At 38.0% G+C, this 144,179-nt stretch overlaps 8 protein-coding genes across 17 annotated transcripts; 3 read left to right on the forward strand and 5 right to left on the reverse strand.

The window, feature by feature from the left end:
• Nucleotides 1-234: 234 nt before the first annotated feature.
• Nucleotides 235-61,832, forward strand: fam13b (family with sequence similarity 13 member B). Of its 4 annotated transcripts, XM_079438597.1 has the most exons (24): nt 258-414; nt 19,443-19,601; nt 20,138-20,318; nt 22,177-22,386; nt 22,949-23,126; nt 24,368-24,512; nt 32,932-33,047; nt 43,720-43,761; nt 45,503-45,622; nt 45,746-45,869; nt 47,126-47,229; nt 48,817-48,871; nt 48,954-49,056; nt 49,750-49,815; nt 51,946-52,156; nt 52,236-52,374; nt 53,296-53,377; nt 53,707-53,856; nt 54,687-54,907; nt 55,764-55,847; nt 55,925-56,020; nt 56,314-56,579; nt 58,502-58,603; nt 60,093-61,832. In XM_079438597.1, exons 3-24 carry the CDS (start codon nt 20,168-20,170, stop codon nt 60,214-60,216), a joined length of 2,889 nt encoding a protein of 962 aa, XP_079294723.1. In that variant the 5' UTR covers nt 258-414; nt 19,443-19,601; nt 20,138-20,167; the 3' UTR covers nt 60,217-61,832. The 4 variants fall into 4 exon arrangements, with proteins under 4 accessions (XP_079294724.1, XP_079294726.1, XP_079294723.1 ...); XM_079438598.1 differs by lacking the exon at nt 49,750-49,815 and having other exon boundaries at nt 235-414; XM_079438599.1 differs by lacking the exon at nt 53,707-53,856.
• A 1,152-nt stretch (nt 61,833-62,984) lies between these two features.
• On the reverse strand, nt 62,985-78,701 carry klhl3 (kelch-like family member 3). Of its 6 annotated transcripts, none has more exons than XR_013785332.1 (17): nt 78,389-78,684; nt 77,739-77,861; nt 77,116-77,222; nt 76,531-76,652; nt 74,904-75,066; nt 74,673-74,782; nt 73,419-73,535; nt 71,474-71,623; nt 69,317-69,434; nt 69,044-69,241; nt 67,764-67,865; nt 67,433-67,561; nt 67,196-67,336; nt 65,836-66,003; nt 65,678-65,738; nt 64,969-65,112; nt 62,985-64,892 (listed from the first exon to the last, which is right to left on the reverse strand). XR_013785332.1 is itself a non-coding variant. In XM_079438126.1 (15 exons), the coding sequence occupies exons 1-15, from the start codon at nt 78,400-78,402 to the stop codon at nt 64,864-64,866; spliced, it is 1,767 nt and encodes a 588-aa protein (XP_079294252.1). In that variant the 5' UTR covers nt 78,403-78,701; the 3' UTR covers nt 62,985-64,863. The 6 variants fall into 6 exon arrangements, 4 of the variants coding, with proteins under 4 accessions (XP_079294252.1, XP_079294251.1, XP_079294254.1 ...); XR_013785333.1 differs by having other exon boundaries at nt 63,392-64,892; nt 65,836-66,385; XM_079438126.1 differs by lacking the exons at nt 65,678-65,738; nt 65,836-66,003 and having other exon boundaries at nt 78,389-78,701.
• A 190-nt stretch (nt 78,702-78,891) lies between these two features.
• hnrnpa0a (heterogeneous nuclear ribonucleoprotein A0a) lies at nt 78,892-85,693 on the reverse strand. Of its 2 annotated transcripts, none has more exons than XM_079438674.1 (4): nt 82,170-85,693; nt 81,717-81,835; nt 81,564-81,624; nt 78,892-79,039 (listed from the first exon to the last, which is right to left on the reverse strand). In XM_079438674.1, the coding sequence occupies exon 1, from the start codon at nt 85,655-85,657 to the stop codon at nt 84,740-84,742; it is 918 nt and encodes a 305-aa protein (XP_079294800.1). In that variant the 5' UTR covers nt 85,658-85,693; the 3' UTR covers nt 78,892-79,039; nt 81,564-81,624; nt 81,717-81,835; nt 82,170-84,739. The 2 variants fall into 2 exon arrangements, with proteins under 2 accessions (XP_079294800.1, XP_079294801.1); XM_079438675.1 differs by having other exon boundaries at nt 84,829-85,683.
• A 735-nt stretch (nt 85,694-86,428) lies between these two features.
• On the forward strand, nt 86,429-94,748 carry dpf2l (D4, zinc and double PHD fingers family 2, like). The gene is made up of 11 exons (XM_079438451.1): nt 86,429-86,498; nt 87,379-87,539; nt 87,615-87,722; nt 88,852-89,048; nt 89,121-89,213; nt 89,710-89,794; nt 90,250-90,381; nt 90,648-90,779; nt 90,870-90,982; nt 91,653-91,734; nt 93,545-94,748. The coding sequence occupies exons 1-11, from the start codon at nt 86,467-86,469 to the stop codon at nt 93,625-93,627; spliced, it is 1,218 nt and encodes a 405-aa protein (XP_079294577.1). The 5' UTR covers nt 86,429-86,466; the 3' UTR covers nt 93,628-94,748.
• A 2,079-nt stretch (nt 94,749-96,827) lies between these two features.
• chrm1a (cholinergic receptor, muscarinic 1a) lies at nt 96,828-100,314 on the reverse strand (the record flags this gene model as incomplete). The annotated part of the gene is made up of 2 exons (XM_079438989.1): nt 96,828-97,520; nt 99,589-100,314. The coding sequence occupies 2 exons, from the start codon at nt 100,312-100,314 to the stop codon at nt 96,828-96,830; spliced, it is 1,419 nt and encodes a 472-aa protein (XP_079295115.1).
• Nucleotides 100,315-105,253: 4,939 nt separating this feature from the next.
• Nucleotides 105,254-107,824, forward strand: bnip1a (BCL2 interacting protein 1a). Its single transcript, XM_079438514.1, has 6 exons — nt 105,254-105,372; nt 105,653-105,745; nt 105,823-105,914; nt 106,043-106,147; nt 106,223-106,341; nt 106,421-107,824. The coding sequence occupies exons 1-6, from the start codon at nt 105,289-105,291 to the stop codon at nt 106,615-106,617; spliced, it is 690 nt and encodes a 229-aa protein (XP_079294640.1). The 5' UTR covers nt 105,254-105,288; the 3' UTR covers nt 106,618-107,824.
• A 1,473-nt stretch (nt 107,825-109,297) lies between these two features.
• On the reverse strand, nt 109,298-112,175 carry LOC306883031 (homeobox protein Nkx-2.5-like). Its single transcript, XM_079438087.1, has 2 exons — nt 111,198-112,175; nt 109,298-110,429 (listed from the first exon to the last, which is right to left on the reverse strand). The coding sequence occupies exons 1-2, from the start codon at nt 111,541-111,543 to the stop codon at nt 109,843-109,845; spliced, it is 933 nt and encodes a 310-aa protein (XP_079294213.1). The 5' UTR covers nt 111,544-112,175; the 3' UTR covers nt 109,298-109,842.
• An 8,347-nt stretch (nt 112,176-120,522) lies between these two features.
• LOC306883806 (stanniocalcin-2-like) lies at nt 120,523-127,040 on the reverse strand. Its single transcript, XM_079439296.1, has 4 exons — nt 126,771-127,040; nt 124,968-125,110; nt 124,483-124,694; nt 120,523-122,271 (listed from the first exon to the last, which is right to left on the reverse strand). The coding sequence occupies exons 1-4, from the start codon at nt 126,907-126,909 to the stop codon at nt 121,911-121,913; spliced, it is 855 nt and encodes a 284-aa protein (XP_079295422.1). The 5' UTR covers nt 126,910-127,040; the 3' UTR covers nt 120,523-121,910.
• Nucleotides 127,041-144,179: the final 17,139 nt, after the last annotated feature.

The raw sequence follows: 144,179 nt of genomic DNA on the forward strand, positions 1-144,179 counted from the left end.
GCCTTACGTTAAAACTATGAAATCGATGCCATGACAGTTTTACTGTAATGCATTTCTAATGTAAGTTTCATGCGTTTGTAAGCCTGAAAGTACAACGAGCATCTACTATAGCATTTCTGTCTTTGCTTCTGTAAGAAAATATAAAGTATTTTAATGGAATATTCCGGAAAACAGAGTGTGTTGAGAAGAATGCAGAGAGAGAGAGAGAGAGGGGCGGGGTCAGAGTGTTTTAGCATCGCTGTGGGTGTGTAACTAACACTGTCTCCATTCCACAGAATCAGCCACTCACATTAATACTGGCCATGCCAGCCCAACACTGTACCTAGTCATCATTATTATTCGCATCGCCTCCTTTGAACCAAGGACTACTGGAATAATTCAGTTTGCTGGTCGTTTATCGTCTGGTTTGACCTGGTAAGTGCGGATGGTATCGATGAAGAAGTGACTTTAGCGGATGCTAGCTGTCGCGTTAGCCAGCTGAGGGATCGCCTCACAGCGACTCATCCTGTATTTGCATCGAGCTATTGATTTCCACTATTTTATCGGTGTATAATGGTTGTATTTTACACTTTACATGTTTAATTAATTTCTGCCTTCGTGTAATGAGGATACAATGCGTGTAAAGTGGATTTCCCGCTGTTTTTGTGATGTTGACAGTGCTAAGCTATGAGGCTAACAGGATAGCTTAACGTTAGATAGGTGTTCGTTATTTAATAGTGAGAATTATAAATTTGGTTTGTTTTTGAGTGTTTGATGTACTTTGGTCAGCCTTGATGCACAAAGGTGCAGCAGCTTTTTGGTAGATTCCCTTCATTTGCAATTGTGTTTTTATTTATTTAATTTTTACTCGGAAGGGTTAGATGCTTCTGTAAGTTAAGTGACAGCTGACGGTTCAGTCTGTAACTGACTAAATCACTAAATATATTCTTGCCTTATTGGTTTTGAGATGTTAAACATGTCTTCTGAAGTAAAATAGATTGCTTTGGTTCCTGAAATAGCTTCAGTTTCGTTTGATTGGGATGTGAAACTTGAATCTTGTATAGAGCTGTTTCTGGAACAGCAGCTGAGGGGGATTGTGCTGTTTAATAATAGATTCATTATTTACATGATTTGACCTTGTTTTATTATACAAATGTTTTTTAATGCTTCGTTATTTATTTAATATTTCGTTTTTATCAAGTATTCAATTTTTTACTCGTTTACTAGTCATTTGTTTACTTATTTGTTTTGACTTTTAATATTTTTCTGCACATTTCTTTCTGTTAATGTGTTTATTATTTGTTCATGTTCATCAAATTAATTTTTTATTTAAATTTTATTTTTAATTATTTATTAATTTATAAAAAAACGTGCACTATTTTTCTCTGAATATTCATACAGACCACCTTGCACTTCTTTGTGTCCGGACCCCAGTTCAAAACCCCCTGAAATAGACCCCTGTCCATACATTGTGATAAATACACACCTGTTATTTGCCTATGCCTGCCCTTCAGCATGAAGCACTTTTCAATTGTGGTGTCTTTTACAACATCAGAAAGTTGAAGAAAATTCAGCAAATCCTGAAAAAGCCATGGAAATGTCTAGCTTTTATAGTATGTCCAATATATAGAAATGGCTCTTGTGAGTTGGAGCACTATCTTGGATTTGTAAAATTCATTTTCTAGTAATAACAAAAAACTGGAAAAGGCATGATGATAATTATATAATAAAAGAGAAGTCATAGAAATTCAGGTAATCCTGTGCTTAAAGACAATGCTAGATGGTGACCTTGTAAGCCAAATACATATGCATGTCATTGACTTGTCCTCTCCTGTTGCTGTAGATCAGCGGTTCCCAAACTGGGGTGCGCAGACTGACCACCAGGGGTGCTTGAGAGAGTGTTTGTAATGGCGGAAAAATTGTCTTTTTATTATTTTTATGTGTTTACCTTGGATAAACTTCACATGTTGTATTTTTATTGGGAGAGAGAGAGAGAAAAAATATCACATTACAAGTTGTAATTTGCAACCTATAAATTATTCGCGGTTAATCGTCTGCTTCACAATAGCCCCGCCCTTTCACATTAGGCGCTAAGTGATAGTAAATTCATAAAAAAATTAACTTACTATATTCATCAAAACGGACACCTGGTTAAAAACTGGCACTTTAAAGAAATCAAGGGACAGTAGGGATGAGCCATCTACATCGGCCTCTTCTATGGAGATGTGCACCGACCTTGAATATATGGAGAAACCCGATCGAGCAAACTTGGAGGAGAACGAACGAGAAGAAGAGGCGGGAACAGAGAAATCCAACAGAGATGTGCTGATGAAGAGAATTAGGCCTACGCTAGAGAGTGAGAAAATGTAAAGTAAGAAAAGCAAATATCGGGTTTACACGGATTGGAGATGCAGAAAATCCAAATCCGCAATGTGAAGTCTGTGGTGCCCTCAAGCCCTCATATGGTCCGGCACTTACAAACAAGACACAGCCACTTACAAGACATGCCTGCAAGTTTTTTTCAAGGGAAATTGGATGAACTGCAGAAGAAGAAAAAAATTATCCGCTCCCATTCAGGTTTAGGGGCTTCCAAAAATGCACAGAGAGCTTCATATCTGGCTAGTTACCACATAGCTAAAAGAGGCATGCCCCACACAACTGGAGAAAATCTGTTTGCACCTGTTGCCAAAGATATGGTTAACTGTATGCTCGGAGAGAAAGCTGCAAAGATGCTGGACAAAATCACTCTCTCCGACAGTACTGTGGCTTGTCGCATTGATTCAATATCTGCCGACATCCTCAGCCAGCTAATAAGCAGAATTAAAAACAGCAGATTTTTCTCACTGCAAGTCGATGAGTACACAGACGTAGCCAATCTATCGAATCTTCAGCTGTACGTCCGTTATTTATTTGAGAACACAGTGCATGAAGATTTTTTGTTTTGCTGTTACCACTCGTTCAACAGGGGAAGATATTTTTAATTTGATGAATAGCTTTTTCAGAGTAAACGAAATTGACTGGATGCGCTGCATTGGAATTTGTACAGACGGGGCGAAATCAATGACAGGGAGGCACAAAGGAGCAGTAGCTTAATTCATCCGAAAAGTTGCACCATCAGTTTCCTGGGTACACTGCAGCATCCACCAAGAAGCTCTAGCAACAAAAAACATGCCAGATTAACTTTTTTGTCTGTACTTAACGACGTTGTGAAAATCGTCAACTTCATAAAAGCTTGAACATTAAATTCACGTTTTTTCCACACAATATGCAACGAAATGGGCAGCGAGCATGAAACACTTCTGCTGCACACAGACGTGTGTTGGTTATTGCGTGGAAAAGTCTTGTCAAGAATTTTTGAGCTCAGATGTGAAATGCAGGATTTTTTTTGTTCATAACCCATTTAATTTGTCTTCATTCTTGGAAGATGACATCTGGCTTCAGAAGCTGACTTATCTGGCAGACATATTTTCTACTCTTAATGAACTTAATTTAAGTCTGCAGGGCCTTAGTACTACCATTTGTAACACCCAGGACAAAGTTGAAGCACTTATTAAAAAGCTAGCCCCCCCCCCCGGACCAGTCTCAGACATGGACTGGGGTCGACAATATAATTGGCCCGGTGGCCCGGACGTGCTTTTAAAACCGTCAGGGCCACCAGATCGCTCCAACCACTAGCCCGGTGGGGCCAGTAAAAATAATGCCTCGATTAAAAAAAAGTCTAATTTCACATTAATTACCTGTGGTTCTGTGTTTTGATTTCTGTTAAATCGTCTCGGTAACCACCGCTAACACGTTACGTGATCCCGACAGTTACAGATGCGCTCGGTGACGTCTGCACCGCCTTGCTCGCTCCCGCGGTTACGCGCGCAAACTGCACACTGCTGCTCAGCACCAACCTATAGCTACTATTAAGCTAGGCTACATGTTTCTGAAACCCCCATCACCTGGCCAAACGCCGGGTAAAAAAAGAGAAGGCAAGGAAGCGAAAATCACCAGAGGAATTGAGGGAAAGCGAAAGGGAATACGAAAAGAAAAGGCAGAGAAAGTTTCAGCCCCATTGGCGAGACCGCTGGAATTGGCTGGGCTTAGGGGTGTGCGATATGACGATTTTTGATTGTGGACAATAAAAATGTCTCCACGATCTGCTTTTGAAGAAATATGGTAGTATCGTGCTACAGCACACATTATATCAAATACAGTTCTGGTGCCTCCGTCTCTATATACTGTACAACACGACATACAGCAGTAGAGTTACTCTGACAGGACACTGCACTTATTCGCGATCGCAAAAGTACATTATTTGCACACAAGCCTTGCTGGTTAAATGTTTAATTCGCGCGCTGGTCTGGCGTGCGCTTGTTCTGAGCACATACACCTGAAGCACGCGCACTAAAAAGCCTGTCTAACAGCGCCTGATTACTCAACTAACTTATCTTTTGCGCTAATACTGTCAAAACACACAAGGTTTACATACAGACTCAGTTGGTTATCTCTAAAATGAAAGTAATTAGTTAAGAGAGAAACAGATGCGTGCCTGTATATTAGATGCCTGCAGCTCTTAAAGGGACAGGACACTAAACGTGCTGTCGACTGTCATTAAAGGGATAGTTCACCCTAAAATTTAATTTCTGTCATTATTTACTCACTCACATGTTGTCCCAAACCTCTATTAATTTCTTGTGCTGAACACAAAAGAAGATATTTTGAAGAATGAGGGTAACCAAACAGTTGCTGGTCTACATTGACTTTGATAGTAGGAAAGAAAAATCCAATGGAAGTCACTGAGGACCAGCAACTGTTTGGTTTTCCACCTTCTTCAAAATAGCATTTATGTTCAGCAGAAGAAAGAAACTCATTCAGGTTTAAAACAACTTTTGAGTAAATGATGATATAAAAATAAAACATCATGACAGAATTGACAGACAGATGACAGAATATTTATTTTTGGGGGAACTATTCATTTAACGTTAACAAATCGCAAAGAGAAAAATCACTCACTATTCTTGACTGAAAAACTTTAATAAAGTTGCTTTAGGAACCAGTCTATCTAGTGTTTTATTTTTATATTTGTTCATTCAATTTCATTGAATGCTCTGCTAAATACACCTATTGTACCTGAAAATAAAGCACTGTTTGTTTTATTTGTATATTATGTGTATTTGTAATGTGTATCTTTGTTTTTATTTTTTAATAAGAAAGATAGAATGATGACAAAGATTTTTATCTTCGCCCACTTTGGCCTAAATATCTGCCATGTCTTTTTTTTGTTTTTTGTTACCTTGAAAGGCTTTGTCTTTCTAGTTTGGCTGTAATGCTCAGACAACTTGTAAAACCAACATGACAAAGAATCGTGATAAAACCGTGAATCGTGATATTTCAAAAAAAAAAAAAATTGTGATATATTTTTCCCATATCGCCCACCCCTAGCTGGGCTACGATCAAGAAAAAAAAAGAGGTTTACTGTGAGCTCTGCAGATCAATGCCCACATATGCAGACAAGTAAGTTAGAGAAAAGTTAACGTGTATGAAACCTATGGTATGAACATAATATAATGAATTGCTGTGTGACTACGGAGAATGAATCCTATGCAAAAGATTTATTTGCACTTGTTTCATGTTTTTGCAGTTTTGCTGCACTTTGCACTAAACCTTACCTTAAAAAAAATAAATGTTATTCATGTTGTTCAAGCAAACTGTTCTTTTTCGTGATTATTGGGATCAATACCCGACGCGTTGACCTGGGCCAGTGAACTTCAAAAGACACTGGCCCGGAGGGCCAGTGGCAAATTTCCCTTATTGTCTACCCCTGATGGATTCAGAATCCTCTTGATGTTACTCCTCCAATCCCACATCTCTCATTTCAAGGGCAAGAACAGTTACTAGAGTTATCATCTGAATAAGTCACTCGTGGGTTTCTGGGCTTCAACAATGGTGGAGTATCCAGGATTGTCAAAGCAGGCACTGAAAGTGTCGATGCCCTTTGCAACCACGTACTTATGTGAAGCAGGCTTTTCTGCACTGACATTGTTGAAAACCAAACATCGACAAAGACTAGATGCTGAGAATGATTTGAGAGTAAAACTCGTCCATTGCACCGAATTTGGATGGTCTGTGTGCAAAAATGCAAGCCCATCCATTTCGCTAAAAAGGTAGGAATCAATATTTTTTATTTATAACTGAATTTTTTATATTTTCTAATATACAGAAAATATGTGTATTTAGTTATTGTAATTAAAAAATGTGGAGTTTAATCGGAGAAAGGTGGTGGGGGTGCTTGACAGGTGTCAAACACTAGAAAGGGGTGCACACAGCAAAAAGTTTGGGAACCACTGCTGGAGATTATTGTGATAGCCGCTTGTTTTGTACTGCAGCAGGGCCAAGCAAAACCAAACGCATCAGATCTCCCAACGAGCCACAGACAGGATGTCTAACAAACTATTCAAACCCTTGCTTTCACATCAGCGTGAGACTGGGCTGCTCGAAACAGAAAAGCGGGTGCTAGGATAACTTGTAGCTATCATTGTGCTTTTAGCTGCTATACGTATGGATACAGCGATAAGGCCTTTAAAACCTGCTGAACGCGTCTTGTTCAGATTACAGCTAAACCCAGCTGTCCTTGAGGAGATTTCAGCGCTGCTACTTGGCTCTTTTCTGTGACAGACTCTCTTTAGATTCATCCAACCGCCTGTCATGAAAACAGTTGGAGTAGGGGTGGGCGATATGGGAAAAATATCATATCACGATTTTTTATAGAAATATCACGATTCACGATTTTTATCCCGATTCTTTGTTAGTTTTACTATTTTGGTTTTACAAGTTGTCTGAGCATTACAGCCAAACTAGAAAGACAAAGATGCATGGCAGATATTTAGGCCAAAGTGGGTGAAGATAAAAAATCTTTGTCATTATTTTATTTTTCTTATTAAAAAATAAGAACAAAGATACACATTACAAATACACATAATATACAAATAAAACAAACAGTGCTTTATTTCCAGGTACAATAGGTGTATTTAGCAGAGCATTCAATGAAATTGAATGAACAAATATAAAAATAAAACACTACATAGACTGATTCCTAAAGCAACTGTATTAAAGTTTTTCAGTCAAGAATAGTGAGTGATTTTTCTCTTTGTGTTTTGTTGTTTTGTTAACGTTAAATGAATAGTTCCCCCACAAATTAATATTCTGTCATCTGTCTGTCAATTCTGTCATAATGTTGTATTTTTATATCATCATTTACTCAAAAGTTGTTTTAAACCGGAATGAGTTTCTTTCTTGTGCTGAACATTTATAAATGCTATTTTGAAGAAGGTGGAAAACCAAACAGTTGCTGGTCCTCAGTGACTTCCATAGGATTTTTCTTTCCTACTATCAAAGTCAATGTAGACCAGCAACTGTTTGGTTTTCCACTGAGTAAATAATGACAGAAATTAAATTTTAGGGTGAACTATCCCTTTAATGACAGTCGGCAGCACGTTTAGTGTCCTGTCCCTTTAAGAGCTGCACGCATCTAATATACAGTACAGGCACGCATCCGTTTCTCTCTTAACTATTTACTTTAATTTTAGAGATAACCAACTCAGTCTGTATGTAAACCTTGTGTGTTTTGACAGTATTAGCGCAAAAGATAACTTAGTTGAGTAATCAGGTGCTGTTAGACAGGCTTTTAGTGCGCGTGCTTCAGGTGTATGCACTCAGAACAAGCGCACGTCAGACCAGCGCGCGAATTAAACATTTAAGCAGCAAGGCTTGTGTGCAAATAATGTACTTTTGCGATCGCGAATAAGTGCAGTGTCCTGTCTGAGTAACTCTACTGCTGTATGTCGTGTTGTACAGTATATAGAGACGGCGGCGCCAGAACTGTATTTGACAATGTGCGCGGTAGCGCGATACTACGATATTTCTTAAAAAGCAGATCGTGGAGACATTTTTATCGTCCACGATCAAAAATCGTCATATCGCACACCCCTAAGTTGGAGCACCATATGGGTTGAGAGCTAGATTTTGGAGAACTGCTTTCATTTGTAAAGCCGGTTCTCTGTTGAACTAAATGTGCTGTAATAGTTCACTGTGCAAAATAGCAGAATCATCATGCTTGAAATCAGATCTTGAACATAGAACGGAGCGATTATTGCTGTGGTGAGCACAGTCATGTGATGAGCTGCTTTCAATTTTTTTTCAGATAGCGAAAGTGAAAGCTTTGAGTTTGCTTCCTGTTGGTTCTGTTAAGGAGATGACTTTATTTCGGGTGGGATTTGTGGCCAAAAAAATTAGCTCAGACTGAAATCTAACATTCTGTGAGTGAATAAACCACTGAAACTACATCAGCTGGTAGTCATCCTGAAGAAGCATTTGCATTTTGTAAATTAGCCTGATACTTACATCCTATTTTTGTCAGATGGACCCCAGCTTTTAGTGGATGTTGCATAATAGTCATCCGCAGTGGTGTGCCCACCTCATTTGTCTTCCTGCTCAGTGTTACTCAATATTTGCAAATTTAGACAACAGAAAGCTTATTCGAATGGAAATCCCAGCGACACACATTTGCATTAAGCAAATCTACACACAACCTTTTCTCGGTGTGTTTGTCAGTGTATGCTCATGAAACTGGACAATAAAAATACCGCAGACATGCATTGAAAAGGGAACCTGAGTCATATCCAGAGACTAGAATAGAGATGGGTTCTTCTGAGTTTACTTGGGCAAACCACAAACTCTAGGATCAACCACACAGAGCATTGTGTGAGCAATGGCAAGCAACACTTAGTTTATTCCGGTGATTTTAGTTTTGTTGTGGTAAAGCATCTCCAGTAGGGGCTTTCACATGAACCGGTTTTTTTTTTTTGGGTAAATAACCAGTAAATTCCATTAAGAGCTCATGTATGAACAGGACCGTTTTTAGAAATAATGCTAAATCAGTGCATGCTGTTGAATTGTCAGGGATAAAAAGTTTAACAGCAAAAATTGCATTTTGTGTGAATGATGATACCTGTCACTCAGAAATCTAAATATTTTGTCAAATTTGACAAATGGGGAAAGCGGCACAGCGTTTAAAGGTCATTTCACATTATTGATGTCACAGAGTTGACTGGTATTTTAGTGCTGATGTGTGCATGTTGTCTGTTAAAGATGAAAGCCGCTGTATGTGTGAACAGATGATACGATTATTAAAAAAGCTGTAGTTGCTAATTTTATCCCTTAAAATTAATTTTTGATTATCAAAATGACATTTAAACGTCTTTTCCAGTTAAAATTATTTCTTTATGTGTAGCCTTTCAAAGCATACGCCATTTGAGGTCCCTTGCATATGCGTAAAAACCAAAGTATACGTTGGCCTTTACTCTACATCCTTACCTCATTTACAAAATCATAAATATACAAAGTAGTCCTGCACCCACTCAATTACACCAGCTTGGACTACCTGCTCCACTTTTACTCGGTTAACTGAAGTAGTGAACGCTACACAACGACAAGTACCAATATTGGATTAATTCAGCTGTTTGAAATAGAAACTGATTCTAAAGAGGAAAACCTAATTATACAGGGTCATCTGCAAGTCTGTATGTGCCAGAATAGTAATTGCTCTCCTCTACATGTAACAGTAATTATCATTAGCCTTTGGCTTGACTAAGATATCGAACAGCTAATAATGTGTTTCCAGTGTTATACAAACCCTGTTCCCGTTCACTATCTCAGACACCTTCCTTCCAAAAACTCAACATCTTTAAGTAGAAATGCTTTGCTAGTGATATGAAAAGCCCCATCCTGTTAATTGACTGGTTGATTGTTTACATGTTTGTGACTGTAGGAAACGGGCTCAATTTCCAGACTGTCTTTTTTTTTTTTTTTTTTTAAAGATTTATTTTTTATTATGAGAGGACAGCCTTGTGGTACATAATGCAACATCATCTTCGCAGTCTAATGGGGTCTATAGTTAGGCTAAATAGAGTCAGCAGATTTAAATAAATGCAAAAAAAGAGGACTCGTTGCAATTCAATATGAAAATGTTTCAGTAGATCATCACTGCTGGTTCAAAACAAAGTTTGAATAGAGGCTATTTGTTATGAGTGTGTATGTGTGTGTGTGTGTGTGTGTGTATATATGTATGTATGTATATATACAGGGCTCCAAACTGCGACTAAAATGGTCGCATTTGCGACCAAAAATATTAATTTGCGAGTGAAGTTTTTGCTGAGGTCGCCACTGGCGACTATATATAATTTGCATGAAAGGACTTTTTTCCCGATTGTTTTGCGCTCACATCTTTTGTTATGTTCACGTATTAAACTTACATAAGACGATGCGCATCAAAGTTTTACTGAAAAGAGTTTAAAACAGTCCTCGTCTCTGCCGCACACAGTCTGCTGAACGCAGTGAGAGAGACCTGAAACTAGGGCCTGTTTACACCTGGTCACTTCATGCATTTTCTCTGATCGGATATCTATATGATTTAAAACGTTTCCCCATTTACACTTGGCCACATAAATGTGTCTTCGCAAAACGGATATAAATCCGTTCTTCAATTCCCGCTTCATATGCAAATATAACGGAGTTCACGTCAATGAAAGCAACTGATAATTTTATTAATTATCAGCTAATTTCAATATCAAGAGAGCGCGCGGCATCAGCACTGGAAAGATAGGCTAGTCTCGCTACTTTTAATGAAGAAGATTGTGTGTTGAGCGTCTGCAGCTTACTTTCAGGTTCATTCAGTTTGCGCGTCGCTTGCTGAAGAAATACTCCGCGACTCATCCGCGGTGATGCTTGCTGCATTGCGCTGTCATATCTTACTATAACATGCCATATAGCCTATAAAACGCTCTCACACGTCTATTATTTTAATATTATGGGAGGAGTAAAATTACCATATGTGGTTTCAACAACCAGATGCATTTACACTTGTCCGGTCGATCTTCTTATCGAGATCTTAGTCTATATGCTGTGTTCTGTTAATGCATGGACTTCCTGTTATTTGAAGCGCACTTGCCATCCAGTAATCGCAAAAAGCTTTGTGCTGTCTTACTTTTTAATAAACAAAGTATCAGCTTTAAAATGCTACGAAATTCAAATTATGCGGTTTGGGTGCTCTTTAATGCGGACCACAAGCGCACACTTTGGGTAATATAAACACCAGTACCCCGCGTCCACACGGTCCGTGTACGCGCCCGGAGAGTATCACACTAATGCTCAGGCGCGATCTCTTTAGCACCTCAGTTAAAGCAGCAAGTGCACCCATTATATATTTCGATTTACTACTATAGTATGAAATGAACATGATCAAAAGGTAGGCAATAAGAAAGCCTATAGTACAACTTACTGAAATGTTTTATGTAAAAGCTCATTGTTTCAAACTGAGGAAATGTATAAAGCTTGTAAACATTGCATTGTAATACATTTACCTCAGAATAACCACTCAGTGTCCATAAACTCATCAGTCAGCTAGAAAAATAACTATAAAGAGGAGCGTTTTGCTATATTCATGCGCTGTTGCATATTAATATTTTGGTAACACTTTATAATAACGTCCAGTTATAAGTCATTTATAAGTGATTAGTTAATGATTAACTAATCGTTTACAAAACATTCATAAGCAATTAATAAGTGATATGCTAACAATTTGTGTATGTTTTGTTAATTCATTTAAAAGTCATTTACAAGTAATTAGCTAATGATGAACTAATCATTTACAAAACATGACTATACATTCATAGATTATTAATAATTGATATGTTAATATTTTTATCTATGTTTTGTAGAATAAGTTTTGAATAATTTACAAGTGATTAGATGATGATGAACTAATCATTTACAAAACATAACTATACATTCACAAATGATTAAGTAATATGCTAACGATTTATAAATCTGTCATAAGTTATCTTTAAATATAGCATCATGAAATAATCAAACAGATCCTTAATGATTAATAGCTACTAGTTAATATATTATTAATCACTTATAAATCATTGAAATGTCAACATTGTACTATTATCTCAATAAACATTATAAATCATTTACAAAGCTTTCTGCATCCCCTAATCTAAAGTGTAAACTACTCATCAGTTGTAAATGTTTTACAAACTTTATGGTTTCCAGTCGTGTGTGCGTAAATATATATATATATATTCACAAACAACCTGTAACCTGGAAGGTTTGTAAAACATTTACAACTGATGAGTAGTTTACACTTTAGATTAGGGGTTGCAGAAAGCTTTGTAAATGATTTATAATGTTTATTGAGATAATAGTACAATGTTGACATTTCAATGATTTATAAGTGATTAATAATATATTAACTAGTAACTATTAACCATTAAGGATGTTTAATTATTTCATGATGCTATTTATAAAGATAACTTATGACAGATTTATAAATTGTTAGCATATACTTAATCATTTGTGAATGTATAGTCATGTTTTGTAAATGATTAGTTCATCATTAGCTAATTACTTGTAAATGACTTTTAAATGAATTAACAAAACATACACAAATTGTTAGCATATCACTTATTAATCGCTTATGAATGTTTTGTAAATGATTAGTTAATCATTAACTAATCACTTATAAATGACTTATAACTGGACGTTATTATAAAGTGTTACCGTGACAACATTTATAGGATGCACTGCACTCAGTTGCCAAGTGATGCTTATGGTCCATGATATTGGTACAGATTCTGTGTAACGAACAATTCTTTGTGACTGTATATTTCAAGTTGTAAAAGACATTTAATTCACACTTTAAGTGAACCTTAGTCCCTCGGTTGACCTGATCATCTACAAGATGGATTAAAATGCTGATAAAGCCTAGAAAAGATAAGACAAACACATGACAAAATGATTGAAATGTTAAAATAGGGGGGAAAAATAAAATGATAACAATAAAATAAACCACTTTTATTCTGTGGCACCTAAAAAAATAATTTGGCGCCCAAGTTTTTCTTTTATAGGAGCCAATGGCTCCTTACTCGATTTTTTTGTCTGGAGCCCTGATATGTATGTTATGTATGTTATGTATGGTATGGTATGTTATGTATGTATGTTATGTATGTATGTATGTATGTATGTATGTATGTATGTATGTATTCCAAATCAGATTAGCATTTCTTCACAAAATGACTTGAAATCATAACTAAACTAAAATAAATGAAAATGGATGAATAAGACAATTACGGATTTGTTGTGGTGTTTGAGACATTAAATGTTTCTATTTAAAAACAACAACAACAGTAATGCTATTAAAATAGTAATACAATAATACTAAAGCTTTATTCAGTTATTGTTTCTCATGTGGCTGTCTGTAAAAATAATTTTGCACGAAACGACAGTGATACAAGTCTTGATTTCCCATGGCAGTTTTATTTATGCTGGAGGAGCGAGTTCTTTAATCCTACGAACCCGCTGCTCATGGGGTCACTCATGTGATTCATATTTAAAATAATAATAGGAAAATAATCTTGTTTATACTTTGATATTATTATTTTCAGACTGTCTATTTTAAGATGTGTTTTTAGCATTTTTGCCTTTATTATGACAGATTAGAGCTGACAAAGTGAAGTGGGACAGAGAGGGGGCCCACAAGGCTATTGGCTCCGACTAATTTTCAGTGTAAGTTTTCAGTTTCAGTCTTAAATATACATAGTAGATTTGAGGAGAAAATTCTTAGCAGTAGTGTTGACTGATGAATCTGCACATGGTTTATCTTTAAGCGTATTAAAACACCAGATAGACATGTAAACAGCATAAAAGTCAGTTTTGACTGTAATTTACCGAGTTTGATGTGTGGAAGTTACCACTAACTTCATTTGTGTCCTATAAATACTGCTGAATTTATACTGTATCTCTATGTCGCTTTAAGACAGACATAGACTTAATGAAGTTGTTGTCTTAAGCGGTTAATCTGCGCTCTGACCCCCGCTGCTCTTTCTCCGGGTCCCTTCAGAACATTGTCAGCAGCTGATTAGCTAAATTTGTGATTTCTCGTTTCCATCCTAATGATGAGAGCTGCGTTCAGTGTTGCCAGGGACCACCGCACTGCTAGACTGGCATTTTTTTCACACTTGAGCATCCAGTGCTTTATTATAACCATTTGGAAATTTCCATTCCCTGCAGAGCTGAATAGGAGACTCTTAATCAATATTGTCAAAGACAAGCTCAAGTTGTTCTTTTAAGTGATAGGACTCATCACTTGTGTGGCCTGCTGGTTATTTATAAATAATTCATACTTGTCCTGCTTTATTAATTAATTGATTTATTTGTGGATCGGATCTTATCTCTGATGGTCAGGCTTGATAGATTTTCTTCTTGAATTGCTTTTTTGAAGTCACACGACGACTCTCCATCCAGCTTCTTCACAACATGGGAAACTTTCTATTTCTCATATGCAACCCATGATATATGACCCATACTCTTTGTGACCTAGGACCTCAGGGTTTTCATTTTTGTGTGTTTATCCTGTTATGCTTCTGAAGTTACTTTTTCCCACGTACTGAAAACCCGTTCTGATAATTACACAAGACACAGGCTAGCAAACTAATCTGGCTCTTCCGTTCCACTGAGACCTGTTCAACACCATATACCTACATTTTCATATGTTAAGACTGCTATAGAATAGCCTAAGCCTACAGTTAATATTTTGAGTGAGCTTATGTTTTGCATAAATGGAGCATCAGAGGCAGTTTGCCGTTGTCATGGCACTAAGCACGCATGTTGTTTTCTGTCTGAAATCAATACATAATGCAACGCAGTTTTCGCAGTCTAAAGGGTCTATTCAGTATGCAAATATTTCAATAGATCATCACTGCTGGTTCAAAACAAACTTTGAATAGATACTGTGCGCTATAGTTTTTATATATATATATATATATATATATATATATATATATATATATATATATATATATATATATATATATATATATATAAGACACATTCCAAATCAGATTAGCCTCTCTTCACAAAGTGATTTGAAAGCATAACAATTAGGCTAAACTAAAATGAATTATGTATGAACTTAATGAATTATGGATTTGTGGTGGTGTTTGAGACAGTATAACTGTTATTTTTTTATAGAAACATTAAATGACCAGTGAGTGATAATAAAATGGGCATAATATTAAAGCTCTGTTCAGTTCTTGTTTCTCGTGGACGTCTGTAAAAATACATTTGCATGGCACCGCAGTGATAAACTCATGCTTTCCGATGGTGATTTTATTTGCCTTGGAAGAGCGAGTTTTGCTTGTGGTCAGTCATGTGACTCATATTTAAAGCTGGAGTCCGTAACTTTTTTTTTTTTTTGTTTAAAAATCATCCAAAATCAATATTTGAGAAATTACATAACCAGCCAGTGTTCAAAACTAGCACCTTACTTTAGCCCGATTCACAACAGTTAGCTTATAATAATGTTTTCTAATTTGAGTGGTACGGGTAGGTTTTCGTGGAAAATTCGAGCATGGCACTGCATCATTACGTCACGTCTGTAAACATGAAGTTTTCCTGGCTAGTAGTAGGGATGTAACGGTATGAAAATTTCTCATCACGATTATAGTGACCAAAATTATCACGGTTATCAGTATTATCACGGTATTGTTAAAATGTGCTGGAGATGTTCAAAAAGTACCGAAACAAATCACTTCACCAAGTTTCATACTTAAAAATTAACAAACAGCAAATAAAATGACTTTTTGTTTGCATAATCACTAAAACAATAACATTACCAATGAGGTCTGGATTTTAAATGACAACTTGACTGACACCAGTTTAATAGCATGTTCAAATAAATAATGTAAATGTTCAAATAAAGCTTTGAAAAAGTTTAACATAAAGGTAGACCACACATTTCAGCCTTTAAAGAAAAGGGTTAAATTAAAATGATAATTAATAAATGATTATATGTATTTTATCTGCTCCATAAATAATTCTATATAGCATATCTGAATTGTTTAAATGTACATAAGTTTGTTTTTCATCAACCGGTTAAAATTTACAGCAGGTCATGCAAATTTGGTCAATTTTTTGGCCAGACAGAAACTGCACACAGACTGAATGTAAATAAGTGTCTGTAAATCCACTCTCTGACAGCAGGTGGCGCTTTATACGGAAAAGCTGAATTACAGCTGATTCCTGTGAACTCCGCGAACACTTCCTTTAGGTATTACATGGAGCGAAGATGAGAACAAAATGCCATCAAATCGTTTCTGAAGACAGTCCGAACCTTCAGAGGTACATTCATATAATTAATTCATTGATATATTAATTTGTATAATTCCCTTAGCACTCTTTTAAAACCTCCCAGCTTTTCCGCCCTATTTTCACTCAGAACGAAACTACTGTGCTGCTGTGCGCTCGTGAGACTGTTACTGAAAACTCTGCTTTATGCCGGACAGTATTTATTTATCGCGAGTTGTTTAAATCACGGTAATCGAATACGGTTTCAATGATAATTAAAATATGAAACGGTAATACTAACCGCGGGGAATTTTATCATGATTTATCGTCAAACCGGTAATCGTTACATCCCTAGCTAGTAGGCTATAGCACATGAGGATTCCGCAGGTGGCGGATCATTTATAGCATTTTCTCACAGCAGCTAGAATAATTAAATTTATCATTTTGATGGCGGATTGTAATCCAGAAAGGATTATGCGTTTATAAAACACATGTGAATGAAATTAAATTAAATGTGCTTCTGATTACAGATAGCCAACGTGGAATTACTCTAGTTTTTGTATTTAAAATAAAACCAGTTTGAAGGAAGATTAATTTGATTTTTGGATTAAAAGAATTTCTTAATATGAAATTTGAATGGTATGACAATTAGATGGAAATTATACAAAAATTGAAGTCTACACGCTATTACTATACTCATAGTCACGCAAACGTAATATTATTCTAGTAAACAATTCCCCACATTTCAATAATAAGGGTCCATCTTTAAAGTGTGTGCACATTAACTCAAAGCTTATGGATTTATCCCCTCTTGTAAACTCAGAGATGTGGATTCGGACAGCAGTTAAGTTACCAATTTGACCAATACAGCAGGTAATTTGGCTAGGAACTTTTACGCAGGTATTGGGAGAAAAACACAGACATTCTGGATTCAAACGGCAGTAAAATCACTGTGTAGCCCCTGCAGATATTTAATGAAATCGTCTATTAATGAATAGTCACCTGGTGCAAAAATTAGTCACGTGAGTGATTTACTCAAAGTTTGAGATGAATTAATTACATACAATTATGAGGGAGAAAAATACAAAGTAGAAACATTTCAGTTTCTTTGCCTCGTGAGACTGTAAAATTTAATATCAAGGGTTTTTACTACTAGTGCCATAAAGTGTTATATCAGAATTTGAAGTGTTGCATTCAGCCCAGTTCCCCTGATTGGGATTACTGCCTGTTACCTGATTACCAGATACCACCTACAATAAAGTACTTTGCTTTGCCTAAATTACAGGGAAAATGCTCAGATCTAGTTTTAACACTGAGCACCTCCTAATTTCATATCTTCATATCACGTCCCTAAAGATAGCCACAGTTATTAATTAATCATTGGCGTTTGAGATTGGGTTTGTGTGCTGCCTGTCAGTGGGCTGATATTCTCCTTGTTAGGTTGTCTTCAGGACACTGTTGTTCCAGGGAATGTTTGCAGCCGCTCTTTGTGTATCTATCACATGCTTTTCTGTGACTGTCTGCATCTACAAACTCACCAAGTAGCCAGTAACCATAGCAAGACATCTTAGCTTTGCAAACATCATGTCACCAAGGAGATGCGGAGAGATTTGCCTGCAGAAAATTCCAGCTTCGTCCCTTTATGTGTTCTCCAGAGCTCTGAGGAATGAGCCAAGGTCATACTGTGCTCTCTGCTAACTGTCTCAGCGCTGAGCTGCTTTTAGCGTCTCTAACAATGGCGAACATTGTGAGTGAAAGGTCATCGGGCATGATATGTGGGCTTAGAAGCATATCTACTCTCAATTGTCTGCAGATTATAACATCTGCTGTTAGGGGTCAGTTCACACATCGTTCCTATTTGTTTTCGGGACATGCTGTTCCTGTTCCTCATGGTGTCGGGTAGTTAGTCGTGCCTTAAAGTCATTCGTGTAAATGACAGTACAGGTAATGGAGTAGATCTAGTGAACTGAAACACTGTATACATTTCAGAGAAAAGGTCCATCCTGGAAGACTGCTTTTATTTTTACCTAATATTAGAGGTGATTGAGGTACACTGCCGTTCAAAAGTGCCATTCAGAAAAAATAAACATTTGTGATGTTACAGAAGATTTCTATTTGAGTTCTTTTGAACTTACTATTCATCAAAGAATCCTGGAAAAAATGCATTAGTTTTCACAAAAATATTAAGCAGCTTATCTGTTTTCAACATTGATAATAATAAGAAATGTTTCTTGAGTAGCAAATGATATTTGAATTATTTCTGAAGGATCATATAACACTAAAGACTAGGGCTGGGTATTGTGACCAATTCTTCGATTCGATTCTTATTTTTATGGTTTCAATTCGATTTCGATTCGATATCGATTAGCTATCAATATTTCATTTAAAATGTTAGTTTTGCAGACATGGGATCCATATTTTGATATAAATGCTGGTAACTGAAACTCTTAAGTTTATTACTGAAATACACATCTACATTAATAATAGGGTGCACACAGTTGTTTTTTTTTAGTGGAGCGATTCGAAAGATGGTGACACCTTCAGGACGAGAGGTAAATATTCATATCCTCTTACGTGAAGCACGCGCATTAAGAATCGATTCGGGGATTTCCCGAATCGATATCGTTGCGTTAAACTGAAGATCGATTAAAATCGGAGAATCGATATTTTTTACCCAGCCCTACTAAAGACTGGATTAATGATGCTGAAAATTCAGCTTTGCATCACAGAAATAAATTACATTTTTACAAAATATTCAAATAGAAGACAGTTATTCTAAATTGTAATAATATTTCACAATATTGCTCTTTTTACTGTATTTTCTGATCAAATAAATGCAGCTTTGGTGAGCATAAGAGACTTTCTTAAAAAAAAACATTAACAAATCCTACAACCCCAAACTTTTAAAGGGTAGGTTTGTCATGTTTTTGGAATTCTAATTTCCATGTTTAGAGTGTTGAACACTTTTATTAACATTCCTTTTCCAAGAAAAATGAAAGTGTAGCATCAAGGCTTTCAGTTGCATGATTCGAAACCTTGTTTGGATTAAAATTCCACTTAGTATTAAATGTGGTTCATGTGATGCCATATGCAGTAGGGTGAGCAGATTGCCTTCCGCTTTTCTTCCTAATTGAGATTTAAACTTCACCAGATATGTTTTTCAGACCACAGATGTTCGTAAGTGAATAAGTGGTTTGTAAATTTGCCCTAGCTAATATTTAATCAAAGATTATTATCAGTTTTGATGCATTTGCTAATGCTGCTATTCTTTGTGTGTGTTTTATTTCCTCCAGCTTAACCACTAAAGTCCTGAACAGGATTTGCGGTCTGTCAATGAGGAACTACAGGCTCATCTTTTGCCATAACCTGAAGCAACCATAGATGAACAATTCGTCTGCTACTAGTGAGTGGAGCAGGAGATAAAGTGAACTTCTTGGCATTTGTACAACAAGGTAAGCTCGGCTGTGACAAAAATCAATTCATACTGTAATCATACCAGCTGAGATAAGATGCGTGAGACCAGCTGGTGTTGTCATGAAGACATCAGGTGTCTCGACAGATCAAGTTCAGATTGTGTGTACATTTCTGATCATGCCGAACGCTAATCAGATGCAGTCGCAGAGTTTTTCCTTAACATGAACAGCTTGTTCGATGTGTTTGTGTTGTTTATGATGGAATTTGCATGTTGAAGGAGAATCGCAGCCACCTGCTACCATCAACCAAATCGGCGTGCCGCATCTGATGGCTGTATGATCTTTGCACATGACAGTCTCTCTACTTATTTCAGCTCTCCTCATCTCCACGCTCACACACGATAAGAACCGCCGCTTCCGAGATGGGAGAGGTCCCGCTCCAATTTTCAGCTTGTTTTGTTCTTGTCCGGAGTTTGTCGTTTGAGCTCGTGCCCCACCCATGATAGCGTGTTTGTTCAGGGAGGTCACGAGCCGGCCGGCCGATGTAACCTTGTTCTGGGCATCTCTGTGTGCAGACGGACTGAAGCAGCTAGGCTGTGGAGGCGATGAGGAAGAGCCTCAATACTTCCCTCAGTGACTCCCTTAGCACGGCCAGAGTGTTCGGGATCCCCCTGGAGGAGGTGCAGCACAGCGGGCAGCCAGGACATGAGGTCCCCCTGCTGGTCAGGAGCATCGTCGAGTACATTGAAGAGCACGGTGAGTCAGGGGGGAAACCTGGTGATTCATGGTACTTTCTTTCTAGCCTTTATTCGTTTTTAACTGTCGTCACTGATAGCAGCATCACACTTACTGAAATGACTCCAGGGATAGAAATGAAGTCCAGAAAGTGCATATTTATAATTTGAATTATTGTTTTATAAGGTTTCCAATCCATTCAGGCAAAGGAAAATGTTACATATACACATGCATACTTCTATCTAAATATATTCAAGAATCTATTAAAGTCAAAACATTGTCATCAAAGAATGTAAGCTTGCTTACTTTACTTTTTTTTTATACATACAGTATTACAATATTCAGATTTTCTATTAATCAAAGAATTCTGAAAATGAAATCATGTTTTCTACAAAAATATTAAGCATTACCACAGTTTGATTAATTAATTTCAGCATAAAACCAAATCAGCATATTAAAATTATTTCTAAAGGATCTTGTTACGCTGAAGACTGGAGTAATGATGCTGAAAATATATTGTAAAATAAATCATGTATTAAAATATATAAATAGAAAACTATTTTAGTATTTCACAATATTACAATTTTTACTTTATCAAATTAATGCAACTTTATTGCGCAAACGAGATCCATTTTCAACATTTGAAAAAAATTCTTACCGATCCCAAACTTTGGAAGGTTGTGTTTATTAGTATGATGTAATGTCATAATAATTGTTTTATATGCCTTCAAAACCCCCCAAAGACTTTTCTTTCAAATATGCAGCAAGGTTGTGTAACACATGAGTATATAGCTGCTACATAAATAGTTTAAATATTTTTGTATTTATCAAAGTAGCACAGCATGCAGAGCATGACATTTTCATCTGATAAAGACAAAAATGTTCTTTGGTTTGATTGTACGATAGGAGTTGCTTCCCTGTACTCCCAGATCAAAAATGTACTTCCTTTATTGTGCAACATCAGAGTTAAAAACGAACATTAGAACATTTTTCAGCCCAAGACTTTTATAATACCACTGTATCGATACAGCAAGTCTCTCACCTACTAATTAACTGCCGCACGTAGAGATGTAAATGCAGAGCTCTTCAAGTTTTACGTTTCAGTTACTAGTATCTGCAAATTGCTGAACTTCTCACTCGTACATCCAGCAGACTGTGAGAATATTTTAATTGGTCTTTAAAGAGATGAGGACTGCAGCTTGATGTTTACATTGCAGCACAGGCAGGATGTTGAAACTAAGTTGGCAGGGCTGTTAAGTCCTTCCTGTCTGAGTTCAGCACACTGGCATTTCTCCTCCCATTTCATACGGAAGGATGTTTTTGTACTGAAGCTAATTTAGACATAACAGCGAGCGACGCTGTGGCTTCCCCTCATGCGGTGGTGCAGAGTCTTATATATATATATATATATACACACACACACATACAGAGCACCAGGAATGTGAACCGAGACACACCGGCTAATGCTGATTTGCCAACTGAGCTTTTAGGAAGCTTCTGATCTGATCTGGCAGAGTTCATTTTAAAAGTGCTTCAGTCAAGAACCCAGCCGTAAAAATATCCATTATTGGTTTTATTCTAAACATTTGGGTTGAAGAATGTAAACTTGTTCCATCATGAAATTAAAATATGCCACAATTATTTTTTTTAAATCAGCAAGTCTGTTTCATTATCTCATAGATGTGAGACGGAGAGAACGTAGCTGATGTTATCACACTAACAGATCTGACTAAAGGGATTCCGAGTTTAACAAGCAACTGCTCCGCTTAGTCAGCTGCTCTGTGCAATGATTCAGTGATTAGAGTCTCTTTGGTTAGATGTTTATACGTTATTCTGCTAGTAAGTTTGTCTAAGTGAGCTGTGTGTTTGTGTTTTGTAGGAGGGCTGCACCTGGGTCTATTTCTAGTGAATGGGAACGCAGAACGCGTGGAATGGCTCAGGCAGCGCTACGACAGTGGCGTTGAAGTCAACCTGGAGAAGGAGGCCGACCTGGCATCCGCCGTCAGCCTGCTACGCCTCTTCCTGCAGGAGCTCCCCGAGCCAGTCATCCCTGCAGGCTTACAGGCGCAAATAATGCAGCTCTATCAAGGTGGGTGAAGCTTTCACGCTGCCCTCTTCTCTTATCCTACCAGCTGTCCGAATTGGCTTAAAGGGATAATTCACCCAAAATGAAATGACCCCATGATTTACTCACCCTCAAGCCATCTTAGGCGTATATGACTTTCTTCTTTCAGATGAATCCAATCGGAATTATATTAAAAAATGTTCTGGCTCTTCCAAGCTTTGTAATGGAAGTGAAGCACCCATTCACTGCCATTAAAAAGCTGGGAAAAGCTTGCCACATTTTTTAATATAACTCCAATAGTATTTGTCTGAAAGAAGAAGGTTATTTACACCTAGGATGGCTCGAGTAAATCATGAGTTATATATCATTTTTGGGTGAACAATCCCTTTAAGTTGAATCTCTCTGCATTAAAATGCTTGTTTTACCTTCTGGAATGTTCTGGCGACTTGTAATATATTGCATCATCAAAGCACGGTCATAGCCTTTCATACCTTTACATCAGCCAGCTCACCTCCCATCATTATAACTGCACATCCCTCTGAACTTCCTCCTCATTCTGACCACTGGTTTGTTTGCTCTCCTTTAGACTACAGCAGTGAGGAAGAGCTTGGCAGAAACATGAAGTACTTCCTTCAACAGCTGCCTCAGGTCAATTACAGCTTGCTCCGCTTCCTCTGCCGATTTCTGTCCGGTGTGGCGTCTCTTCAGGAGGAGAGCTGGAGCATAGGAGCTCTCGCTGCCGTCTTTGGGCCAGACATTTTCCAGTAAGATGCTTTTATAGTTTCTGATCATTCATATTAGCTATTTTGCTTGCAGAAGAGAAAATCATGTTAGAAGAGCGAACAGTCATTTTTTCCAGTGTAAGACTGTTTATATATGCCCACACAGAATCTTCACAGTTTCGATTGTGTGGGAAAATCTTAAGTATGGTGAAATGATAAACAGAGATGAATTCAAAGGACAGGGTAGATGATGTTGAAGTTGACTGTCGAATCAATTGTTTGGAGATCCGTGAAAAAATTAACGCTGAAATGTATAATTTCTGCAGCATTAGGGGACGTTCACACAAAACGCGTCTAAAAAGCCGAGACGCAGCGCTCAGGAATGGTTTTTAAAAAAAGCACAGTGCAGACTGCCTCCTCTGCCATGTTGCCGTCAAATAATGCCAACATGCTACTGTAAACAATAGCTCACACAGCTTGGCCCGCCTCCATGGTCTTCTGATTGGTCTACTGTTTTGGAACTGAAATTGATGAGTAACGCTGTGTGTAAAAGTTGAAATTCTTTTAACTTGACGTGGCTTCTTAAAAATGCGGGGCTCACGTGTGAGATGCTGTAAAAGACGTGAGTGCAACGGTTATACACGTCCATCTAGCGTTTACATAGAAAAACAATGGAAAAATAGCACATTGGAATGGAAAAAACGCATTCTGTGTGAACAGACCTTTAAGGTCCTTGTATGCGTTTTCGTATGCGGGTTTTCTTTTTTTTGTATTCGTCATCCTTTCCTATCAAAATGCTTGCTACGGATGCGAAAACGCAGAAAATCGAACCTAGTCTGAATTTTTTTAGGACAGGCGAAAGTTTCGGAGGCAGTGGGTAAATGTTATTGACACAACGTGAGGTCGTATTTATTTTTTAACGTGCGAACATTTCGGACTCAGTGTGCAAAGACCTTTAGTCTCACCGAACGGAATAACAATAACTGTTGCAGAAAAACATTTTTTAAAACTGATTCCCAAACACTTGTTTCCTGTTTGCCGTTGTTAAATCAGACAGACAGTGTTGCCCAAACTCACACGACATGGTTTAGCTAATGCTTTAGAGTCCAGATGGTTGGATTCTCAAACAAACAGAGCAATATTTTGATTATTTTGCACCAAAAAGTCAGCATTTGCACAGTTGAGGAAATCAATCCACTGACATATTAAGCTGATATAGAAGAAAGTATTTTACCATCAGAAAATGGCACACTTTTAACCTGATTCCTGTCTACGTTCTGCAGTTTAGACACAGATGTGGAGGATCTGAGAGAGCAGGAGTCGGTCAGCCGTATTCTGGCAGAACTGCTGGAGAACCAGGAGGAGTTCTTTGACTCGGACGACGATGACATTTCCAACACCAATGACTACAGCTCCATTAATGACCAGGTGAACTTTCTTTCCTATGTGCTTCAGCAGTGCTATTATTGACATTAGTGCTGCTCATCTGTATGCACACAAGATATTGTGAAAAAATTGATTATAATTTAAAAATGTATATAAATTGCTATTTATTAAAAACCTAGAAAAGTGAATGACAAGGATGCACCATTCAATCAACCACTGATCTCCACCAGATGATATTGTAAATCGCTGCATGCATCACACAATACGCTCACACTAATAATGAATGAGCTTTGTCTCCGTTCTCTGCATATGACAGCAGCCATGGAAGTAAATTGTTGGATTCAGATGTTTACAGCCTGTTTATTTTGAAAATAAATGACATGCATATAAATTGTAGCATGTCCATTTTCAAATATAATTATAGTAATTCGGCTGAAGCGCTGTCCAATAAGAGATAAAAGCAAAAATGCAAACAGATGCAGAAGTGAATTAAACAACAAATACATTAGTGATGGTAAATCTGAATATACTTACTAGAAATATGTTGTATTAAACCAAGCCCTAAAGAGTAAACAAATCGCATGTGCTAATAATTATTTAGAGTTAGTATTGGATAAAGTGTGATCATTGCTAATATCACAAAGAGTGAGAACAGAATATTACCATAAATGTTGACGTTTCACAAAATGACATTGTAAACTGATGATACAAAAAAAGGCCCTTAGAAAAGTATCGGTGATTGGATTAGTTTCAACATGTAACATTTTTCAAATTCATATATACTCATATTCATCATATTTCCTGATCAGTGCACGGCTAATTGTTAGTGCTGTGCTTACAAATGCTTTAGGGGAAGTTGTACATTTGTTTTCTAGATCAGTAGGCTTAGTGTAAGTCAGTATTAGCTTTGTTCCTCATGAAATACTTGCCCAAACCTTGCAAATGTGATATTGCGATTTGAGTTTTAAAAGGCGATTATATACTTACGCTCTGTGTTTGTTTAAAGCTTTTAAAATGTGTGCCGTTTACCCCAGTTCCAGGTGGAGGCAGCGCTTTACACAAGCAGATGTGAAACACAGAAAAAGGAAAAGCAGTGTTAGAAGGTTATGATGTCTGCAGTGTTATGTAATAGACTGAAATCCATCCAAAGGTGTGTCTGTGAGCGTTTGCAGACTGCTGGTTCTCTCACAGTCATTTGTTTTCTTTGAAAGTGCAGATTGTTTTAAATCTCATTTGTATGACACTCACATCCTTTTAAGGAGCTTGAGATTTCTTACCTCACCAGACTTTACTGCTTTCTTCATATGCACATGAAATGGATAATAATAGGCTTTACATTCTCTCCAAGAAACTTATCCTTTTCCTTCTCCCTTAATCAGACTGGCAAAAAAGAGGAAACAACCCTTTTGTACAAAGACAATACTAACCACAGTTACATAACCGAGTGATGTAAGTTTGGTTTGGTCTCCAGGGATATCTCGTTTTCATAACAGGCAGAATTTGATAGACCAGGGAAAAGTTAATCTAAAAGACATAACCTGGAGAGCTGCCTCGCTGTCTAATCTCTACATAGGCAGCTGCCTTTTCAGTCAACACCTTCAAATGACTGATTTGAAAAGCTTTACATAGACATAACTCACAACTGATTCCAATAGACTGCTGCAGGGATGACGTGTTTTTGTAGGCCAAAAGACAGCAATGAGTTTGCATTTCATCGTTTTGGGGGGTTTTGAATGTGTTTTTGGTTAAATGCCTGACGTAGGGTCTGTGGTTAACACAAGCTCAAGATATTTTCACATTTTATTCTATGACGATAAATACTTCAGTAGTACCTCAGTTGTGATTTTGTTCAAGCTTTTGCTTGTCTTGAAAAAGGCAGTTGCTTACAAGTCACTACATGGCACTACAGAGGTTATCAGAAACATTAAATATCATCACACTTTTTAAATAAAGACAGAAAGAGCCGTTGGAAATGTTTGTTTCTGGCAGTTTTATTTGGGCTTTAAAATTCATAATAAGTTGTGCTCATTTGTGAAGATTTTAATGATGAACAAAACATGTAAGAATCATTAACGTTCATTTTTCACTAATAATCCAGAAGCCAGTGAGAAAATCCTATTGGGCTTTTGTCAAGGGAAATTACTTCTGTACTGTACCTTCCTGGTTGGCATACAAAATACGTCATCACTGCAGCATTTAATAGTATTCACATGCATTATGTAAAATAGTACAGGTGCGGTCACAGCAGAATTTCAGTAGTTTTGTGGGCAAAAAAAGGTCCATTGTCTGTTGTCAATAGAATAGAGAGATATAAACCACAGTTCACACAGACGTCACTTTCAAACCAGGCAGTCACTGGTCAGCGCTGGGAATTTGTGTGGCCAACTTGAAGCTAGTGACAAATCTGAGTGCGGAAATCTTCCAGCCTCACAAGGAAATTCCAGATTGCACAGATTCCTATTGATATTACAGAATTTTGCACGCAAAAATAGCTAAAAAATCAGTAAATATGACTGTACAATTTTGCTACCAAATGAAATATTCTGGACCAGGTCTTCACATCGATGATGCCTTAAAATGCACCCTACTTATGAAGCTCATTAGGTTTTGGACCAGAGCTCTAGTTGGGCCCTGTAAAAACATTTTAATTTTTTTCCCAAATTCCATTTTATCTATTTATTTATTTATTTTTCCAAACTCAAATTTTTTTTCTCGTTTCCATTTTTTTCCACTTCAATTTTTGTGGAGTCTTATTAAGGGTCAAATAAAATTTTATTAAGCAAAAAGCATGTCTAATTCAATAAAATAATGAAGCTTATACAATTTAACGTCAATTTATTAAAAGTTTTATTGTTACCAAATTCTCTGTTTAAGCATGTCTGATTATTTGAATGCATAAAAACAACTTAATTTATTAAAATGTAATTTTACAATAATAGGGCCCTATGAAAAATTTTTAATTTATTTTTCTGAATTTCTGTGTGTATTTAAATTTTTCTGGTTATCGAATCCATAAAACATTAATTTCATTTATATTTTAATCAAATGAAAATTAAACACTTTAATTTTTGACAAAGGGGGTTTACAATTAAAATTAAAACATGGAAGAAATATTGTGTGATTATTCCTTAAAAGAAGTTGTAATAGTAAGTTTTTTTTAATAGTAGTAGTAGTCGTAATAGATTTAATTGTACTAGCCTACTTTTGGTTCATTCATCCAAAATTTGACAAGTTCTGTGGCGCTCCGCATTATACAGGATTCCGCCATTCCATCTGCATTTTCATAGGGCCCTACTCTAGTCTGCTTGGAGCAGATTCACAGCCTCCCTTGAAGGATAGATCAGGTTGAAACGGATCTTATTGGCTTCAGTGGGTTCCACTGCAGACATGCTTGAAAATACTAGACATTACAGCATCCCGACTCCATACTGTAAGAGACGGCATAAGAAACAGAAGGGACAGAAACAAATGTAAGCAGCGTGGGGAAGGTCCTGGGTGACCTATCTCGATTCAGGCCAGTGCTCTAGGAGCTGGCATATGCTGAAATGAATATGGGCGTAAATCACAGATTTATTTCTAAGCTTGTCGCTCGAGAGACTCTCCCAAGCACTCATCATATGCCTCACCCAGGGCTCATTGAGATGAGATGGAGCTGACTTGTGTAATTGTTTGGCCCATGTCAAGGCTGGCGTGATTTTGCATTGAATAAAGCATTCTGGCTTGGCAGGGCTTGTTACATAAGTGCCTAAGATTAAATCATTTTGATAATCCCATATTACTAAGAGATTGGATTTGGGACAGAGGTGGACGATGTTCTGTCCATATAAGGATGCACGGCTTATTATGAGCAGCCCTGACTGGTGACCGTGCCCTAATCTCCCTAGCAACTCTTGCTGTTGTGTGTTTATCATTCAAACTCTGGTGACTGTAAAAAGGTTGTGTCCTTTTGTTCTTCAAATTCCTTTTTCTGCCCTGAAATGTTCCGACCTGTTGTGGCCAGACACAGAAATAAAGCAGGTGACCGTGCAACGCTGCAGATCTTTGCACACAGTTGCTGAGCCTGTTTTTCTGTTCCTCAGAGGCTGTGAGATGAGTTCTCCATACGTGTGGGTTGTTTTTCCTCTTTGGTTTGTGTGTGGTTGACAGCGTTTTTACTAATTAATTAATGAAGAGCGCCTTTAATTAGAGTCTCCGTCAGCTCTCTGCTGTTGGTTTTTGTATGCAGATGTTGTATAATCTGGAGGCTGCACATTAACGAAGCCTCTGAGGCCAAACAAAGGCTGAGTTTCTGTGTGCTTCAGCTTCTTGGAGGTATTAAAGCATCATGGATGAAGCTGTGAGGGTGTTTTCCCCACCCTGGCTGCAGCGTCTGTGCTTAAGACTATGTGGTCGTGTTTTGAAAGCAGTAGTTACTAATAGGGGTGTGCGATATGACGATTTTTGATCGTGGACGATAAAAATGTCTCCACGATCTGCTTTTTAAGAAATATCGTAGTATCGCGCTACCGCGCACATTGTCAAATACAGTTCTGGCGCCGCCGTCTCTATGTACTGTACAACACGACATACAGCAGTAGAGTTACTCAGACAGGACACTGCACTTATTCGCGATCGCAAAAGTACATTATTTGCATACAAGCCTTGCTGGTTAAATGTTTAATTCGCGCGCTGGTCTGACCTGCGCTTGTTCTGATCGCATACACCTGAAGCACGCGCACTAAAACGCCTGTCTAACAGCGCCTGATTACTCAACTAAGTTATATTTTGCGCTAATACTGTCAAAACACACAAGGTTTACATACAGACTGAGTTGGTTATCTCTAAAATGAAAGTAAATAGTTAAGAGAGAAACGGATGCGTGCCTGTATATTAGATGCGTGCAGCTCTTAAAGGGACAGGACACTAAACGTGCTGTCGACTGTCATTAAAGGGATAGTTCACCCTAAAATTTAATTTCTGTCATTATTTACTCAGTGGAAAACCAAACAGTTGCTGGTCTACATTGACTTTGATAGGAAAGAAAAATCCTATGGAAGTCACTGAGGACCAGCAACTGTTTGGTTTTCCACCTTCTTCAAAATAGCATTTATGTTCAGCAGAAGAAAGAAACTCATTCCGGTTTAAAACAACTTTTGAGTAAATGATGATATAAAAATACAACATTATGACAGAATTGACAGACAGATGACAGAATATTAATTTGTGGGGGAACTATTCATTTAACGTTAACAAAACAACAAAACGCAAAAGAGAAAAATCACTCACTATTCTTGACTGAAAAACTTTAATACAGTTGCTTTAGGAATCAGTCTATCTAGTGTTTTATTTTTATATTTGTTCATTCAATTTCATTGAATGCTCTGCTAAATACACCTATTGTACCTGGAAATAAAGCACTGTTTGTTTTATTTGTATATTATGTGTATTTGTAATGTGTATCTTTGTTCTTATTTTTTAATAAGAAAATAAAATAATGACAAAGATTTTTTATCTTCGCCCACTTTGGCCTAAATATCTGCCATGCATCTTTGTCTTTCTAGTTTGGCTGTAATGCTCAGACAACTTGTAAAACCAAAATAGTAAAACTTAACAAAGAATCGGGATAAAAATCGTGAATCGTGATATTTCTATAAAAAATCGTGATATGATATTTTTCCCATATCGCCCACCCCTAGTTACTAATAATGAAAACAGTGTGAGGCAGGGGTCATTTCCTTCACAAGTTTTGCAAGTTTTACTTTGTTCATTTTATTATAACACCTCCGCTTTTGTGTCCATTGAGACAAATTCTACATCAGTCCACAAATTATTAATAACAATTATTACTATTATTAACTTATAACAATGATACATACTAATACTTCTGCTACTAATAATAATTGTTGTTGTCATTATTATTAGTTATAATAAACAATAATAAAAATGGTATTAGTATTTTGTAATTTTATATTATTATTATTATTATTATTAAGTTATAAGAAAGAATAATGATAATACACACTACTCCTACTACAGCTACTACTATTATTATTAGTACAATAATAATTTTATTAGTATTTTGTCATTTTGAACCGTTGATAATAATACATACTATTACTAATACTTTTTTTATTATTATTGTTATAGGCGTTATTATTAATAATAAATGTATTCGTATTTTGTAATTTATTATTATTATTATTATTATTATTATTATTATTATTATTATTGTTGTTATAATCAATAGAACAATGATAATAAATACTACTAATAATAATTATTATTATTGTTGTTGGCATTATTAGTTATAATAAACTCAATAATAGTTGTATTAGTGTTTTGTATTTTTATATTATTATTATTATTTATTAAGTCATAAGAAATAGAATATTAATATATACAACTAATAATAATAATAGTGATTGTTGTTGGCATTATTATTAGTTATAATAAACACAATAATAATTGTATTGGTATTTTGTAATTGTATATTATTATTATTATTATTATTATTATTTATTAGTTATAAGAAATATAATAATAATAATAATAATACATACTGCTAATAATAATGTTAAGAATTATTGTTGGCATTGGTATTAGTTATAATAAAATGTATAATAATTTGATTAGCATTTTGTAATTTTATATTATTATTATTATTATTGTTGTTGTTGTTATGCGTTTGGCCACTGATGTTGTTATTACTATTATTAATTCTGATAATTGGGTGAAAAAAACATAGGAGGACAAATCATTTCAGATATTATGTAAGTGTTCAGCTAGATTTAAAAGCACATCTTTTCAGAGGAAACAACCAACTAGCATTGTACATTTACTTTACCTTTATCCAAAAGCAGTTTTACCCAAAGTGACACAGAATGCATTAAAGTTATACTTTTATTCTAGATCTTTACATAGATGTGCATTTTGAGCTGTGCTCTTGCTGAATAAGTACAATGCATAGTCTCGGTGTAATTGCATTGTCTTCCTGAAAAAAGCAGATCAAATCAAATGGCAAGGTCCCTAAGGATTCCCACCTCTAAGATGTGCAATACAACACACTAGTCTGAAGAAATATAGTGTGAAAAGCAGGTAGGATGAAAGATCCTAAAATAAAATGGCTTAAATCTGCAGAATCTGGGGCTTCAGTGTCCAAAAGATAAATGAGAGTGAACCGTAGCTGGAAGCATATAGAGATTTGTGAAAATGCAGTCGTCCTCCAAGCTGTTCTGCACGCTGCATGTGACTCCTATCTGCACGGTCCCTCAACAGCAGCCCCGCTCGACCAATCAGATGTGGAGGGAAATGGTTGCTATGGCAACATGGCAGCGATACTGCAGCAGATGCAGGGTGCATTTGATGATGTGCTAGTGCCAAAGTTTGTCTGATATTAAATACTGTCAGATAGATTTACACACGGATGTGCAGCCTTGAACGCTGTGTGCCATGCTTTGAATTCCTCTGACGGACTGTTAGCACATATTTCATCAAAACCTATTTACGTAACTCATTCAGGTGATAAACGCATGCACTCAGATATACAGTGGTGGCCAGAATGATTAGAACACTAGTATTTTCAGCAGCTAAAAATGGTTTTAAGTCAGTTATTTCTATCTTTTGCTGTAGTGTGTCAATATGAATAGAAGTTAATTGATAAAGAAAATCTATTTATGACTATTTTTGACAGCATCCTCATTTTACAGCATTTTTACACAACTTTTAACAGTACTGTAGCTTTGCTGGTAAGTTTCTCGAAGCGTCTTGGAGACGTTGCCACAGTTCTTCTGGATTTATTCTGTCTCCGTTTGTTCTGTTTCTTCATGTCACTCCAGACAGACTGGATGATGATCAGATCAGATCTCTGTGTGAAGCACCGGCTGTTGTCAGACACAAATCTCACTGGAATATTACAATTAATGGCAAAATGAATGTTTGGAAATGCACACTTTCCTACTGACACGCTACAGAAAAAGATAGAAATAACTGACTTAAAACCATTTTTAGCTGCTGAAAATACTAGTGTTGTAATCATTTTGGCCACCACTGTGTAAAGATAAGATGAGACTTAAAATTATTTAATGCGCCATAATTGAATAGTCTAATATTACATTTGTTAAATTTATATGAATTACATGCTTAAAATAGATCAAATAATCATTTTAATGAGTATATCTAATTAATAAGCTCAGGATCCATGGCAGCATTATAACATCCTGTAGTTATCACCAACGTACGTGTGATGTCACGAATCAGCGGTTGTACCCACAGCATGCGTGTGATCATGTTTGCAGGCGTGTAAATTAGGCTCCCTGCTGATAATCGGCATAGGTGTGGGGCATTGCATAATGCCTGGATCTCACAGGGGCGTAAGATGTTGACATGTAATGTAATACTAATGATGAATTCGACATAAATGCTGCTGAAGTGGTGTCAGCGGGCCTATGGTATTCACATTTTCCTCTCTCTCTCACCCCTGCAGATCACCGAGCTCCTGGAGGAAGAGAAGTTGGAGGCTTGTGAGGAGCTCCCGCGGGACGCGGAGGACGGTCCCTCTTCCCTTTCCCCTAAACATGCCAATGTCGCCCCCTCCTCCAGGTAAAAGCAGTTTTAGATACATCTTCATCTGGGATCTCTCTAGTCTGAGATCCCTCTTAGAATCTCCCTGTGCAATTTAATATGAGCGTGTGTGTATTTAAAAGTTCAGTAACACAAGTTACCTTTACATAACCTCACATCTGTGCCACTTATCACATGCTGACATGTTTTTCCACCAGCTCTTGATATGAATCATTTGATTGTGTTAACGCAACAGAAATGTGGGTTCAATAAGTTTTTTTTTTTTTTTTTTTTTTAAGAAAGTAATACTTTTATTCAGAAAGGATGGATTAAATTGATCAGAAGTGACATCAAATACAATTACAATGTTTCAAAGGATTTTCATTTCAAATGCATTCCATTCTTTTGAACTTTCTATACATCAAAGAATTCTGAAAAAAAGTATCAAGTTTTACTTGCTAATATTAAGCAGTACAACTGTTTTCAACATTGAAGCTTATTTTAAAAGATTCAAATAGAAAAGTTTTTAAATTGTAATAATGTTTCACAATATTACTACTGTATTGTTGATCAAATAGAAACTTCTTTCAAAAAACATTTCAAAATCTTACTGAAAATTAGAGTGTTCATTTACTACAAGTTATGATTCCTACAAAATGTATGATTAGTGTGACAGTTTTTAGTTTCAATTGATTAGTACATTTGATATATACAGGCATACGCATGTTTTTAGTTTTTGCGGCGTGGGAAAGTCCAGTCAATTTTAGTGAAACAGACAGTTCTGACATTTCATGTAAACAAAATATTTATATTATTTAGAATGATCTAATTTAGGGAGTATTCCAGTATTTCTGGTTGTTTGCTGTGGATTTATCTACCCAAGTTTAATGCTGTACCCTAAATGGGAGTTGACCTAAATTAATTAACAATTAAATTTTTTGTGCCAGAAAAATATGCCTCAGGTTAAATAATAAATTGCATGATCGAATAGTAAGTAGTTTAAAAAATGCATTTAAAAAATACATATTTTCCCCTTAAGTAGCTACTTTTTTGTTTGCATGTTGCAGTTTAGCTAATTACTTTCCCTAAAGAGTAGCTTGATTATAGTTTGAGTATGAGTAGCTTTAGTTTTCTCAACACTGCTGTCTGATCCTCATCTGCCCGCTGCGTTCAGACCCATAACTGCCCTATCAGCCGTCTGAGCCGTGATCTCTCTTGGCCTTTGTTCCTCTGAAGTCGATCAGAACACACTTTCAGATGGTGACTTCAAACTCCAGCGTCCTAAATGTCAGATGGCCTTGCCTTGATGCCATGTTATAAAGCTAGCACTTCAGAGCCATACCAAGTCAATGAGCCTAACATCTTTTTTTATGTGTAGCTGTTTTTATAGCCATGCTCTAGATTTTAAGCGTGGTATGTAAGGGTGTGGAGAGTATGATTAATGGCTGTCGTTAACCTGTAGCTCTTCTCATGAGACATCGGGCGGTCTGCCGAGAGGTGTCTGGTAAAGTAACGCAAAATGGATTGGTAGCATGTTTCTGTCTGACACAAGCTAAATTGGATAGGTGTTTTGGATTGAGACAAAATGTGAAACGTTTGTGAATCAGCTCAGTGATAATAAGGTAGCGGTGTTTGGACAGTCGCTCCGTGTTTAAGGTGATTAAAATGCTTCAACCTTTAATCCTAATAAAGAGATGGCCATGAGAGTCGGCATGTGTCAAAACAACATTGAGAAATACTTGCTGAAGCAAGACAGATTTATATTCTTGCGTTCTTTCCAAAGAAACTTAATTGTTTGGCTCTGCTGCTGTCATTGGTTTTGTTCCATGAACCGCTCCCTTCTAAAGGTTCTCAGAAGTGAATTATTTATAACATTCATAGGCATTGCGTCATGGAAATAGCATACAAGAGACTTTATTCAAAATTGATTTTTGATTTTGACGTTTGATGTTGCTTTTATAACAATTTAGGACTACGGATGAAAAATAGCCTTTGGCTAAATCTGGTACAATACATGAAATGGAAATTATATGTTAAAAATTGTGCATGGTCCCTTTATAAATAAAGAGGGAAAAAAATAAAAAATGTGACACTCTACTGAGCAAAATACAGCAATATAATATATATAATTACAATATACAGACCACACCAAAATATGGGGCAATTTTTTTTTTTTTATAATGATTTCTTGTTGAAGTCTCTTATGCTCTCCAAGACTGCATTAATGTAATCAAAAATGCAGAAAAATTCTGAAATATATTATAATTTTAAATAACTGCTCTCTATATTAAAATATTTTACAATGTAATTTATTCCTGTGATCAAAGCTGAATTTTCAGCTTCAGTCTTCAGTGTCACATGATCCTTCAGCTGTCATTCAAATGTGCTGATTTGCTTCTCAAGAAACACTTCTTATTATTAGCAGTGTTGTTTATTATTATTCTTTTATTATTCTTATTCATTTCTTATTATCAGCAAAAATAGTTGTGCTGCTTAATATTTTTGTGGAAACCCAAGATATATTTTTCAGGATTCTTTGATGAATGGAAATTTAAAAAGAACAGTAATTTAGTAGAAAATTATTTTTTATAACATTAGAATATGCATTTACCTTTACCTTTTGATCGATGTGTCCTTGCTAAATAAAATGATTAAAAAAAAATCTTACTGAACCAAAAGTTTTGAACAGTAGTGTATATTTGTACTCAGCTTGTTGCAATGCATTCTGACTTTGCTTTTTTGAAGGATACATGCTCTGCTGACTTAGAATTTAAACAAAAATGGGTCAGGAGCACACATGTAATGCTGTAAAATGCCATTTGGGTTGCATAAACAGTGTTCCCGACCTAAACAAGTTCAGACCATCTTCTGTGTGAGGCGAAGCTCCAGACGCCCTGTCTGTTTATTCGTATAGGATCTTACGTACACTTTGCTAATCCTACCACTTTAAAGTGTTTAGTCTCAGCACGAACAGCTTTGGATGGCAGCTGCTGCAGTCCAAGTCAGACACAAGAAACACCATGATCAGCAGGGAAATGGGCGGAGCAAAGCTGCTAATTAATACGAGCATATCCAAACGCTCTGGGTCTAATAAGCTGTTCATCAGTGCCAGGCTTTTAAAAGATTCACCCACAGCTCTTTTCAGCACAAAAGTATTTGGCCTTTTTTACAGCATTTCTTTCCACTAGTTTTAGCACATTTATGAAAACATTTGGACATTGTTTGTTTTTTCTTCCAAATCATCTTGCATAAAGGGCTCAATTAGGGCCTGTCTTGAGTATTGCACTATTTGGTGATTTATTTCCTGATGATAGCCAAGAATTACAATGGCTGTTTAGGTTGAAGCTTTAAAGGAAAGGCCGCAGCGAAACCACTCATTTAATTGAAAATGGTCTGTTTGGGTGCAAAAAAAAAACTTTTAAAAGTATGTCATGACCCTTTTAAGGCCAAGAAGGGTTTCACATCGTTAACCTCCTTAAGGACATGGGCCGTGTCACGACAGAGGCGTACAGGAGCATTGTTATATTTTGAGGCTGTGATGCTATCTCTAATGGCCTGTCATTCACAGAAGTAACAGATAGCATTTTATAGCTTTTATGATATGTAATGAGGCACTTTTGCTTCAGAGAATGCAATTTGCTCCAAACAATGTGCTATAAATACTTTCCGGCCTGCATTTTCAGTTTCAAATTATGTAGTCAGCATGTTGTGTAAAATTGCTTTATTGTCGTATAATTTGGCATGCTTCTCAAATAATCAGTGAAGAACAGGTTATCCAACAGTCAAGTGTGTTTACAGATGATAAAATGAGGAAAAGTGTCTGTATTTGGTGGCATCTTGAGAAAGAGCAGCAAGACTTGTTTACGTCGGGGTCCTGCAGTGATTATACTTGCCCCCATTGTGCCCCAGTGGAATCTGAAAGGGTGTCGCACATAAAGCTAAATATAAGTGCTGCAATCTATCCTTCGCCAGCTATGGAAAATACTTTCACACAGCCCTAAAATAAGCATCGGTAGATTGGTGTTCTTGAGACATGTTCAAGCTTTGGAACGTGTGAACAGTTTTTGACAGCATTGGTCTGTAGGTGGAAGGGTCAGTTACTACTTTCACACTGCCTAAAGACTGCCTACACAGGTTTGCATTATAGATGGAGAGGCCATCATAGATACCTTCACCCCCACGGAGAGTTCCTTACAGATGACTGTAGTTTGAAATAAAGGTTCACACTGATATTGATGACTTACAAAGTGACTTTCAAATTGTATGTGTAGCATGTTCATTCCCTGAGAATTGAACCTGTGACCTTCATCCTTGTCTTACTAGTGCCATAATCTACCAGTTGAGCTAAAGGAACACAATTCCAGCGACTATCCTGCAAAAGAGATTGCTCATCGATTGGTGTTTGGGGGATTCAAACCTACAGCCTTTTGGTCTCAGGCATAGATATTTAAAGGTCCCATATTGTCAAAACTGACTTTTTTCATGATAACAGAGGTCTAGGGGCTGTGTAACTAACATACAAGTTTCAAATCAGTCAGTCCACAGTAAAGAGCACACAGCCTGCGTAAAGTAGCTGTTTTTTCACGATCCCTTGTGACTTCCGTAAAAATGTGACGTCCGATCTACTCAGTCACCGCCTTCAGTCACCATCCCGAGCACCGCCCACCGTCCTTTTGCCAAACCCCCAGACAGCAACGCGTCCATGCCATTACTGAGCAACAATATATATATTCTTAAGGACATCAAAACCTAAATAAAACTCCAGAAAGGTGTACAATATGGGACCTTATTAATATACAATATTAATCAATATTAATCAATATAATATACAATATTAATCACTATGGCACATATTAGATAGAGAAGCCTTAATTGATGCTTTCACCCTGACCGAATGTTCCTTACAGATGACTGTACTTTAGTCTATAGTTTGAAATAATTTCTTCTATTGTTCTATTGTCCTTCTATTGTTTCCTGTCTTCAAGAACTTAAAACCTGGATGTCAGATAACTTTTTACAACTAAATGCAGACTAAACTGAAATCCTGCTGGTTGGCCCTAAATCACAGATTAACTCATTTATTCACTTTGATCTCTAAATAACTCTTCTACCTCTCTGATTCCCCTTTTCTCAACTTCTGTCTGTATGACACATGGCCATTTTCTTGACATAATTGATGTTCATCATATGATTGCGAGACCTCTTGTTCCTTGTTGTCAACACTTGTTTGTCTGAATGTTCCCTCTGATTGTTTGGTGTATTTTGTTTGCCAATTGCTTGTATTATTTTGTAAAGTAACCTTGGGATCTTGAAAGGCCCTATTTAAAATAAAACATTATTATTATTATTATATTGATAACTTGATGTTTTCGAAGTTGTCATTTTCCGCTGAAAATTTTAGTTTTGTGGCTTTAGTCCATGTTTATTAAGCCTGGAACACTAGGGGTGTAATGGTACACGTCCTTGAACCAAAAACCTCCGGTTTGGCATGCATTTGAAAAAAAAAAAACAAAAAAAAAAACTAGTATTCATTTAACAGACACTGTTGTCCAAAGTGACTTGATGTGCATTCACGTTTTACTTGTAGTATGTTCATTCCCTGGGAATCGAACCTGTGACCTTGGTCCTTGTGTTACTAGTGCTGTAATCTTCCAGTTGAGCAAAAGTAACACAAATTTCTACAACTATCCCTTTGGAGCGCAATGGAGATTGTTCATTGATTGTCCTTTGTGGGATTCAAACCTACAACCTTTTGGTTTCAAGCTTAGATCTTCAATCACTATGGCACACTACAGTTTAAGGACTGTGGTATATCGGGGCATTTGAGACGTTGGGATCTCCAGAACAGATGTGTGTCAACACATTTGAGAGGATCAAGTCTCCTAATTTTCCCATGCACTCTTGTACTGAGCCATCAAAACAAGTGCAGTGTTGACTCAACATGAACTCTTGGCCTATATGGTCAGCCATACATGGAAAGTGTAATAACTCATTTCCACTCCTCTTTTTAAGCGTTACCGCAGGCATCCAGCTGAATTTATTGGGTCTCACCCTCCTGAGCATGTCGAGCATAACACGTTGGGAAAATTGATACTCACTGTGACCAAGCTATCAGAGTACATGCCATGAGGACGTCTGTATGACTCTGCCATCATCTGTATCTCTCTTGTTTAATGGGGTTTTTCGTTCTCATATTATCAAATACCATTTAGGGTTAATTTTATTATACAATTGACAGAATCTGAAAAAAGCGAAAATTAATTTCCGGCCAAATATTTTCAGTTCAATGTGATTACAATGAATTAAAAGCTCAAAAAGAGACAAAGTCTCAAAGAATCCATAAAAAGTGATCTACGTTACTTGAAGGATATTTCAAGTCTTCTGAAGCCAGATGATAGTTTTGTGTGAGAAACTGACCAAAATGTAAGCTGTTAGTGATTTTATATTTCAAACAAATATTTGTCAGTGAGCTATGAAAACATGTTTTCACCTTGAATTAAATGATTTTATGTGCCCATTGGCAGATATTAAAGGTGCCATAGAATGGAAAACTGTATTTACCTTGCATAGTTGAATAATAACAGTTCTGTACATGGAAATGACATACAGTGAACCTCAAACACCATTGTTTCCTCCTTATGTAAATCTCATGAATGCAAAAGACCACTGAAAAATAGGTGAATCAGAACATATGAATATTATCTCATCAAAATTACATTGGAAATGACAACTGGGTCGTTTCACTGGTTACTGAACTGGAAACTTCTTAATTTGTTTCCAGTTAATTGATACTCTTGCTCATCCTTAGAAGTCCAGGAAGTGTGACATGTACTCCATCTGGCTGAGACCAGTGTTAGTTGACAGTGTGCAGCTTAAAGGGATAGCTCACCCAAAAATTATAATTCTGTCACCATTACCCTTCAGTGTTAGCGATGCGAAGAAATAATCTCTCTATTGAATCAGCAAAACCAAATTTAGCCTCAAAAATGAAACAAATGCTTATTTAAAAAAAACAAATTTACTTCATAATCAACACTCAAATAATACATGTGTTGCATATAAACAATTAAATTATACACAAGGCAGTTTTGTCAACTTTTTCATTACGTAATTAACCCTAAAAAGGGCAAGACCATAAAGAGACACCAGAAAATTTATTTATTGGTATTTTTCATCTTATTAGGATGAAAATAATACAAATTCATGATTTTTATAAAAAAACAAAAAAAAAACATTACTTTTATTTTTGTATTTTAATGTTTGCATGCCACAGGATACAAAAACCATTTAGGGTTCATTTTATTATAAAATTGACAGAATCTGAAAAAAGCTCAGACTTCTTTCATGTAAAAAGTGAAAATTAATTTCCGGCCAAATATTTTCAGTCTAATGTGATTACAATGAATTAAAAGCTCAAAGAATCCATAAAAAGTGATCTACATTACTTGAATGCTATTTCAAGTCTTCTGAAGCCAGATGATAGTTTTGTGTGAGAAACTGACCAAAATGTAAGCTGTTAGTGAGCAGAACAGCAGAAGCAATGAGTTTTGAATGATGACAGAATTTCAAGTTTTGGCTGAACTATCCATATAAGATGACATCTGTGGCTGTATTTATGTGTGATTTCATCAGTCAGTGATTCCCTTAACTGTAAACGGCAGTGCAGTAAGGGGTGAAGACTGTCTGTTGTTTGGACAGTAACAGGGTTATATAAATGTCTAACAGGTGTTTGAGTTGAAGGGAGGGAGTGCTCTGTCTCTCTGTGTGTGTGTGTGTGTGTGTGTGTGTATGGAGAGACGATTGGCCCAGAGCACTAGTGACGAGGCTGCGTCAGACGGCCATGTATTTAAGCGAGGGTCCAGCGTTTCCACTGCAGCACTTTTTTAGCAGAGTGCTGAGTCCCGCACACAGGCAGACAGCACATACAGGACTCTGCAGAATGAGCGCCCGCAGCCTGTGTTTGCTCTTTGACCTGCTCATACAGACTTTAGCACCACAAAGTGCCCAGTCAGGATAACCATACGCCCACCGTGAACAACCAGAACGGCTCATCGACGAGAACCAAACCGAACAACATGGCTTGTCAAGTCCTTCTTCACAGGTAATGTCTCAGAGGAGAAAATCTCTAGACATTCAGTGGAACATAAGCTGCGGATGTTGAGAGAGAGGCTGTCGTTCTGGGTGAAACTGGATTGATTTGTTCCCGTCGGACTGTCTTGTTTATTGGTTTTCGTCCAAGGCTGCATGTGACGTTCAGATGAGACGGCTCACTGCCTCTCAGATCGCATGACGGAAAGCCCTGCTAACTCATGTAACACTGCTGATGAGCTGAACTAGGATTATTTGGTGAAAATGAGAGATGGAGATTCGGGCATAATTGTGAAAGTGATGAATCACTGCATGATACAGCATTTAATTCACAACCAATGAGTGCCTTGTGTGTGTTTTGGCCACTCATGCTGATAAGATAAAGTGCCGAGTCAGAGGAAGCCGTCTGCGTGTAATCCTCTTAAAGCCTCAGCTGATCTCATAGTGAAACAACGTATTACTCTTAGCTCCATCCACTCTTTATTTCCGGCTGCTTGATTTGTCACACTTTAGCCCTGTTTTCACCTTGAATTAAATAGATTGTGCCCATTGGCAGATATTAAAGGTGCCATAGAATGGAAAACTGTATTTACCTTGCATAGTTGAATAATAACAGTTCTGTATATGGAAATGACATACAGTGAACCTCAAACACCATTGTTTCCTCCTCCTTATGTAAATCTCATGAATGCAAAAGACCACTGAAAAATAGGCGAATCAGAACATAACACCGACTGTGACGTTACATTCGGGATCACTAATAGTTACGCCCCCAACATTTGCATGTTCTAGGCCAGCCGAACCATCAGAAGCTCTGCAGGTATTGTGAAGAAACAAGCGAGGATAACAGCGAAAATGGCAGATCATGGAAATAAATGTTATGTTCCAGGCTGTGCAGGGGGTGTGAAGTGCAGGGATGGGTTGGTGACTGTATTCAGAAAGCCACGGAAAGCAAATAACGAGTTCTAATAAAGTAACGCCAGCCACTAAAAGGACATGGTTAGCTACTACATAGTAGTAAATCTACATAGTAGATTTTAATTTTTTTTCCTGTTGTACCGAAATCGTATCGAACTGTGACCCCCGAACCGAGGTACGTACCGAACCGTAACATCTGCGTACCGTGCCACCCCTATTATGCATCTGTATTTTTATTGTTTCTCAGGCTAAGTCACTGGCATCAGAGTTCAGGTGAGGTCTTGCAGAAGAAATGAATGGAAGGATGTTACAGAAGGTTCTTTATTAAAGTGCTTCATGCTGAGTAATGCACGGTCAGTGTGAATGCATTACTGTAACTGATCTCTGAGCTCTGTGTGGGCAAGATACTGAGTATGTCTTAAACAAGGCTCGTTTTGTTCTCTTGCGATATTGAGCGATGCACTTTGTTTTTTTTAGTGCTGACACATTTTTCAAAAAGTGCTTCTCTAGTTGTCCCAGCAGCCGTTTGCTTTCTCCATGACGCTTCGTCTTTTAATTGCAATGGTATTTTTAAATAGACAATGCCATTTCAATGTGCCATAGATCTACATTAAGTTAACAGACGATAAATGCAGTCTGATTCATTCAACAAGGACTTTTTAGTTGATTCTATTGTGGCTTTGTGGCCTCGTATAATTGTTCAGAGAAACATAGAAGCTTAAATGAGCACTAAGAAATTAGTGTTATTTAGTATTAATCGTGTGAAGAACCCTTTTCCACCGTAAAGAACCTTTTGTGGAATGCAAAGATTCCTTTGATATTAAAGGTTCTTCATGAATTAGAATGAAGTATTAGCTGGTCATGTGATTATATACTATTTGTTGTGAGTGAACACTATAATTTGTTTAAAGTATTATTTTAAGGGGGGGACTGTAGTGGAAAAAGTTACTTAGTATGCTTTTTACAAATTATAAATGAGGAAAGCGATCTCAAAAATCTTAAAATCAGAAAAACTGACAGATTTTGCAAAAAAAAGTGAACTGGTCTGATTCGGTGGTCGTTTCTTTTTATAAATGCTCACATCCTAGAAATCAGGAAATCATTTGACGTTCTGACCTTGCAGACTAGCACTTGACTGTAGTTTCTAGAAAGTGTCAGGTGTCAGGATTTTCCTTTTTCATGGGGTCGACATGGGTTGGACACAAGTCTTCCTAGCAGCCTAGAGAGCTCAAGACATTGTACCATAGGACAAGCACGAGGTCCTGTGTCATTTTGGAGGCAGCTGTGTGGTCTGTTTCTGTATACGCTCATTTGCGTGTGTGTTTGTGTGCTAATGTGGCCGGCCGGTGAGCACCTGCTGTATCAGTCAAGGTCTTATTTGTTCCTTTCCCAGAACCTGACACGGGTGCTAACAAGTAGCAGGCAGCTAGTTTTATGTAAGCAAGCGTTCCTAGCATATCTGAATTTGTCACGCTGCCCCCAATTCATCTCCAATGCCCACTTCCTGACACTCCTGACGTTTCCTGTGACCTTTACGGGAAAAGATAAACCATGTTGTTCTACAGTCTACTTGTGAAATGTACACTAAATGAGACGTCTTTTCCCCGATGGCACATACAGCGATTATTGTATAAGGATGCTGGGTAGGAAAAATCATAGTTAATATAATCATCCTAATGTTTCTTTCCGTTTCCGTTCTTTCCAGTTCACACATTTCTTCCATCAGCATTCTTCCAGGATCTGCCGCGTAAGTATCTACTTCTTTTTTAAAAGCAGTTCAGTAGCAACCATATATGTATGTGTAAATAATTCATACGTTTTATTCTTAGAAGTCCCATCTAGAATCATATGGTTTGCTCCGAGTCTTGTTTGTTTGCTGTTGACATGAACAGCATACAAGGCCTTTCTTTAACCAATAGGTCCATTTGAAGTAAATTTCTCTGACATTAATTTGGTCCATATGCAATTATCTTTTGGTCTAAATCAGATTTGTTGACTCAGACGGCCACAGTATGCAATAAACAGGCTTTTTAGGTGGACAGAAGGCAAAATGTAACTGAACAAATGTGATTATGGTCTTAAAAGCAGATAACTAGGGCATGCCATCTCGCCGACAGAGAGACCGTCTGGACATTGACTTAGAATTAAAAATGGAATTCTGCCAAAAAAGCTATATGTTGCTGAGATTCCGCTAATTGTGTTCATAATGAAAGAAACTCACCAGCAATTAGAGGTTTAAGCTTGTCTGGATTTTATTTATTTGATATGACAGAACTAAGAAAACTAGAGGAACAGCCATTAAGACCAGTGACACTATTTTGACAAACCATTTCCCCGTCTAAATACTGTAAAGCTGATATAAAGCCACCCAGCGATGTAAAGCTGCTTTGACACAATTTGCATTGTTAAAAGCTCTATACAAATAATATTGACTTGACTTGACCAGTAATTCATTACAGTGAACAACTGAAAATTAAGATATATATATTTTTTTTAATTCACGCCTTCAACAACTTTTTGTTTGCTTTCAGGAACCAAAATTCACAAAGCCTTGGAAAACTTGAATCTGTCATGTAGCCTAATTTTAAAAGTGTGATTTCTAGACGTGAAAAAGTCATGCAAATAAATAAAACCTTAAAAAGCCATGGGCATTTTATAACAAAAACACATTTTACTAGTTATGTTAACCTTTAAAATATTTTATTGCATAGAAATTGCAAGTAAGAAAACAATTAAATATGTATCCTTAGTCCTTTTCCTGTAAAACACAAACAACTGGAAGAGCATGTAGATTAATTGGTTAAAAAGAGCATAGCTCACTGAAGAACATTCAGCTCTAAACATTTCTGGAACGATGAAAAAATTGCATTCAGCTCTTCGTTTCCTACTAGCGAATGGCTTTTCAGCTGAAGCCTTGACTATCAGCAGCGTGTTGTGCAGGAGGAAGAATATTATCCGATTTTGAAAAGGCCTCGGAGCAGAAAATGCATTAAAGTATCTGTAACCAAACTGCAGCTTCAGGCAAAACTAGTGCATCTGGCCATGAAATTCTGCAGCACTTAGGTGCACAGCACCATCCTCTATTGATTTATTGCTGGAATTTTGGCAAAAGGCAGCGTGACTCAACGAGCCTTTTGGGCTAGATGGGCACGTGGAGGTTGGTTAGGAAGGCATGCTGGGGGTCCATTGTTCTTATGACTTCAACATAGCCAGAGCCTCAGTGCAGGACACATCAGAGACTTGGGTGTTGTAATACTGAAGGTCTAGTGCGCTCAAAACACTTCTATTTTCAGACACAAGAATCTGTGATGCTCAGAATGGAGGGATATTTGTTAGATCTTTGAGCTTGCGCTGAAAACTCCTTGGCTGACATTGTTAAAAAGGTCGAACTGTGATAAATATGGGTACTGTGTATCTGGCCTCAATGGGAAGATTTTTTTATATATATATACAGTTGTGTCAGACGCCTTGAATGTGTTTCTTTGCAGTATAATCCAGAGGACCATCCGTGCTGCAGTGGAACAGCACTTGTTGGACTTGCAGACCTCTATTGACAAGGAGCTCGGCAGCTATGAGAGTCAGGTGTTGGACTCCCAGCCCTTTCAGGGGTGAGTTTGACAATACACACACAGCACATGCCGACGCTAAACCTGGTGTTTATTTGCTTGTAGCTGAAATTTGAACGTTAATATTTGGTGAAAATATGAATCTATATGTATTTTTCTCTACAGAAACAGCCCTACTCAGAAGACAGCAGGGCCTGAGAACCATGAAGATGTGCAGTCTGAATCTGAGGCAGAGACTGAGACTCTCCCGGAGGTTACAGAGGAGGGCCTGCCATCAGAGAATAGCGAGGTAAGCAATTAGAGGGATAAGCTTGTCTGGATTTTATTTATTTGATACGACAGAACTAAGAAAATTAGAGGAACAGTGATTAGACCAGTAATTCTCAACCTAGCTGAAACCAACTGAAAATAATACAAAATCTATTCAAATTCACCCCCTCGGCAACTTTTTGTTTGCTTTGGAGAACCAGAATTCTCACAGCCTAGGAAACCCTGAATATATGATGTAGCCAAATTTTAGAAGTTTTATAGATGAGAAAAAGTCATGCAAATTAATAAAAAATAAAAGTGCATTTTTAATGAATCATTTCATTATGCTAAGCCCTGAAATATTTTATTGGAAAAAACTAATAAATCTGTACCCTTAGTCCTTATTCTGTAAAACACAAACGACTGGAAGAGTCATGTAGATTAATTGGCTAAAAAGAGTATTGCTCCCTGAAGAACATTTCTGGAGTTTTGATATTTGATATTTGATATTTGAATTTGATATGAGAATGAACATAGATTAAAATAAGTTTTGAAAACAAAACTAGGGCTAGGGGGGGTTTGAATATCGTTGTGGACAGTGGAGTCAGAAAGGTAAAGAACCACTGCATTAGATCATTTCTGTAGTCCTTGAGCATAATTCGTCTCAATGCTATCAGCAAGGTCAGCAGAGTGAGAAACAAGGGCCTTCCTGTCAGATAAACAGACCATCATCTGTTCTCAGCAGGCACAAGTGATCTTCCCCCGTTTAACACCGTGCCGGAGCGAACGAAACATTTCAGATAAAGCACTTTCCTCAAGTAGCTAATTAAGTAATGATGTGAAGCTGTTTCTGAAGAACCGTCACCAGAGCTGATGATAAAGGTTTGCGTCTCTTGACTGTGAGGTGTAATAAAATGGTGAGCGTGTCTGGGGTCTCTGGGATTAACAGTCTCTTTGGGAGGCTTCTCTTCCCTCCACATGCACGTGCATAAAGTTCTTGTGGCCTGGCCACAGGTTAGGAACATATGAACTGGGTCACCTTCTTTTAATAGCCGTCCCTGAGGAATGACAGCGCCACCTGGTCAACGCAAACACTCCCTCCCTCAGAGAGCCACCTCATTCCTCAATGTTATCTGCTCCCGACCTTGAGACGCCGTCATCAGTAAACACACGCAAGGCCTTGATGAGTTTAAGTGTTCAGAACATTTGGCATTGTGCAATGCCAAAACGTATTATCTTTTTCACTTGTAAACCTGTCAGTACAGTCAGTGGTAATTACTCTCCTTTTCCCTGCAGGAATCTCAAGGTTCTCAGCTCAGCAGCCCTGTCACGGGAGAAAGCTCTGGGATGGACCTTGACACAGAGACTCTCATAGAAGCTGAGAATCTCAGCACAGAAAGGTTAGATTGGAAGCGTTGAGATCTGATCACAATTAAGAGTTTGCACATTTTTTTGGAGGCTAAATCCACTCATTTCAATAGAAATCCATGCATCTGGAATTGTGCCACTCATAATTTCCTCATGCAGGTGTTTCTGAAAAATCAAGGCTTTTAATCAGGAAGTAAACAAATGTCAAATTCCTCCCTCAGAGATCAGACCTATTATTAATTGTTATATATTAAATAAGTGGCAAGAAGAGTGGGATACATGTGCAAATAATACATTTCAAACAGATTTTTAATCTCTTTTAAAACTAATTTGATCAAGTGGTATTTACCAGATGTCTCACAGGTCATACAAGACCGACTCATGCATTTTTACTTAAAGGTGAAGACCCTACTCAATGCATGTTTTGCAAGATTCCCCTTTCTGTCAGACATATTTTATTGGACTGTCCAGCTTTTAATCTATGTAGAAAACTCTTATATGATTATATTAGTTATTTAGTAGAATTTTACCAGAAAAAGTTTTGGGATTTTTGTCATATGTTAATGTAATATAACTTGTGTTTGTATGTTTTCTGTTTTTTATTGTATTTATTATACTTGTATTTTTGTTAATTGTTTTTGCCATGAAAATAGCCTAAGATGCTGACATGGCATTAAATAAAAATATACTACTACTACTACTACTCTGAAAAATCATCTTTAGGCCTACATGAATGCAAATGCTTCTAGCTACTTTCAATATCACGTTGTTGCATTTAAAAAGTATGCATTGTAGGGTCATAAACAATTACGGTTAATAACAGGCATGATAATAAGCAACTAGTTAATAGTGAGAATTGGTCCCTATACTAAAGTATTACCACAATTCTTTTATAGTCATTTTACAGGTTAACTACTGTCATGGTTTAGTGAATACAATAGCACACACTACACAATCTGACATGCCTGAATAATATTTTTAGTGGCATGGGCATTTGAACAGCACAGACATTTTACCCCCTTGAACACTGGCACGCAAGAACGCACATCGAGTATGTATAGTGAAACCTCACGCATGAATGCACTGGCCAGGCATTCATGTCTGTGTTTGTGTGCTCACGTGGAGTATATTTCTGGACTTCAGCTGCTTTACAGCCCATTAGTGAAAGAAAACTCTCATCTAATGAAAAGGCTGATTTTGAAAGCTTACAAAAATAACCTTTTACAAGGAACATACAAAATTGTTCTGTTCCTTTAATGGAAAATAATAATAGAAATCTCTAGCTAGAAATAGCTTGTAAACTTTAAATTGTGTTCCTGTAAAAACTTTTGTAAGCCTGTTACACCTTGCATCGGATAAGCGAGCGTCCTAGATTCCAGAGTCACAGTCTGTTAGCTTGTATAGTATGTGTGGGTGTGACTTGTAAAGTTTCAATACACTTAAACTTTTGCCGTCCTACCTGGATTCTCTGCTTGTTTTACGACCTTATTAATAAACTAAATATGACTAGGTTTTTTTCCAAGCAAGACATTTAAAGAGCTCTATAATTGACATGCATGAAGGGAACCGATCACACCTCACTGTGGAGTTCATAGTCATTTGTTTCCATCTTCACACAGACTGAAGAACTACCCAGACCACGAGCAGATGGACCAGGCTGATGTTATCACCCGTGTGAGTATTTTAGAATAGCACCAGGATTCTGTCTGTTTTTCTATGCTGAAGCGTCTAATCAAAGCTCTTCAATGATTCGCAGGAGCCTGAAGACTGTGACCTGAATGCTAATAATGAGTCCACAGAGCCAGACAGCGGCCCTCAGTCTCTGACCAGAAGCATTTTCTCAGACAGTGAACAAGAAGGTAACTATTTATATAATTTCTCTGTAAAAGATAAGTTGCACTGTATTAACTGCTAATGGGAACAAAAAAATTGTCCCTATGCAAAATCGTATAAATGAACAGATAATATGAAAAAAAAAACACTAATATTGTTAGCTTTATTTAAAAAAAAATGTAAATGCAAGTTGCATAAGCTTAGGGCAGCATCTGTTTAACTGACCAGTGGAAGTGGGGAAACTTTTTGGAAATCAGTCATTATTTTTGCAGTCCAATTTGGTACAAATTGTGGTGAAGAAAACGCACACTTCACCTTTAAGCTCATATAAGACTGATGGGATGTGTTTTGTGTATTTATACATTGGCTGAATGTTAACAGTGCCCTTGAATTTGAAACTCGAGAGTTTGTGAAATTAATAGAACACAGTGCTATAAATATGGAAGGTAAACCGTTATTATTCATAAACCACCAACATCCACATTTCTGTTTCTCATGTATGTGTAGATGTATGTGAACCATAAATATGGTTCATGTGGCCTGAGTGAATGCTAGTTATGTCTCATTTGTATTTCAGCCATAGATCCGCAGCATTATGTGTCTGTGTGCGTGCGTGTGCGTGTGCGTGTGTGTGTGTGTGTGTGTGTGTGTGTGTGAGGATCATAGCTCACTGCACTCTTCTGTGCTATCTCTCTCTTTCTCCGCCCATGCCTGGTCAGCATCATGCCCCATCAATTTCCCATCCATTGACTTCACATGTATGCACCTGCAGAGAGAAGGGAGCGGTAAGTAGCATCTCCACAGCCCTCCCCCCAGCTCGTCCATCGCCCACTGTTGCTCTCAAGCTGTTTTCACTCGTTTCGAACCTGAGTTTGGCTCCGCCCCTTCCCCCATGGCCACCTTCTCACACCGCCTTAATGCAAACCACAGTACACTTTTAACATCTACCACATGAGTTACATTGTGAATAGACATTTACATGTATTCATTTAGCTGACGCTTTTATCCAAAGCTATATATGTCAGAGGTCGCACGCCTCTGGAGCAACTAGGGGTTAAGTGTCTTGCTCAGGGACACATTGGTGTCTCACAGTGGATTCGAACCCGGGTCTCTCACACCAAAGGCATGTGTCTTATCCACTGCGCCATCACCACCCATAGGCACTGAAAATGTACGTAATGTTTTTTCTACCAAAACTGCACCCAGAACATCACTTGTGGATGCACTTGTTGCTTGCCAGAGGTGATTTCTTCCAGGACAAGTAGCATTAAGGAGGTCCAAATGGAATCTTTTGGACCTTTTCTGCATTTTTCCACCTTGATTTTAAGGGAAAATCTGTGGAATTTTACAGAAGGGATTTAAATATGCAAATGCATGTTGAACGGAAATAAGAGTATTAAATTTAATGTATTAACCCAAAATATTTAATATACATACATGACTATGAGGAATGTTGTGAATCAATACTGCCAATGCTCTGAAAATCTGCAGAACTTTCTATTGAGTTCTGTTGGCTCGGATTCCATGTAGAAATACATTTTCTTATAGTAGACAAATTTAAAGTGTACTTGTACAACAGCAGTTTACTTCTGCAAAATTAGGACGGATTGCTTTCATACAAAAGGCCAGCTCCAACAATAAATAAAACTGTAAAGTTTTAGTAATCGTAGTTCACACTACAGCTTTAGTGATAACAACAGAGGAACGATATCGTTGGAATCACTTTCAGAATTATTTTTTTCCCAAGAAACACTAATCAGAACACAACCCACTTTCAAGAGCTTAAGCATTCAAACCAGCAAGAGACGACAACATTGCAGTGGTGTGCTTATAATAAACAGAACATTATTATCCATTGATGTGGATGCTAACATAGTTATTATTATTATAGTTTAGTGCTGCAAAACGATTAATCACAATTAATTGCATTCAAAATAAAAGTTTGTTTCCATACTATGTGTGTGTACTGAATTATGTATATATAAATACACACACATGTATATATTAAGGAAAAATGTTAGATTTATATATTAAAATATTTATATATAATATCAATTATATACAGTACATACACATTTTTTAAATATATACATATGTGTGTGTATTTATATAACAATAAATATACACAGTAAGCGCACATATAGTATGTAAACAAACTTTTATTTTGAATGCGATTAATTGTTTTGCAGCCCTTTTACAGTTATTATGTATTAACTATACCTAGCATTGACGCCAACCAAATTCAGTTCTGACGTCAAATGGAATCTCTAGTGCGAAAACGCCTTCAGTTTGAGTTCGCCCCCCTGAGACTCACATGCACCCGGTTGGTCCTGCTGACTCCCACTATTTACCATCTGCTATCAGCAAATGCATCATCTTTCTCCTAATCAACCACCATGTCAGACATCTAGTCAGTGCAAATTTGATCGGCTAAGTTTCCATAGCAGGCCCCAGTCCAGTACATTCTCTGCCCTCTCGGGTCGGGTCGGATCAACGTGACTTCTGCTCTGAGCATGATTCCCTGCATCGAGCACGATAAACAATGGCTGCTGTCATTGCTGATGTAGCAGCTCTTTAAATACTTTGGCTCCAGAATGTATGTGTGTGAATGTTTGCCTGAGTGGATGACATTCAACTGTGCACTCTTACCCAGAAGCGTCACTTGCCAAATAACACAGTGCTTGTCTATTTCCACGAAGCGTTCTGAGGAAGTCTTGGTTTTTATGTGCTTTCTGGCTCGCTCCACATGTTTCAGAGCAGCTTTGATTTCTGCGCACCCCTTTAGACATTGGGTTAATAGCTCAAAGCCAGGCCTGTTGTGAACTCCTAACTCTGTGTGGAAATGTATGCGATCGAGTTATGCTGATGATATTGATGATATTTAATAGCAGTGCTTTTGTCTGTGTCTTTGTCAGACCCTGTGCCAGTGTTCATGTCATGGCAAGAGGAGACCGAGTCAGGGGAGGCCCAGCTGTCCCCGCTGGCGGGCCGCATGGTGCCGCTGCCTCTAGAAGACGATACTCAGCCGCTGCTAGCCCGACGCTTCCTGGAATTTGGCCACAGTCAGCGGTTCTTGCAGCAGGATCACGATGCTGCATCCTCCACCAAAGCTTTGTCCTGTGGGAGGTGAGCAGAGAGACCACAGACACTTATGAATACTCCGATACACTGACAGCTAAACTCACGCTCGTGTCACTTCTCTCAGGCCTCGCCGTGCTTCCCTCTCTTCTAAAGACAGTCCGAAGGGAGACAACGTCTCCCACCAGCTCACTAAGAAACTCCAGAACCTCAAGAAGAAGATCAAGCAGTTTGAGGAACAGTTTGAAAAAGAGAGAAACTACAAGGTTAGAATGATATACACTAGTGGTCAAAAGTAAATGTTTTTGAAGTAATCTCTTCTGCTCACCAAGTCTGCATTTATTCGATTTTAAAATACAGCAATATTGTGAAATATTATTGCAATTTAAAATGACTTAAAATGTAATTGTTTCTGGGATGCAAAGTTGACTTTTCAGCATCATTACTCCAGTCTTCAGTGTCACATGATCCTTCGGAAATCATTCTAATATGCTGATTTGCTGCTCAAGAAATATTAATTATTATTATCACCAATGTTAAAGACAGTTATGTACAATTTTTCTCAGGATTATTTGATGAATAGAGCAGCATTTAGCTGAAATAGAAAGCTTTTGTAAAGTAAGTCTTTAATGTTACTTTTGATCAATTTAATGCATCCCAGCTGAATAAAGGTTATTCATATAATATCAATATATTTAATTTCCCAAAAAAATTAAGTTTTTGCTGACCCCAAACTTTTGAACAAAATAGTGTATAATGTTACAAAAGCTTTCTATTTTAGATAAATGCTGTTCTTTTGAACTTTCTATTCATCAAAACATGCTGAAAAAATTGTACACACCTGTTTTCAACATTGATAATCATCATAGATGTTTCTTTGAGCAGCAAATCAGCATATTAGAATGATTTCTGAAGGATCATGTGACACTGAAGACTGGAGCAGTGATGCTGAAAATTCAGTTCAACGAATTGCATTTTAACACATTCAAATAGAAAACAGTTCTTTTAAATTGTAAAAATATTTCACAATATTTTGTACTGTATTTTGGATGCAGCCTTGGTAAGCAGAAGAGACTACTTAAAAAAAACGTTAAAAATCGTACTGTTCTAAATCATCTGAGCTGCAGCACATGCATTAATAATTTCAGAAATTATCAGTTAAATTGATATTTGTGCTTCATTTGCAGCCATCTCACGCTGACAAGGCAGCTGATCCAAAGGTGCTGAAGTGGATGATTGATCTGACCAAAATCCGCAAGCAGCTCAAAGGTAAGAGTGGCTGTGTGGGCTGGGGGGGTGATATGGGTGTGGAGTTTCTGATAGTCAGTGTCATATGTTATTGGGCGGTCTTGGTCCAGGCCTGCTCCCCTGTCCTCTGTGGGAGAAGTGCACCTTACACTGCATGTCTGTAGAGGCTCTGGGGCTCTCTCTCATGGGACCACCCTCATACTCTACTGGAGAGCCCTCCGCTCACTGTGTTTGGCCCCCCACACTTCCCATCATCCATTTCCATTTGATGCCCCCCATCAGAGGTGCACTGTCGTATAAAGTCTCTCTTTCTTTTTAACTAAATCCACTCGGATGGCGCGCATCGGCAGGACGACAGCACCTCTTACCCAAAGGTTCCCTGAGGCACCAGGCCGTGCTTCAGTCATACAGACGCCACTCGTCCTCTTCCTCCGTCCCGAACACACCCCATTTTACACTGTCACGCCCCCTCAATGCCTCTAGACAGGCGCCCCACTTCTGTAAGTACTCTTAAGCAGCAGTAAGTAGACTTGAGTTTGACACTCTCTGCTCTCCTCTTTCTCTAAATGTCTCTGACCGCGGTCTCGCAGACGCTTTCCCGCTACGGGACGCTCTCAGCCACGTGTCTCAGCTTCTTTAATCGTCTAAAGTGTATGTTTATGAGGAATTTCAGATCAGGTTCAAGGGCTCATAGGCCGAGCTTGTGTTTCCAAAATGCTTCTTTGGCCCTCTTATAGTGTATTTTGTGAGGTTGTCAGTGCGCTACTGATGGACATTTTCGTAGTTTGTGGTGATGCTGAGTGAGGTCGATCACTGGCCTTGTATTTCTTTTGGTTAGTGTTAGGGCGGCACGATAAATCGCAATGAAATCGGTTCTGTGATCAGTAGTAAATCTCCATCCAACGGCCAGAGGGCGCTCTCGCGCTGAAACTCCAAATAAGCCCCGCAGAAGAAACCCAGGAAACCCCTATAGCGGTAGCTAAATAAACCGAAGGTTTAAATGCTTTCGTTGAGCATTTACTACACAGAGCTGTAGTTCACTGAGAAGCTACGCAAACAGCTGTCATTATCGCGAACGATTACTTCCATTTCATAATCGCACGATTATATCGTCTGCATTTAGTTTTTTCGTAGCTTGTCAGTGAACTGCTGACATTGAGATTTACTACTGATTACAGAACCGGCTTTTCTGACCAGATGCGCATGACAATCGCATTTGATTAATTGTGCAGCCCTAGTAGTTCAACTAGGTAGGTCAACTCCATCCTAAATGCTACCAGCAAGCCTTCTGGCTCCTAATTCGGTCTTTCTTTTTGTCTCTCTCACCCAGATGCCAAACACAAGGCTGAGAGTGAGCTGACTCCGCAGACGCGTCCACGCAGTAACACTCTGCCCAAGAGCTTTGGATCCACGCTGGATCAGTCGGCTCACGAGGACCCCATGGAGAGTGAGGCACAGGATCACCGGCCCTTACGAGAAGAGACACTGGAGCTCATTCAGCACTGCATCCAAACCAAAAGAGCCGAGGACGGCTGGCCAGAGGACGTCAGAGTGAGTTCCAGCTTCTTAAACTTTAATCAGCAGCTTTGATGTATTTCGAATTCATCTCAAAAGTTCTCAGGAAGTTAGATCTAGTAACATCTACATTACATGACTCTTGCACAGATTTTTGCCCTGATTTATGGTCTGGATGAGTCAACGCTAGTTGTGGAAAGTCAGAGTCATTATTTTAAACTGGAATAATACTGTATTATTCCAGTTTAAAATAAAGGTTTTCTATTTAAAAATACTTTAAAATTTAATTTATTTCTGTGATGCAAAGCTGTATTTTCAGCATCATTACTCCAGTCTTCAGTGTCACATGATCCTTCAGAAATCATTCTAATATGATGATTTATTATTATTATTATCAATGTTGGAAACAGTTGTGCTGCTTAATATTTTTTTGGAACCTGTGATTATTTTTCTTTATCAATATTTTAATTATTTGAATAAAAAGTAAAAAAGAAAAGCATTTATTCAAATGTATATTCATGTATATTTAAAAATAGAAAACATTTTACATTATTATATTATGTAATTATATTTCACAATATAACTCTTTTCTGTATTTTTGATCAAATAAATGCAGCCTTTATGAGCATAAGAGACTTCTTTAAAAAAAAAAAGTCAATCTTACTGATCCCAAACTTTTGAACTGCATGGGTTTGTGATCAAAACGTCCTAAAAGTCTGTTATTGTTATCATCAGTCGTTCAGTGTATGATGCCCAGTTTTTCTCTATTACCATTTAAGGCAAGCTTTTTTTTGATGGCTAGTATTTTAATATCTGTTCAGATATTTAAAAATCAAGTAGTTTATCCAGCCATAACATCTAATTTGAGAATTTAATTTGTTGCTGTATACAGAAAATGACGAAGGAGCAGCTTGCCAGTGAGAAAACAGTCATGCAGAAGAATCTTCTGTACTTTGAGGGACTTCATGGACGCCCCGTAGGTGTCTCTCTCGCTCTCACACACACAAACTTTCCCCATGATTGCAGTGCTTTGACAAAAGTGTCCTACTGCAGGTGACCCGAGAGGAGCGCTTGTTTGTGAAACCCTTGTATGACAGATATCGGCTGGTCAAGCAGATGCTCACCCGTGTCAGCATCACCCCTATCATAGTAAGACACCCTGTTACTCTGTTTTTTCCACACCCACATTAGCCTTTTGGATATTTGGTGTTATGAATAATACATAATTAATGTTTGCAATCTGAAACCAAATCTAGAGTTTATAATTAATGCATATTCAAAGAATGATGTTGAAAGTGGCTGTAATATGATAGGATTGTGAAATGAAAGCTGACACCGCTTTGTAGAGATGAATAGGATCTAGTGTTGTTGATTGTATAGTATGCTGGCTAGACATCTAGCACAGAGGAAGCAGAATAACTGGGCTCTCCTCTCTCGCACAGGCTTCTCCCTCCAGCAAACGGCGCAATCAGATGTTACAACCCATCATCGAGGGCGAAACTGCCCACTTCTGTGGTGAGATCGAAGAAGAGGAGGAGGAGGAGGGCAAGGGCCAGCAGGAAAATGTAGAGATGCAGAGCGAGGGCTCAGAAATCATCATGGACCCAGTAGCTCAGCCTAGCTCCCAGCAGCCCACTCAGGAGAACATCCTCAGCTCTGGAAAGCTCAATCTCGATCTGGGTCTGTCCAGCTCCAACGCCTCCTCAATGTGAGTGTGGACCAGAAAATCAAAATTGATATTACTTTCTTACTAACTGTTCCTAGAACAGTATAGAGTAGTGCTGGGTAAAAAATATTGATATCTCAATATTAATCGATATTAGTCTAGCCTGTTTTCAGTTAATAGATGCAACATTGAAGGGCACCTCCCATCCAATAAATCACAATAAGCATTGTGCTTTGGTACTTTTAATATGAAACAAAGTCTCAGATTTCAAATGCTATCCATTGTATTGCATTATTCAAACAATAAATGCCGTTTTGGTGCTGTTTAATGTGGAGTGACAGATCGCTGATCATCTCCTCCATATTAATACCAGTTTCAGCACAAAATAAACAAGACTAAACATCCGAAGGTAAGTTAAAAGAACGAGCACAACTTTACAATCCGTATCCGGTCTCATGTAATCACTCAATCTGTGTTTCGGCCGTGCTGCCGCTGACACAGAGAGCAGACAGCTTCTTTTCAACGACACAGAATTATTTCTGTCTTGCAGTCATTCATGTTATGACAGAAATACTGGGATGAAAGTTTATAGTTCGGATATAAACACTGATATCATCTTTTGAAAGTAATTGGTTCTTCAAATAACGTTTGTGTCGATTGCATCGTTTTGCCACTATGTGGCAACAAGTCTGTTAAAAAAATGTATTTGTCATTAAATCATTCATTCAAGAGATTCGTTCAAAAATGCTGATTCATCCAATAATAAAACAAGTCAAGTATTTATGAGTGAGTCATTGAATCATTCATTCAAACCACTTTTTCATCATTTTAATATTCAAAATTGGTACATTAAATATATTATATTTTAAATTAATATATTATATATTAAAATGTTGAATAATTAATTAAAACGCTTTTAAATAGACTGCAGCAATTAATATATTTTCACACGTTATTTTGTTCAGAATCGTAGGAGAATCGTGTTCTCTATTTGGGACAAAAAAAATTTTGATTCTCAATTCATCCAGAATCGTGCAGCTCTACCTCAAGATGAGTTCATCGTAACAGATTTGGAGAAATGTAGCATTGCATCACTTGCTCACCAATGGATGCTCTGCAGTGAATGGGTGCCGTCAGAGTGAGAGTCCAAACAGCTGATAAAAACATCAATAATGCACATCACTCCAGTCCATCAATTAACATATGGTGACGTAACAAGCTGACAAGTGATGTTTTTAACTTCAAGCTGTTGTTTCTAGCTAAAATATGAGTCCTCTACCCATAATACTGCTTTCTCCAGTGAGAATTGGACTCTCATTCTGACGGCACCCATTCACTGCAGAGTATCCATTGGTGAGCAAGTGATGCACATTTCTCCAAATCTGATGAAGAAACAAACCCATCTACATCTTGGATGGCCTGAGGGTGAATAAAAATATTATCAGTAAATTTGCATCCTGGGGTGAACTATTCCTTTAAATCTGAAGCAATGTTGAAGGCCTCAGTCTGGAGTTACCCAGCAGGTCTTGGGTTTACAGTGTAACCTACATTGGCAGAGACCTTGATTTCTACACCTTGATTTATGTGCATGCGTGTCTCGGCATGTAGTCCTGTGGTTTATCAGGTAGGAGCAGCAATTGGCTCATGCTCTCATCATATGAGGTCTATTAATAGAGCTTGGCAGAGACCTGGAAATCTGCTGGAGTCAGTGGCCTGAAAGCCTCAAGCTGGATCAAGCCGTAATCCTGTATGAAGGAAAACAACTGCACAAGCAGCCAGATCTAAGTCTAGTGTACTGTATTGGGTGCCGCCGAGATCCATGTCACCTTTTACTGACCCGAGTTAACCTAAGGTTGTATCCCGCTTAGGAGTGTTTTGAGTACAGCTTCCTGTTGCTATAGCATCCGGAGAGGTACAGCTCCATATATGGACACCTGCAATTTAACACCACCTGTGTCCCACAGGCCCGAGCTCCTGGAACAGCTATGGAAGGCCAGAGCGGAGAAGAAGAAACTGAGGAGGACCATCAAAGAGTTTGAAGATGAGTTCTACCAACAGAATGGCAGGTAGGCCTCCCACGCTCATTTCATCAGAGGGGGCGAACATACAGGACATGTTTTTGAGATGGGAGTCAGCGGTGGGCCATATACCAATTTTGATATGCAAGTAGAAATGTGTTTTCAAGCAGGGAACATGAGGTACAGAATTGTCCAGCCTGCTAAGCTTCGCCTTATTGTTATCTGTATCATGCTTTTCTACGTGTGCTTTTTGTTAGATGTCATCAGATTGAGTGAATGAATATAGAAATGAAGCCCAAAGATTGTTATAGATAGATAAACAGACTGCTGTTCAAATAAAAATAAAAAAAGTGTTCTATTTTGATTATACTTCAAATCCAATCTATTCCTGTGATCAAAGCTGAATTTTCATCATCATTACTCCAGTCTTCAGTGTCACATGATCCTTCAGAAATCAGTCTAATATGATGATTTATTATCAGTGTTGGAAACCGTTGTGCTGCTTAATATTTTTTGTAACCTGTGAGACTTTTTCAGAATTCTAAATTGTTAAAAAGAACAGCATTTATTCCAAATAGAAATCCTTTGTAACAATATACACGAACGTTCAACAGGTACTTTTTTTTTTTTTTTTTTTTTTGAAAGATATTACTTTTATTCAGCAAGAATGTGTTAAATTGGTGAAAAGTGATAGTAAAGACTTGTATTGTTAGAAAAGATTTCTATTTTGAATAAATGCTGTTCTTTTTATTCAAAGAATCCCGAAAAAAATCACAAGTTCCAAAAAATATTTAGCAGCACGACTGTTCCCAGCATTGATGATAATAGAGCAGCAAATCATATAAAGAAATGAATACCTTTATTCAGTACTTGTATTCAAATTGATTAAAAGTGACAATTACAACACATTTATAATGTTACAAAGATTCATATTTCAAGTAAATGATGTTCTTTTGAACTTTCCATTCATTAAAAAACAACAACAATATGAAACAGCACATTGTTTTTAGCATTGAAAATAATAAATGTTTCTTGAGCAGCAAATCAACATATTGGAATGATTTCTGGAGGATCTGAAGGATAATTGACAATATTACTGTTTTTACTGTATTGCTATCACTTTCGACCAAATATTCTGATTGAAGACATTTTGCTTGTATAGTTTTGATTTGAAACAAATCACAGAAAGCAGGAGTATTTTTAACACACCGGCTTGTCGTTGCGTGTTTTTAACAGGTTGTCGCAGTTTTCTTGTTGATATGTTGCACAAGTCAGGGTAGTCAGACGCTGCGTGATAAGAGCCTCCTGTAACTAATGTTAGTCGCTACTGTAAACACACTACACTTGACCCTCCGCCAGACTCTGTTCAGTTCATTGTTATACAGCTGCCACTGATCAGCTGTTGAGTAACCGTTAACTCGATGCTATGTAATGCACCCAGTGGTTAAAAACTAACCAGAGTTCAACGTAAACACATCGTTTTATCTTCATCCTATCAGCATTGTTCTCAAACAAAATGTTTTTATTTCCCCCACAGGAATGTTCAGAAGGAAGACCGCATGCCTATGATGGACGAATACAAAGAGTACAAGCGCATTAAAGCCAAACTGCGGCTTCTGGAGGTCCTCATTAGCAAGCAGGATTCATCCAAGTCCATCTAAAATTGTCCCGTTTGCATCAGACACGACCTGCACCATCTCAAAAGCCCATCCTGACAGTAGTCTATCAACGTCCTCTGCCCTCAACCACTGGAGAAGAAGAAGAAGAAGAAGAAACGCCTGTACTCCATCATCCAAAAAATGACCTACAGGAAGAGTTTGATATTCAGACTTTTGTCTTTCTTTTCCACATTGACAAGCTTTCTCATACTGAGAATCATGCTGCGTTGAGTATCGCATCAGTTCTACGTGTATATATATATATATATGGACATCAAGCACTTCGACTCTTCCTCAGACCACACAGATGGTCATCATATTTCAACACCCACATCATACTCCTCCTCTCCCTAATTCATAGGGGTCTTCATGCTCTCAGAGGGTGTGCGGTTTGGGTTTGTGTATGTATACTTGTACAGATCTATACTATTCTGTATGTAGGCTTCAATATTTCAATGTTTTTCTTGATTGAGACGTATTAGTGGATTATGGAGGTCGATTTTTCAAATCAGAGGACTCTTGTATCAAGCTGGTGCTCTTTTTGTTTTTTTGTAATGAGACTTGGATCATCTGATCGGACTGATATAAGCTACTCCAGCTGGACTGTCACAAACGCTTCCTGATTCGGATGGAAATGACACCGCTGTATGTCTGCGTCCACATCGGTAATATGCATCTGACTAACGAAAGTGAATATATATATATGCCAAACTCACGTTAGATCACAGTGGTACATATTAGATCATTTCTGACACTATATGAATAGAGTTTGTTGGGTTTTTTGTACGTTAATGTGTCCTTATTGGTTTTTCTCACCTCTAGACTCTTGGTTTGCTAGTGTGCACATATTCAACATTCAACTTCAGTCTGAAAGCATCCGCTCATGATAATTAGATGACCTTGTACTTCTGATGACCCTGACTCCTCATGTGTGACGTACATGTGACTTCAGGGCACAGGATGAGGTTTCCTGCACTTTGCAGCATATCATCTGACCTTTCACGGTTACTTTTCAGCTGCCAACTCATATCGTAACAGTATCGGCTTTAGCGTGCTGCTGGCATTGAGCTCAACTGATAATAAAGTCTTATCGAAGAGATAGTGAAGGGAGGATGGAGAGGAACTTCTGGTCAAGTGTTTGATTTTGGCAAATGCACAGAAGGGATGTGTTCGTGACAGATGAAGGAGGTGATGGAGATATTTGCACAGCATTCTGGGAATGCAGTATGTTTTGTTTGTTCCAGTTGTTTCTCGTTTATTCAAGCACTACTTGCACGCGAAGGCTGCGAGTGCGGGTTGTTATCGGACGTGGTCTGGCACATCTATCACTGTGTGGTGTCGTCCTTTTTTATGACCATTATTTTGTACTCTGGTTTTTTATTGTCTCACTTTCCACAGTTCATCTTAATGCCGTGATTTCCTCTCTATAAGTGAAGCACCTGCTTTGTCTTGTTTTGTATAAGCTCGTCAGTTGTAGGTTTGCATGGCAGAAATTTGAATTTCTATTTTTGTGCCATGAAAATGAAGCAATAAATTAGCATCGGGCCTGTATCAGTGGAACGAGAGCCCTCCTGTATCCAGTATGTGCATTTACAATAAACAGCTTGTGAGTATTTATTACCTGTTGTTGTGGTCATGCCTTTTTGAGGAGTGCTCCAAAATCAACAAAAAATATATAACATAAAGACACCAGTCTTTAAAAAGGGTCCATTGTCCATGGTTGTGGCTATGGGATATGGCCAAGGGATACAGCTATGGCTGGAAACCAACAATAAATTAATTTGTTTTACCTATTAGATTGCGTTTTAAAAAACTTATTTTTTATTATAAAAATTATTTAAAAAACCCGTTTCAATAATGCAAAACTAGTAATTATTGTTGCACAGTGTGACAAAAACTATTCTATATTGATGTGTGCATGCCCAGTAGCTGCAGCTGTATCCCTTCTAGCCTTAACTATTGTCCATTGTCAATACAGCAGATGTATGACGCACAGCTCACACAGAAGTCACTTTCAGAGCCGGATCAATGCAGCGAGTTTGTGACCGAATTGAACGTGGGGGACATCTTTTGTCCTCAAAATTCCTGATGACTGGATTCCTGCTGCGAAAGCTGGACTGCGTCTGTGAAAATGCACAATGGTAAATGTTGCTTGATTTTTGCAAACTGGTGTTTATTTTTGCATTCATTTCAAAGGTGCCGTTTTATTTTAAACTGAACTAAAGCATTAAAATATATGTTTGCATATATTTAGGAAACATGCTAATAGTTTCTCTGAAAACAATAATAATATTAAAAAATGTTTCTTTAACAATAAATAAGTATATTAGAAGGATTTCTGAAGGATCTGTGATGCTGGAGACTGGAGTAATGATGCTGAAAATTCAGCTTTGATCACAGAAATAAATTACATTTTAAAATATATTCAAATAGAAAGTAGTTATTTTAAACAGTAAAAATATTTCACAATATTACTGCTTTTGCTGTATTTTGGAGCAAATAAATGCAGGCTTGGTGAGCAGAAGAGAATTCTTAAAAAAATAAAAATAGCTTCTAGCACATAATTACATTTCTATATGTAATTATGTAATATATACTGTATGTGTGTATTTATTTATACATAAATATACACATATAAACAAAAACTTTTATTTTGGATGCGATTAATCATTTGATAGCACTAATCCTGATCTATTCAAGTATTTTATATATATATATTGTTTTACCCTATATAAAATGTAATTTAAAGATTGAGTTGAAGTCATTTTCTTCAATTGAAATATTTTATCATGTCATTTAAAATGTATTGAGCACCACATAAAATCAACAGATATTAGGTCAGCTACAGGTTTACAAGAAGAAGCAGCAAACATCGGAGTGGTTTGAAAGATGATTTTGCATCTGGATAAGTGCATAATACTGTATAGTGTGGGACAGTGTTTGTTGTTCTTCTAGTTTACCAGTAGTGGCTAATGAAACACAAGTCTGGCACGTTCAAAGAATAAATCAGATAAATATACTGTATAGGCTTCAAATCTGCTTGGACAAAATTTGAAGTTAATGCAAATCTGTAATCACGTGTTTAAGATCATTTTCACTTCATCTTGGCCATGCATGACTGACTGCTGCCCTCCAGTGACAGCTCATAGACTGGCAGTCACAACACAGCAATCGAATTCTCTTAACAAAGCTGAATTTATTAATACATTTGGTTTAGAAATACATAAATACCTTGTTCACAAACCACATTCGTGCATAATCCATAGATGACGCACCGCACTGGAATGTCATAGTTTTAGAGTTGTTTGTGGATCATGATGTAAAGACATCCAATATAATGGCAGCAGTTACACCAGGCATAGCACAAAATAAACTGGGAACAACAAAAACCTTAAAAGCAATCTTTTACTGCATAGTATGACTTTCAGATCAGTATATATCCAAATTAAAAACTAGGTCATTGTGAGAATGAGAATATGTGATATGTGAGCTGGGAATGTTGGCAGTGTTTTAATAATTCATATTTGTTACTAAATTAATTTCTTTTCACAATGATCAGTATTATAAACAGGAACGGTCTACAGTGAAGCTTTACAGATCCTATAACCCAATGAGAAAAACAACCTTAAGAAGGCTTAATATTTTTAAATTAAAATAAAAGTGTCTTCCAAAGTCCAGTTCTGTTGCAAATGACCCGGTCAGGATACAACAGGATAAATGGTGCACTTGACATGAACCTGTGTTTACGTTATTCAGTAGTGCTATTTCAGTGAGCGCATCTATAGAGAGACTGATCATGATCAAAGAAAGACTCTGTGTGTCCAACATGGACGATTGCACACCAAACTGCATCATGAAAAGTGCTTATGTACAAGTAACTAACATACAGTATCATCCATATGAATTATTATTACATTTGGCACATTAACTGGTATGGTCACATTCACTGTTGTTTCCACAAGCGAATTCCAGTCATTTCAATAAGAACCAATGTGCTCTTCGCAATGGATTCAAGTTGAAATTTCACTAATGTGACCATACCTTTACCCTGTGAGATTTATAAGATCGGTTTAGCAGTTTAACATCCTCAATACTATATGGCACGAAAGCAGCTGGTTAAAATAACGTATGGGCTTGTTCCCATGATACTTTTCATATAAACATAAAGTAAACCTGTAACCAAACCAACAGAAGTCAGTGATATCCAGTCCTGATCCGCGTTAAAGGGTGTGAAATGCATTAGTGTTAGCCTGGAGAAACAGTTTTGAGCTCATATTGACTGTTCCTGCGATGCGAGAGTTTGTTCAGAGCGTTGTCAGTCAGTAGTAAAGCAGGCAGAGAGGCCTCTGTTAGCACAATCTTCACCTGCACCAGCTCATGTAGGCTTCCCATACATACTCTGTCCTGGCAGATTATAAACGAGGTCTGATTTAATACACACTCTACTGGGCGACTTCACAGCCTCTCTGTTAATAACAGGGCTAAATGGCACTTTCTGGAGACTGGGAGAGGTTTGGTGTGTGTGTATGTGTTTGTGAGGCAGCCAGGCTTTGAGATGGAGAGCTTCGAGCACCTGTCTTAAATCACCGTCTGTCTGTCATAGCTCAGCCCTCGACAGCTGCGAAGAGACCTGCCGCCCAGAACTTTTTGTCATAATGGCTTGTCAATAACTGACACCCCTGAAACAGACGAGAGTGGTTTAGTTTAGTTTTAGTTGATGAGTTGAATATGGAGAGTTGTGAGGGTGAAGCAGACCTGCGTAGCTGCGTCCGTTGCTCATGTTGGTGGGAATGAGACTCCATTTATCGGCAGCAGGGTCGTAGTACTCCACAGAGGACAGGTTGCACGAGCCGTCGTCTCCTCCGATCACATACAGTAAACCGCTTATGGCACACACTCCTAGAGACAAACACACTTAGCTCAGTTCTCCCTTTATAAACAATGAGGTCTTGAAACAGATCCAGTGTTTGACATTCATAACAGGAACCCCTGTGGAGATATTGTTTTCATATAGGTCCTGAGCAGGAGCAGAAAAATCCTCCAGCTCCTGCGCATTCTTTGGTTTTCCAGCATCTTCTGCATATTTGAACCCTTTCCAACAGTGACTGTATGATCTGTATGAATATATTCCCTCAAATCTTAAACATGCACACACTAAAAGATTTGAATATGGTGGCGCATCACACACTACGAGATATTAAGATTATCATGTCAGACGGAGCGCTCACCCCAGCGCTTCTCTTTCTCCTCACGGTTGTGATACGTTTCCGTCACATTATACAGACAGTGTTACTACAAAACTTCACGCATTGGCTATTGTGAAAGTACTGACGTAATCATATAGCCGTCATCATCCCAATTTAAATCCCAAATATCAAACATGTTTGATATGATCGGGGTGCCCCGATTTGTGTGCGAGCAGATCGGGAGGTGCAAGGTTCGATCTGTGAACGCCTCACATTACCAGATAATCCGCACCGAACATCGGGACCGATCGAGGTGCTCGACAAGATTTTTCCTCCTTCCTAGAAGACAAAATAAGTACAATTTACCCTGATCATTAATGTTCTTAAGTTCTTAATGTACTGTGTTGCCTTCTTGTGCATCAGTAAATGTTTTCACCTTATATAATAGTTATGTATGAGTCCTCCAATTGCCCTCGGTGTGAAAAGATGGATATCAAAATCATACAGTCACTGTTGGAAAGGGTTCAAATAGGCAGAAGATGCTGGAAAACCAAAGAATGTGCAGGAGCTGGAGGATTTTTCTGAAGAACAGCAGGCAGTTGAACTGCTCAGGACCAACGAGGGACTCATGAACAACCATCACAAAACAGAAAGACAGCCGTGGGTCATCCAGGAAACGACATACAGTATTAAGATTCAAGGGTATGTAAACTTTTGAGCGGGGTCATTTTTATAAATTCAGTTATTATTTGAATATATAAACATCTGTTATGTGAAACAGCTTATTCAGGACAGTATTAAACAATAACATGCTCTTATTTTGGTAAAATTTGTAACATTTTGCATATTCTGCAAGGGGCATGTAAATGTATGAGCATAACTGTGCGTGTGTGTGTGTGTGTGTATGTGTGTATATACATACACACACACATGAATTCTTTAGACGTTATAATGCATTCAGGTCATTTTGAACTTGGAAGAGATTCCTAAAAAAAAATCAAAATACACATTCAATTTTTCTAGATTTTTAAACAGACATAATCATTTAAAAATATTTATATAAAAATCATGCATTAAATTTTGACCTAGATGTCAATGGCAACTTTACGCATGGAATTTCTCAGAGATCTTAAGAGTTAGATTTGCCTCAAAAATACTTTTCTATATCTCACAAACACTTCTACAACTTTTTTTTTTATAAAAATGAATATAAATGTAAACAGACAAATAAACTATATCAAATTAACTACTGCCCAAAGCAGTGTGAAGCAAAGCACCAATGACCAAAGGTTTGAAGGAAAAGTCCATTCTGCTGCCACCTACTGATCAACCACTGAAGCATGAACATTTGATCAAGTTTTTCATTCCACATGTTCCCGTTAATGCAAGTCAAATTTATATATTTTGTTTGAAAACATTCTAGAGTAATATTTTGTTTTGATGTTATTTTGTTAGAAAATGAATATGTAGGTTTCATAAATTTGGACCGTTTTTAAGCAGTCATGAGTTATATGTAAGGAATTTAACTTTATTGATTATATGACAAGTTCATATAACAATATATTAAATTAAAAAATCTCATGAATATTTATAAAAAATGTTTTTTCTTGCATCACACTGGTTTATTTATCATTTTAAATTTAAAAGAATTAATTATTAAAAAGTAGTATGCATATTAATAACACAGCAGCATGCAAACCCAGACTAGTCTGCTGTTTTATGCATTATGAAGTTGGACTACAGTGGAAAATCTTGTTTTCAATTATTTGTCCTCCTAAAATGTTAATTAGTCTCACCTGCGTTCCTTCGGCACATGTTCATGTCACACACCTGTCTCCAGGAATTAGTGGCAGGATCATAGACCTCCACACTCTTCCTCACCAGAGGTCCGTCATGTCCACCTGCAGCATACAGCTGTCCACTGAGCACTCCGACACCTGTACAAACACACAATCACAGCACAGCCAGTGAATGCATGGATCAGCAGAAGTGAGCCCAATGCATATTCAAATCATGTCCAAAAAGGAACTAACCAGCTCCACTGCGTCTAGTGCTCATGTCCACCACATAGCACCACTTATTACTGACCGGGTTATATTCCTCTACAGTACTCAAACACTGCCGGGACGCTCCGTCATAACCTCCAACAGCATAAAGCTTTCCTGTACAAGCATGAGAAATCACTACACAAACAATCTACATGAGCTAACACAGTTTAAATACGTAACAACAGCCAAAAGGTGATTTTAAAATCATGCCACCTAAAACCTTTTATTGTTGCATGACTAATTTCATGAACATGTTTGCACTTGATCTCAATACGATGAGCAGATTGATCAACACACATGAACTCAAAATGCTCACCGTTGACCACTCCCACCCCAACACTGCTGCGCCTGGTGTTCATGGGAGCCACAGACATCCACTCATTAGCCTTGGGGTTGTACGCCTCCACTGACGACAGACCTACCGAGAGCCAAACGTCAGTCAAACAGGGCTAATGATGACGCTGCTTGTGCATGTGCTTAAACCAGGCAGAGTCGTCTGTAAACATACAGTTCACTGAAAATATACACTTCACTATTGTTCAAAAATGTGGGGTTGGTGCGATTTATTTTATTTAGTCTCTTGTTCACCAATGCCGCATTTACTTATATACAGTAAACATATAGTCAAATGTTTTAATTTCAGATAACTTTGTCAAAATGTAATTTATTCCTAAAATGAATTTTCAGCATCATTACTGCAGTCTTCAGTGTCACATGATCCTTCATTCTAACATGCTGATTTACTGATCAAGAAACATTTCTTAATATTATCAATGTTGAAAACACTTGAGCTGCTTCAGATTTTTGTGTAAAATGTGATATATTTTTTGTCAGAATTCCTTGATAAATAGAAAGTTCAAAAGAACAGCATTTATTTGAAACGGAAACCTTTAGTGACATAAAATGGGTAAATTACTTTAGAGTTAAATTAGATTTTGTCATCTGTAATCAGTAACAGACTACAATTTGTATTCAGTAATGTACTCATTTTAGATAATGTAACCTGACTACTCTTAAATTACTGTATTTTTATCAAACTTGTTTTAAACTTACCGATAAACATACCATATTGACATAAAAAAGCAAAAGAAAGAACATGTATTCAGTTTATTGATATCAACATCATAAAATGCATTAAGCATTACATTACAGCAGGGTCTTATATGAAGTCCTAACTGTTACTGAAGGTGATTGGACATGATGAACTTGCAGAATTATTTGTTTCATACATGATCTAACTGGTTGAAAGTTTCTTTTTGCACCCAAATTGAGAAGCATGGTTTGCTAATTTATTTACACAACATTTGTGATTATATTAAAAGCTAAATGGTATGGTACACAGATTTTCAGAAAGAAAAATTAAAAGAGAAAATAGAAGAATTAAGATTTTGTAATACATAAAAAGTAACTGTAATCTGATTATGAGCATTACCTAATCCAGATTAAATGTAATCAGTTACTACCCAGCACTGACTGTCACTTCTGATTAATGCATTTTTGCTAAATAAATGTTTTTGGGTTTTTTTCAAAATAAATCTTACTGATCCCAAACTTTTGAACGAATACATCCTGAAATTAATTTTTCAAAAGGTATACCTGTACTCCCATCAAAGCCCCCGACAGCGTACAGCAGGTCCCCCAGTACAGCTGCTCCTAAAGTGCTGCGGCGCTCTTGCATGCTGGGAACAGAGCTCCACTGGTCCTTCAGCCCATCATACACATCCACCGTCCGCACGCGCAGGGAGCCGTTAAATCCCCCCACCGCATACACCTTACCGGCCATATACACCACACCTACATGACACGCACGGAGAGGGTAAGACCAAGAGAAAAACCCATTTAGAGATGAGGGACGGAACAGAGAACAACCTGCTCGACAGCGTCTGGAGGGTAAGTCGGCCACCTGGTACCAGCGGTCCTCTTGAAAGTCATAGCACTCCACGCTGCGGATGGCTTTAGGTGCCTGACCCCCTACGACCATCATCACCTGTCAGATTCACAACAAAAATCAATCAATAAATTCATCCAGGTCTTCAGACTGTGACTAAGATGGTAAAAAAATGCAGTCAGTTTTTATGGTAGTCAGCTTATTGCTTCAATACACTGTCTTCTATGAGGAAACATCTGATCACTTTAATATAGCCTGACCGTTAATCTTAAAACTGTTTACCATTAAACTTTCATTTCAGAGTGATATTTTGAAATTACAAGGAAATAAAGGTTTATAAGAGAAATTTGGTTTTATTCTGTTTCATTTTATTTGTATGCAATCTGCAAACAATGATCGACTGTTGTAAAGCTGAAAGCCATTATATGAGATAATCAGATATAATAATAAACATATTTAAATCAAAGCAGTGTTTTTGATAATCAGGGGCCATATTCACAAAACATCTTTAGGATAAAAGTAGCTCCTAACTTGCCGATTTAGGAGAAACTCTTAAAAATAAGGTTTGTGTCAATCATAATCTTAGGAGTATTTCACAAACATTTTAGCACTAAAACCAGCTCCTAAATCTGTGAAAAGTAAGAGGTAGTTAAGAGGACTCCCAAGTCACTACGACCAAATCACAAACCATCCTAAAACGTCTGTTGCTGGCAAACTGACTCGGAACGTAAACATTTTACGATCATTTCCCTTTAATTTAATTATGTCCATCTTTTCATTACACGTTGGGCTAGAAGTAACAGCTGTCCTTGCATCCAGTTTGGCTTTCTTTTACGTTTGCACAACGTGTTACTATCAGCCACCATTACTCTAGTAGTCGTTAATTGAAAGGCCGCTTATATCCAGGGAAGTCATTCCAAATAAGTCAATCTGCATCCATATTTGCAGCTATTTTGAACATGCAAGCGTGTTGCTCTTTTTCCCATTCGCAGTAATACAGATAAGCAATCTTGATATATACTTTTAGGGCCGACGTCACAATTACGTCACAGTGCTTGCTGGAGGCAGCCCATTCAAACCAGCACAGATTCGGCTACATAAGGAGCTTAAAATATCATCTTGTTGTGATGTTGGGTGCCCAAATCGATGTTGTAGAGCAGGGATAGGCAACATAATCAATCACACCTGAAGAAGCTAATCGATGTCTTCAAGATCACAAGAAAGTTACAGGCAGGTGTGTTTGATTAGGGTTGGAGCTGAACTCTGCAGGACACTGGCCCTCCAGGACAGAAGTTGCTCCAATTTGAAATTTGAAGGCATACCTGACGCCTCTGCCAGACAAAAAAACGATGACAGCTGTGGTTAAACGAGATAAAACGAGCGGACCGGACAGAAACGATCGTCAAAAATGCTCGCATTTGCAGCGCACACTTCTTATCAGAAAAGGTTCAATAAAGTATTATCTTTTGTTGTTATGGGCTCGTCTAAAAAGTTCTTATGCATCTCACTGTCGTGTATGAAATAATGTCTGTGTGCATGTGTGTAAAACAACAAACTGACGATTTATATGCTTTATCATATGTAATTGTATACATTGTTGTGATTAATTGTGGCTGGAATAATAATGCAGCTGTAAAAATAGTTGCCTGCTAAAATTGAAATCTATATACATCTTTATGACTAGAGAGACACGGTGAGTTTGTCTTAACTTTACACGTTAGATGTGAGTCACTCAATTCCATCCTTTGAATAAAAGCGTGTGCGGGTCGGCCAATCTGGTTTCGTCCGTTAAAGTTAACCTTTTCAAATAACAATCACGGTCCTTGACAGTGCATCGATACCTTACATATGCAGGTAAAATCTGAATTTCTCCAGTTAGTATTAAAAACCAAGCTAAACAGACTTCATAGCTAGCGTTAGTGAAGCAGTCAGGGGACTCTTTCTGCCTCCAGCTAAGCTCCGCCCACAGAAAAACGTCACAGTGTTTACTAACAGAAAAAGGGTCACCTCAAGCTCACTTGTGAGTTACAGTTTGAATCAGACTTAGTGAATCATTCAGAAAACTAGTGATAATAAAGAACTAGCAAGTACACCCAAACTTGACTAGTACTGTAAGTTTGAAGAGAATACATGAATACCTTCGGCAGACTAACTGGTGTGCGTGGTCTGGTTCTGTCAGTCTTTATAAGGTGCCGCTGGTCTGCAGGTAAAAGGTGGTACTTCATCGCCTCAATGAGAAAGTCCTTACAAGTGTTGTTGTTTTTTATTAAGGGCTCCTCCTCTACAATCTGTACAAATACACATTAATGCTTCACATTATAAAATCACAAAAGAAATCACAGCAAATACAGAGAAATCGCTAGTGATGTAACGATTCACTCAACTCGATGTGAAACTGATTTCATAATATGATCTTCTCACAATTTTTTTAACAAATTATTAATGAGAATTATTATTTCTCAAAAAAAATGCTGCACATGGTTTACTACTTCAGGTAGAAATTGGAAGTGCAGATCCATGCACACTCTAATGGCTAATATTGCTCACAACATTGCGCGGTGGATGAGGATTTGATTAGAACTACAAACACATAAAAAGTGTTAAAAACTTCAAACATGGCAGATATGCGAGACAAACGGACAGGTAGAGAAAGGGGTTTGAGTGATAAATAATCAATATCTAATCTATTGGACAAATATTTATTTAATGTTCTCCACGTTATATTTCATCTGCAGCAACACTGAACTTTTATAATGATATGTTTGGTCATGCAAACATATGAAGAGAGTTCTCGGCATGATTCTAATCTAGAATACTATTTAGGACGGATAGTATGCAAATTGGGATGCAGCATAAGGCTATGTCTACATTAAAGGGGTCATATGATGTTGCTAAAAAGAACATTATTTTGTGTATTTGGTGTAATGCAATGCGTTTACGAAATTCGAGGTTCAAAAAACACATTATTTTCCACATACTGTACATTATTGTTGCTCTGCCTTTCTGAAACATGCCAATTTTTACAAAGCTCATCGTTCTGAGAGGCGAGGTGTGCTCAGATTGACCAGCTATCCAGTGCGTTGTGATTGGCCGAATACCTCAAGCGTGTGATGGAAATGTTACGCCCCTTACCGTATTGTGATGCCGTTTCCTGGTGCAACGACACAAAATATTCCCACACTGTGACATAGACATGTTTAAATGAGCCATTTTAGGAAGGCGTGGCAGAGTCTTTTGGTTTTGAGACTTTAGTCTTTACAACTTCAGGGATCTTATCTATGCACAAACAGCTTGTAACACTCCAAAGAGAAAGGAAAACTTGAAATCACATCATATGACCCCTTTAATCCGGATAAATCCGCTGCTTCCGTTTTAAAACGCTCTACGTCCACACTAGCGTTTTCAAACGTTTTCCAAAAGTTTCTCATCCACACTGAAACATCAGAAAACGTTAAATTTGCTTTATTGCGCATACATAAAGCCTAAAAAAAGCTCACTGACACGATACAGACATACGTTTTCATGTAATTCTTCTGAAAAATATCTCACTCGTGATTTTATGTCTGACCTAAAACACAACTGCCCTCATGTTTTGCCGCAAACAGTAATTATGAGTAAATTTTCTGTCATCTTTGCAGGACTGTGATAAGACTGTACCACATCTGTAACAATAGTATGAAAGTGAATAGCACATAACAGGCACAATACCGGTATAAACATAGATATCTATTGGTACAATGAATCACATGACTAAACATGCGTCATCGTTTTTAAAAGCCTCCGTTTTCACAGTCCACAAGCTCAGTTTTCCTGGACAAAAATGCTGTCTCGGTGTGGACGGAAGGCCAAAACAGACAGAAAAAGATGCGCTTTTAAACTAAAACATGTTAGTGTGGACAAGGCCTAAACGTTTCTGAAAACAGTCAGTTCCCCTCAGAGATACATTCATATAAACCCAACCGTATCACGATTCGTTTAACATCTCAACCGACTTGAATCATCACAGTTGTATCAATTTTCAACCAGCTTTGGTGTGCATCATTACATCCCTAGGACTCGCTATGAAATTGTACACAGTCATACCTGAACCAGGTAATCTCTGGATAGCAGCGGCAGTCGAACATGTTCCATGAGTTTAGGCATATGCTCGAGACGGGCCTCTTTATCGTGCTTTATCCAGGTGATCATGGCTTCAAACACCTGGGGGTGTAACAGACGAGAACAAAGCCTATTACATATATTATATGAATGCTGCTCACAGCCACAGCAGACCAGGCTGTCATCCTCCACTGCCTGTGTGTCGCTGCTCAGATGACACTGAAGCATCTGACAGCTGCCATCAAGCGGGTGTGTGAGCGCAGACTGGAGACACAAGTTACTCGTAAGCAGACAGCAGCTAATGCAGTGTGACTGACAGATGGCTTGTCGTCTCCTTCAGCATCACACCAGCATGTACATGTGAAAACCAACCATCAACTGTCTGCTGTCTACAAATCACGCAAGGCTGACTTAAAAACAGGCTCTGTGATGATAGGGCTGTCAAAATGGCTGAAAAACTAAACTCTAATTTTATACTTGAATATTATCAATATAAACATATAAAAAAGGCCACAAGAGAGTGCATGGAGCAAAATACTACTAATGCATGTTTCTTCAAAGCAATAAAATAACACGACTATCTTTGAAAAAAGTGCATAATGTTTAAAATAATGCTTATAAACCATATATAATTAATTAAGTTGCTTAAACAATTAGAAACAAAACCGAAAACCAATCACAAAGAGTACTTTTTCTATTTAAAAACATGAGATGAGTGGGATGGGGGAAAAATGCCATAAATTCGAGACATGTTTTTTAAAAGTTGAACTTGCATTAATTTTACATGGCTTTCTAAACATGCCGCTCTCTTGTGCAAGACATAAGTGCAACGGTAATCCCAATAGAAAATGCGATAAATATGCATTCTGTGTGAACGGCATGGTTCCAGTTTTGCCGTAAACAAGATCATCGCCGCATTGATGCTCTCTTTTTCCACAATATTTTTGAATGAACAATGTAGCAGCACCCATCCAGTGGGTTCAACTGGAGAGGCAAAAAAAAGCATTAAAATGCAATGACACATACATCGTCATCGCATCTTGTGTGCCACTGATAAGGCTGCCTGATGCACACCTAAAATTCGAATGCAACGTTTCTGCATTCGAATGTGGATTTTTATTTTAAATTGAACGAATATTCGAATTCTTTTTTTTTTTGACAGCCCTATTCTGTGATGTGATGGATTAGGAAGAAACAATGGAAAAGATACAACTGGGGCACTAAACTTGGTAGTGGTACCTTCTCTTCAGTGGATACGGTCAGTTTGTCACTGGAGATCAGACTGCACACCTGCTGCAAGGAGAGGGCCATGAACTCCTCACCCACCATGACGTCTGTGAAGTGCTGCTCTGCTTGAAACAAGCGAACTAGCTCAAAAAACTGTCTCGGCATAAAAATACATATTGGTGGGTTGCTTAATCGACTAGCTTTTTCCCATCCCGCAATGACTCAAGAAAGAAGAGAGCTCACCGGTGTAAGCGTGGGCCTGGCTGAGCAGTCCTGTGCAGGCGTGAAGGTCAGCGAACGCTCGGATGCCCAGGCAGTTGGTGGGATGAAGCTGCGTCTGCAGGAAGTCGCAGCAAACCTGTCGAACATCCATCAACTGCAGCAGGCTGGCAGCTGGGAGCAACACCTGGACACAGCAGGAACAACACGAAGAGATGAAAACTCATCAAGTAACCAGGCAGGCAGCCTGCAGACCAGATTCATGATGACTTACCAGTATAGGTTATGTAATGATGACTAGGTTTTTTTTTTAATATAGTAAAAGAATTGTGCATTATCTCAAACAATATAATACATATACATACACTACCAATCAAAAAGATCTTTTAATGTTTCTGAAAGAAGTCTCTTACGCTCAACAAGGATGCATTTATTTGATTAAAAATACAGAAAAAACAGTAATATTGCGCAATAGGGCCTATTACAATTTAAAATAAATGTTTTTAAAACGTAAATAATATATTAAAACAGAAAACAGTTATGTATTATTTTCAATATTTATGTCATTTATTCCTGTGATCAAAGCTGAATTTTCAGCATCAGTACTTCAGTTTTCAGTGTCACATGATCCTTCAGAAATCATACTAATATACTGATTTGCTGCTCAAGAAACATTTCATCATTCATTATTATCAATGTTGAAAACAGTGCTGCTTAACATTTTTGTGGAAACCATTAAACATTTTTTTCCTGGATTCTTTGATTATTAGTAAGTTCAAAAGAACAGCATTTATTAGAAATAGAAATCTTTTGTAACATGTCAAATGTCTTTACTGTTACTCTGGATCAATATAATGCATTCTTGATTAATAATTTCTTCAAAAAAAAAAAAACAATCTTACTGACCTAATCCTTACTAATTAGAGACAGTTCTGCCAATAATTTTTCATCTCTTTTACCAGTGATGATTCAGTAAGGAATCTAAAATTAATTACATTTCACTTTATTATTCACATTATTTTAATAGAGACAAAGCTATTGTAACCACTTCAACTGTTTTACTAAATTAATATTATTAAGTAAAATTATGAATTAGGAACATAAATGAATTTAACCCAGCATTAGCTACTTAGCATACAAATAATGGTCTCAGGGAAAAACAAGACTAATATAGAAAAGCGCATCTGCACATTTTATCTCAATGGCCACTTTCTTCCTAGAAAAGGAATGAAAATGGCCTATAGGGAAATTTAATAAAGGGTGAATCACTGCACTGAATGGCATTGTTAAAATCCCCAAGGACCAACTAAGCCATAAACAGCCGCTACCCCCACCAGAGCATCTGTCCATCCTATCCAGATGAAAACCAGGCCACTTCATGCTGCTCCTGCATCAATAACACGAAGCTTCTCAGATCGTCTGTTTTCTACCACTGTATTCTGTACATCCAAACAAAAGCCCCACATACAAACAACAGAACCTACTGGGACAATAGAGCTCCAACACAAAGGGCAAAGTGCATATCACAGAAAACTTCCTCTGCTAATAATGAGAGGAAATACCCTGCTTCTCAGCACTCATAACAGAGCACCAGAGAGCTTGTCATTAGTTATGTTTGAAACAGTACAGTCAGTCTACAAAGGTACATTACCTGAACATTATCCTCAGACACTTCGATCTCAGCAGTGTAAATATAATCCACCAGCTTCAAGAGCGTCTGTCCATCAACATCCCTGATCTCCACATGGTGAGCCTTGCTTTCACTCATGTCACCTGGACACATCAAGCACAACACAGAATCAGACACACAAACTCTTAAAAACTGTTCAAATGAGGCTTAAAAAAGGAAGAATGAACATGTAATTAGATGGTCTATCCTCACTAAAGTTCACCCAAAAAGAAAATTCTGTTATTTACTCGCCTTCGTGTTGTCCCAAACCTGTTTTACTTTCTGTGGAGCATAGAGGATATTTAGAAAATCACAGGAATATATATATATATATATATTTTTTTTTTTTTTTTTTTTTTTCCTGGTCTGGGCAACAAGACTGTTTGGTAACAGTTATCTTCTTTTGTGTTTTCAGTTTGGAACGACATGACAGTGAGTAAATGATGACAGATTATTCATTATTTTTAATTAGAAGTCATAATTATAGGTCTAAATTAAGTCTTGAGTGCCATGAGGAACATGTGGCTCCCATCAGTGTAAGAAAAGCATTAGGATGTGATGAAGTACCTGTGAACATGGCGCAGAAGTAAGGACTGCAGGATGCTAAAACTACTCTGTGTGCTGGTACCTCCACTTCACCCGCCACCAGCAGAACGTCGCAAAGCATCCTCCGACTGTGATTAGAAATAAAAAATAAAGATATAGACGAGTAGTGTTTTCCCAGAAGTACTGTAAGCCCACAGAGATCATAGAAACCATTGGTGCCAACAAATCTCTATGATCTAGTCAGACTTCCGATGCTTATTGAGAACACAGGCCAGAAATATATCGTGGACAAGCAGATCACGGTTGATTATTAACTTCAGGTCAAGTCAGATGTTTTTTTTTTTTTTATATGTTTATAATATCTTAATATCTTCAAGCCTTATAGTTGCATTAAGCAAATCGCATTAAATCAAGCAGCTGAGAAATGCTACATTGTACATATCACCTATGTAAGTATACTGTATATCCAACTTTATATAAAGAACTGGGTGATTACATTTTGCAACAAAATTGTATTTATTTTTATTTTAAAATTAAAACTCTATTTCATGTTCACCTCAAAATGTTAGGTGGGGAGGGGGATGTGTTTATAGAGACTACCTGAATAACAAGCTGCTGAATACAAGTTGCATCAGTTTACCAACCTTCTCAAGTCATTCATGAGACGAAAGGCTTGCCTCATGTGTGTGTGACTGAAGGTGTGCAGCCCTGGGTCTTTGGCATCTTCCTGTGAGTCCAGACTAGGCAGAGGACAAGGGACTCCAAATCTAATGAATGCATCAAAGAAATCTTTGCAAACTGAAATGTTTAATAAAAACGCTGTTTAATTAAAACATGTTAAATGTTTTAACCATAATGCTCTAAACACAAACTAACTTCTACTAGTTTTGCATGATAGTTCTGCACCTACAATTGTGATTCTGGATGAAGAAGTCAGTTTATAAAGCACATCGATCGGGAATCAGTTAATTACTGCAGGAGATGATTAGCACTAGATTATTTTGAATGTCTCATGAACTGCTGACCTGCTAATACAGCATTATTTCACACATTTACATATATGTAACACTTAAACGTGAAGTATGATGTTAACGTGGTTAAAATACAGACTTTGTGAAAGCACAACAAACCGCTAGCAATTTAGCCGCTACAAATAGTACTAATAGCAAGTCAGAATGCGCTCGTTTTATGGTTCAAATGACAGCTTTATGCATTTCTAGTCACGTCGGTTTCCTCTTTATATATATATAAAAAACGTTAACTGCATTTTCCCCCCCTCACAGAACACACTTACCCGTCACAGTCCATGGTTTGAGCAGATCGCGCTAGCAGACGGCTAAAGCTAGCTTGCTACATCATTTTCGGCAGGTTTTGTAAGTTTCAGGCATTCCGTTTATTGACGTTTGAGTTCGTTTAAAGCCTCCAGTCGAGTGCTGAACGTTTTCATCAGGCTGTTTCGTGCTCAGCGCTGTCTCTCATGAGATGGCCGGGGTTGTTTACCTGACTGGTTAGCAGCTCGCAGCTATCGCTGACTTTTACACCCAAATAACGTCGTAACGGTCCTCCATCAGCAGCGCGTCGCCTGGCAACAGCGACACAATCGCTTTAAGATCTCCAAGGTCACTCTTCAGAGCTCAGCCACTGCACTGCACTCACATGCTTCTGTGGCCCTTATCAGCTATATCAAAGTTAATCACTTATTGTGTTAGTGTAAATGTTACTCATTGTTTATCCTTTATCCATCCTGTGTAACACACTTGATGCATTCAAACATTAATAATAACAGACTCAAGTTTTCCAGTTAATTTCTTTTATTTAATGCATCAGACATTCAATGCCATGTTTATTCTCGTTCATGTGCACGGTCATTATGCATTTGATTCAACTCCAGTCAAAGCAACCGAACGCAGGCACCCATTATCATGTCATCATCTTGGCACCAAGTCTGTAAAAACAAACATAAGACACATTTTCCAGCGACGTGACCATAATAGATGCCAAGTACAAACATTTTTGTTGCAGTGTTCGCCCTCTTGAGTTGACAAAATCAAAATCTCAGTGATAAGGCCCACAAGAAGACCATGATGCTTAAGTCATGTTAAACTTAAAATGAGTATGTAATTAGGGATGCACGATTGTGACAAATCATAATTGTCAATTATTCCCTTGAAATAGTAGTTGTGATTAATAGATTAAATATGATTATAGCAATTTAAATTAAATTGTTTTGAATAGCGTTATACTATTGTTTGAAGCAACTGCACGCCATATTTTTAAATGAAAATAAGCTGAAAACACTGAAAAACTTATTGCTTTTCTTTAGTATTAAGCCTCATGTCAACTTTATTGAAAGAATAAACCCATCCAATGTATAAAGTAAAAATAAGCATGGTATTATAAATGTCAAACTAATTAAAACAAATGGAAAAACCTGTAGAAAAAAGCACCTAGAATACCGCAAGTGGACTTTGAACTACTGACTGTCGCTTAAGCCCTACGTGTAATCTGAATATTTTGATTTTAAGTCACTGAAACACAAGACATTCATTTTCAGGGCTTAAAAGGAGCTCCACTTTGTTTTTTTTTAAATAAGCTCATTTTACAACTCCAAGAGTTAAACAGTTGAGTTTTACAGTTTTTGAATCCCTTCACTGATCTCCAGGTCTGGCGGTAGCACTTTTAGCTTGGTTTAGATCACTGAATCGGATTAGACCATTAGCATCTCATTTTCATCGTAGGTACACCTCAACTGTGAGAGACAGAATATTTAAAAAAAATCCAGAAAATCATTGTATGATTTGAATAATTTATATTTTATTGCATGAAAAGCATTTGATCACTTACCAACCAGCAAGAATTCTGGCTCTCAGACCTGTTAGTTTGTCTTTAAGAAGCCCTCCTATCCTCCACTCATTACCTGTCTTAATTTTCACCTGTTTGAACTCGTTACCTGTATAAAAGACACCTGTTCACACACGCAATCAATCAGACTCCAACCTCTCCACTATGGGCAAAATTGTAGACCTGCACAAGGCTGGGATGGGCTACAGGACAATAGGCAAACAGCTTGGTGAGAAGGCAACAACTGTTGGCGCAATTATTAGAAAATGGAAGAAACTCAAGATGACCGTCAATCTCCCTCGGACTGGGACTCCATGCAAGATCTCGCCTCGTGGAGTATCAATGATCCTGAGAAAGGTGAGGGATCAGCCTAGAACTACACGGGAGGACCTGGTCAATGACCTGAAGAGAGCTGGGACCACAGTCTCAACGGTTACCATTAGTAACACACTACACCGTCATGGATTAAAATCCTGCAGAGCACACCAGGTCCTCCTGCTCAAGCCAGCACATGTCCAGGCCCGTCTGAAGTTTGTCAAAGACCACCTGGATGATCCAGAGGAGGCATGGGAGAAGGTCATGTGGTCAGATGAGACCAAAATATAACTTTTTGGTATAAACTCCACTCGCAGTGTTTGGAGGAAGAAGGATGAGTACAATCACAAGAACAACATCCCAACCGTGAAGCATGGGGGTGGAAAAATCATGCTTTGGGGGTGCTTTTCTGCAAAGGGGACAGGACGACTGCACCGTATTGAGGGGAGGATGGATGGGACCATGTATCGCGAGATTTTGGGCAACAACCTCCTTCCCCCAGTAAGAGCATTGAAGATGGGTCGTGGCTGGGTCTTCCAGCATGACAATGACCCCAAACACACAGCAAGGGCAACTAAGGAGTGGCTCTGTAAAAAGCATTTCAAGGTCCTGGAGTGGCCTCGCCAGTCTCCAGCCCTGAACCCAATAGAAAATCTATGGCGGGAGCTGAAACTCTGTGTTGCCCAGCGACAGCCCCAAAACCTGAAAGATCTGGAGAAGACCTGTATGGAGGAGTGGGCCAAAATCCCTGCTGCAGTGTGTGCAAACCTGGTCAAGAACTACAGGAAACGTCTGACCTCTCTAATTGTAAACAAATGTTTCTGTACCAAATATTAAGTTCTATTTTTCTATTGTATCAAATACTTACGTCATGCAATAAAGTGGAAATTAATTATTCAAATCATACAATGTGATTTTCTGGATTTTTTTTGGATTTTCTGGATTTTTGCCGAAAAATCGGCAGTGTATCAAATACTTATGTCACACTGTACATAGTGTACCAAGACTGACGGAAAACAATTTTCTAGAAAAACATTTTCTAGGCCGATATGGCTAGGAACTATACTCTCATTCCGGCATAATAATCAAGGAACTTTTCTGCCGTACCATGGGTGCAGCAGGCGCAGTGATATTACGCAGCGCTGCTTGCACAGGGAGCGTGGCTTGCAACCATGAAAACATTTGAGAGAGACGCATGCGTAATATCATTGCGCCTGCTGCAGCCATGGTACCGTTTAACTCTAGGGGAGTTGGAAAATGAGCCTTTTTTTTTTTTTAAAAGTGGAGTGTTCCTTTAATGTACAAAATCTTACCATGGGCATCTTGCCTCTCCGAGGTCCACGGGAATCTGGCATATGCGTTCATATGCAAACTCTGCCAGAACGCAAAGACGGAGAAAATGAAATTCTGTAAATATAATTGGTGTGACTTACTGTATAACACAGATTTAAAAAAAACCTGCTTACCAAACTCACTGGAGTTCGTTCTTCATCTTTCAGAGCAACTGGATTCACAGCCACAGCAGAGGTTCATCAAGCAGCCGCACTTAGAAGTGAGATATTTAAATCCTTCCATTGCGTTATCTCTGTGGAAAAAGAAGACAGATGCAGATGCATGTAAGCGTCAAGTCAACAAGCGGTGTCCTGAAACATGTCTAGCTACACAACCCCTTCAGATTTACACACTGTGCCTTTAAGCAGGGCCTATGTAAGAGGTGTGCTTTGAAAATGACAGCACTTTTGAAAAGGCCAATGCCAAGAGGTTGTACAGTTGCATCTTCACTAGTCTCACTCAATTATCAACAAAATCCACTGCCCTCTTAGACTGCCAGAAATGTAGAACAAAACACGAGCAAAACACCGAGATGAGGAGGGGAGGGGGATTGATAAGATGTAAAGTAAATAACTGAAAGCACAAACCTTGCTTAATATATGCAGATCTCCTTTGCATTTGATGTCATTAATATCTGGAACTAATGCATCAAGTATACAGGAACTATAAGCTCCGTTCTCCGGTTTGACCTTAAACTGAAAATCGGCTAAAATATTGGATTAAGACATAACTACATAGACCACAATCACCACAGCGGCACACACATTAAACTAGAGCATGTTCTAATTTCCACTTTTCCTCTGTTACATGGTCACCGCCAGTTAACAGCTAGAATTTAGGCAATGCTGAAATAAAGTTGCATGCACGCTTTACCTTACGGTAACGACTCCCAAATACCTGATTTCGTTCCAGGTGGATCCAAAGTATGTTAAAGGCACACCCGATGTAATGTCTGGTGTATAAAGCATTTCTACAAACCTGGTGCGTTTATCCTATGGATTTTCAGCTGGGTTTCTACATCTCTGGAGTAGCCCTGGAGAATCCAATGACGTAGTAGTGGACACAGCTAAGGTATAGATCCGTCTTATTTGATCACTAAAAGTATTGGAACAAAGCTCTAAACATATTTTAAGAATAAAGACAACATATGGTTGGGAAAATATTGACATCTCCACATGTCTGATGCAAAGCAATGTCATTAATATGGAGCACTAGAGCCAATGCCTGATAAATGGCAAAGGGTGGCCTCCAATTTGAGTCTTACCTAGATTGAAAAGACAGAATCGCTACACGGGCCTCATATGCGACCCAATAAATCTCAGCTATAAACCATAATGGCTACGGAATGACTTTTATTAACAGAAATACATACAGTTCAGTTGTATCTGAAATAAACAATATTCAATAGGTTATTCCGTTGAAGCAGTAATACAATGACAAGAGCATTTAAGTCCTTTACTAAGTGATTAAACGGTAGAAAAACAACTCAAATCAGAGTCCCGACGAAAATGTTCGTTAACACCAATGACAATATTTTCATAATGTGCTTGAACTATTTAACAAATGACACTAATTGGGAGGAGACACACGTTAGTCACTATATTAATGGATGCTGAGGGCTGTTTTAGTGAGACTGAAGGTAGTTCGTTAACTTGCAACGTTTTTGAGACGCCAAAGAAATTTCTGTTTATTCCAACCCGTTTCTTATGTTAGGACGAACAGCTTCTAGTTGCCATCGAACCTAATTAAAGAAAAGTTCAAGCTTTCATTGGTTGGCGACAGACTCTGCCGCAAATTGAGTTCAACAGTGCCCGTCCACCGTTTCAGCTGCCTTGATTTCCTAGAGTATTTTTCCCCATTCATTTTTAAAAAGTAAAGAGTTATAATTCACTCAATCAGCTATGCATTTGATTTGAAGCAACAACAACAAAAAAGTGTATTTGAAACAAAACGGGTAAAAGTACTGCAATCCCAAGAAGCATTCCAAATGACATTAAACTAATTAATTTAAAAGGGGTTGAGTGTGTGTAGAAAATTGTTTATTGCAAAATAAGCAAATATATACAAAATATTATATCATGCGGCATGCTTCATGGGAGTGGGTGGGCATGAACATGTTAAGATTTTTTGGGAAAAATCATGGTTAATGTCAACATATTTGCAAAATTAGTTGAAAATGCCCATTGACGACTTCAATAAACGCATATAACATCAATTAATCTCATAGCTCACAGTAGGTCTTGCCTTATGAAGAAAATTAATGGGATTTTTACTTCACGCGTGTAATCCCGTGATATGCAAATCAGGCCTGCTGCCAGCCAATGAAATTTTGAATCTCTACAGGTGTTCACTGCTATTGGCTCTCAATCAAAACCAGATTTAAATGTAGGGCTGCAAAACGATGTAACAGGAGCATACACTGTGTGTGTGTGCTGTGTATATTATGGATATATAAATACACTCATATGCATATATTTTGAAAAACGTTTCTAAGTATATACATTTACACTTTATAAAATATAAAGTATATTTTATATATAAATCTAACATTTCCCTTAATATATGCATGCATGTGTGTATTTATATATACACAATATACACAGTACGCACACAGTCAAACTTATTTTGCATGCGATTAATCGCGATTAATCGTTTTGCAGCCCTATAATTTATTGAAAATTAGAAAACAGACAATAAAAATACAATACATATACTAAAAGGAGGAAAAAACACATGCCTACACTAATTAACAAGCAAAAATACTACCCTTAACTTAATCCCAAAGCACAAAAACACGCGAGTAACAGTTTCGCGAACAGGTAGCCTGCCCCGGACACCACCGGCCAGTCTTATAATAAGAAGAGATCCAGAGTAGTAGTCCTATGTCTTGCTGAAAAAAAACTCCCTAGTACTTCAGGGAAGAGAACAAAAGGATGTGTAGTAGTAGCAGTAACAGCTGTGAGATGTTGAGTAAAGTCAGAAAGGTGAGCCCTACCTATGATCTGCTAGGCTGGATAAAGTGGTGAACTCGAGTGTTTCAGTCAATGCCACATTAAGGTGGCTCAATCTGGCTACTTAGCTGAAGATAATGTGTGGTCAAAAGTGTGATGTGGGCTGGGGAAGGAGCTGCTCTTAATTTGTGACCTAATATACGCTCCTAATACGAGCCTCCGTAACCCCCCCTGCCGTAACCACCACCACCACCTCCTCGGGAGTAAGGAGCGCTGCTTCTGCCCGAGTAATTACCTTTCATTGGGCCATAGCCAGAGGACTGCTGGCCATAGCCGCTGCCAAAGTCATTGTAGCCGTTACCACCGCCGTAGCCCTCCATTTGGTCCCCGTAGCCTCCCCCATACCCGCCACCGTATCCGCCTCCGTAGCCTCCGCTGTAGCCGTCATTGCCTCCATAGCCGCCGCCGCCGCCGTAGTTCCCGTATCCGCCGCCGCGCCCGCCGTAGCCGTTCTGCGGTCTTCCCATCCCCCTTCCTCCGCCGCGGCCACCACGGCCACCGCGACTACCGGCGGCCTGCATCTCCTGCTTGGTCAGGGCTTTCTTCACCTCCACTTTATGCCCGTTAATAACGTGGTACTTGAGCACCACGGCTTTATCGGCCGAGTCGTTGTCTTCAAAATACACGAAGCCGAAGCCCCGCTTCTTGCCGGTCTCTTTGTCCGTGATCACCTCCGCCTTCTCCACCGCGCCGAACTGAGCGAAGCAGTCACGGAGGTGATCCTCCTCGATATCGTCTTTAAGCCCGCCGATGAATATCTTCTTCACCTTCGCGAGAGCCTCGGGTTTGCCCGCGTCTTCTCGGGCCACGGCCCGCTTCAGCTCGACGTTGTTCCCGTCCAGAATGTGCGGTCGGGCCGCCATGGCCGAGTCCGCCTCCTCGGGGCTCGAGTAGGTCACGAAGCCGAAACAGCGCGAGCGCTTTAGCTGCTGGTTCTGCACAACCACGCAGTCCGTGAGGCTTCCGTATTGCTCGAAATGATTTCGCAGCCCGTCGTCGGTGGTCTGGACGTTAAGGCCACCGACAAACAGCTTGCACAATTGATTCTCCATTTGGGCCGTCATCTTCGCAACCTAATCTCTGCTGGTTTGATGTAAAATGGCGGTGAGATATAAATGGCGGACGGATGATGTCATGTGAACGTAACCACGCCCACCGCAGTATTCAGTGTTGCCAAATCCTCTGATTTCCCGCGGAATCGGGCTACTTTACATGAAAAAATACTATAGTGTTTTTGAACCATACTTTAATTTGTTGTGGTAATTTTATAGTTGCTGTGGTAATATAACAACTATAGTACTATGTAAATACTGTACTAAGTGTTCTACAACTATAAGTATATTATACTATAAGTATACAGTATTTATTACAGTTTATCAGTTCACTATAGTTTGCATTCATTAACAAAGTGAATCAAAAAAATAAAAAATGGGCTAGTTTTGGCCTGCTTTAGTGGGTTTTTGTTGTGCAAACCTGGCAACCCTGTGTTTGAGTTATTTTGATTACTTTATTACATCGATTGTATTTCGGTAATATGTGACCCTGGACCACAAAACAATACATTGCATGGGTCACAATTATAGATTTTTCTTTTATGCCAAAAATCTTTAGGTTATTAGATAAAGATCATGTTCTGTGAAGATATTTTGTACATTTCCTACTAATCAAAACTTGATTAGTAACATGTATTGAACTGCACTTCAAAAAAACTGGCCCTTATGACTGGTTTTGTGATCCAGGGTCACATATATTTTGTATATTTTGTTTTCCAGAAACTTTACTCTGTTAAGCTTTCATCTGCTATGACGGATCAATAAAGGAGAGCTAGTGCGCATGCGCAGTGAAGACAACAACAGCCCACTACAGCAAAACAATGGCGGCTGCCGTGGAGAATATCGTTAAAGTGTGAGTACATGTAGTTTTTAAACTCTCTGAATGAATATTCGTCTGATATTCTCAGTTTGTGGCTGATTCGGGAGGGTTTTATGGTCGACAGTAAGGCTGAAGCATCGGTGTTTGGTCGTTCATTCATTAAAGCGCTACATACAACCATGTGTGCTCTTTTCAAATCAGCTGCACTAACCAGGCACTGCTCTTTTGCCTTGCTCTTGTGTTTTCTTGTACAACTTAAAAAAAAAAGTCTATAGTTTTGCCGTTGCTTCTTTTATACTGCCAAAAAAATAGCACACCACTTTGGGGTCCATTGTTTGCATATGTGACCCTGGACCACAAAACCAGTAATAAATTAGAGAAGATTTGCACATCTAAAAGCTGAATAAATAATCTTTCCATTGATGTATGGTTTGTTAGGATAGGACACTATTTGGCTGAGATACAACTGTTTGAAAATCTGGAATCAGAGGGTGCAAAAAAATCAAAATATTGAGAAAATCATCTTTAAAGTTGTTCAAATGAAGCTCTTAGCAATGTATATTACTAAATAAAAAGGAAGTTTTGATATTTACGGTAGGAAATTTACGAAATATCTTCATGTTTACTTAATATCCTAATGATTTTTGGTATAAAAAGAAAAATCAATCATTTTGACCCATACGATGTATTTTTGGCTATTGCTACAAATATACCTCAGAGACTTAAGACTGGTTTTGTGCTCCAGGGACAGATATCAGCACGTTGTGATGCACCAAATAGTAAAAAATCCCCTGCTATTTTCTGAAAACTGATTTAACTACTCAGATGTGAATGTTTACTAACGGCTAATCTAAATCACATGCTTTGAATGAACTTGTATTTGATGTTATTGTCGTGTGTGTGTGGACTGAAGGCTTGGAGAGCAGTACTATAAAGATGCTTTGGAGCAGTGTCACAGTTATAACGCCCGGCTGTGTGCCGAGAGGAGCATCCTCATGCCCTTCCTGGACTCCCAGACTGGAGTCGCTCAAAGCAACTGCTACATTTGGATGGAGAAGAGACACAGGAGTGCAGGTTCAGCATCAGCCCAATACACTTACTCCATTCTCCTCCTGTCCTACTGGTGCTAACATATGATTTCTATTTAAGGGACCGCACCGGGACAGCTGTACACATATCCTGCTCGGCGCTGGAGGAAGAAGAGAAGAGCTCACCCACCAGAAGACCCTGCTCTGGTTTTCCCTCCACTCAAAACTGGTCTCTATTATAATATAGCCTGTTTGTAATGCTTAACATTATTTCCTGCAGTGAAAGCCTCTGTTGTTCACAATCTACTACATGGCTTCCTTTTATATAGTAAATGGATTAATAAAATATATTATTAGTAATATTTTTAGATGAACATTTACTGGATTTAAGCAAGTTAGGTTTAATTGATTATCCATGCATATTTTTTTTATCATGTTAAAATGTGAGCACCGTGTAAGATACATCAGGCAATCAATCAATCATGACTTTATTGCATTGCATTACATTTTTGATAATTAAAACTACAGAGCTTTGATCATAAACTGAGCATTTAAATATCATCCTACTAAAACATTTTTGGGAGGTATAAATTGAAAACTGATATTTATATGCATTTTATGCAAGTAGTGCTGTTGTAAATATCTCATTGATTTACATTACAAGCTCAATTTCATCTTATTTTTTATCTAATCTCCATATTCTTCTACATTATACTATATGAGCCATAAAAGGTTGGTGTATCAAATGTGATACTCAACATAAAACACGTTAAAAGCAGTCTGAAGTCGCTGGGGTATATCTGTAGCAATAGCCAACAATACATTATACGGGTCAAAATTATCCATTTTTCTTTAATGCAAAAAATCATTAGGATATTAAGTAAAGATCATGTTCCATGAAGATATTAAATTTCCTACCGTAAATATATTTATAAATATACCGACTTAATTTGCATAACTTTAAAGGAGATTTTCTCAATATTTAGATTTTTTTGCACCCTCAGATTCCAGATTTTCAAATAGTTGCATCTGTCAAATATTGTCCGATCATAACAAACCATACATCAATGGAAAGCTCATCAGCTTTCAGATGACGTATAAATTAAAATAAATGACCCTTATGACTGGTTTTGTGGTCCAGGGTCACATATGCAAACCTTTTTTTTATCAAAGGGGTAAATAAACTGTTACTTTTTGTAAAAAAAAAAAAAAAAAAAAATCATACTATTATTTCAAATGTCAGACTTTATAGGGTTAAAAATATAAACGATATAAATTGAGATATTTAAATCAGAGAAAATGTTTAAAAATATTTTGGAAATCCTAACCAAATGATTTAAAACTGCATCTTTTCAAAGCTGAGCTGGAACTGAACCTGAAAAAAGATGTGTTGGGCCCGTTGGATGGGAGCAGCCTTGAAGCCTTGCTGAAGGGTGAGCCGATGGATAAAAAAGTGCCCACGGAGCTCAGACCGCCTGAGGAAGAAGCCAGTCTGACTGAGATCACTGGAACCAGTGCGGCCAGCAGCCACAGCAGCTCCACACGCTTTAGGAAGGTATAAAGCACGGCTTTTTATGTACTGTATACTCTGAGCATATAATTGATGGACGTTTCCTGTCGTTCTCAGAGAATCCTTGAGCCGGAAGACTACTTGGATGATCTGGATGATGAAGATTTTGAGGAGGAGACTCCAAAAAGACGCGGAAAAGGAAAGTCTAAGGTAACATGCCTAGTCTGCTGTTGCTTAATTCATTGAATACTGATACAGTATTAAAGGGATAGTTCACCCAAAAATGAAAATTGTCATTAATTACTCACCCTCATGTCGTTCCAAACCTGTAAAGACCTTCGTTCATCTTCGAAACACAAATTAAGATATTTTTGATGAATTCCGAGAGCTCTCTGACCCTCCATAGAGAGCAAGGATTATTTTACCGATCTCCTTGCTATGTTTCTGAGCCTCGATCGTGTTAGGATCCTTGTTGTCTATGGGAGGGTCAGAGAGCTCTCGGAATTCATCAGAAATATCTTAATTTGTGTTTCGAAGATGAACGAAGGTCTTTACAGGTTTGGAACGACATGAGGGTGCGTAATTAATGACAGAATTTTCATTTTTGGGTGAACTGTCCCTTTAAGCGTTTATCATCTCCTGATGTTCTTGGTCATGCGATGGCCTGGAGGAGTAGTTTCATGAAAATGTCATTTTAATCTGCCAGGGTCGAGGGGTTGGAAATGGAAAAAAGAAACTGGAAGCTGCTGCAGCTGCCCAGGAAGATCGAGACAAACCGTATGCTTGTGACAGTGAGTTGTGTTGTTTTAAAAAGTTATTCTTTTGTAGCATTATGGTTATTTTTTGCAGAAATCATTTATCTATTAGAATTTGATTTTAGCCAACCTTCAGTTAAATTGGGTGTTTTTATCGTGGTAAACTATGGTTCACTACTGTTCAAAAGTTGATTTCTGAAGGATCATGTGACACTGAAGACTGCAGTAATGAAGCTGAAAATTCAGCTTTGCATCACAGAAATAAATTACATTTTACAATATATTCACATAGAAAACAGCTATTCTAAATCATAATAATATTTCACAATATTACTGTTTTTACTGTGTTTGTTTAAATAATCGCATCTTATTGTGCTCGTGGTTTTGATGTCAGGAGAGGGAGCTTTAGTACATTGAAAACCTTTGTTGAAACAGCACTGAAAATCCTGTTCACACTGCTGTTTTAATTTGAAACCTTTTCTTTTTATTAGTCTGTGGGAAACGCTATAAAAACAGACCAGGTTTGAGTTACCACTACACTCACTCTCACCTGGCTGATGAGGAGGGAGAAGACAAAGAAGAACCTGAGATGCACACACCTGCACCACGAGAGGAACCCAAGAGTGAGTTCGTTCAGGATGACGCATCACTTATATGGTTGTGCATGATCAATTTATAGGATTTAACGAGTACGAGATGTACTGTTCTTCACGTTTGAACCACACCCTTTATATAACATTTAAGAGTTAGATATTGTTAGATCCTTGTTTCTTAAGGATATTGTATATGACATTACAAATATTTGTAACTTTTGTTAAGACCACATTGATTGCAGCTTCGATTTGGATATTCCTGCCAATCAAAACATTAATGAAAGTTTTAATTACAGCCCCTAAGAAAGGACCAAATGGCCTGGCGTTACCCAATGACTATTGTGACTTCTGCCTGGGCGACTCCAACATGAACCAGAAAACAGGCCAGTCTGAGGAACTGGTGTCCTGCTCTGACTGTGGACGTTCAGGTACGACACAGAGACACACAACAAGCTCTAAACCTCCACGTTGAGATGCACGTAATTCACACGTGGCCTTTTTCTCTCATCCCTCTTTAGGACATCCTTCGTGCCTGCAGTTCACTGCCGTGATGATGGCAGCTGTGAAGACTTACCGCTGGCAGTGCATTGAGTGCAAGTGCTGCAATGTTTGTGGCACATCTGAGAATGACGTGAGTCTCCTCACATGATCAGTCAAACACGCAAAACCAGTGTTGGGGAAAGCTACTTTTAGGCCTGGTTTCACAGACAGGTCTTAGATTAAACCAGGATTAGGCAATAGTTCAATTAGGACATTTAAGTAGTTTTTATAAACATGCCTTAGAAAAAACAATACTGGTGTGCATCTTGAGGCAAAACAAAGGCACTGACATATTTTGAGATCATAATAAATATACACAGTATATTATGTAAACAAAAACCTTTATTTTGGATGCGATTAGTCGTTTGACTGCACCAGATTAAACGCAAAGCATATTTGTTATGTAACACATTTAATCGCAAGTTTGTGTCATATTTTTCGTTGCATTTCACTGATTTTATAAATTTTGAGGGATGCTGAATCTGTTTTTGTGTAAGTGAGATGAGTAAAACTAACATATGTTTACACAGCGCCTCTGCGCTTCTGATTTCTCTCAACATGGAGACTGGAGAGCTGCCAGTCAATAAATGGGAAAGCATTTGAAAATGTTACTTTTCAGTTTACAAGAAAATATCTAAGTTATGTTACTTTACTAGTTACTTGAGAAAAGTGATCTGATTGCGTAACTCCTGTTACTTGTAATGCGTTACCCCAACACGTCACAAAACCATCTGTCGATGTGTTTAAATCTTCTTCTGTAGGACCAGCTTCTGTTCTGTGATGACTGTGATCGAGGATACCACATGTACTGCCTCAGCCCTCCCATGTCAGACCCTCCAGAAGGTACGATCAATCGCTTCTATCACCGTTTATTCAGTCTCATGTCGTTCCAGACTCATAACACTTATTTTTTCTTCCAATAAATGCAAGATATTTTCAAGAAAGTTGGCACCTTTCAGGGTTGTTCATTTCCAAAATCGTTTCCGATTCCTGGTTCTGGAATCGATTTATCCACTGTTTTCTATTCTTTTTTTTTTTCTTTATTGATTTGTAGAGCTTGCTTACTTAATCTCGCTGTGACTACATGATATGAAAGCTTACCTCCTTTTAAACTTCCTTTGTATTCATTGATTATTATCAGCCCCTGTTATCTCTTCATGTAGTACAGAGTGGTGCTCAAAACCATTTTGGACAACAGAACAAGCCAGTTTCACCCTTTAAGCTAATTAATGGACTTTATTTGTTTTATATACTTTAGATCTCAGAGCAAATCCATGTCAGTGTCCATATTGTATGTTTTAGGTACAAAAATTGTATTATTGGAAATTTGTCCAAAGCATAGGCTAATCAATATTTGTCAGTCGTAAGCTATTGGACATGCAGGATCACTGAATGAAACAGTGACCACAAAACAAAGTGAATGAAAGGTAATAATCACATATGGCTTTATTTAAATGTTTCATTGTGACATACCATGACACCCGGTTAAATGTACATGCCAAGGTCAATATGAATCGATTCATTGAACAACCCACACCAGGTTTGTGGAGATGAATTGGACTTCCCGTCAGTATTAGAGGCTAAGAGGTGAATTAATGATTAGCTCTATGAACTGAAAAGGCTATTAGAGAGGATTTGCCTCTATCAAAAAATCAATTATCGATTCTCAAAACCTTGGAAATAAGGAATAACATTAAGGAAGCCATTCTTTTTGCAATCACACACACGCAAAAATCACACATTTCATGACTGCTACTAGCAGAGTAAAAAAAAATGCATTGAATTTTACTTTAGTACTATATCCCTGAGATCCATAAAGCAGTAGTAAATCATACACATGTGAAATATGCATAATGAAAGAATTGTTTTTTTATAGCATTTTGCTTTTAACATTATAATTTAAGAATATATAAATATAATGTGCCATGACAAGTCATTTTTTTAATCCTTGTGTTTTGCTGGAAATCCTTTAATTTGGTGTTTGGTGTAAAAATTGCATGTAAATTTCTATCATCACCAAATCTTGGATTCAATATGATCAACTGGTTTTCTTTCAGTTAGCACAGTTTTTGTAACTGATTGGTGGTAGGCCTCAATGATCTGAGCTCATGCACCTCATGAGTGAAAAAATCATTATTGTGGATCATGTTCATGGAAAAGCAGAGGAGCATAAGCTCAGATCAGTGTGCAAAACCTGTGCTAAATGAAAGAAAAGAAGTTGATTTGAATAAAACTGAATCCAATATTTGGTAAAAATACAGCATAAGAACCCCCATAAACCCCCCCCCCCCCCCAAAAAATGTTGTTTATACCCTGTGTGAGCAAAGTTTTATTCCAAGGCGACAACATTAACCAGCATTTTGTGAAAAAGAAAAACCTCTCAAGAAACACAACATTGGAGTTAATATGAAGTTTTGCATGTCACACTATTGACTTGTGTGCTGTATTCCAAGTCTTGTGATGCAGTGCAGTAGCATCGCATAAGGAACAGACCAAATAAATAGTCAGATCTCATCTAGATCTTCAAACTTATCTTGTGAAGCCACATCTTTGACACCCAAACGATTGCACAAGTTTATGCATTTCTTGCCGTTTAAGTTAGTAGTAGTTATGTGTGCCACTGATTGCTATTTGGCTTTAATCTTGTTTCTAGGAAGCTGGAGTTGCCACCTGTGTCTGGCTCTTCTGAAGGACAAGGCCTCCATTTATCAGAGCCAAAACCCTGCGATGGAGTGATAATGAATACGGTCTAGCTTAAAGAATGCACAGCCCTCACAATCCATTAGAAACGCATCCAGACGGTCGTGAAACAGTAGAAAGAGAAATCATTGGCCCTAATGTAGCCACTGTTTCACTATGACTGTTACACGCATCACAAGAGTGCATAAAGGAAAGGTTTGAAATGGATCAAATACGCTTCATGCATTATTTCCACATTCCTTGATGTTAGGGCCAGTGGTTCAGATGATTAAGCACCTGTTTATGCATTGCCAAATATTTGTTTTTTGTCTTTATTATTGACTCAAGATACATTTGTTTACATAGAGCAAACATATGGCTTAATCCTTCAAGGGTGTTATGGATTTAAATATTCATTTGTACAAGAAGTGTATCTCTGTTGTCGTAAATGATTATTTCTCGTAAGTTGTTCTTTCAGGACGTAATTGTGCCAAGGTCCAGATCCAAAAACCAGAAGATGGTGCTTTTTTTTTTATTTGAATTGATTTTGTTTCTTCATTTTCTGGATTCACTTATTTCTACAAAAACACTCATGAGGCGGGTTATCTTTCGTAGCATAATTTTGTATGTGATATAACCGATATCTATTATTGTTGACTAACCATATTGAATTATCGTGAGTACTGTATCGTTTTGTATTTGTTTTTGGTATATCATGTCAGTTTGTATTTGGTATTAAATGTAAATGCTGTATTTTTCTGTCTTTTTTTATTTACATTTTTCATATTGGCCTTTCCATAATAAACATGTGTAACAGATATATTAATCTTAATAATGTGTATTTTGTTATGAATGCTAACAGCAAAGTAAATAAACACTGCAATGAAATTTACCATAGTACTATAACTCTGAGACCCGGTAAAATATATACTTATGAAATAATAGACATGAGGTAAGAGATTTGCTTTTTAAATATCAGTTTTTAACATCAAGACTTTAGATTAAAATGTATATGATTATAATTTAAGAGTTTATATAATGCTGCTTTTTTTTTTTACATAATTCTCACTACTGTTACTAATTTCATTTCATGTCAGAAGTGTTCTCCACAAAGGTTAGAAAAGGTTGCAAGTAGTAAAGAATCTGTTATTTGACTCTTTAATAAATCATCAAGAGTTTTTCCAATTGTATTTAATCCAGTGTCTGTATGTTGGAGGCGAAGAGTCTTTCCATTAAAATTAACCTCTTGGCTAGAAGTGAACAAAAAGCAACATCAGACTGGGATCTGCTTAGATTATAGTCTTGAGTAACAACTCCAAATATTGCTGTCAGCCTGGTTAGCACAATAGTTTTACCAAACATTTTAGAAAAGGTCTCAATATTGTATTAATTTCGGACATGACCGTATGATATAGAGTGGCAGGAGCTTGCTTACATCGGTCACTTTTAATCTTTGCCAGTCTGTACTTAGACCAATGAAGACGATGTATCATTTTAAACTGAACAATCGTGTGTCTAAGACTAATAGAAGAACGTATTCTCCAAATTGCTTCCTGCCAAGCATCATCTGATATTTGGTCCTCTGTTTCTTTTTCCCATTTTTGTTTTAAAGTTTCTAAAGTAGCCAGATTAGGTCGATTTAGCTATGGATTGTTTTTCTCCACACCTGTTCGAGAACCGAATCAATGAGAGGACAACATTTGAATTCGATGATACAAAGCTTCTAAACTGTAAATACCTATAAAAGTGTGTATTAAAAGCAAATCTAATTGTTTAAAGGAGGCAAATGTGTCCAAATACAAATCATACAATGACCTAATACCATTTTTGACCATAAATCAAATGCTGCATCTGTCATAGATGGAGTAAACATGTGGTTCTGTGCTACAGGTGAGAAATTACACCTGGTACCACATTTTGATAGACTGTAACACAACTGGGGAGAGTGTAACGTTAGATAAAGGATGTGCCAATGGCAGCTAAGAACATAATACTGACAGTGGGTTGTATTGAAGATGATTTCTCTATCGCTGTCTCGTCTTCCTGCAGCAGGTATAAAATTGCTCTAATATTCACCGATCAGTAATAATACAGAAAACATGGAAGGGCAAGACCTCCTAAACTGCAGGGCAGGGGTGTCTATAACTCAGTTCCTGCCACAGCCCTGCAGAGTTTAGCTCCAATCCTAATTAAACACATCTGATCCAACTAATCAAGTCCTTCGGGCTTATTTGAAATCGACATGGTTTGTGTGTTGGAGCCGGGTTAGAGCTAAACTCTGCAGGGCTGTGTTAGACACCCCTGCTGTAGGGTCTTTGTAATATATTATCCATTACCCTAGGATGCTTTTTATTCCAAATAAAACTTGTCATTTGAGCATTTAAATTACGAAAGAAAGATTGATATTGAGAAATATTGGTAAACATTGGAAAATATATAAAAACTTGGGCAAAACAGTCTACTATATTATACAAATTGTCTACTATGTTATAATTTTATAATGTTTTTTTTATTTAATATTTTGTGCTTTTATGGTACTAAATTATATTTATGGAATAGTTGTGATCCATTTATTAACCACTGAGCCGAGACCTGAAAATGAATTGCTTGAATGCTTTGGAGCACAGACTTAAGTTTGGTTTCTTTTGAAATGAGACGCTTGGCAAATTATAGCTGAAGTGAAAAAAAAAAGTTTTAAATTTTATATGAAATATATATTTTCCAAAACATGTTTTACTCTAAACCTACATGAAAATCAAAGACATAAATCTAAATAAGTTGATTTCCAAATTTGTGGTTGATATACAAAAACGATTTAGTTTGGGTGCAGTACCAAACGTTCTCATTCGTTTCCAATGCAAACAATATAAGTGACTTTTTATCTTTTTCAGAACCAGTTAACCTTTTTGAATTGTGTCCATGATTTTTATTTATTTTTGGTGTCCATGTAACTATTCTGATGAACTAAAAAGACGTAAAATGTTTGACCGAACGTCAGAGGGTTAAAGGGTTTATGCTTGATAAACACACACCCAGATGCTACATTTTATATTCTGAATGTGTCAAGTAAGGGAATTCGAATTTAAAAACTGCTACATTCCCTGCAAAGATACGATTTCACAAACTGAACTGCGTTTGAAGCACAAATTTGATCTCTAGGATCTTTTCAAGCCTTGGCATCATCATAAAGATCAGCATTTGTCAAGCAGTGCTGAATCACTGATATCATGAAGAGAAAACCCAAGGTCACGATGAAATCAGCCGTTCCCAGTCGGGGTCCATCTGATCCCCTTCCTATGCTCCTTCCACCTGCAGAGCAGCAGCGCCCTGAACGTGACCCGGAAGTGCTTGTTACAGAGTGCGTAGCAGACGGGGTTGACCGTGCTGTTGACGTAGCAGAGCCAGTATCCCAGCTGCCACAGGCCCTCAGGAACGCAGTCGTCACAGAAAGTGGACACCAGGACCATGATGTTGTAGGGGGTCCATGTTACAATGAAAGCCAGGAGAATGGCACTGAGGGTCCGGGCCGCTTTCTTCTCCCTGATCAGACACGAGGTCCGGGCTTTGCCGCACTGCTGGGCTGCGGTCAGCGATCGAGCCGGAGCTTCAGCAGAACTCGTGGTTGAGGGATTCATAGGGGAGTTGAGCGAATTCTGACTTCCTGACTCACAGCTCCTCTTGGTGGCGTTACGGTCACTGTGGAGATCACTGACCGCAGTCTTATCCATCCGAACGAGTGGAATGTGTTTGTTATTGTCGTCCGTGTCTGTGTCCATCTGTGGATGGCTGTGTGTGGTATACGAGCTGGACATCTCGTCTCTTTCCCTTCGTTTCTTCCACCACGCTGCTGTGATGATTGGACAGATGGTCCTGTGTGTCTTCCTGTGCTGCTTCTGCTCCGTATGTGGTCTGACATCTTCAACGCTGCGAGAATTGCTCTGACAAGATCTCTGGGAGACATATATTATATGACAAAAAAATGTAAACATCTTTGTTCAATTTGACTGATTTTCAGCTTATTTAATAACCCTATGAAATCCAAAGCTTCAGGGTCAAGTAAATGCTCATGTTCATTGACAACAATAACAAACTACACTTTTATCAGAAACACACATTTGAAATTGTCTTTTTCTATAAGCAAAAATGGATGAAAATGATGATTTTATACGTATTTTTGCCCAATAAAAAGTCTCTAGATGGATAAATTATAATTTATAAAATTCTTAATACTGTGTTTTTACCTGAATGACCCACAGCTGTTTTTTTGTTTAGTGATAGTTGTTCATAAGTCCCTTGCTTGTCTGCTGTTCTTCAGAAAAAATCCTTCAGCTCCCATAAATTCTTTGATTTTCCAGCATTTTTGTGTATTTGAACCCTTCCCAACAGTGACTGTATGATTTAGAGATTCATCTTTCCACACTGAGGACAGCTGAGGGACTCATATGCAACTATTACAGAAAGTTCAAACGCTCACTGATGCTCCAGAAGAAAAAGCCATGCATTAAGAGCCAGGGGGTGAAAACTTTTTGAATTTGAAGATTCAAATTTAACTTATTTTGTCTTCTGCACTGTAAAAAAAAAAAAAAAAAAAAAAAAAAAAAAAAAAGTTGAGCAAACTTGAAAGTTTAAGGCAACCAGCTTCAGCAGATTTTTTATTTTTCTCAACTTTTTGTTGTATAAACTTAAAACAACATGTTGAGAAAACTCAAAAATCTGCTGAAGCTGGTTGCCTTTTAATTTTTTTTATTTTTTTTTACAGTGTGGGAAACATGTATCTTCTGTAGCTTTTGAAGGGCAGTACTAAATGAAAACATGATATTTAGTCAAAATAAGAAAAATGTAAACATCATGTCTTTCAGGTTGCACTAATGCTTGTAACTTCTTTTAAAAAACATAATTTTTCTTGGGAAAACATTTGTTTTCTTTTTATGAGAATGAAGTTTTTCCCCATTCTTTTATGTAATCTTGGTTAAAAAACAAAAACAGTTTCTCATATTATCCTCAGAGAAGTGATATAATTTAGAAGGAAAAAAATAGCTGTACAGCACTACATCCTGTTTAGTAAATTGATGAAAATCATTATAAAACTTTAGCTCTTTATATTCATCCTGTTGCAGTATGTTCCAGCCTTGGTAGGATTGTTTTCCCCACAGCAAAGTCTCAAAAATGACAAGCGGGGAAATAAAACAAGATATCATGTCCACGAATTAAGACTTTTGTCCCGTTCATATCCCGTGCATGCAATTATTTGTTCCCTTGTTTTAGGTAAATCATGGCCAGTGAATTATTACACAGCGGCCACAATTTAACAAAAATTAACTAAACTAAACTAAAACCAATTATTAAAAAATAACCACAAATTAATAAGCTGTTGGAAGGAATTTTATAGTTTTTTTTTTTGGAGATATATATTATGTATAGTGCTGTCAATCGATAAAAACAAACTAACTAACATTTTTCTGTAATTAATCGCAATTAATTGCAGATAAATATATGTATTTATATTGTCCTAATTTCACATTAGATCTCCAAATGAATGTAGAAACAACATGAAGATGGTATATTTAAAATATGTGTTTAATGGCATCTTTTTACTAAGTAGCCTGTTAATTAAGGTCAGCATTAATTATAGCCATTCAACAATACAGCCATTATTTTTTATCATAGGCTTTGAAAAATATAACAACTTTTAATTTGAGTGAACTTAAAACAAGCTTCACAAACAATAAACTGTATATGCATAAACTATAAATTGAAAAAAAAAAAAGCAAGATGCATTAATTGCATTAAAAATTTTTTTTACCATTTTTGGTTCCCTAGAGAACCTTTCAGTGAACAGTTCTTAAAAGAACCATTTGTCTCCTAGTATAAATACATTGTAAATCTAAAAACATTGTTTCCGCTATAAAGAAGGTAGGCTCCATGGTGTTAAAGGTTCTTCATGGAACTATTGATGCTAACAAAGAACTTTTTAAAACCTAAAATGTAAAATAATAGACGAGCCCACTTGAAACCCACCTGAGATGCATTTCCGGTGCGTCCTCCCTGGGAAGCGATGAGTCCAGCGAGCTGCTGAGAGCGTTTCTCTGTCTCGCGGTACACCCGCCAGTACAACGCCACCATCACGCTCACCGGCAGGTAAAACGCAGCGATGGCGGTCCCGAATGTGATCACAGGCTGAGACAGGAACTGCACTGAACACTCTCCTTCTGGAACAGTCCGCTCACCCACTATATACTGCCAGAACAAAATAGCTGGAGCCCAAAGCACAAACGAGACGGACCACGCTAGAGTAATCAGCACCGCCGCTCTTCTGGGCGTTCTAGTGGCCCGATAGGTCAGAGGTCGCATGACAGAGAGATAGCGGTCCACGCTGATGGCCAGCAGGTTCATAACAGAGGCATTGCTTGCCACATAATCCACAGTCAACCACACATCACAGGCTAGGTTTCCTAAAGTCCACTGGCCAATCAGGATATAGGTAGAGTAGAGGTTCATCGAGATGGCACCCAAAATGAAGTCAGCCACAGCCAAGCTCAGGAGGAAGTAGTTGCTCACTGTCCTCAGAAGAGGGTTGACTCGAAAAGAGATCATGACCAGGACGTTGCCTATGATGGTGATGATGGAGAGTGGGATGGTTATGAGAGTGATCATGGCCATCCTCCAGGTGACGGGACCAGAGACCGCCACATCTGTCCCGTTGCTTAAACTAGAGAGATTCAGTGTGAATGAGGTGCCGTTCATCATGGACTGAAGATGGCAGGATAGATGAGATTATCTTTGTGCTTTAAAACTCCAGTGTATGCTTCGTATCGCATCTTTTAGGGGATTCCTGATGTTTGATCATGCTGCGTAGACAACAAAAAAAAGACATATGTAACCCTGGACCACAAAACCAGTCATAAGGGTTAATTTTTTGAAACTGACATTTACACATCATCTGAAAGCTGAATAAGTAAGCCTTCCATTGATTATGATCGGACAATATTTGGTTGAGATCTGAGGGTGCAAAAAAACAAAATCTAAATATTGAGAAAATCTCCTTTAAAGTTGTCCAAATGAAGTTCTCAGCAATGCATATTACTAATCAAAAATTAAGTTTTGATATATTTACGGAAGGAAATGTTCAAAATATCTTCATGGAACATGATCTTAACTTAATATCCTTATGATTTTTGGCATTATACAATGGCTATTGCTCCAAATGTACCTGTGCTACTGCTTTTGTGCTCCAGGGTCACATCATACAGCTTGTATGAATGAATATACTGGTGTTTAATTCATACAAACTCTCAATTAAAAAGTGTTTTGAAAGTTTACACACGAAGTGTAAAAAAAAAAGAAAAGAAATAATCATAGTTGTTGTTGTTTTTTTAAAAACATTACTTAATATCATTACATGTTTTGGAAGTCACACCATGAAAAATGTTGATTTCTGCAATGCACACAAAGACTCCGGTCATAAACATATAATTTATTGTATTTAACAAGGACCGTTACGGAATTTGTCAAATCTTGGATGAATAAATCAAAAGTAGCTCAGTACACTTTAAATGAAACGGCGATATTTCTGTGAATATTAAACCGCAAACAGATTAATTTAAATCTGAATCCTGCATGTTCTGTGTGTCTGTGAATGAATGGCACAGACGCTCAGTTTCATTTATGTGCTTTCTGCTCTGCCATCTCACTATGAGGACATAAACACATGCATTTTATCTCCAGAGCTGCTCTGAGAGTCACTCTATGAGCATTTGACCGTTTCTTTTGAGAAAAACTATCCTCATTTCACATACACACAGAAGCTGAAGGCCTTCAAGGCAACCCGTCAAAATATAAGTTCGGTTTAGCTTGAAGAAATTGTGACAGAATGTACATCTTAATGTAGTAATAATAATAATAATAATAATAATAATAATAAATTTTTCTTCCATGTTTTAATTTTTTACAGTATGTTTTATTACCATAAAAATTAAACTTTAAATAATTTTTTTTTATTACCATTAAAATTACCATTAAATACACAACATTTCACAGGGCCACATTATTGCAAGCGAATTAATAAATTAAGTTTTTATGAATTAATTAATTAAATTAAGTTGCGTTTATGAATTAAATTAGTTAGACATAGGTTTGACTATTAAAATTTAATTAAGCCATTAAAATGGAACCAAATTAAAAAGGTAAACACAGAATTTGTTATAATTAAACATTTGAGAAAAAAATAAAAAGGATTCCATAATTAAAAGATTCCATAAACTTTTAATAAATCGCTGTAACATTGTAAAAGTTTCATGATTTAAATTAATTGCACATGTCCCATATAATACAAAATGAATTTTAATGCAGAAATTAAAACATCATAGAAGCACCACTGCGTATTTCGTTATAATGTATTGTGGGATTAACAGATAAACCAAAAAATTAGCATGAGATTCATTAATGTTACTTATTTGAAGCCTTTATTTTATCGATGTTTGTTTATTTTATGATTACAAACTAAAATACTGTGACTTTTTAACCTCGGTGATGATGACTGTAGAGATACAGTATAACATGTTCAGAAGTTCCCATCCAAATTTGATTGGTCATGATGACTGCAACAGTAAAAAACATCTGCCATGAGTCTTAATAAGAGCAGTGAACTCTGATTAGTACACAAGTCAGGGAGTATTTGTTCATGTTAGCCTGTTTATTGATGGCCAGCCTGAAACACACGCTAGCCAGCGCTGCAAAGTCAACATCAAAATCAACCCTTCATGTATATTTAATTTACTTGTGCTGTAGCAACTCAAGGCATAACACTGTATGTCGCTACGTATCGCAAACACTGTGTATTAAAGCATCTGGTAAATGCCAGAGTAAATGTGATGTTTTTACAGCACCATAACCTCACAGGAGTCCAAGCTAGCAATAAAGTGAATAAATGTAAAAGGCCGTGGCATTAGGAGTAGGGTTACTACAGGACACTATTAATATAGTTACTAATGTCGCTCGCTATACAAAAAAGACTTTAAGCACTTGACAAACATCACTTTCTAGTCCACGGATGCAGATCCTTCTTCTGAATGGCGTCGTTAATCCCGTTAGACAGGTTCCTCTGTATGAAAACCCATCACTCACTAAACGAGGAACATGGAGATCAATGAAGCAAGTGTGGAAAACCACTAACGTCATCAAATATCATTATTATGTATTTGTACTATGACAGAATGACTAAATTACATTATTAAAGATGTGCAAATAAATGCAAAGATTAGAAAGCTATTCTATTCCGGAGCCTCAATCTATTTTAGCCATTGCAAGCATGCAATTAGTCTTATTGCAGCAACTTGCAATAATAAAATGACCATTAATTGCTAAAAGCTCTCCTATTTTGGTCCCATACACAATTCAAACAAATATGAATAAGTCCCTCTAATTATTTCAACAGTGTCAAGAAAGGGTTGCTGAAGTTCAGAAGCTGAAATTAATATTCTAACACATCTTAAGATGGAGAAGACCAAAGCTGTACATCTCAGCAGTGCTGCGTAGATTTCTTACAAATTGTAGTCTGTTCCTGATTACATAATTGTAGTCAGTAATGTAATCTACTCGTTTTAGGTTATGCATTCTGACTACTTTTGACCCAATTTGTTTAACCTGTAGATTTGAATGGAATTATTGTTATAAAAAGCAAAGAGATTCTTTGTCATCAACATCATGAAATGCATTAAACATCACTCCAGGGTTTCCCAAACTGGGGCAAATTAAAGAAATGCAGAGGGGTTATGAGTTGATCAAAAGATCATATTAATTAAATCATAAAAATGTACAACTAAAATGCATAAATTAAATTACGGTTTTGGTAACACCTTAGTATAGGGAACACTTATTCACTAACTAAGACTTTTCCCTCAATAAACTCCTAATTTGCTGCTTATTAATAGTTAAGGTAGCTGTTAAATAGGTATTAGGTAGGATTAGGGATGTATTAACATGTGCTTAATTACTACTAATAAATGCATGCTAATAAGCAACTAATTAAGAGACCCTAAAATAAAGTATTACCACATCTGACTTATTTATGTATTATCAATTTGACCATTAATCGAGATCAGAGAACATGTGAATTTGTTAAATTATTAAAACATTAACATGGGATAGTTGACCGAGAGGTGCTTTTGTCCTTAAATTCAGAGGCTTGGATCACAAATTAATTTTCATGACATTTACGTAGCCACGCTATATTGTGAATTTCCAAAGCTACATGAAACGACACACAGTACAATTTTTGAGAAAAAAAGGAGAAAAAAGAATCAATAAACTACATATAAATCATTTCCTGCGAATGTGTGAATAATTTGTAATCATGTAATCCATCAAAAGTAACTGTAATCCAATTATGAGCATTTTAAAATGTAATATAATTACAAGTATACTATTTTTTTGGGATCTGATTATGTAATGTTTTGCGGTTTTTTTGCATGATTTAAACTAAGAACATTTTAAATGATTTTTGTATTTTTTCTCTAAAATTACAGGATTACTGGATTATCAAAGTCGTCAAACTGGGGCAAGTGCTCATATTTTAATGTTAAAAAATTACACAATTTATTAATAACACAAATTATTTGTTGGCCAACTATTTATTTATTTTATTTTTTAATCATAAAACAATTAAAGCCTAAATAAATGGAGCCGAGTCAAATGTTAATGTCAAATTCATGTTACTTCAAGTAACATGCAGTTTTCGCTTAACAGTTTCCATTTAAATGGCATGTTTAGTTTTTTTTGTAATGTATAACAAAGCTGACCTGCTGTAGAGATCCTCTCAGATGTGTTGTCTCCAGCTCACCTGTAACTCAAATATTCAGACAGCTCACAATCAAACAAACTCAAACTCTGAACTGGCACTCCTCACTCTCCAGATCCCACCTATCCTCTCATTCGTACCTGGTTCAAAGGCATGCAAACCTTTGTTATTGTGAATTAAGAAACGTTAATCCATTAACCGTCTCGATAATTAAAATTGATGGAGCCACTTTCAGGTCAAGTGGGCAGATTTCATGATTTCTACTGTTCATCTTTGCTCAGTTACCTGCAGTAGAGGGTGCTAAACAACAAGAAAAGTCGCCTAGTCAACCTTGGCAGCCTATATCAGTTCACTGAATCTTGCCTAGTCTTTACCAACAGGCCAACTTGTTACCGTTTCTGAATTGAGCTGTTTTGTCAACCTAAAAATGGCCTTAAAAACATCTGATCATACTTTATTAATTTTTGGTAAGGGGCAAGGGTATTTTATTTTTTAATAAATAAATAAAATAAAATAAAAATAATAAATTAATTAATTAATTTAACGAAGAAAATAAAAAAAAAATACATTTCTAAATATAATTTTCACTTTTTTTTTAGGTTTCCCCCCAGAAAGATAGCAATGAAATAAGAGTGTCAAAAAAACGGCATGGGATGTGTGAAGAAAATAAAGAAAAATCAAAGAAAAAAAAATAAAATATAATAATATACGATACAATCAGTATCAAAGACGACCAATCCACCATACATAGATCACACACACACACAAAAATTAAATAAATAAAACAAAATATAATGAATGAATGTCTATGGTTATCATTTAATCCTCAGACGACAACTAAACAGGCACTGAGCGTGTCACGACTTTTATTTTGAAATTGGTAGAGTGTGCTTCCGGAAGTCATCAGTGTTCAGGCTGCAGCGATGGCATCCTCTGCAGATGCACACGTCCGAATATGTGAACAAGAAATCATCAAGTATGATTTAGAAATAAAAGCTCTCGTTCAGGTATTTTATTGTTTATATTTATAAAACTTAAGCATTACTATAGTTTTCATATTAATGTTGTTTTAGGGACAGTAAAAAAAAAAAAAAAATGAAATGCTGATGAAATTAATGAATTACAAGGACAATAAAAAGCTAATAAGTGACGAATGGTATTTTAATGTTAGAATTTTATTGTTGTTACTGTCCATGTTAAATGATCATTTTTATGTGTTTTGCTAAATGTTCTTCTCCTGTAACTAACTGTACATATTGATCCATATAATGTTTTGAAACATTGCAGGATGTCAGTGAATGCACAGGACCACAAAGCAAACTGACAGGTTTAAATTTACACGTAAAAGAAAAATTCAGCAATCTTAGACAACGGATTCAGGTGAGAAACGTGTGCAAATTTGCTGATTATTAAGCAAATTCGAAACTTTAGACAAATATAATAACATTTTTAAACAGGATCTGGAGCAAATGGGAAAAGAACAGGACAAAGAGTCTGACAAGCTGACCCTACTCAATAAAGCAGAAGGACATCGGAAACAGATGCTTAGGTAATGATGAATGCTTCACTTGCGTTCTTCTCAGATTTAATGCATTTTATCCAGTAATGCTCAGTTTGCATTATTCAGGTGGAAGGAGGAGTGTATTTGGTCTCAAATGAAGAGTGTTTTTCTTGCAGTAATCAGACGGCTTGGAGGAAGGCCAATCTCGCCTGTAAACTCTCCATTGATAAGCTGGAGAAGGAGGATTTATTAAATTCAGAGGACATGTCGATAAGACAGAGGTGAGTTTGAAAGCAGCATTTCATCACTGAACGATGTTCTTAATGCTAGAGTTAATTCTCTGTCCGTTTGATCAGAAATATGACCAAAGAAAGCCTCGCTCAGACCTCCAGTGGCATAACAGAGAGTCTGATGAGCATCAGCCGGATGATGGCACAGCAGGTCCAGCAGAGCGAGGAGACCATGAGCACATTAGGTGGGCATCCCGCAACTTTTCCATGTTATCCATGTCTGCATGCTGGGAAACTAATGTATCATTCGCTCCACTCCTTTAGCGACGTCTTCCAGGACAGTGCAGGAAACTAATGAAGAGTTTAAAGCCATGACAGGAACTATACAGCTGGGCAGAAAGCTGATCATTAAATACAATCGACGGGAACTGACAGACAAGCTGCTTATTTTCCTCGCTCTCGCGCTCTTCCTGGCTACAGTCTTGTACATCCTGAAGAAAAGACTTTTTCCTTTCTTTTAAATACAGACCAAAGTATGAGCAATGAATAAGATGCATAAATGATAAGAGAAATGCACCAACAAGCCGTAAAAACTTTTTGCTTTCCTTGTGAAACTGTTGATCATGTCATGAAAGTATATAGGAAAAGTTGGCCCTCTTCCTGATTTTTTATTTTTTTGCATGTTTGTCACACTTTAATGTTTCAGATCATCAAATAAATTTATTAATCAAAGATAACACAAGTAAACACAACATGCAGTTTTTAAATGAATGTTTTTTTTTTTATGAAGGGAAAACAAAATTCAAACCCACATGGCCCTGTGTGAAAAAGTGCTTTCTTTAAATTCTTTAAAAGTCAGACAATGTGATTCTTTCCCCCGTTCTGTCTCTCATAGTTGAAGTGTACCTATGAGGAACATTACAGGCCTCTCTCATCTTTTTAAGTGGGAGAACTTGCACAATTGGTGGCTGACTAAATACTTTTTTGCCCAACTGTATACACACACATATATATATATGATAACGGTATTATTAAGAGTACAATAAAGAGTAATTTCATAAAGTTAGGCCTGTTACGGCTAAAAATCTCACAAAATAAGTGAATTATGAATAAAATCTCTTCATTTTAAAATGTTTTAGAGTGTAAGCCAATGATTATTTCTTATGAACAACCTGGAATTACTCATTTTGTATCATGCGTTTTTAATTAGTGATGCAGCTAAAAAAAAAAGTATCTAATTGAGTCTTGTATATCGAAGTTGTTATAGATTGGAAAGTCTGAAAGTAAAATATTCATACACAGTTAAAATAGTTTATGAATATGAATTTCCATCTATTTTGTTCAAAACTATTTTATGTGCACTGCTGTATATTCTCTATGGGAGAAAAAGTAAGTCTCTCTCTGCTCACCAATACTGCATTTATTTGATCAAAAAAACAGTGAAATATTATAAATAACTGTTTTATGTCGAATACATGTTCAAATGTAATTTATTATATAATGTGGTGGCAATGCTGAATTTTCAGCATCATTACTCCATAAGTGTCACATGATCCTTCAGAAATCATTCTAATATGCTGAGTTGAAAAAAGTTGTGCTGGAAATCTTTTTTTTATTATTATTTGTATTTATTTATTTATATGTTTGATGAATAGAAAGTGAAAGCACATGTCTTTACTGTCTATCTGATCAATTTTAACATGACCTTGCTGAATAAAAGGCTAACTCAAAACCTTTGAACAGTTGTGTGTTTTGCTCTGCATTGTATCAATTTAATTTCTCATTTCTATTGCATACAATTAATCTAATTTAAGGCTTATTTTTATGAAATCTACATATGATGTACGTTTTAGGATAAGCCTTCACGGTGTTGCCACCAGCCCTCAGTTTTCCAGCTGAACCCATGCTAGATGCTGGAGGCTGTCACATGGACACCTACAGTATGACAGGCAGTTTAGGTGAGTTAAACTCACATCCCGGGCAGCAGTGAAGCAGCAGCTGTTATGCAGGGCAGGACAGAACCGGAGTATCACAGGGGGAAAAGCTCAGAAAAGCTATGGCCATAATCAGAGCTCCGCTGATAAAGAGGCATGCGACCCTGTCTTTCCTCCGATAAGACCCGGAAAAGCTGATTATCCCATCCCTGGTCTCTTTCTCGCTCTCATTCTTCTTCTATTGTGGCCGGAGGACAAGGTCTGTTATTTTTAGAGATGTGCGTCCATGTTATCTGACTTGTTCTTTTCAACGCCTCTGAAGAGTGGGCCACTATTGTAACTGTGTGACCTTTCTCTTTACCTCTCAGTGGCCCCGTATTTGACTAGAAATCATTTCCACAGTAAGCTTGCTATTGTAATATACATTTCAGGTGGATGCTGTTTCAGTTGTAGGTAGATGTGTTGGAGAGGGGGAATTGTGTTTAATGATATGTGTGGAGAGGCCAGAGAGAAGCAATCTATTACTCATTTTAAGTGGCAGCAAATGTGGATCTCCTTCCCTCCTCCATCCAAGTCTTTGCAGCCATGCACGCTTACCTCTCTAAGCACATTGTGCCATTCTGCACACTAAGCAGAGCACTTTTGTGTTGTCAATCAAGTGTGACGTCAACCTTTGCAAGAATAGCAAACAAAAAATGTAAATGGTCTATAGGTTTGAGCATCTGTTGCTATCGACAAAAAGCATTTTGCTGGTGGATGCATGCGCTATTAGAGAGTTTAGTTTTAACATTAATCTCAGTTGCGTTTTGCTCTGACGGCCTTGGGATTGTTTCTAAATGTTTACAGCGCAAGAATTAACCTCGGTTCAAGTCCTCGCTAAAACGTCTTTATTAAATTTGATATTTATTTTTAATATTTGTATTTGATTTATACGAATAACCGTGTTTACTAAAGCTAAAGCTGAAGGTAAAGGTAAAAAAAAAGAGGGAAAAAAAACACACTTTACTGTAAAATATAGAAGAAGCCGTCCTTTTTTCTATAGGCCTATAGGCTATTAAGAGTAAATATAAGGAATAGGAATTAGAAATAAGAAAAAGTTGGATTCTCTAAATATAGCCTAATAATAATAATAGCGTTTATCAATCATTTGCAATATTCATAAATACGAATTTATGAATATAGCCTTATATACGTCAAATATCAATTATTATTTTTTATGCTAATATTTTAATTGTTATTCACAAACCAAATAATAACAGCATAGGCTACATTCTTGAAAAGTCTTTATTAATTTCTTTTAAAAGGTTTACATAGACTTACACAAGCAAATGAATAACAACACCTTAATTCGAGCCGTATTCGTGCGAAAAAACAATCATTGTTGCGCTTTATTGGTTACAGTTTATATTAATGGTCTGTTAATTTTTTATAAAAATGAGACTGGCCTCAAAGAAAGAAAGAAAGAAAGAAAGAAAGAAAGAAAGAAAGAAAAAGAACACAGAAACTTCTTTCGAGTTTTATAAAGGCCTCAATATCTGGTGAAAATGATAAATAATCTACCTATTTCACGTGCTGTTTATTTCTCATAATTTCATAACTCAAGTGCAAGCAAATTATTCAGACACATTAAAGAAAACGATGCGTACGCTAAATTATAGCGTTAAAGTTATTAAAGCATAAGAATGAACGTAAAGATATTAAAGCACGTATCTTGTATCTGGCCCACATTCTGTCTTTTCGAATAGTAATCATCAATTATGAAAATATTATTTGAATAAAACTGTCCATACATGCAATTAAAGTTGTTTTTTTTCACCAAGCTCGGATGCCGTGTAGTGAAGGAACCCCGCTGCTGGACTGAAACGGAGCCTGCGCGTTATTTAGATCTCCAACTCCAAAGTTGATGTAGTTGCTGTTGGACTGTGAGGGCTGGATGGAGGACATGCTCGACGGGTAGTTGCATGAGTAGTTCGTGTTGCCCGGACTCGGGAAGTTACTAAACGCAGGGTAGCTGTTGTAGGTGAAATGATTGATCCCCACATTGTAAGAGGTGTCGCCCAGGCACGGTTTTCCATCCCGAACCAAAACCGGCACCGAGATGCGTCTCGGAGGAGCGATGCCCACCATCTCCAGGGTCTGGTCCTGACGCTGCCTCTTGCACTTATAGCGTCTGTTCTGGAACCAGATCTTGACCTGTGTGGAGGTGAGTTTGAGCACGCTGGCTAGATGATCTCTCTCAGGTGCGGAGAGGTATTTCTGCTGTTTGAAGCGTCGCTCCAGCTCGTACACCTGCGCTTGAGAGAACAGAACACGAGGCTTCCTCCTTTTCCTCTGTTTGGGTCGATCCGCATCATCCAGCTTCAGATCTTCACTTGGATCTTCCTGAGAACAGCTGATGTCTGAAAATGGATGATTTATATCATTGATGGAATTTCATGTGACACAAATCGCCAATATATGTATCCATTTAGAAATTAAGCAATTTAATTTCTGTTTACTAAATTAATTTTATTTCTACATTTACTTCTTTATTGATATGGACTAATAAGTGATCTTTTCGCTGCAGGTTGTAACCTCTTGAAAGTTTGAACCTCATAGGCCTGCTTAAAAAAATGTAAAACATAGCCTAATTTAAAACTTTTAAAACATTTTCAATTTTAGTGAGTTGAATTTTAGGCACTGGTGCCGTTTTATTTATTATAGTTCTTAAAAATAAATATTCCAAATGGAGTTTTCGCAGCGATGACGTAAAATAACTATTTTAAATTCCCTAAAGAGCTTTTTTTTAACAGTTCTTAAAAGAGCCATTTTTACAGTGCGAGGCACATTTTATTCTGAAGAAGGATCGTGGATAGGCTATAAAGTGTGTCAATTTAACCAAAGATGTCAAAAAAAAAAAAAAAAAACGAGCCTATTTTTAAGTGTGCACGTAGTGATTTTTAATCATTAACTTTTTTTTATTAGCCTACTAAAATCGGAATAAAAATAAAAATTACCAAAAAAAAAAATAATAATACAATTATGGTATTGTTATAATCAAGCTAGACACGTGCGCATATTTAAAATGTTTAAAACTCAATATTATGAGTTGTGCATTTTCACTTTTTAAATAATCATGAAATGCATCTTTAGTTTCCAATAAATGTCCGACTCTTTTGAACGCTCACCTTTTTTCTCTTTGTCTTCAAACGTGTCATCCGTCTTTGAGTCTTTAACATAGTCCATTTCTAGGAAACTCTTCCCATAAAAGGCAGCGGCTCCGAAGTTCAGAGAGCTGTTTTTGTTGCCTTTGTCGTCCTGAAGGTCTTCGCTGAAGAGAGAGACTCCGGATGGCATTTCCATGAACTGCTCTTGTTTGAAAGTGGCCAGCATGCAGGATGAGGTCGGAATTAGGGCACTGTCCAGCCGCTGAGACATGTCCAGAGAGACCAAGTCCTCCTGATTCTGCTCCAGGTTCAGTATGTCCCGCACTGAGAAAGGAGTGGAAGTCATCTGGCTGGAGAACATTGCCATGGAGTGATGGTCCCCTTTGGCGACCCGGTTGGCATTTATCAGGGGTGCCTAGTGGTTTAATGAATAGGGATAGACTTTTGTGTTTAGAGGTAGCCTATAACCCCACGTTTATGTTTCTAATAGAGCCCTCATAACACACTTTTGGGGTGTAAGGAATGCTGTAATGAGGCAGGGGGCGGGGCTCAACATTTCAGAGCTTGCCATTGGCCAAACGAGGCATAATATTAAAATGACTTGTGTGAGTTCCATACAAGTCCATGCATAAGATATAATATCCACCAATTATAGCAACTTTACTAACACTAACAAACAATCCATATTATTGTTATTTTTTAACGTTCTCTTGGTGTTGCCTGTTTTTATTTTATGCAATGCTGCAATTCAAATCAACGCTTTTTATCAAGTGAAGTCTGTCAGCTCTGAGAGAGATGGATTTAAATCCCTTTTAAAACACCTACGAGGCTGCAAATGTCCCTTTTGGCTGGAACTGGCACTGCGCGCAAAAGTGCGCACTCGGTTTGTTTGTTTTCCTCTTAATTGCTTAATCCAGAGGAAACTACAGGCCAGAGAAGGGTTTTCTCCAAGGGATCAGACAGTGTCAGCTGGAACCTGAAACCTGCAATGACAAACCCAACTGTCTACCACTGAAAGATTCTGGTGCCACTGGGTTTGTTATCAAGACGTGATAACAGATGACAACAAACCAGAAACCCACCCACGCCGAACAGCCGCAGCAGAAGAGCAACACATGGCTATTCATATAAAATATAGACCTGTGTGTCGGAAATGATAGATATTGGACTACAAGAACACTTAGACATCCGTGAATACACTATGCCAGTTACAGACATCTCCTGAATACATTTTATATATATAAGCCATATGTGTATAATTTGAAAGTTGTCCTAACGTAGTTTGGTTTTAGGACAACTTTAATGAAATGTTTTGATTCACCTCAAATGTTGACTATATATATGTATATATATCAAATATTTTTATATTATGCTTGCATTTAGACAACAGACAATAGCTACAGCAGCCGATTTTAGACAATAGCCTACAGAAAGGCTACTAGTTTCTTTATTTTCTCATGTATGTTAATTAGTTGTAGCCTAATTAAAAGTGTTTATTTCACATTTAGTTGTATTTAATCAAATAGGCTCGTTTTGGACATCTGTGATCATTCGGTAATACGTTGCACTATTCACGTTACTCAAGTAATTCATCAGTAATAATAATAATAATAAACTTACAAGCTCCTTAAAGCATTAGTTCCTTAGTAATATCTGTTAAAAGTGTAATTACTCAGCAATATGGACACTATTTTTTAATTAGTAATCCATTTTTTTTCATTCAGTCATGGTTTGTGCTTGTGCAGAGGAGACAGACAGTATTATCCTTTATACGATCTCTAACAGTTAATGCGTAAATGTGAGCTTCATGTTTATAGTTTTGGAGAAAGGCGTTTCTGATAAATGAACGAGAGCACTTTTCTCTATGAGAGCATCAACACTCCCAATAATTGGTGAAATAAAGTAAACTGGCTCCGCAGCTTATGGAAACTGCTTTATATCACAGTGATTTATAAGCATGTCCTCCTCTGCAGTTAGTGACAGTCTTCATGACGGATGGGAATCTTTTCTGAATAATTCGTCTTGTTTGATGCATTTCTGAAATAAATATTATGACAGACTACATGGTGAAGAGAAGAAGAGCCACAAACTCCCACAAAGCAGGTTTGTCTTTCAACAGCGCATTTTTGGAGCAGATAAAGAGTTCTTGAACACTTCCTGTAGGCCGACCTGTTTAGGAAATGATGGGGTGAGATGGGTGTTATCTAAATGAGTCTGCTGCAGTGATGAACCCACAGACCTCTTCATCCCTGTCAATCACACCTCCTGAAGGAAGCTCGTGCACCAGACCTGGCTTATATTTCAGCTAACACGTTTTAATTTAACACACAGGCAGCTTCACCTAAATATGACCTGTGCTTTTTATTATACAGTTAAATGGTTTCTTCTGTTTTCTTGTGACGTTATGACAAATTGAATGTAAAATTGAATTTCATCGTGTAACATTAAACATTTGATTATGCGTGCAATTCGATAGGCTTTATACTTTTATAACCAATTAAGAAATTGTGTTTATCTTTATTTTGTGACTCCGCTTTTTCTAAATAGGCTAGCCTGCTTTGCTTTTATGTCCGATAACATCTCGATTTTAAGTGCTTTTATAATATATATATATTTTTGTAATGTGTTTATTCGTTTATCCAGCAATTCTGACCACATAATTAATCATGCGTCGGTTAAATTATTATAAACACTGCTTTAAAGTAGCCTTTAAGATAGAAAAGCTAAAATGTGATTTCATATAGTTTTTGTAGTAGGCTAGTCATTATTTATTATTGCAACGATTTAAATGTTTTTAAGTCTTTTAAAAAGCCATACATTAGCCTATAGGCCAAATGCATTTGTGTTCATCCCTAAAAGTTAAGTTCACATTATTAATTCATGCCAGTATAAATAAAAAGTTGCAAAACAAAACACTGTAATCATAATGTAGATCAATACTGCATGAAGAACAGAGAAGAAAATCATTACGGTGATTTAGAGCTGTGCGTTTTGTCATCACATCATTTGTCTTGCATGTCTGGAGGAATAACACTTTTCCTTATAAACTCATGTTCACAGCTTTGGCAGTGGATTAGTCAGGCAGACAGGAAGTGGGAGTCAGATGACCTGCTCTCCTGATGTCTCACAATAGTTTTGACTACTTGCTCACATTGAAACATGTTCATATGCTCATATTTCAAAAAGGCGTTGTCACTATATTAATCATAATTAAAGAGGGCTTTTGCAGCTGGTTGCTCCCGAAGGATTTCACAGAGTTCATGAATGCCACTGGATGTGGAGTTTATAGTCTCTTGGACAAGTGACTGCTTTCCTAAAAAACACTCCCTGTTCAGAAGATACAAGCCCCATAGGCTGCACTTTTCCCATAGCACTTCCTCTTTTTTTATAATCTTTTATTTTATAATATAGCTAATGTATAACACTTATTATTTTGCCTGTGAAATTAAACTAGTTTGTAGCACATTTGCTGATCTAGACTCCTGTCCTGAAGTTTTGCTGAACCTGCCTCCTGGTGGTGGATCTGAACATTGCAGTGATATTTCTGACTGCAGTCAACAAGATAAAATGCTTCGCCATAATAATAACCTCCTCAAAAAACATAAACACATGTCTGTCTGGCAGAAATATTTATAGCTTTAAACAGAGAGAAGCTGAATATCAAATGCTGAAAGTGATAATTCACCTAAAAAATGAAAATGCTGTCATCATTTACTCACCTGTATGGCTTTCTTTATTCTGTAAACAAACAGTTTTCATTGCAACTCATTTCTATTATAGACAAAATAGAGTTTTTCAAGGTTCAGTAGAAGTGAATGGCTATATATATATTGTCAGAATAACAAAAAAGAAGCAAAGATTGCTGTTAAGCTGTTTCAGAACTCGAATTTGATATTTTAGGGTGCCTTCTTCATTATGGAATAAAATTGTATATTTTAAATGTTACTTTTAAGATGATTTAAATGCTACCTGAATGTGTGGCTGTGTGTGACGTCACTGCACAGGTGAACTTCATTAAAGTACAAACACATTTAAAAACTTTCTTCATATAGGTAAGCATCTTGATTCTTACAGCAGAAATTAAATCCAAACTTTAGTAAATCTATAAAAAGTAAAACTAATAGTAGTGTTCTGTCTTTTCCATATGTTGTTAGATGCATTACAAAAATACAAACGCATTTAAGCAATGTCTTAAATGCAAATGGAAATGTTTTAAAAGTAGGGCTTACTCAGTAACAAACATGAAACCAAAAATAGAACGAAACAAATGACAACCCTCTAAAGTATCCTATTTTCCTCACATTGCATTACTCAAAGTGAACTGTATTCAATATAACCTTCTCCAGATCTTGACCAAAGCTGTTGATATCCACAGGCAATGTGTATAAATGACCGCTAGAGGACAGTAACGCAGTGCTTTACATCGAGAGTAGCTGAGCCTGTCACATTGATCCAAGCACATACAACAAATCCTAAAAACATTGTTTGCTAGCTTTGCTCAGTCCCTACAATTGTTGCTATGGATGAGCAGGTTTGTCTGATAGTCTATAGACCCAGCACCATATTTAATTAGACAGAAGTACAGTGTGTTCAACGGATTGTACTAACAATATACCAATTGTGCAGCTGACAAAACTTCTTTCTGAAAAAAAAAGAATATATATATATATCAGTAGACAAAGACTCAAAACAATTCTGAAAGTTGAGTTGTGAAAAATAAGGCATTTAGGACCTTTACACACTGCAAAGACTGGAAATCTATCCATAACATCCTCGTTTTCATCTGTGTTAGATACAATATGGCATCTAACCTGACTAAAGTCTATTAATCAATCTCTGCATCCTTGCAGTTTTTAATCATGTATGCCATGTAGCTGTGTAGCTTTTAAGTCATCTCTGTGCCAGTATACTCCAAAGTCTGACGAAATTATAAAACACATTAAGTAGATAAAAAATAATGCAAGGTGATTGTGACTTATCTGGCAATTCTGACTTTTTCCTCTCAGGATTGAGTGACAGAAACTTGAAATAGCAAGTTACGAAGTCAGAATTGCATGACAAACTCACAATTCTGACAAATATTAAGTCTGAATTGTAAAAAAAAAGTCAGAAGTGTAAGAAAAAAATTCAGAATTGTGAGATATAAAATCCAATTCAGAGCAAAAAATACTATTTTCTTACAATTGCGAGTTTATATCTCACAATTCTGAGAACAAAAGTCAGAATTATGAGATGTTGACTCACAATTGAGAATAAAGAAGTCAGAATTGTAAGAAAAAAAGTCACAATTACCTTGTTTTGTTTTTTAGTCAGTGGCGGAAATTGGCTTTCATACATATGAAATACAATTTATTTATTTTTCCTGAGAAAATATACAAAAATACCCCTAAATACAATAGCCTGATAGATCATTTTTTATTATTGATTAATTGATTTTTAAAGGAACTAGTTATGTATGATGTCTCAGTATTGATGCATGAGATTTAAACAGCACCGTTCCAGCCATCTCTGGAAATGGGGCTCTTTGGGAGCCCAGCGATGCATTTTTGACTGCACGACCAGATCAACCACACCTCCAGCTCAGTAAATTCATCAGCATTCAGAATGGCCACTTTGTTGTGGCATTGGCCTGTCATATATTAGATGCAGCGGCCCAGCCTGAGAACCAGTTCGCCTGCTGCTCGACCACAGCCACCAGAGCCTCATAAAGCCTGTTTATAGATCTTCAGCCCCATGACAGGAGAGGCCGAGCCAGAGAGCAGGGGAGCTTGTTTCACGGTGTGGTCGTCTCATTCCACTCTGACGAGAGAGAAAGAGCTTTTTCCCACTGCTGCGATGAGCTGAGAGTTTCTGCTGGAGGCTGGTGGAGATGCCTGCTGCAGCTCAGCCTGGCGCCAACCCCCGTGCCACACACCCTGACAGCTTTATGCACCAGTCAAGAGGAACACTCTTCACATCATCGCCGACTCCAGACGACATGGACCTGACTAACTTTTTTCTCTTAAAGAAACCAGATTCTTAAAAATTCAGGCCTGTTTCAATCATAGACTGTAAAAAAAGATGTACAATGCATCTCCACATCCTTCCACTATAGCAAAGTGAAGCCAAAACATTCACAGTATGGCCGCTGTCATCTTGTGAAAATTACATCATTTGAAGCCAGGGTCTGCGTAGTAGTGATTAATTTGGAGCCAGAGTCTGCGCAGTAGTGATTCGTTTGGAGCCAGAGTCTGCACATTAGTGAATCGTTTGGAGCCAGAGTCTGTGCAGTAGTGATTAATTTGGAGCCAGAGTCTGCGCAGTAGTGATTAATTTGGAGCCAGAGTCTGTGCAGTAGTTATTAATTTGGAGCCAGAGTCTGCGCAGTAGTGATTAATTTGGAGCCAGAGTCTGCGCAGTAGTGATTAATTTGGAGCCAGAGTCTGCGCAGTAGTGATTAATTTGGAGCCAGAGTCTGCGCAGTAGTGATTAATTTGGAGCCAGAGTCTGCGCAGTAGTGATTCGTTTGGAGCCAGAGTCTGCGCAGTAGTGATTCGTTTGGAGCCAGAGTCTGCGCAGTAGTGATTAATTTGGAGCCAGAGTCTGCGCAGTAGAGATTCGTTTGGAGCCAGAGTCTGCGCAGTAGAGATTCGTTTGGAGCCAGAGTCTGCGCAGTAGTGATTCGTTTGGAGCCAGAGTCTGCGCAGTAGTGATTCGTTTGGAGCCAGAGTCTGCGCATTAGTGAATCGTTTGGAGCCAGAGTCTGCGCAGTAGTGATTAATTTGGAGCCAGAGTCTGCGCAGTAGTGATTAATTTGGAGCCAGAGTCTGCGCAGTAGTGATTAATTTGGAGCCAGAGTCTGCGCAGTAGTGATTAATTTGGAGCCAGAGTCTGCGCAGTAGTGATTAATTTGGAGCCAGAGTCTGCGCAGTAGTGATTCGTTTGGAGCCAGAGTCTGCGCAGTAGTGATTCGTTTGGAGCCAGAGTCTGTGCAGTAGTGATTAATTTGGAGCCAGAGTCTGCGCAGTAGAGATTCGTTTGGAGCCAGAGTCTGCGCAGTAGAGATTCGTTTGGAGCCAGAGTCTGCGCAGTAGAGATTCGTTTGGAGCCAGAGTCTGCGCAGTAGTGATTCGTTTGGAGCCAGAGTCTGCGCAGTAGTGATTCGTTTGGAGCCAGAGTCTGCGCAGTAGTGATTCGTTTGGAGCCAGAGTCTGTGCAGTAGTGATTAATTTGGAGCCAGAGTCTGCGCAGTAGTGATTCGTTTGGAGCCAGAGTCTGCGCAGTAGTGAATCGTTTGGAGCCAGGGTCTGCGCAGTAGTGATTCGTTTGGAGCCAGAGTCTGCGCAGTAGTGAATCGTTTGGAGCCAGGGTCTGCGCAGTAGTGATTAGTTTGGCGCCAGAGTCTGCACAGTAGTAATTGTGAGGTGGAGCCGCGGTATCAAAGTCCCACCCAAACTTCCACAGACCCAATCACAAGCTGTAATTTTATTATTTAGTTTGTCCCATTAGATTACTTGGAGAGGGCGGGGTTTATGGCCTATACTGCATCCAGTCACCTGGGGGCAATCGAGACGCTTTGGCTTCACTTTTCAAGATTTGTGCGGCACACTTGGTTTGAATTGAGTTTTACTATGATTAATGTCTATGTGGACTCATCACCCTCAGTGCTGGGGGTAACACATTATGAGTTACGTAAGTTATGTAATGAAATTACTTTTTACAAGTAACTAGTAAAGTAACGCATTACTTTTTCATTTACAAGAAAATATCTAAGTTACTTTTTGAAATACTCAAATACTTTGTCTTCCCATTTATTGACTGACTCTGGTGTCGCCATGTTGAGAGAAATGGGGAGTAAGTGCAGAGGCGTTGTGTGACCTTGATGTTACTGTAGTTCTAGACTAAATGTCAATATGACTTTAGGCCTGCTAATCTCACTTGCACAAAAACAGTGCAAGTGTGATTAGTGTCATACGCCTGGAACAGCCTCCGCCTACGACAGTTAGCGGAAGTGAGAGAAAAGTGTTTATAATATTTTAAATATGGATATTTTTCTTACAAAAACACATCGATTCCCTACAGAAGGCCTTTATGCACCCCCCCCAGCGGATCTGTGTTAGGCACATTTTATTATGGATGGATGTGCTTGATTTGACTACTTTTGAAAAAAAAACACCCACCTACTGCTATTCTAAAACTCGGAAGAGCAAGGACAATTTTTATATTGGCTAACTCCGATTGGATTCGTCTGAAAGAAGAAAGTCATATACACCTAGGACACTTTGTGGGTGAGTAAAACATGGGCTAATTTTCATTTTTGGGTGAACTAACCCTTTACGTGTTTTTTCTTTAATTGCTAATGTGACCTTTTTACACCACAGACTGAACAAAATGAAGCATTGCTAATTGGTTGACCTAAATTGGTGTAATTAAATATAACAGTTGAATAATTTTTGGTTGATTGTAGTCCATTACTTCCTTGCTATCAAAGTTATCTGACATTTTAAAGATTTTTTTTTTTTCCTGACACAGTTTAACTCTGGAATGCATCCTTCCGCCACTGATTCAAATCTCAAATTAACAGTTCGAAGCCGAAAACTTTTAAAACTTTTTAGAATTAGTAACTATAGAACTTGTTGCTTCATTGAAGTCTTACTGTAGTATGTAGAGCAGAGAATTATCAGAGAGATGGAGTAAGCTAACTTTAGTGTGATTACCCGCATTTGATACAGCTTTCATTCTTCAGCAGAATATATTCACAATAAAACATTAGTTTGAATGTCCGAGAAAAGCGATATCTTTGTCGTACTATCCTTTCATCCTTTGAGGGTGATTTTCGATGAAAACGCTGCTCAATAAATTTGCTGATTTCATCTTTACAAGATGTCGAAAAGTTAAAATAACGTCTTATTTATAGTCTTTTTCAAGATAAGAGTCTTTGCCGCTGACTCACTCATTAAAACAGTCTATTGTCGCCTTCTAATGGTGGAACAATGTAACAAAAAATTACTATTACTAACAAATACATTTCTCAATACCTAATACTATTATAAAATAATACTAATATAATCTATTATTTATTGAACAATAATGTGTGTGTGTTTTGTGTAAAAGTTGTAGGCAATATGTATATTTAATTCTAATATATTAAATTATATATCAACTTTCATAGAATTTATAACTGGGCATATTTAGCCACAATTAGCTGATTTAATGCCATAGCCATAACCATAATTTACAATGATCACATTAAATATGTTATAATATAACAAATAATATATATTATAAATACATTTCTAATTCCTGACTTTTATTGTGCTAAAATGCTGTGTGGAAAAAAAGAAAATCCAGAAAGACACATCCGAGTAAGAAATGAGATTTAGTATTTATTTTTCCTAAAACAATTGGAACACATGCCGATATGGAATCTATCATTCAATTTTATAGTTGTACACAGATTTTTCATTCCTTGTAACAATCTAAAACTTTTTTCCAGGTTTAAACCAAAAGTTGATCACATTTTTGAGCACGTTCATTGGAATACCTGAGTGTATTAAGAAGATGATTGGTCAAAGTAACTACTGTTGTCTTTAGGCTGATGAATAGGAGAACTGTACAGGCCGTTCCTTATTCTTAAACCAACAATCAGCTCCGAACATTTTATTAACCAATCACGTGGCAAGGACCCAAAACAATTCTTTTCGTAGCTATAGTAAACAATGATTCACCCATTTCAATATTATTGTCAGTAATACCCTGAGCTTCTTATGTAGACTTAACCCAGTTCCTGGGTCTAAGGCCAGCCGACTGCAATTCCAGCTTCTGGCTCTTCTCAGTGGCTCTGGGAGGAAACTGCTATTTTTTTACTTGGAAACACCAGTGGCTGGCTGTGGACTTGGCCAGAGCACAGGCAGGCCTGCTTTCCATGAGACACTGCGCGCTTAAGTTGTTCCTATGTTCAACTAATCTGTTTGAGCAAAGCCCAGAAAGGCAGCATACACATTAGACTTAAGCAATACTATCAGGGTGCTTTATCATACTGGTACGTGAGGCAGCTAGAAGTTTTTACTATCGTACATCTGCTCGGGTTCCACAGTTCATTTTGGGGTAAAGCCTCTATGTAATATTCTCAAGGCACAATAAGCTTGTTACTGGACGTCGCTTTCCTTCTAAGAAGCACAGAGCGTTGTATGTGCTAGACCTGGACTTCAATCCTGTACAGCTTGTATTTAATCAAGTATTTCAAATAACAATTACACACACATTTCTGAAACAAACAAATAAACGTATCTTACATATCTACAGTCAGATGCGTAATTGGTGCAATAATGTAACTAATACAACAGCAAGCACTATATTACATATAATATATCATTACTGAATATGGAGGCTATATTTAGATGCGTTTATATAAATATAGATATACGTAGATTTATATGTACATGTTTTATATTCAAACGCTGCATGAAGCATAAAATAAATAAACAAGGTGATTGAATCTTAAGGAGGATATGATTTGCAAAATAGAGATGCTGTATTAGAACTAAAATAAAAGCAATTCTACAAAATTAATAATCTGTCCTATAGCCTGGAGTATCAAAAAAGCTGCACCACATTTACCCTGCAAAATGTACAGTTTGGGAGAGCTGGAATGACTGTGGAGACGTGAGGGTGGATGGGTTGAATTAAGAGGTCTGCTGAGTCTGTGAAGTGGGGGATTGGGGTGTCATGGTCAGTTTAGGTGATCCTGCTATTTCACCTCCGAATGTCGCTGATCTTTGAGTCTTCCTGCTCGGCGGGGCCGGCATCTAAACTGGCGCGGCGCAGGCCTTGGCGCAGGCTTCTCGTGTGGGAACCTAAGCCGACCTTGCCGGGTCTGTCCTGTCTGTCTCCTGCTCGAGCGCTCTTCTGGTGCTCGGCGTCTGAATGGGAGGAAAGCGGCGGACGTCGCTCGAGGCCGCCTGACGCTGGAGCAGCGGTGATAGATGTACAGATGCTCAGGCTGTCGCACAGAGCGCCCCAGTTCTGCTCGCACTGCAGACGCACGCTCCGCGTAATGGCTTCTTTCACCACCTCTCCACAGCTGAGCAAGATGTTCACCAGCTCGACGTACGGCCTAAGAAAGCAGGATGATAGCGGTCAGTCCAGGCCCGGTTCTACAGGGGTGCTAAGCACCCTCAAACAAAATCAATAGCACCCTCAGTTAAAGCTGCATTAATGGCATTTCATTGCAGATTTATTTGCAGGGTTGAGAAATGTTGCCAATCACAGACGTATCTGTTGATTTCTTGAATTAGAGGCGTTTAAGTTACAGTAGAATCCACTCAGTTTTTGTTCAGGTATTGTGCTCAGCACGAATCATCTCATTATAAAAAATGTAAACGCTATGTAAATAAGAGATTCGTTGTGCAGTGTTGAGAACATTGATTATAACGTATCTTTGTGAGATCGAGATGAACTAAGATGAGTGACAGCTTTTTAGTGATTATAAACGGAGCACTCTTTGCACCATAGCAACAGACGCTATATATATATTAGTGCTGTCAATATTAGTGAGTTAACGCAGGCGATTAGTTTTTTCAGTTTAACTCAATTCAATTAGTAGAGACCTGAAGTGGGTCAGAATAGAGATGCGTCAGATGAGCCTCACATTCAGCAGCGGAAGCTCTTGAATAAATAGCAGCCAAAAAACCTAATAATCAGCTGCTGTGATGTCTATTAATCAAAGATCAAAAGAAAAAAAGAGATAATCAATAACTTTTGTAGCTTTAAGGATTCATCTATAGTTAGTGTTTGATAACTTTATTTTCAGTATATTTCCTACTTGCTGAAGGGCACAGGAAACTAAATATGACATTTATTATAATGGGTTTATGTGAAGATTGTTTTAAGTTCACTTAAATTAGAAATTATTTTAAGTAGTCTAATAAATACTAACATTGATAGCTCTTGTGAATGGCTATAGTCAATGGTTAAAACTATTTCCTAGAGACATCTGTAGTATTGGTATCAGTGATACTATCCTTCAGTCATAAAAAAAATGCCATTATACAACTATTAAAAATATACTGTCTTTAAGTCGTTTCTACATTAATTTGAAGATTGAATGTGACATTATTGCATTGTAAAAGTATTTTTAAAAACTTTAATGTTAGGTGGGATTAATCATGATTAATTTCAGAAAAAATGTGCGGTTAATTAGTTAATTTATATATATATTTATATAATATACATATTAAGGTTAGAGCACCCTAATTTAAGCAGCACCCTCAGTGATTTGATTCTGGAGCCGGGCTTGGGTCAGTCGTGGTTAAAGTCATGCAGGTGAAAGCTTGCCAGCGCTGCTGCTCTACTTCAAAATGACTAACTCTGCTCTCTGTTGTCCTCATATGTTCATTATAGGCCAGTGCTGGAAAAGACACTGCAATGACAGTTTATGTCACTGTACAGTGACTGTGTGGACCTTTCATGAGACGCAGCTGCTCTTCAGACTCAACACGGAGTGTGAATAAATAAATTAACTTACTTAAATTAACTTTACGTAGCTCCACGTGTTTTAAAATGGAAAAGTACATCAATTTCCTAGAAACATGCAGCTAACGGGAAATAGCGCACTTTATTCATTCGTTTTGAAAGAATAATCATCAAATTGCATTTATTTATTAAGCAAACAAGCTTGAGAATAGGCTTGATGTGATTATTGATTAATTGTATGATCATGGTTATTTGATTCAGCCACAATTATATGAGATAATTGTGCAGTTTTGCCCTCCAAATAAGAGAAATTTAAAGAGATATTTTCAAAATTTCCGTTCCCATTGACTCAGAAGAAAGTAAGTCATAAAGGCTTGGAACAACATGGATTTTTCTCTTTTTTTTGGTGGACTGTCTCTTTAAACACTTAAAGAAATGCCATCAAATGCACAATATTGTGTCAGTATAAATATAGTACACAAATATAGTATCAAATGTCTTCCTTTGAATTAAATGAAGGCTTGTGGGTTTGAACAGAATGCATTATATTATATTATTAATTACATAAATATTCATTTCCAAGGCTTAAATATAAATATTATGGTCGGATACAATTATAAATATTAAAAATAGTTACAAATAAAACAATATTAAATATTAAAACAATATATATTAGGCTTACATTATAAGCAACATGAATAAAATCGTTATTCCATATATTTATAATATAAAATTCATGATTGTAACAGGCCTATTAGCAAAACCACAAACAATACGAAGCACAAGAACAGGACACAATATAGTACATGCAAACAGGAGCATGGAAAGCTGATACGCAGAGCGCGATACCTACCCTTTGGGAAATAAATCTTGGAAATGTATCATCTCCACCATGACCTTGACGTTGTCTTTAGCAGCTGAGCAGAGGTTGTGTTTCATGTAGCACTCCCGCTGCAGCTGGAAGACCATGTCCTTTATGGCCAGGCATTTTCGGCTGATGCAGCTGAACTTGTGCCTTAAGCCGTGAGCCATGCACTTCAGTGCATCCTTGATGAAGGACTTGCCCTGTGAGTGTTTAAAACAGAGTCTTATCAGATATGCAATCATAAACAACCTTTCTTTCTCTGCTAGGATAACATGGACTAATAGTATGACTGTATGATCTTTTCTAGACACACATCCAAGTTTGAAACCCTCTGCTTCAAATCCACCTGCACCTTGTGAAACACGAGCCAGGCTGGAGGCGGTGCCAGCTGGCCGGGTCGGTCGCTGGGTCATCCTCTGGATGCATCTGAGGGACACGAACCCCGTGGGAGACTGGGGCAACCATGTGCTTACCTGCGAGTCAAACTTGCCAGCGTTGTGGAGGAAGGTCATGCAGATTTCCTGAAGGCCCCGGATTTCGCAGGAGTTGTTCTCGAAACACTCGAAGACGCTGCAGCCCACGTCTCCTGCGCTCACGAGACAGTGCTGGATCTCAGCTGCAGAGGATGGAAAGACAGAGCATGCCGTTTAAAGCTAAATAAAGAGTTTGCGACACTCGATTTTGGCCGATCCAAAGTGATCTCTACAACAGGTCTATTTATAAATAAGAAATAAAGCTGCTTTAGAAATATACTTGACACATGAATGCAGAGGCCTATTTTCTGGCTTTGTTTCTCCTGTGAAAATTGAAGAACTGTATTTAGGGGACAAATTTAGCAGAGAGCGCGCTGTGGTAATTAAGGTATGCTATTAAAGTCCATCAAACTGGGAGGCATCTTGCAGTAACTGCCTGAGATGTGGAAAAGCAAGGTTAACTGTATATAGGGCAGGACGAGATTGCTTTTATCTTGCTGAGGAGATCAGCAATGACTACTGAGTTTCAGAAAATTAACCAGGGAAATAGAGACTAGCAAATAGCATACTGAAACAAGAATGTGAATCTTTTTGACTTGAAAAAGCATTTCTGATTTCTTAAACATAACAATACACAAAGAAGCACTTTATTTGTATATTAAAAGATTGCAAAAGCACTGATAAATGTTTGATACATTAGATCAACTCACATAGACATTTTTGTATTTCTATAGGGACCTCACAACAATCCTCATGCTTTTGTAAAGACATTAAATAAAAATACAGACTGATTGTCTTTTTCTAATGTGACATTATATGAGCCAATCTAACTGTTAAAAACACAAAAAGGAGATATAAGACAATCAGAGATCATTCTCTGAATATCTATTTTTTTGTTAATGTTTGTGACAAAGATGAGTGGTTATTAACACAAAGATTCCAAGATTAGAATTTTTGAAATGTTCTAAATGAAATAGTATTTCTGAATCCTTATTATACACAAATATTCTAATTTAGGTACTCAAAAAGCTTTTTAATTTGTTTTTCAATGCTTTTTCATGCATTTCAGATTTACAGAAAACAATATATGAGATATTTTTAAGGTCTTGTATATGAATACTACCCAATATCAGTGTGAATGCATTGCAGTGGGTCTCTGCTGATGGAGGTGCACAGGTAAAGTGTGCGGATCGTGCGTGGAATCACACAGAACTGAGACCCACTGAGCTCTTCTGCTGTATTACCAACCTAATCTGGGCCAGTCCCGTGCAAAAGTTGAAAAGATTTGATGCCTGACATCGCTGCTGTATTTCATTGTCATAATGCACGGGATTAAATTGCCTTTCTGCCGTGAGAACGGTTAAGTTTTTGATCCACCTATGCAACACGTAGAGCCATTGCATCACTCCACACTACAGGTTTAACTTGCTCGTCCGCACAATGCAACAAAAGTTGCGCACGTTAATATTTAATGCTCTTTATAATGAGCACTTTGCATGGCAGTTAATGATAAAATACCAGCCGAGGATGTCGTACGTAAACACAAATCCACGAAAATAAGACGCACGCGCGAACCTGACAGCAATGTCACCGTATATCTTTGCCTACCTTGTGCCACGCTATTAATAGTTTACGAAGATATTGGATTTCTCTACGTGTGCTCCGTATTTACGAGATATCGTCTTCCTGCGTATTTGGAAAATGAGATGTGCATTGACCGGTTTTGCGCTGAAATCGCGTTCTGGCCGCGCAAGTCTCCGTCTGGAGCGCGATCGCAGCTTCGCAACACTTGCTTTCTCTTACCTGTGTTCTGTAAGGAGAGACGTCCCTTCTGACTGGCCGGTTTCTCAGGGTGACTCTCGTGAACGTCAACGTTATCCGTTCCCACCAATTCCCCCAAGACGGAGAGAAGCAGCAAGGCTAGTGCGCATTTGATCAACATTTCTCCACTCAGTTTGCGCGATTAATAATAAGAGGCTATCAGCGCGGGATCTGATGTGGAGGCTGTCGAGATGAGACAGAGAGCGTGTGAGAGTAGAGAAGGGATGGATGCTGGCTATATTTCCCAGAGTCCGGGTGTCAATTTGGATGAAGGAGTTAAGCAGGTGTTGTCAGTCGCGCTTCCCGACCAATCAGAAACGCAGACCACCACGTCCAAGTTTTAGGGGTGTGTCTGGCGAAAGTTGTCTCTACTTGACATAAACTAAGCTTGTAAAATGTGTAAGGGTGGGTATTTACTCTACAAACGCTTATGAGGCATCAGACAGCTGTAAGGACAAGAGCATGCGAGCCTGTGATTATAGGTGTTGCTCTTAATACTGTAACTGATGGATTTATACAGGAGCGGATATGACTCAAATTTAAAAGGAAGCGTTTACAGTGCATGAATATCTAGATATCTAGTCATAAATAACTCCATATCTGTAATATAAATCTTGTTCTTTTTCATGAAAGAAATAAAAACTAATTGCACTGACCACTGCTGTTTCAATTAGCCTACACATATATAATTTATTTAATTTAATTTTATTTTTATTTAAGCCTAACATGTTGTATTCACATGCTGTATATATGATGTAAGCAATAAATAGAGTACAATTAAATAATCAGTTCTTAATAAATCAATTAGATAGATATAAATACTGTGTATGGTAAATACATGGAATCTATTAACACAATGTCCACAATTTACATAATATACAGTGTCTGCTCCATGATCTTGTCATGAATCTGGTCTATGAACTTCCGTTAACTGCACCACACTAACTGTTTCACGCCACCTCAGACTACAATTCCCATCATCCATTGCACTGATCACACAGCTCACCTGTCACACCACGTCTCCACTGACCTGCCACAGTCTTACCACGTCACAGCTGAGCAGCCACAGTCTTACCACGTCACAGCTGAGCAGCCACAGTCTTACCACGTCACAGCTGAGCAGCTACAGTCTTACCACGTCACGTCACAGCTGAGCAGCCACAGTCTTGTCACGTTCTGTCTGTCACACCCAGATATTCAAGGTCAGTCCTTCAGTATCCTAATCTGGTGTGCAGTGTGAGGGATGCACCACTGGTGTCTGCACATGCAGCTGGTATCCCCAAACCAGATCACTTTAACCCTCCTGTTCCTGCACTAATTTCCCTCTCCGAAGCGCTTCCCATGATGGGGATCGCTTTATGTTACGTTTGGGCTGCGTACACCACCTCGGAACTGCCCCAGGCGATGGCACCCGCTGCAGCTTCTCCAGAGGTGGCGGCACATGCTGCAGAACCTCCCGGAGCGGCGGTGCTCGCTTCAGCTCATTGTATGGTGGTGGCGCCCAGCAATGTACCATCTGTGATGTACCATCAAAGAGACCGTCTGTGAACTCTTGCCTTCCTTTGAACTGGCCACGGAGGCCATTAATGAACCTTCTTTTGCCCATGTCACAGCCTATAAACTGTTGTCCTGCCCAGAGTCAGCCAAGGAGGCTGGTTGTGAATTACCAGTCCCATCAGGTAAGGGGGTTATGGGTGAACTTCCTGACTGTTGCGTTGCACCTCTAGGGGCCGTTTGTGAACTCTTAACCCTGCCTGTCATGAACTCAGAAACTATAAATGCACCCCATATCTGTCCCGTTAACCTTATCACTGCCATGGAATCCTTAAATGAACTTGTGTTCCCTGCCTCGGTCCTTGAGGCCACATATGTTCTGCTTGTCTCTTGTGTCTCAGTTTCCCCTAGGACCCAATCTTTGCCAGGGGTGTCTGCTCCGCCGTGGTGGTTTTCTGCTCTGCCGTGGTGGTCTTCAGTTTGGGTCTGGTGGTCTTCTGCTCCGGTCTGGAGGTCTTCTGCCCTGTCTGCTCCGCACTGGTGGGCTTCTGCTCTGTCTGCTCCACCGTGGAGGTCGGCTGTCTGGCTCTGGTGGTCATTTGCTCCACCGTGGCGGTCTTCTGCTTCGTCTGCTCAGGTCTGGTGGTCATCTGCTCTGCCGTGGTGGTCTTCTGCTCCGGTCTGGTGGTCTTCTGCTCCGCCTGCTCTGCCATGGAGATATTCTGCTCTGCTCTGGTGGGCTCCAGTCCCGTCTGCTCCGCCCTGGTGGGCTCCAGTTCCGTCGACTCCGCCCTGGCTTCCTGCTGTACTGACTCTGCCTCGGTCCCCGGCTACTCCACTTCCACGTGGACATGGCCCTCCGTCCCTCCCCTGTTCCGCCTCTGCTCCACTGCCCTCCTGGATTGGGGGGGGGGGGGGCTATGTCATGAATCTGGTCTATGAACTTCCGTTAACTCGCCACCAGAGGTCACTCGCTCACCACATGGACTCTTGCACCATACTAACTGTTTCACGCCACCTCAGACTACAATTCCCATCATCCATTGCACTGACGACACACAGCTGATTGCACTGATCACACACCCTACATAAACCATGCACTTCCTCTTCCTCTCTGCCGAGTATTGTATTGCGTTTATCACTCCTAGTGTAAGCTGCCTTACTGAGCCATTCTGTGTTGTTCTGTTTAGTTCCATTATTGTTCTGCATTTATAACTCTCCTAGTTTTAGCTGCGATACGGAAACCACTTTGTAGTCATAGTCTTGCCTTGTGTGTTTTTCTAGTGTTTTGATTTCCTGGATTTACCCTTTGCCTTGCCGTTTGCACCTCTTTTGGACTATTGCTCGTATACCTGGATTATCTCTCTGCCTTGCCCTGTTGGATATTGTTCGCCGATCGTCGACTCTCACTAGCCCTAGGATTGCTCTGTGTTTTGCCCGTACCATATATGTTTGCCGTTGTTTGACCCTTCCTGTTTATTGACTGTTTATAAATAAAAGCTTGCACTTGGATCCGCACGTCTCACGTCTCGTTCGCCCCGTTACAGATCTTAATAAGTATGAAGAATTATAGGTGGATTTCAGGATTTCCAAAACCCTTCTAAATATAGCATTGACAGGGAATGGCACATTCTGTTCTGCTTGCTCTGGTATATTGGTGACCCAGCAGATGAACATGAAAAAAAAGGAACATAATGATAATGTGAGATTTTGCATTGCAGTTTTTGAAAAGTCACCAGTCGACACAGCTAATTATATAGTCCCGCTGTCAAATTGTGCTCCACACAGTGCAGAAAACGGGACAAATTTGCTAATGGATGGCAGGGATTGCATCATTCAAACCACCCCCTCTAGGCAGCTGCCATACACAGACAAAGCAATACAAAAGGCATATAGACGTGTGCACATCTGACTCTAACACACACATGCACAACATATATAGGCAGGCACACCACTGAATCAGAGCTTTGTTGTTATTAAGCCTCATTTTATATTTCTTGCAATGAATTCTTAGATGAAGTCCATGTAGAAAATCAATCCCATAACTGCGGTTCACTAATCACCCAATTATGGAATTTTGAGAATTACACAGAACACATCTATTTTGATTTACTCTTTGGTGACTATGGTTTATGACAATACTCTGATGGGATCCAATTCAAGCTATGCAAATCTATTGCAAATGAGAGATATGTCTCAAATTGGTTGCAGGCCATTCTCATGGATGTGGGACTACCAAGAAACTGTTAGTATGGCAAGCCATGTTATCACTCCTAGAATCTAATTTTATTTTACTAATCTTTTTATTATTATTATTATTTGTTGTACGTAATCCAGTAGTGACTAATATGTATTTCAGTTTCACAATTAACTGTTTATTAGATACATCAGTTAAGCCTCTGCCATTTTAGGATATCTAGTCTTATTTTATATACTTTATGCTATATTTTATACAGGTTTATTGTCTATATTTTACCCTATATGTTATGTTATAATGTGTTATTTTAATTGTTATTTATTGGCTATTTAGTTATACTAATAGTATACTAATAGTATTTAGTTATAGTTTTCTAGTAACTATGGCAAGCAAATTAGTTTTTTTTGACACTATAACATGTTACCAGTAACATTTCGGCAACACTTTATTTTAAAGTGTCCTTGTTACACTAGTAACAATAAATTATTAGGGGTGGAACTATACATGTGCGCTCCGGCGCGATCACTTCAACTGTTTCCTTATACCAGCAGAATCAACTTTAAACACTTATTGTCTTATTAATAATGCATCACTGTATAAAGGTCTGCTTTTATTTGTGTACCCTCACAATGAAAACAAAACAGATTTTATATATATAACAATGTAATAATATTTAGTATTTTCACATCTAGGTGGAAAAAACTAATTTGCTCTACTATCTGTTCAAAATAAATTAAAATGAACCGAGCATAGTAGATTAGTTTTTTTTCCTGTTGTACCGAAATCGTATCGAACCATGACCCCCGAACCGAGGTACATACCGAACCATGACATCTGTGTACCGTTCCAGCCCTATAAATTATGCATAATTACATGCAAGTAACACTTAGCCAAACCCTAATCCTAACTCTAACCATATAGTAATTACATGTAGTTAATTAATATTGCTCAGTACTATAACAAGGACACCTTAAAATAAAGTGTAACCAACATTTCTTATCTCACCAGTTACACTTGCATTTTGCTTGTTATATGAAATTACTAGTGAGAATGGCTACTTTATATTTCAATTAAAATTACTAACAATTGTGATTAAAAAAATTATACCTACAACTGGAATACACTAGTTTCTAAATAAGGTGCCGTAATTACTACTATCAGGATAGAGTCTAGTAACAACACTGTAAAAAAATAAATAAAAAAAGGATAATGTAAAAATAAGGCACAATGTGAATTTTATGTTTGTTTGCTTTAGTTTTTTTCCTGCTGTTTATACTCCATTGTATTATGTTTGAAGGTTTATGGAAATATCCATGTGGAAAATACTGGACAATGTTTTGGATAAAAACTGGATAAGTTTATTTATTTATTAATTCATTTTACAGTGAAGAATGGTACTAGTTATTAATGAAACATGCATATTTCAACCTAGTCTCATGGCATTTACGTACCTGGGTGCACTTTTTAGCGAGACACGAAATTCGTACCCATAACATATTACTGCAGTTTCAGTTTCCTAAAGAAACAAACACTAGAGGCAGCAAAACTCCGACATCTTTTACTCCTTTTCACACAAATTTACAGAGTTTTGATTAATAAAGTGTATTTTTCGCACAATTACTTTAAGAATATCATGTTACGACTTCAAAAGAATATTAATATGCTGGGAGATTTGAAAACTGATGCTTTTGAATGTTAGCATCGCACATATCCAGCCTCGTATCTATGGGTTTTCATAGACGGAAAGTTTGTTTGGTATAGCTCACGGAGTACGGAGATGTACTTAGAAGGCGAGGAGCTCGAATCCCGTGTAACTACGGTTCGACAAATCAGTTCAAATCTGCATAAAAGGAAGTTGAAATGGCACGGTTGCATCAACAAATACGTTTTTATACCAGCTTTGCATTTGTTAACACTATCGGGTAGATTTAGGGTTGGGTTTGGTGTAGGGCATATTTTCAACACGATAGAGCTTTAACTTTTAGGGACAGACCCCGGATATTTGAATTCTGAACCGCCGCAGTACGTACCTGTATCAACATAATAAAAACACAGCAATACGTACCTATATCAACATAATAAAAACGTGCCAGGGTTCACGTATTTAACCTGTGTTTTAGTGCCACTCAGTGGACATTTCTCTTTGAAACTGCGGCGAAACGTACAGTAAGGTACGTAAAACGGTGTCGCACAGAAAGTGCACAGAGGTACGTATTTTTATGAGACCAGGTTGGCATATTTACTTGGCGACATTCTTAGTACTTTCTAAGGAAAAAGAAAGCACTAAAAAAACTTAAAATATATTTATTACTTAATTTTAAGCAATAAATGTTACAACGGCTTGCCATACTGAGAATTGAGAATTTCATGTGCGGTCACCCGTAGGCGAAAAATAGATGAACAGCGCTGAAGCTGCAGACAAATATTTGGTCAATACACTCTCGTGCTGAGAGGAGAATAAAACATGGTTTGACTGTCAAAGCTTTTTTATAGGGTATTAAGCACTTCAAATGCTATTGGCAAGATTATTAACAACAGAAAGCCTATAAATTAAAATCTGGTATTTCAGTTCTCTAAGCTTTGCTTTCCAGGAAATGAAAGAACGAATGCTTTTGTGGCTTCAAGGGATGCACAACGTGCCCATACTCCACTATATGGCATTCTGGCGAGACTCTGTGTGTTGCTTTATCTTTTTGGTGCGGTGGTTTAGGCTGTGCCTACCTCACAGTATAGACTGAATCGGAGTCTGTAAGAAAGCTAGTCCATGATGCACACACACCCTCGGTATCCACCAATCAGCATGCGTTCACAGACCGCAACCTCGTAATGACGCGTGTCACCACAGACGACTGGAGCGCCGAAAAGAGTACTGATGGTTTACCCATGTATTTTGTACTTCTGAGATGCCCAAAAGCGTGTCTCAAAGAGAGGGAGAGAGATAGAGAGAGAGCACCGCGGCAGCCCGAAATGTGCTATTACCGAACGAAAAGATAGCCTATATTTATTTTAATGCAGTTTCAACGTGACGTCTACATCATAATTTAAAAGAAGAGGTGCAGTCATCTGGCATTATCAGATGCCTCTCAATAATTAAAGGCAATCACATCCACATAAACGGGGATGAAGCAGACCAAAACCATGCATAAAATACATAAACATCTCTCAGGAGGGTCTTTAATCATGCTGTAATTTATGTCTTGCGTTCAGTCACTGTGTTGCTGGAAAATGCCAGCCTTGCTCACAGATTGCACGAGGCTGTCAACAAGAGTGCTTATTAATTCCCTCTTGGCAGTGACGCTCTGTTCAAATGTGAGCTATCATATTGAAATGCATCAATTTCTGTTTTGCTTAGCTTGCTAATCCCATCAGTCCATCATCATTTTGGACCAGTGTTGCCTCGAGTCCTTCTACGAATGAAAGGCTGCATCTTCTGGCTTGGTGGTGAATTTTTAATCAGCGATTTCTATGATCTCGTACTTCCTAATGTGCCCCTGACTACTTCCAAGTTCAAGTTTATTTGTATAGCGCTTTTTACGATACAAAACGTTGCAAAGCAGCTCTACAGGAAATTAAGTTTCCACAATATATTTATATATTGCAGAACCTTAATATATTTAACTTATGGCAAAATTTGGTAATTCTGTATGTTGTCTGAGCATTGGCATCCTCTGAGGTCCTCTGAGGGGTTGGCATCATCTTTTCTCATGGTGTTCGGTCATCTCAGATCATTTAAGGGTTGGATCCAGATTGAATCTTCTGTAATTCCTAGTTACCATGGGATGTTAATCAACAGAGAAACAAATAGAGACATAATTAGCGTAGCTGCTGTTCCATCTAAGCAAAAATGATTTCTTCAACCCAAGCTAAAGAATAATAATAATGTACGTCTGATCAGATATAACTGCAGTACAAGATTATAAAATGCATTATGTGAATGCTTGGCTAAAGAGATGTGTCTTTAATCTAGATTTAAACAGAGAGAGTGTGTCTGAACCCCGAACGTTATCAGGAAGGCTATTCCAGAGTTTGGGAGCCAAATGTGAAAAAGCTCTACCTCCTTTAGTGGACTTTGCTATCCTAGGTACTACCAAAAGTCCAGAGTTTTGCGACCTTAGGGAGCGGGTTGGACTGTAGCTTGGTAGAAGACGAGTTAGGTACGCAGGAGCTAAACCATTTAGGGCCTTATAGGCAAGTAATAATATTTTGTAAATGATACTGAACTTAATAGGTAGCCAGTGCAGAGACTGTAAAATTGGGGTAATATGATCATATTTTCGTGACCTGGTAAGAACTCTAGCCGCTGCATTTTGGACTATCTGTAGCTTGTTTATTGAAGATGCAGGACAACCAGCTAGCAGTGCATTACAATAGTCCAGTCTAGAGGTCATGAATGCATTAACTATAGCTTTTCTGCATCAGAAACAGGTAGCATGTTTCGAAGCTTGGCAATGTTTCTAAGATGGAAGAATGCTGTTTTGGTAACATGGAAAATATGATTTTCAAAGGACAAGTTGCTGTTTTTTTTACCCAGATTTTTTACTTTAGAGGACGTAACAGTGCATCTGTCTAGTTGCAAATTGTAATTCAAGAGATTCTGTGTACTGTTTTTTGGTCCAATAAGTAATATCTCTCTCTTATCTGAATTTAATAGGAGGAAATTATTGGTCGTCCAATCTTTTACATTTTTTACACAATCTATTAGCTTAGATAGTTTAGAAGTTTCATCTGGTCTTGTTGAGATGTATAGTTGAGTATCATCAGCATAACAATGAAAACTAATCCCGTATTTTCTAATAATATTACCAAGAGGCAACATGTATATTGAAAATAGCAGAGGACCTAGGACAGATCCTTGTGGTACTCCATACTTTACTGGTGATAATTGAGATGACTCCCCATTTAAATGAACAAAGTGGTAGCGATCGGACAAGTAGGATCTAAACCATCTTAAAGCCTGCCCTTGAATACCAGTATAGTTTTGTAATCGATCTATGAGTATGTCATGGTCTATAGTGTCGAATGCAGCACTAAGATCAAGTAATACTAGCAATGAGATGCAGCCTTGGTCTGAAGCAAGAAGCAAGTCATTTGTAATTTTAACAAGTGCAGTTACTGTACTATGGTGAGGCCTGAAACCTGACTGAAATTCTTCATAGAGATAATTTTTTTTGCAAGAAGGAGCACAATTGAGCAGACACAACTTTTTATAAAATTTTAGACATAAACAGAATATTTGAAATGGGTCTGTAATTTGCCAGTTCATTAGAATCTAGTTGTGGTTTCTTAATAAGAGGCTTAATAACCACCAGCTTGAATGGTTTTGGGACGTGACCTAAAGATAACGATGAGTTAATAATATTGAGAAGCGGTTCTTCTGTTACAGGTAACAACTCTTTCAGTAGTTTAGTGGGTACAGGATCTAATAAACACGTTGTTGGTTTAGATGCACTGATAAGTTTATTTAGCTCTTCCTGTCCTATAGTTGTAAAGCACTGCAGTTTTTCTTTGGGTGCGATGAATGAAGCTGAAATACTAGACGCAGTAGAAGCTACATTTGATATTGTATTTCTGATGTTATCTATTTTATCAGTAAAGAAATTCATAAAGTCATTACTATTAAACTGTGAGGGAATATTTAGATCGGGCAGTGTCTGTTTATTTGTTAATCTAGCCACTGTGCTAAATAAGAACCTTGGATTGTTTTGGTTATTATCTATGAGTTTGCGGATATGCTCTACCCTGGCAGCTTTTAGAGCCTGTCTATAGCTGAACATACTGTTTCTCCACACAATTCTAAAAAGTTAGTTTTTCTCCATTTGCGCTCAAGATTACGAGTTTCTTTCTTGAGAGAATGGGTATAACTGTTGTACCATGGCGCAGTACGTTTTTCTCTAACCTTTTTCAATTTGAGGGGGCAACAGCTTCTAATGTGTTAGAGAAGATAGTGCCCATGTTGCTAGTCATTTCGTCTAGTTCATGTGTATTTATGGGTACACAGAGCAGTTGAGATAAATCAGGCAGGTTATTTGTGAATCTGTCTTTGGTGGCTGGAACAATAGTTCTGCCCGGATGATAACGCGGAGCCATATAATTAATATCAGTAATACGCAGCATGCACGATACAAGGAAATGATCAGTAACATCATCACTTTGAGGTACGATATCTATATCGGTAAGATCAATTCCATGCGATATAATTAAATCTAGCGTATTATTAAAACGATGAGTGGGCCCGGTGACTTTTTGCTTGACTCCAAAAGAGTTTATTAGGTCAGTAAACGCCTAAGTCCTAAGTCCTAACGCATCATTTGTATTATCAACGTGAATGTTTAAAATCTCCGACAATTAGCACTTTATCAACATTAACCAATAGATCTGAGAGGAAATCTGCTAATTCTTTTAGGAAATCTGTATATGGCCCTGGCGGTCTATACACAGTAGCCAGAGCAAGAGATAAGAGAGATTTCTTTTGCATATCTAACAGTGTAACATTAAGCAGAAGTATTTTGAATGCGTTAAACCTCCTGTATCCTGTTTTCTGAGTAACATTGAGAATATCACTATATATTGTTGCCACACCGCCGCCACGACCAGTCTGACGGGGCTCATGTTTATAACAGTAGCTTGGGGGAGTAGACACATTTAGACCAAAATATTAATTTGGTTTAAGCCAGGTTTCAGTTAGGCAGAGTACATCAAAATTATTATCTGTGATAATTTCATTTACAATAACAATAACTGCTTTGGGTGCGAGTAATCTAATATTTAGGAGCCCAAGCTTTTTGTTCATTTATTTTGCGTTTTTCTGGTTTAATCACGATCAGATTTTTTCTAGATCCTGCATTAAATTTATATTTTGACCTCGCTATTCGGGGAACAGACACAGTCTGTATAGATTGGACAACGCAAGTACTTCTATCATTTAAGTGGGTAGAACAAAATTCATCATAGCAGTTATTTGAGAATTGGCTTACTAGTCATATGGAGCGTAGCATCCTGGAGATGTTGTCCGACAGGAGTTCCGCTCCGACTCTGCTGGGGTGCAGGCCATTAGCACAAAAAAGCCTAGGACGCTCCCAGAATAGATTCCAATTATTAACAAAGAGCAGTTTCTGTTCTTTACACCATGACAATAACCATTAGTTTAAAGCAAAAAGTCTACTGAACCTTTCGTGTCCTCATCGATACGAAGCGGTCCTGACACGATGATCGTCGTCGCGGGCGATGTGCTGCGTACCGTCTCGATCAGGCTCCTGAAGTCCCTCTTCAGTGTCTCCGTCTGCCGCAGCTTGGTGTCGTTAACCCCCACGTGCAGCACAACAGCACCGATGCTCTCATCGCCCTTCAGGATCACGGGTATCTGCGCAGAAACATCGAGAACACGAGCACCGGGGAAACAGTGAGTGTGCACTTTACCTTCAGCTAACGTAGCACGGACGTGCCGGATAATGGAGCCTCCAACGATCACAGCGTCGCGTTCCGTCTCGCGGAGGGGAGCGAAGCGGTTCTGGGTGGAGATCTCGAAGACCGGAGGCGGCGGAAGGGGAGAGGTTGTCGTCCGGGGCCTGGTTCACGTCTTCCGCTTCTGGTGCACCCAGGGTCCGTGGCATCCCGGCGCCGGAGTGAAGGATATCTGGGAAGATCGCATCCTGGGTGCACAGGGTCTGTGCAGAGAAACACATGGAGTAGAGGTGGTGGGAGTGTTAGCAGCATGCTGTATACATACCCCGGACTTGTGAGCATCAGCCTGGGATGTTTCCAGCGCGGCTCTCCGCTCTCTCAGCTGGGCCTGCTTCTCCACCAGGTCGCGGATCTGCTTCTCCACGGCCTCCGGCTCCAGTTGCACCGAATGCAGCTCGAATGTGTCCTCACCTGCACTCAAATGTAGACACAAATCCACCATTTAAGCAAGTAACAGTGAAACAATGGTAATGTGTGTGAATAGAGTATTAGCAATGTAAGCGAGATTAGCGGCAGCCACGCTGCCGATGCTAACGGGCTATAAACTAATAGCAGACTCGAGAAATCAAAATAAAACTAGTGATAAGGCGCACTGATTGGTTTTGTTTTAGAATGCTATAGGGGATATATTCACACGTTATAGAAATGAAAAAGATAGTGTATAAAATTGTTTTTAAGATAGAAAATAGACGATAAAGAATCAACTTGATGGAGCTCAAACTCAAAACACGCAGTCACAAATCAGCGCATGATCCTGTCACATGATCCTTCAGACCACTGACATCACGATGATTGGGTGTTATTGATAAGAGGACTGTGCTGTGCAGAGCTGGAAGTGTCTCGGATGTCCCGAGTGGCCATTAATCCCACATTCCAGGGGGCTCAGAGTGATCCCAGGTGAAATGGAGAGGGCCCAGGAAGCTTGGTGACTTGGAAGCAGAGATGGAGACCAGGAATCTCCGAGCTTCTTCCAGGAACCGTGACAGTGGAGAAAAAAGATATGCGAGTATCAGCAGGTCATAAAGCACTCCCTACTAAGCTGGAGAGATTCGCTATGCCTTTGCGACATGAAAGCGTGCTCGACTCACCTGACTCGTGAAAAGAGCATTTTTTACAAGCCGAGAACAATGCGCCAAAAATGCACTTTCATTCCAAACGTGTGAAAATAGTGCCTTGGACCCCAGCTTTTACTGGCTTTGAACAATGTGCTATTATAGAGTGTTTTTTATGCTGTGATTTATATTGCAGCAGAGTTGGCAGATTACAGCCAAGCCCTCCAGCTCATTACAGTCCGTGTGGCTTTCCCACTGCAGCACAATAGACTCAGTGATGCTGCCATGTGACCCTTTACCTTGCTTGCACTGTCGATCAGGAGAGGGGTTGATGTCATGTGCTTTTGGAAAGCTCTGGGATGGACACACTCTTGGTGTGGGAGGCGGGTCAGCAATGCGTCAGGACACAATGGGAACCTGGAAAACGAGATGGAGCGATTCGGGTCGGTGACATGAATTACGGAAAGGCTTCTGTTATGTAAGGCGAGACTTGGATTTCAGTGGGTTATGCTGTTTTGAACCCATAACACAGGATGCTAAATTTATATCCGTGGAGGGCCAAAGACAACATGCCAACGCGCTGTGACACACTTTCACCTCATTAGAGATGAATAGCACATTGTGGTGGGTCTGAGATCTCAGATGATCATTAAAACCTCTCCTCAATGCTGTATTTACTCGTTGTCAATCAAGAGAAGATTGTGTGCCTCGTGACCCACATTCGCTGAAGTGTATAGCCACCGGATGGGGAACGAACTGACAATGCTCAGGAAAGAGCATAAGATTTGTCCACATTCACCCTCTGACATGAATGCCAATAGAAATTAACACAAGTTGGAATAGTTAACAGGTGAACATGTGTTATATTTTAAGTCTTTCTTTCTCTAACAAACATGGTTTACAAATCACTACAGATTCATTTCCTTATTTTTCAATGCACAAGTAGCTACCTTACTATTAACTAGGGTTGCAAAAAGGTGGAAAATTTCCAGTAAATTTCAGAAACATTCCAGAAATTTTAGAAAATGTCCAGGATATTTTGGAATCTTCTGGGGATTTTTGAAAAGTTTCCAGAAATATTCCACCCCTTTGCAACCCTACTATTTACTACTACTAAAACTACACTGAACAAAATTATAAACGCACGACTTTTGTTTTTGCCCCCATTTTTCATGAGCTGAACTCAAAGATCTAAGACTTTTTCTATGTACACAAAAGGCCTATTTCTCTCAAATATTGTTCACAAATCTGTCTAAATCTGTGTTAGTGAGCACTTCTGCTTTGCCGAGATAATCCATCCACCTCACAGGTGTGGCATATCAAGATGCTGATTAGACAGCATGCTTATTGCACAGGTGTGCCTTAGGTTGGCCACAATAAAAGGACACTCTAAAATGTGCAGTTTTACTGTATTGGGGGGGGGTCCGAAAACCAGTCAGTATCTGGTGTAACCACCATTTGTCTCACGCAGTGCAACACATCTGATCGGATTGTTGATTGTGGAATGTTGGTCCACTCCTCTTCAATGGCTGTGCGAAGTTGCTGGATATTGGCAGGAACTGGAACACGCTGTCATATACGCCGATCCAGAGCATCCCAAACATGCTCAATGGGTGACATGTCCAGTGATTATGCTGGCCATGCAAGAAATGGGATGTTTTCAGCTTCCAGGAATTGTGTATAGATCCTTGCAACATGGGGCTGTGCATTATCATGCTGCAACATGAGGTGATGGCCGTGGATGAATGGCACAATAATGGACCTCAGGATCTTGTCACGGTATCTCTGTGCATTCAAAATGCCATCAATAAAATGCACCTGTGTTCGTAGTCCATAACATACGCCTGCCCATACCATAACCCCACCGTCACCATGGGCCACTCGATCCACAACGTTGACATCAGCAAACCGCTCACCCACACGACGCCATACACGCTGTCTGCCATCTGCCTTGTACAGTGAAAACCGGGATTCATCCGTGAAGAGAACACCTCTCCAAAGTGCCAGACGCCATCGAATGTGAGCATTTGCCCACTCAAGTCGGTTACGACGACGAACTGCAGTCAGGTCGAGACCCCGATGAGGACGACGAGCTTGCAGATGAGCTTCCCTGAGACGGTTTCTGACAGTTTGTGCAGAAATTCTTTGGTTTTGCAAATCGTGTGTTGCAGCAGCTGTCCGGGTGGCTGGTCTCAGACGATCTTGGAGGTGAAGATGCTGGATGTGGAGGTCCTGGGCTGGTGCGGTTACACGTGGTCTGCGGTTGTGAGGCTGGTTGGATGTACTGCCAAATTCTCTGAAACGCCTTTGGAGACGGCTTATGGTAGAGAAATGAACATTCAATTCCTGCAGTCAGCATGCCAATTGCACGCTCCCTCAAAACTTGCGACATCTGTGGCATTGTGCTGTGTGATAAAACTGCACATTTTAGAGTGTCCTTTTATTCTGGCCAGCCTAAGGCACACCTGTGCAATAATCATGCTATCTAATCATTATCTTGATATGCCACACCTGTGAGGTGGATGGATTATCTCGGCAAAGGAGAAGCGCTCACTAACACAGATTTAGACAGATTTGTGAACAATATTTGAGAGAAATAGGTATTTTGTGTACATAGAAAAAGTCTTAGATCTTTGAGTTCAGCTCATGAAAAAGGCGGGCAAAAACAAAAGCGTTGCGTTTATAATTTTGTTCAGTATATTTGCGCTACAAACCAGTGTATTTACAATTACAAAAATACAATAAAAGAATATGATAAGAAATACCTGTTTGTAATATCAAGTTGCATAATGAGCTGTTTTGTAAAGCTAAAACAACTGGAAGCGAATGACAGCGGAAGCCTCATACATTCAATGGCTGCACCCGCTCTTACGTTAAAAATAATGTGGATAACACAGAGAAACATATATCTAGGTTCAGTTATGAAACTCTATATGGCACAGACTGATTGGTTCTTTACATGCAATCTGCTAGCAATCACTGATTTACACAGCACAAGCTGATTTGCAGCTAATTAACCTCCCAGCTCCACCTGTCTACAGGATTTATAAATGCTTATTCATACAGAAGCAGCATATCTTACATGCTCAGAGCAGTGTGTTTAGTCCACCTAGATCTAGTTCACCAATGCCAAAGTCGCTAACATGCTCAAGCCATTCCGAGAGTTGCCATGATCGAGTTGAAGTTTCACAAAATGACTATATAGAGCTCATTCCAGAGGTTGCTTGAAATGAAATGATTGCACCCTTGACTTGTGGCAATGGTGTTGGGCATGCATTTACTCATTTGAGTATGTATGGATGCCTCATCTGCCACCATTGCCTATGTGACTGGGAGCATGCGATCGCCTGAAGCTGAGGGAGGGGGGTTTCTCTGATCCTGCCTGAGGCACAGGAAGCGCAACAGTAGACACCTTCTTTTCTCAACTTCCCGCCTAAATCCTTAGGGAGCTTACGGGCCTTTTGTTGAGAGGCAGCATTCTCTCCCATACCTCCCCCACTCACAAATCTTGTTTAAACACCAATGACTGACCTGCCATCTCTTATTGGAGGGTTTATTTTAATCAGATAGCATGAATAGGGCTTAGTTCACCAGAAGGTAATTTACAATGTTTTCCATTCTTTCTATGACAATTTTGATGCAAATAAAAGGTTAGTTTGCCCCCAAATTTTGCCATCATTTATTCCACCGCATGCCACTTCAAAAGCTGTATGACTTTCTTCTGTGGACCATAAAAGAAGAAGTCTTTTTATACATAGGGTTGGAGGTATCCATTCATATGGAATTAAATATATTCATATGGAATTAAATCATACTTTTATTAAATATTAAATATATTAAGTAAATAATTATAGAGCTTTTATTTTTGGGTGAACTATCCATTTAAGTGTAAGTATCAACAGACAGTAGGAGGTTTACGCTAAAGTAAACTGTCATTTGTAGACTTTGTCCATGAAGCCAGGCCATTAAAGATGAAAATACTCTTCCTATAATTTAATTCTAAATCAAGGTGAGTGATATAAAGTTCTGTCCAGGTCTATTTTTGTCTCTGTGAAGTAAACATTTCGTAATTTCAGTGCAGAAATTCAAAACCTGACTTCAGGATTTTTTTCTTCACTCTCAGAACAAATATACCCTTGTTTGCCTCCTTGTTAAAAATATGTTATTTTTCATTTGTCTGGCTTTATCATCTGAAAAGTGTGTAAAAGCAGGCCTGTAACCAAAGGGAACTTCTGAAACATTGCTTATTGAAGATTAGCAATAAATTCTGTGAAACCATAAATCTTATTTCAAGCCAATTCCGTGTGCCTCTGACATTTCCAATGAAATTTATCACACATTTAACACATTCAGATTTAATAAAGTTGTATTATTATACAAAAGCTTGAGAAAATACAGAGTCCACTGTGTGTATTTCTTCTCCCTACTTATATGCTGGCACAATCCTTACATTTCACATCAGCTCTCAGACTCGAAGGTTTTCAAAAATGATTTCCACACAGACTTGCAATTTCATAATGGACAGGAATGTATCAAATGTGCCAATTTGTGACGGATGAAATGTCCTGATAAGAGTCCAGACTAGCTCTGTATAATGATAGGTCAGTCATATCAACCTGATTCAGAAATGCATCGCAAGACACCCTAAAAATATAACAGCTCTATAAAAACTATGGCATCTTTGCTTCAGTGGTGGTGATATAGAGTGTTTTGCCAAGGCTTGAAGAAACTGACTCTATAATCTTGATCTCCCGGACCTTTGTTTATCTTTTCTCCCTTTGTCTGTTGACACATGTTGAATTTTTCCTAAGGCTTGCTGCCTTAGACATTGTGACAGATACGAAGATCCCAGACAGACGAGCCTCCAGAGGAATTCCAAAAGCTACCTTGTAATTATGGCATCTGAGGTGCTTCGGACACACTTCTGTCTTCTTCATTTTTTTCCGAGATAGTGTCCAGTCTTCGCTGATCACAGAATATGCCAGTAGGAGCAAAAGTTGTCTAAGTGTGGAATCTTCTATGTGGTTCATACATGGTAGTTATGAATAAATCAAGACAGACTCCTCTTTCGCTGTGCAGTGTGCAGTAGTTTCTAGCAACTGTCCCACTACTTTGAGCATGACACATCTTCCTGAAAGAGAAGTCATGATGAAGGACAACTTTGATATCAGATCAGAGCGGGTACTG

Source organism: Barbus barbus (genome assembly GCF_936440315.1).
Source record: "Barbus barbus genome assembly, chromosome: 17".
Classification (NCBI taxonomy): Eukaryota; Metazoa; Chordata; class Actinopteri; order Cypriniformes; family Cyprinidae; genus Barbus; species Barbus barbus.

Excerpts from the sequence above, each read along its gene's own strand:
- bnip1a (XM_079438514.1), top strand. The coding sequence starts at position 105,289 with ATGGCATCCTCTGCAGATGCACACGTCCGAATATGTGAACAAGAAATC. Across the intron at positions 105,915-106,042 it reads CATCGGAAACAGATGCTTAG|TAATCAGACGGCTTGGAGGA; the intron begins GTAATGATGAAT and ends TTTTTCTTGCAG. Across the intron at positions 106,342-106,420 it reads GGAGACCATGAGCACATTAG|CGACGTCTTCCAGGACAGTG; the intron begins GTGGGCATCCCG and ends CCACTCCTTTAG.
- klhl3 (XM_079438125.1), bottom strand. Across the intron at positions 71,624-73,418 it reads CCAGAGATTACCTGGTTCAG|ATTGTAGAGGAGGAGCCCTT; the intron begins GTATGACTGTGT and ends GTATTTGTACAG. Across the intron at positions 67,866-69,043 it reads GGGCTTTGATGGGAGTACAG|GTCTGTCGTCAGTGGAGGCG; the intron begins GTATACCTTTTG and ends GGCTCTCGGTAG.
- fam13b (XM_079438597.1), top strand. The coding sequence starts at position 20,168 with ATGAGGAAGAGCCTCAATACTTCCCTCAGTGACTCCCTTAGCACGGCC. Across the intron at positions 24,513-32,931 it reads ACAGCTCCATTAATGACCAG|ATCACCGAGCTCCTGGAGGA; the intron begins GTGAACTTTCTT and ends TCACCCCTGCAG. Across the intron at positions 47,230-48,816 it reads GAGAATCTCAGCACAGAAAG|ACTGAAGAACTACCCAGACC; the intron begins GTTAGATTGGAA and ends ATCTTCACACAG.
- dpf2l (XM_079438451.1), top strand. The coding sequence starts at position 86,467 with ATGGCGGCTGCCGTGGAGAATATCGTTAAAGT. Across the intron at positions 87,540-87,614 it reads GAAGAGACACAGGAGTGCAG|GGACCGCACCGGGACAGCTG; the intron begins GTTCAGCATCAG and ends TTTCTATTTAAG. Across the intron at positions 89,795-90,249 it reads CAAACCGTATGCTTGTGACA|TCTGTGGGAAACGCTATAAA; the intron begins GTGAGTTGTGTT and ends TCTTTTTATTAG.
- LOC306883031 (XM_079438087.1), bottom strand. The coding sequence starts at position 111,543 with ATGGCAATGTTCTCCAGCCAGATGACTTCCACTCCTTTCTCAGTGCGG. Across the intron at positions 110,430-111,197 it reads TGAAGACAAAGAGAAAAAAG|ACATCAGCTGTTCTCAGGAA; the intron begins GTGAGCGTTCAA and ends ATCCATTTTCAG.
- hnrnpa0a (XM_079438674.1), bottom strand. The coding sequence starts at position 85,657 with ATGACGGCCCAAATGGAGAATCAATTGTGCAAGCTGTTTGTCGGTGGC.
- LOC306883806 (XM_079439296.1), bottom strand. The coding sequence starts at position 126,909 with ATGTTGATCAAATGCGCACTAGCCTTGCTGCTTCTCTCCGTCTTGGGG. Across the intron at positions 125,111-126,770 it reads TCTCTCCTTACAGAACACAG|CTGAGATCCAGCACTGTCTC; the intron begins GTAAGAGAAAGC and ends CATCCTCTGCAG. Across the intron at positions 122,272-124,482 it reads CAAGATTTATTTCCCAAAGG|GCCGTACGTCGAGCTGGTGA; the intron begins GTAGGTATCGCG and ends CTGCTTTCTTAG.